At 43.2% G+C, this 144179-nt stretch overlaps 1 protein-coding gene across 6 annotated transcripts; it reads left to right on the top strand.

Annotated features, from left to right (window-relative positions):
• The first annotated feature begins 41738 nt into the window (after positions 1-41738).
• On the top strand, positions 41739-118268 carry RGMB (repulsive guidance molecule BMP co-receptor b). Of its 6 annotated transcripts, XM_073544228.1 has the most exons (6): positions 41739-41850; positions 41994-42159; positions 43124-43171; positions 69693-69901; positions 87154-87662; positions 114643-118268. In XM_073544228.1, coding segments are annotated over exons 3-6 (1386 nt in total). In that variant the 5' UTR covers positions 41739-41850; positions 41994-42159; positions 43124-43169; the 3' UTR covers positions 115309-118268. The 6 variants fall into 6 exon arrangements, with proteins under 6 accessions (XP_073400329.1, XP_073400237.1, XP_073400407.1 ...); XM_073544136.1 differs by lacking the exon at positions 41739-41850 and having other exon boundaries at positions 41858-42159; XM_073544306.1 differs by lacking the exon at positions 41739-41850 and having other exon boundaries at positions 41858-42159; positions 69697-69901.
• The last annotated feature ends 25911 nt before the right edge of the window (positions 118269-144179 follow it).

Raw genomic sequence — 144179 nt, forward strand, 5'->3', positions numbered from 1 at the left:
TTTTCAGACATCCAAGAAGTATCATTTCTCCTTGCGGAGAATGACATGCTAAGCATGTCGAGGTGAGGAGACTTAAAGCCGCAATGCTCCTCTGGGAAATATGCTAACTATGCAAATTGTCTCTTCAGAGAGGAAGAGGACTAGAACTCTAGTGCCACCTATTGGAGGTAGCAATCCTAAAAGTCAATGTTGACCCTTTAACAAGCCTAGTTACATGACTTAGGATAAAAGCCAAGCCAGAATCTCCATTTGCAGACACTGTGTTTCGGGGTACTGCCCCTCATCAGTGCAAAGTGGGAGATCTGGCTTGGCTGTGAGAGAGGCGTCTGACCGATATCCAAGAAGTATCATTTCTCCTTGCGGAGAATGACATTACTTGCTAGTTTGAAAAGAGGGGCATGTTACGAAAAATATGCAACCGGAGTTCACTTGAACTCCGATCATGTTGTTGCATTGTATAGTCCCATCAGAGTTCATCTGAATTTGGGTGGAACTTCTGACCTCACTGCAGAAAAGTGTGAACATAGTGATAGGCACCATTATTTACGTAAATGTTGCATAAAAAGGGAGTTCCATAGGGCAGCACGGTGGCTCAGTGGTTAGTACTGAAGCGCTGGGGTCCTGGATTCAAATCTCACCAAGGACAACATATGGAAGGAGTTTGTATGTTCTCCCCGTGTTTGCGTGGGTTTCCTCAAGGGTACTCTGCTTTACTCCTGCACTCCAAAGACATACTGATAGGAAATATAGATTGTGAGCCCCAATGGGGACAGTGATGATAGCGTCTGTAAAGCACTGCAAAATTAAAGGTGCTATATAAGTGAGTATAAATAAATAAATAAAACAATAGTACAAACAAATATACAAAGCTTTGTGTAACCTTCAAAGAGAAACATTTCTTCACTTATGAGTTACTTCTTCCATCCTAGGTAGTGCATAAAGATTGGTACTGGTTTTTAGTTATTAAGATGAACATTATATGTACATACTGTATATTTATATACAATATAAAGTTGATTTTAATATCAGAATTATACAGCCATTTGGACATGTATTTTTAAAGAAAGTACATCAGCTTCATCAGGTCTAAGAGATCTGCATGCTAACGTATGCAATTTGCATTGTGAAATCAGGTGACATATTTGATTTAATTTGAAGAGCTTGGAATAATGTGCTGGCAGGGCCGGTTTTAGGCAAAGAGGGGCCCTAGGCAAAGATTAAAATGAGGCCCCCAAAAGCTAACATATTGCACATCACACAGAAGCATTTCGGTTGTATTTACGTGCGCTGAGTTCAGGCCGCTAAATGAGTGTGAGCGACAATATTGAAGTCGTTCAACACTTGTTTCCAGGCCTCTTTCCACCGTCTGAAAAAGAATGATGGGGACAGAACCATCACTAATGGATCACTAACAGATCACAATACAGTATCATGTTATCAGCAGCACATCTACAGTTTACACCCCATGGTCCTCCATATAATATAATGTGCCCCATAGTCCTCTATATAGTATAATACACTCCTCAGTCCTCCATATTGTATAATACACTCCCCATACGCCTCCATATTGTATAATACACTCCCTATAGTCCTCCATATAATATAATGTACCACATAGTCCTCCACTCCATATAGTATAATACACTCCCCATAGTCCTCAATACAGTATAATACACTCCTCATAGCCCTCCATTAAAATACACTCAGTTCTCCATATAGTATAATACACTCCCCATAGTCCTCCATATATTAAAATACACTGCTCAGTCCTCCATATAGTATAATACACTCCTCATAGTGCTCCATATAGTATAATGAACCGCCATAGTCATCCATGTACAGTAGTACAATTCACTTCAGCAGGGTCGTCTTATTTCGTCTTATTTTGCTTTAATTATTGTATTGTTAGCGTTGTTACTTATGACTTGTGTTTTGAAACTGTTAAACTGTAAAGAGCTGCGGAATATGTTGGCGCTATATAAATAAAGATTATTATTATTATTATTATTATTATTATTATTATTATTCCCATAGTATAATGCACACCATAGTTCTTCATATAATGTATTCCCCTTCATATAATGTATTCCCCATAGTCCTCGATACAGTATAATGCAGCCCACATATAGCATAATGCAGCCACCCCACAGAGTATAATACAGCCCCACCATACAATATAATGTAACCCCCATAGAATATAATGCAGCCCCCCTCTTATAGTATAATGCAGCCACCCCTTAGCACATAATGCAGCTACCCCTCAGACCATAATGCAGCGACTCCACAGAATATAATGTAACCCCCCATAGAATATAATGCAGCCCCTCCATAGAATGTATGGCAACCCCCTCATAGAGTATAATGTAGCCCCTGCATAGAATACAATGTAGCCCTTCTCATATAGTATAATGCAGCCCCCATAGAATATAATAATGCCCCCCATACAATATAATCTAGCCCCCCACAGAATATAATGCAGCCCCCCCAAAGAATACAATGTAGCCTCCTCATATAGTTTAATGTAGCTCCCTCATAGAGTATGATGCAATCACCCCCATAGAATATAATAAATAAAATACAGCCCCCCCATAGAATATAATGTAGCCCCAAATAGAATAATATACAGCCCACCTCCCCATAGAATATAATGTAACCCCCCATATTATATAACACAGCCTCCCCCATAGACTATAATGTAAAATGTACCCCCCTTGGTAGATAACACAGCCACATAGTATAAAGCCCAGCACCACATGGTATATAGCCCAGCCCCACATGGTATATAGCACAGCACCACACGGTATATAGCACAGCACCACCATGGTATATAGCACAGCACCACCATGGTATATAGCACAGCACCACCATGGTATATAGCACAGTACCACATGGTATATAGCACAGCCCACTATGGTATATAGCCCAGTGTGGTATACAGCCCAGCACCACAAGGTAAATAGCCCAGCATGGTATATAGCCCAGCACCACATGGTATATAGCCCAGCATAGTATATAGCCCAGCACAGTATATAGCCCAGCACAGTATATAGCCCAGCATAGTATAGAGCCCAGCACAGTATATAGCCCAGCACAGTATATAGCCCAGCATAGTATACAGCCCAGCATATTATATAGCCCAGCATGGTACATAACCCAGCTTAGTATACAGCCGAGCATAGTATATAGCCCAGCACAGTATACAGCCCAGCATAGTATATAGCCCAGCATAGTATACAGCCCAGCACAGTATACAGCCCAGCATAGTATACAGCCCAGCATAGTATATAGCCCAGCACAGTATAAAGCCCATCACAGTATACAGTCCAGCATAGTATATAGCCCAGCACAGTATACAGCCCAGCATAGTATACAGCCCAGCACAGTATACAGCCCAGCATAGTATATAGCCCAGCACAGTATACAGCCCAGCAATGTATACAGCCCACCATAGTATATAGCCCAGCACAGTATACAGCCCAGCATAGTATATAGCCCAGCATAGTATATAGCGCAGCATAGTATACAGCCCAGCATAGTATACAGCCCAGCATAGTATATAGCCCAGCACAGTATAAAGCCCATCACAGTATACAGTCCAGCATAGTATATAGCCCAGCACAGTATACAGCCCAGCATAGTATACAGCCCAGCACAGTATACAGCCCAGCATAGTATATAGCCCAGCACAGTATACAGCCCAGCAATGTATACAGCCCACCATAGTATATAGCCCAGCACAGTATACAGCCCAGCATAGTATATAGCCCAGCATAGTATATAGCCCAGCATAGTATACAGCCCAGCATAGTATACAGCCCACCACAGTATATAGCGTAGCACAGTATACAGCCCAGCACAGTATACAGCCCAGCATAGCACACAGCCCAGCACAGCATACAGCATAGTATATAGCCCAGCATAGTATATAGCCCAGCATAGTATATAGCCCAGCACAGTATATAGCCCTGCATAGTATATAGCCCAGCACAGTATATAGCCCAGCATAGCATACAGCCCACCATAGTATATAGCCCAGCACAGTATACAGCCCAGCATGGTATATAGCCCACCAATGCCACCATAGTATATAGCCCAGCACAGTATACAGCCCAGATGATGTCATCGCGCACCCGCTGTGTCAGAGGCAGAGCGGGGAATGATGGGAGTGGGAGCATCAGCTGATGCTCTCTCCTCCATTATTGCTTTGAACTGTACCGGCAATCGCCGGTATAGTTCAATGCGGCGGCGGGGGGAGTCGGCGCTGGGGGCAGGTGGGCCCCCCTGCCTCACAGGGGCCCTATAGCGGCTGTGAGATGTGCCACTAGCTGGGGGCCCCTGGGGGAGCGGGGTCCCTAGGCACCTGCCTGGTCTGCCTGCCCCTAACGCCGGCCCTGTGTGCTGGGATTCCTTTTGTGCGGTGAAACATTTCATTTTCTGTGTATACCTACCAGAGATGGGATATTATCCTCATATTAATGGCAGATCTCACCAAATCTGGCCAATAGTCTAGATATCTCATGCCTATAGCCAGGCATGGAGCTATATAACAGAACTGCTGCAAAGAATTTGGAAAATGGGCTTAGCAACATAATGTTAATGTGGTTGTCCAATTGTTGAGCTAAGAATTATATGTTAATTCTTGCTTATAGATATTGCTGAGACATTACATAGTTTCTTCACAGTTGGCCCTATATCAGCTCTACTTCACCTGAACTCTACAGTGACTCTGACACAGCTTTCTATAGTTTTTTGTGGGTCTGTGGTGGTAAGAACTTCATGTTTAGACTCACTGTTTTGGTAAAACACAAGACCATAGTAAACCAAGCCAATTTCTTATAGAAATGGAAACTATAGGCAACTAATCAAATGGTATCTTCAGCTGAATATTTTACATAAGGGAATCTTCTTGACACCTTTACAAATTAAACCTTGTGGATTTTAAAGGACTTTTTCCATTAATATAAACCCCTGTAACCCCAAGAGTGGTTTGCTTGTTAATGACCAGGCCAATCTTTACAATTCTGACCACTGTCCATTTATGAGGTAATAACTGTGGAACGCTTCCATGGATCCCGGTGATTCTTACATTGTTTTCTCCTGACATATTGTACTTCATGATAGGGGTAAAATTTCTTTGATATGACTTGTGTTTATTTGTGAAAAAAACTGAAATGTGGCAAAAATTTAGAAAATTTTGCAATTTTCCAATTTTGAATTTTCATGCCTTTAAATCACAGAGATATGTCGCACAAAATACTTAATAAGTAGCATTTCCCACATGTCTACTTTAGCACAGTTTTGGATCCAAAATTTTTTTTGTTAGGAAGTTATAAGAGTTGACCAGCGATTTCTCATTTTTGCAACACAATTTTTTTTAGGGACCACATCACATTTGAAGTCACTTTGAGGGGTCTATATGATAGAAAATACCCAAAAGTGACACCATTCTAAAAACTGCACCCCTCAAAGTACTCAAAATCACATTCAAGAAGTTTATTAACCCTTCAGGTGCTTCACAGGAATATTTTGAATGTTTAAAATGAACATTTAACTTTTTTCACAAAAAATTTACTTCAGATCCAATTTGTTTTATTTTACCAAGGGTAACAAGAGAAACTGGACCCCAAAAGTTGTTGTACAACTTGTCCTGGATATGCTGATACCCCATTTCTGCAGGTAAACCACTGTTTGGGCGCACGGCAGAGCTCGGAAGGGAAGGAGCGCCGTTTGACTTTTCAATGCAAAATTGGCTGGAATTAAGATCGGACGCCATGTCGCCTTTGGAGAGCCCCTGATGTGCCTAAACAGTGGAAACCCCCACCAGTGACACCATTTTGGAAATTAGACCCCCTAAGGAACTTATCTAGATGTGGGGTGAGCACTTTGAACCCCCAAGTGCTTCACAGAAGTTTATAACATAGAGCCGTGAAAATAAAAAATCATATTTTTTCCACAAAAATGATCTTTTCGCCCCCAATTTTTTATTTTCCCAGAGTCAACATGAGAACTTGTACCCCAAAAGTTGTGCAATTTGTCCTAATTGCGCTGATACCCCATATGTGGGGGTAAACCACTGTTTTTGGCACTTGGCAGAGCTCGGAAGGGAAGGAGTACCGTTTGATTTTTTTCAACACAGAATTGGCTGGAATTGAGATCAGATGCCACGTCATGTTTGGAAAGCCCCTGATGTGCCAAAACATTGGAAACCCCCCAATTTTAACTCCAACCCTAGCCCCAACACACCCCTAACCCTAATCTCAACCCTAACCATAACCCTAACCACAAACCTATCCCTAACACAGCCCTAGCCCTAATCTCAACCCTAACCACAAACCTAACCCTAATCCCAACCTTAACCCTAATCCCAACCCTAATCCTAATCCCAACCGTAACCGTAATCCTAACTTTAGCCCAAACCCTAACCCTAACTTTAGCCACAACTCTAAACCTAATGGGAAAATTGAAATAAATACATTTTTTTACTTTATTATTTTTCCCTATCTAAGGGGGTGATTAAGGGGGGTTTGATTTACTATTTATAGCAGGTTTTTATGTTTGGCAGCTTTCACACACTAAAAGATGCTTTTTAATGCAAAAAATAGTTTTTGCATCACCACAATTTGAGAGCTATAATTTTTCCACATTTTGGCCCACAGAGTCATGTGAGGTCTTTTTTTTTGTGGGACGAGTTGATGTTTTTATTGGTACCATTTTCGACAACATGACATTTTTTGATTGCTTTCATTCTGATTTTTGGGAGACAGAATGAGCAAAAACCAGCAATTCATGAATTTCTTTTAGGGGGGCGTTTATACCGTTCCACGTGTGGTAAAATTGTAAGTACGATTACAGCGATGCCTCATTTATGTCATTTTTTAATGTTTTGGAGCTTTTATATAATAAAAAGTATTTTTTAGAAAAAATAGTTGTTTTTGCATCGCTTTATTCTGACAGCTATAACTTTTTCACTGATGACACTGTATGGTAGCTCGTTTTTTGAGAGACAAAATAACATTTTCAGCGGTACCACGTTTATTTATATCCGTGTTTTCGATCGCGTGTTATTCCACTTTTTGTTCTGCAGTTTGATGATAAAGCATTATTTTTAGACTTGTTTTTTTATGGGGTTCACTAAAGGGGTTAACTAGTGGGACAGGTTTATAGGTCGGGTCATTACAGTCGTGGCGATACCAAATATGTACACTTTTATTGTTTAGATTTTTTTTCCATTCAAATAGTTATTTAGTGATCTCTCAGAAAACTCTCTTCTCGACCCTCTCCAATCCGGTTTCCGCTCTTTACATTCTACTGAAACTGCCCTCACTAAAGTCTCTAATGATCTACTAACAGCTAAATCAAATGGTCATTACTCCATGCTAATTCTCTTGGATCTCTCTGCAGCATTCGACACTGTGGATCATCAGCTCCTCCTCACTATGCTCCGTTCCATTGGCCTCAAGGTCACCGTTCTCTCCTGGTTCTCCTCCTATCTTTCTGACTGCTCCTTTACTGTATCTTTTGCTGGCTCCTCCTCCTCTCATCTTCCCCTTACTGTTGAGGTTCCTCAAGGATCAGTCCTAGGCCCCCTCCTCTTCTCTTTGTATACTGCCCCTATTGGTCAAACAATCAGTAGATTTGGTTTCCAGTTCCATCTCTATGCTGACGACACCCAATTATACGCTTCTTCTCCTGACATCATGCCAGCCTTTCTAGAAAACATTGGCAATAGTCTAAACGCTGTGTCTAACATCATGTCCTCACTATATCTGAAACTGAACCTGTCAAAGACTGAACTCCTTGTGTTTCCTCCCGCTACTAATGTACCTATACCCGACATTGCCATTTCCGTGTGTGGTTCTACTATTACTCCCCAGCAACATGCTCGCTGTCTTGGGGTCATACTTGACTCTGAGCTTTCCTTTGTCCCCCACATCCGATCACTGACTCGCTCTTGTTATCTGCACCTCAAAAACATTTCTAGAATTCGACCTTTTCTTACTTTTGATTCTGCAAAAACTCTGACTGTATCTCTTATTCATTCTCATCTCGACTATTGTAACTCCCTTCTAATCGGTCTCCCTCTTACCAAACTCTCCCCCCTCCAATCTGTCTTGAATGCAGCTGCCAGGATCATATTCCTCGCCAATCGTTACACCGATGCCTCTACCTTGTGCCAGTCATTACACTGGCTACCCATCCACTCCAGAATCCAGTACAAACTTATTACCCTCACCCACAAAGCTCTTCATTGCTCAGCACCACCCTACATCTCCTCCCTTGTTTCAGTATACCATCCTACTCGTGCCCTCCGTTCTGCTGATGACCTGAGGTTAGCATCCTCAATAATCAGAACCTCCCACTCCAATTCTTTGGAATGCACTTCCCAGGTCAATATGATTAGTCCCCAATCCCCACAATTTTAAGCGTGCCCTGAAAACGCATTTATTCAGACTGGCCAACCGCCTCAACACATTAACCCAATCTATCCCTATGTGGCACAGCCAAAAGTTTTTTACCATAGCCAGGTTCCCCGCATCATGTTCCCACATGCTTTATGCATCCATTAGCCCTCTGCATCCGTACTGTTACACACTTAACATTATGGCTGGTCCATACAATCAGGGCAACTGTTACCACCCACCTTTCGTGTCTCCCCTTTTTTCCTCATAGATTGTAAGCTTGCAAGCAGGGCCCTCATTCATCTTGGTATCTGTTATGATCTATGTGATTATTGTTATGCTGTAATTTCTATTGTCTGTACAAGTCCCCTCTGAAATGTAAAGTGCTGCGGAATATGTCAGCGCTATAGAAATAAAATGTATTATTATTATTATATATTATTATTATAGTGATCAAATATTGATTTTTATTATTATTATTTTAATATTTTTACAATTATTTTAAAAAATTTTTTTATTTAATTCTTACTTTTAGGGTATGTGCACACATAAGCGTTTTTTCGCGTTTTTACCAAAACAAACGCTTAAAAACGCTTAAAAGAAGCATTCCATTCATTTTAATGAATTCCGCACCTTTCCGCGAAAAAAAAGCATCGTGGTAAAAAACGCAGCATGCTCGTTAGGCTAAGTTCACACGTTGCGGAACTCCCGCACAAGCTACCGCAGGAATTCCGGAATTCCATTCCAGGGGAAAACTGCATTTTAAATTCCCGCGATTGTCCTGCGGAAAAACTAGCATTTTGCAAGCGTAATTAGCTTGCAGAATGCTAGCGTTTTCCAAGCAATCCGTAGCATCGCTTGGAAAACTGATTGACAGGTTGGTTACACCTGTCAAACACAGTGTTTTTCTCACCTTCCGACTTCCCGCGCAGCATCCCCGATCATCGCGATGCTGCCGGCAGGTCCCGTTCCCAGTGATGCATTGCGGCAATGACCTTTGATGACGTCGCGGTCTTGCGAGACCGCTACAGTATCACGAGACCGCGACGTTAGCAAAGGTCATTATCACAATGCATCACTGGGAACGGGACCTGCCGCGTGTATCGCTGAAGCGTGGGGACGCTGCACGGGACATCGGAAGGTGAATATAACACGATTTTTTTATTTTAATTCTATTTTTTACAGGGATATGGTACCCAGAGCCTGGAGGAGAATCTCCTCTCCTCCGGACCATGGGTACCATCCGCAAATGTTCTGCTTACTTTTCGCATGGTGGGTACAGCCACATGCGGAAAGTAAGCAGAACAATGCATTCCTATGTGGGCGGAATCGCCACGATTCCGCAAAATAATGAGCATGCTGCATATTTTCCGCGATGCGATTCCGCCGCGGGATAATCCGCAGCATTAGCACAGCATTGCGGAATCCCATAGGATTGCATGGGATGTTGTTTTTTTGCGTTTTCGCTGCAAAATTGCGCATTAAAAACCGCAACGTGTGAACGCAGCCTTAATTTTGCAGAAAAATCCGCATTTCTAGCTATTTGCTAAGAGACTGGGGACACTCCGGAAAAAAAAACACATAAAAAATGCGCGTTTTTGCGTAAAAAACGTGCAGTTTTCTTGGAAGGAGTCCGGTTTTCAGTCAGGAATTTTCTGCATATGTGTTCACATAGCGTTACACTTTGTCCCACTATGGGACACTGATTTTGTGCAGTCTGATTGCTTATATGGCATGCAGATCTACATGCTATAGAAGCTGTCAGCACTGCAGTTTCTATACACTAACCTGAGAGACTCCCTGGTCATCACTGTGCATGACAGGATGTCTCTCAGGTCTGGAGACCCGGATGTCGTCATGACGATATCAGGTCTCCATGGCAGCGATCGGGACCCCGCACCATGTCAGCCCCTCTTCCTGCTCCGGAATGCTGCAATCTTGTTTGATCATAGTGTTACGGGGTTAAAGTGCCGGGAGCTGTTTGTGACCACTCTTGGCATTTAGTGCTTGGGTGTCAGCTCTGAGAATCAACTGATATCCGGCCGCGATCAGCCGTGATCCCTCCGTGAGCGCGGATGATCGCCAATGACGTACTATCCCGTCCATAGGAATTAAGTCCCAGGGCACATGGACGGGATAGTATGTCTAATGGCAGAAAAGGGTTAATAAACCCAAGATGATGCAAGTAGGGAAAAAAAAATAAACACCTCCCAGACTGATACAATCTTTTCACACCCCATTCTGTGCCCCCCAATGGTTCACAGGCATCAACATCCACCAAAGGGCCTCATGTGTGGGTTTCACAATCTTTCCGAACAGGATGAAACTGTTCAGATGGATTGTAAAGGCTGCAGCCGATGCACTGGTTATATGATGTCCCAAGATATAAGTCGATGCCAGTGGATACAGTATTTATTTTATTTATTTTACTCATTTATATAGTGCCATTAATTCCACAGCACTTTAAAAACATTATTGGCACTGTCCCCATCGGGGCTCACAATCTAGAATCCCTATCAGTATGTCTTGAATGTGGGAGATAACCGGAGAACCCGGAGGAAACCTACACAAACATGAGGAAAACATACAAACTCCTTGCAGATGTTGTCCTTGGTGGGATTTGAATCCAGGACCCCAGCGTTGCAAGACTGCAGTGCTAACCACTGAGCCACCGTGCTGCCCTATACAGTACAGAGTATGGAGGAGGTGTGCCCGTATGGGAGGTCCACAGAATAGATGCTGGTAAAGGAGCAAGTGACCAAATCTGTCAATCAATCTTCTCCAGCTGAGAAATACTTTATATGGGAAAACTGTTTTTCAATTAGAGGAGGCTGATGGGCAACCACCAACAGCTATTACTGCCAGCCTAATAAAGCAGATGGTGTCTGTGGTAATAGCAGTTAGCACTCTCTTCACAGTGATACCAATATAATCATGCCTACTGATCCTTGGGTGACATTCTGCTCTGTAGTGTATGTGCTGAGCAGGTTATTACTCAGGAATCAGTGGACATGATCACGGTGCTACCCTTGCGTAATATTCGCTAAATGCTCACTTTCTCACCGCCACCCACTTGACTGGTAGCAAGCAGCGCAGGAAGTATAAAGCTTCAACTTTTCGTGGAGCTAAACATCCTGTTTGACTGCTATATATGTTTTGAATGGTATTAACCTGCAGATTAGCACTATGGCTGTAAGTAAAGAAGAAATTATAGGACAGTTTACCTTGAGCTAATCACAGTCTAATTTTAAGTAGTAGATCCATGTTCTTTCTCATTAAAATTGTTTGCAAAGCATTGATCCACAAATCGAATGTAAGTCCGCAAGGACAGGGTCCTCTCTCCTCTGTACCAGTCTGTCATTGTTAATTTGTTTACTGTTAACGATATCTATAACTTTGTATGTAACCCCTTCTCATGAACAGCACCATGGAATTAATGGCGCTATATAAATAAATAATAATAATGGGTCCATTTTCTGCAACCCCTTAAAAATTACTTTCAGATAAAAAGGCTGCAGAAACAGCTGCCAAATTTGAGGGTCTGTTTAAAGAGAATTTGATCATATGGGAGCCAGTGGATTAGTACGGACCAGTTTTAAATAAAACTTAACTTTTAATGTAGCTTTAAAAACATATAACAACAAAAAGTGCCATACAAAGTACTCGTGCTGAAGTGATTAAAAAATGATTCAATGCCGCCTGAAATCACCCATATGGAACAATGGGGCACTCATTATATCATTATAAATAGGAAGAGTGGTCTATGGCCCCACATATAAATTGTCCTTATATGGTTAATACTATTCTCTAGGCTCTATAACAGTCCATATAGGACATGAATATAAACAGAAAAGTGAGCCACTGTACATACATCAGACACCCTCAGAGAGGAAATGTATAGAGTCTCCTTTAGATTACTGACCACAAATCACCTCTCTAGAGTGTGAATAGATCATAATGTACTTATCTCAGATAACGTTGTTTTCAATGACGGTACCCAAATACTGCTCACAGCTAGGGGGCTCCACATATCAGCGGGCGAGTCACATGAACGCGATGTGTTTACATCGCTGTTTTTACCGGATGTGACGCTATTGACGTCCAGACGAACCCAGGAAGTGGGGCATATGATCTGGTCAATACGCGTCACCGGATGTGACGTTTCGTCCCTTAGACATGCCCAGGAAGTGGGGCAGGAGAGGAGTCTAGGGGCCTGAACAAGATGGAAACCGGAAGTGCCAACCCCGGCGTCCGGAAGTGGGGATAGACCGCGGGACTTCTGAAAGTATTTAAAAGATAACGAGAGCGCGATATGGCGCGCAATGCCACTGGACTATATGCCACTACTCCCCTGATGAATTTGTGGTAGATGAAACGCGTTGGGAGACATATAGAGGGAATCGAGCTTCCCAGCGGTGCGCTGATATGTGGAGCCCCCTAGCTGTGAGCAGTATTTGGGTACCGTCATTGAAAACAACGTTATCTGAGATAAGTACATTATGATCTATTCACACTCTAGAGAGGTGATTTGTGGTCAGTAATCTAAAGGAGACTCTATACATTTCCTCTCTGAGGGTGTCTGATGTATGTACAGTGGCTCACTTTTCTGTTTATATTCATGTCCTATATGGACTGTTATAGAGCCTAGAGAATAGTATTAACCATATAAGGACAATTTATATGTGGGGCCATAGACCACTCTTCCTATTTATAATGATATAATGAGTGCCCCATTGTTCCATATGGGTGATTTCAGGCGGCATTGAATCATTTTTTAATCACTTCAGCACGAGTACTTTGTATGGCACTTTTTGTTGTTATATGTTTTTAAAGCTACATTAAAAGTTAAGTTTTATTTAAAACTGGTCCGTACCAATCTGCTACAAAATATACATCCTATCTTTGGTATATACCCCTGCTAATAATTTTGAGCCAGTGGATTACTTGTGTAAAGCGTATACTCCATTGTGTATCTGCTATTGCTTATTAGGACTGGTGGACTAAAGGTGGTCTAAAGGTCCCCCATATACATTAGACTAAGGTCAGCCAATAATCACTGATATCAGTCAACAGTCTAATGTGAACGGGGGGGGGGGCCTCCCAACTCTACCCCAACAGACAATGTGAGGGGAGAAAAAGATCTAGCCTGTTGGAATTCCAATAGTCGAACCATATGTTCACCAGTAGATAAGCCACTGACAGAGGAGTCTGGCAGTGGCTCTTACAAAGTGAATACAGGATTGGTTGGATAAACTGAGAGTTCCTGTCCACTAGGGAGTCAGGGGATAGCTGTCGGACGAATGACTGTTCATCAGACAACTATTTAATCAGATTTTTCTGTTACATGTATTTAAAAAAATGTTGGAAATGTTTTTTTTACTTATCACAATCTTTATTAAAAAACAGGGCTTTTTTAGGCTCAAACTTACTGTCTTGCTTTCTGTTTTTTTTTCAGAAAGAGTTTTACTGTTTACCTGTTCTTGTAATCCTACATCTTCTGATAAGCATCCGGGTTTATAATCAGAGGCAGGATTACCATGACAGGAAATTAAAGGGAATCTGTCACCCCATTTTCGGCCTAAAAGATGCGGCCACAGCCATCAGGGACTTATCTACAGCATTCTGTAATGCTGTAGATAAGCCCCCGATGTAACCTGAAAGATAAGAAAAACAAGTTAGATTATACTCACCAGGAGGCATGGTTGGGCGCGGTCGGTGTCGCAGTTCGGTCCGGGTCCTTCAGACTTCATGCAATGACATCCCCCTTCTTACTTCTGCCTCGGCTCCTGCGCAGGTGTACTTTCTCTGCCGTATTGAGGGGAGAATAAAGTACTGTAGTGAGCAGGTGCCGGGAAAGGTCAGAGAGGACCGACGCCTGCGCACTGCAGTACTCTGCCCTGTCCTCAACAGGGTAGAGAAAGTAAGCCTGCGCAGGAGCCACAGCAGAAGTAAGAAGGAGTATGTCATCTCTAGAAGATGGGAGGCGCCGGATCGCGACACCCATCGGACTGGACCGGATCCCCGGGTGAGTATAATCTAACTCGCTTTTCTACTCTTTCAGGTTGCATTGGGGATTTATCTACAGCATTACAGAATGCTGTAGATAAGCACCTGATGGCGGTGGCCGCAGCTTATAGGCCGAAAATGGGGTGATAGATTCCCTTTAACCTCTATACACAGCTTGTAAAGTGATAAGCCAATCACAATAGCCGATAGCTTACTCTGCTAACCTTCCCTTCACAATCACCGCTGCACATGCTCTTTGGATCTTCAATGGAAAAGATAAGGTCGGGATCTGACCAATGTGGTTATGCACGTGTGGCGCCCCCAGGAGTATGGTCGCCACAGTGGCATTACCTTTTTCCTAGGGAGTGTGATGTCATCTTTGGAAGCAATGAAGGGACTCTCTATCAGGTAAATCTAGCACACAGCACAGTTCCCACTCCAGGCCAGCAGAGGGAGCTCTGAACCAAACTACTGAGGAGCTGCTCTCTGAGGCCAGGAAAGAGAAGTTAGAGGAGTTTGTGTGGAGAGGGAAAAGTGTGTAGACATGGAGAGAGGAGCTGGAGGATTGAACAGAATTCAGGCTCACTTCTAGCTGTAGCGCATGGTCCGGAGTCCGGTATCCGAGGTTGTATGAATGCTGATGGTCCTGCAGCAGAAACCAGAGGAACAAGAGGCTGTAAATGCTCTGTTCCCAACTAAGACTTGGAGGCACAGCAGCAACTTGTGTGAGCCAGAAAAAGGAGGCTACAGCTGTCTGCCATACGAGGGGAGTTCTAAAGAGAGCAAACAAGGGGAACTTCAGCGTAACTCAGAACTGCAAGTACCTCAGATATGCGCTAGGAAGGAGACAATGATGGAGGACGCACACTGTGGGCAGCGCAATGACATAGGCAGCGGCCAGCACCATCTTAGAGAAGGGCATTTAAGTGATTGGCTGGCTTTGTGTGGCATCACAGTGGCTATAGGCCGTGACCGCCGACTGCCATCTTACTTCTGCTGCTCTTAGAATAGGAAAAGGTGCTGCTGATGATTCTGAATAGGGAGAGCGTTAGGCAGGGAAGAAGAAAAAAAAATTGCTTGTCTTGATAGCGCTTTTCACTGTACAGTTAGTGTGCAGTGAAAGGGGAGGATTTTTGTTGTGTGCAGCGGAGCTGGTGGTGATTAGGCTGCCTTTTAAGGCTACCTGATAGCTGCATTGCTGTGTGCACACTGCTGTTCAAACTGCTTTTTTCAAAGCACTCCAACTTTTATTATTTTGTTCTGGTGAGTTACCGAGCGTTCATTTTTTCACACACCGTATAGCGGTGTACTCTCCTCACACACGACCGTGTACCGGCTGGCATCACGGACAAATAGAAGCTATCTGGGTGTGAAAAACAAGCCGAGGAGATTTTCCATTTTTCCAGACCAAGACCTTATAGAGCTGTCCGCTTTTCAAACAGTTTCGTATATCTGCTGTTTGATCACGGTCAAAACTAGACAGAGACAGCGTGTGTCTGTCCATATAAAAATAGACGGAGATTGACAATTTTCCATACAGACACCGTATAGCAGTGTACGCTCCTCACACACTACCGTGTACTGGCTGGTATGATGGACAAATAGAAGCTATCTGGGTGTGACTCTGGAAAAACAAGCAGAGGAGATTTTCCATTTTTCCAGACCTACACCTTATAGAGCTGTCCGCTTTTCAAACAGTTTTGTATATCTGCTGTTTGATTATGGTCAAAACTAGACAGAGACAGCGTGTGTCAGTCGGCATAAAAATAGACGGAGATTGACAATTTTCCATACAGACACCGTATAGCGGTGTACGCTCCTCACAGACTACCGTTTACCGGCTGGTATCATGGACAAATAGAAGCTATCTGTGTGTGACTCTGGAAAAACAAGCCAAGGAGATTTTCCATTTTTCCAGACCTACACCTTATAGAGCTGTCCGCTTTTCAAACAGTTTCGTATATCTGCTGTTTGATAACGGTCAAAACTAGACAGAGACAGCATGTGTCACTCCATATAAAAATAGACGGAGATTGACAATTTTCCATACAGACACCGTATAGAGCTGTCCGATTCTCAAACAGAAAAATAAAAAAGGAAAGAGAAAATTCAAACAAACAATATGCTTAAATAATTAATACACTGATGTGTGATAATGAATACTATCTAAAAAATATGTTTGAACCAATCCCCCTAAAAAAGATGGCAGACCATCCGGTACATATAAAAATAAAATCACTCAAAGATGGATGGAAATGAAATCCCGCAGGGTGAGAACATTGGACAGGAATACTAAAATATTTATTAGAATAAACATATAAAAATTGTATAATAATAATGAATGATCGGGAACACAATACTTAAATAATAAAAATGCCTTTATTAAAATATTGGCACAGCAAATAAGTGCATAAAAAAGAGGAAATAAAATATACAGCCACTTTAGCAATATATGTATGGAATGCGGAAAAACCAGTCCAAAAACATAAGGCTTAATTAATAAACAGGTATTAAATCAAGTGACACAAAGATTGTGACCAATTATATAAAAGCAAAATGTGCTCAAAGTGCTAAAGTGCAACAGTGTGAAATCACACTAAAAAATGTGCAACATAAACGCAATGAACAAAAGTGCAAAGTGTTGAAATACCTGTAAGCCAAATAGCGCTATGTGGAATGTATTTGAATGCGCCTCGATGCGCGTTTCGGAAATAAATCTCCTTCGTCAGGGGGATAGATAATGAACAGTTCATGTGAGGGGTTTATTTATAGAGGAATCAATTATGGGCTGAATAGTACAACGGCGCATGCGCCATCATTATAACCCGGAAGTAATAAAACAATATACAACATGTGACCAAATACTTCCGGGTATAAAGGGACGCCGTTACCATGAGAACCAGCGGCATATTTAATAGCAGATGTATATTGCAAAATACCCATTGGTAATAATAAAATTAATCAAGGGCAAAAAACTTGACTGCGCACAAATAGCCAATACAACACGGAAGTCACAATATTTATTTATAAAGAAATCAATTACGGGCTAAATAGTGAGACGGCGTATGCGCCATCATAATAACCCGGAAGCCACATCATGTGACTAGATATTTCCGGATATATGTAAGACGCCGTTACCATGAAAACCAGCGGTATATTTAATAGCAGATATATGTTACAAAATGTCCGTCAATAGTGGTGAAGTTGGACACAGGCAGAAAACGTAGCCAGTGCAACACGGAAGTCACAGTGTGACAGGCGTCATGTGATGCCGTCACAATGAAAACCACCGGTGACTGGACAACACATGCGCACAGTTCAATGCCGATGACAACAAACTGAATGCAATAGAAACAAGAAGATGACATATAAATAAAATTCTATCAAATATAGGGTGTAATAAATAATACAATACATATATATTTTTAAATAAATCAAATATTGTAATAATATAAAGGTGTATATGTAAATACATGTAACAACATATGTGGCTAGATGCACAATAATAAGCACCTATATATATATAGTATTAAAAAATGGATTCCATAATTATATGGAGTTACATAAACTATGAATACAAAAGTGCACAGTGAGAAATAAATAAAAATTGTTAAAGAATATATACATATAATACATAATAATTACAAAATTTGCTGTATGTGTATCCAAATAAGCCAAAATGTGAGCGCATGAAGAATCTTCTTGCTTCCTCTTTCACCAAAATTAAAGATAGATATGATAGTCCTCATAAAACCACATCAAACACACCACTGAAAAAAATTAAAATACAAAATTGTTAAAATGCACAGAAAAAAGACATTATAAAAACGGAATAAACGAAAGACTCTCATTGAGGCCCAATGGAGACACCGTACCTAGTGTCCATATCCATTGGGTCTCTAATTGAGCAAGCAATTTACTGACATTTCCTCCTCTATCACTTCTGCACACTATATCAATGCCACATACCTTCAATAATGAAGAATCACAATTGTGATGTGTCTTGAAATGTCTGGGCAGGGTTTTTAGTGAGGAAATGTCCTCAACATCAACAGCTGCCTTTATGCCAGGAACATGCTCCCGCACCCTCACCTTGAGCTGGCGGGTGGTAAGGCCAACATAGTTGAGGGGGCAGGGGCATGTGGCATAATAAATGACAGCTGTGGATGTACAAGTTATGGATTTCTTGATGTCAAAAATGCGAATAATTATCAGGGCTCATAAATGTACGTGTCCTGACAATGTTGGGGCAGGCAATGCACTGTCCACAAGGTTTACACCCCGTGGCTCGTTTATGTTGTGTAATAAAGTTATTGGCTGGTTCATGAACATAGTGACTTTTCACTAAACTATCACCTAAATTACGTGATCTCCTTAATGTAATATTCGGATAATCTCCAATGTAATTTGAGAGAATAGGATCTGCCTTAAAAATTGGCCAAAATTTAGCCAAGCAGAATCTAAGTTGCTCATTTTGGCCATTGAAGCTAGTGATAAATCTAACTATTTCCTTGCAATTTGACTTATTGGTATTCTTATCATAAAGTGCACTATGACAAGATGAATGTCTTGCTCTATTAAAAGCCATTTTTATGGAGCGTCGGCTATAACCTCGCTCCACAAATCTTTCTTTCAGTAGCTCTGCCTGTCTTAGAAAATCCGTTTTGGTAGAACAAATTCGTCTTATGCGTAGAAATTGCCCGATTGGAATAGAATTAATTAAATTACGAGGATGAGAGGATGAAGCATGAAGGAGAGAGTTAACTGCTGTTTGTTTCCTAAACAGATCAGTTTGCAAACAATCATTGCTATCCCTCTTCACACGGACATCCAGAAAGTCAATGACCTCACAATTGGACTGAAACGAAAGGTGCACATTGATATCGTTCAAATGAAGCATTCCGATGAATTTAGATAGCTTGTCGGTGGAATCTTGCCAAATAAAAGCACATCGTCGATGTAGCGGGTCCAAAATGGAACACTATCAATCGACTCATAATTACCAGATAAGAAGAGGTCCCTCTCCCACAGACCCAGGAACAGGTTGGCATAAGATGGGGCAAAAGAGGCACCCATCGCTGTTCCCTGGGTCTGTAGGAAGAAGGACCCCCTAAAAATAAAAAAATTGTGACATAAAGCAAATTCTAATAAGTTAATAAAAAACATAATAAATGGACGTGAATATGATAAATGATGTAAAAAATATAATACAGCAGCGATTCCATCGGCATGTTTGATATTAGTATATAAGGACTCCACGTCACAAGTGACTAAACCCCTCACACGCACTGTTCACTATCTATCCCCCTGACGAAGGAGATTTATTTCCGAAATGCGCGTCGGGGCGCATTCAAATACATTCCACATAGCGCTATTTGGCTTACAGGTATTTCAACACTTTGCATTTTTGTTCATTGCGTTTATGTTGCACATTTTTTAGTGTGATTTCACACTGTTGCACTTTAGCACTTTGAGCACATTTTGCTTTTATATAATTGGTCACAATCTTTGTGTCACTTGATTTAGTACCTGTTCATTAATTAAGTCTTATGTTTTTGGACTGGTTTTTCCGCATTCCATACATATATTGCTAAAGTGGCTGTATATTTTATTTCCTCTTTTTTATGCACTTATTTGCTGTGCCAATATTTTAATAAAGGCATTTTTATTATTTAAGTATTGTGTTCCTGATCATTCATTATTATTATACAGTTTTTATATGTTTAATCTAATAAATATTTTAGTATTCCTGTCCAATGTTCTCACCCTGCGGGATTTCATTTCCATCCATCTTTGAGTGATTTTATTTTTTTACGATTCTCAAACAGTATTGTATATCTGTTGTTCTCATTACAGTCACATCTATACAGAGTCAGCGTGTGTGTGTGACACTCCGTAAATACATATACGGAGATTGTTAGTTACTCAAAAAACGTATACAGCTGTACACTTCTGATACAGATCCGTACTGTATATCTGCTTGTTGGATTACGGTCAAATACATACTGGGAGAGCGTCTGTGACTAACAAAATATATACGTAGATTTAATTTTTTTAATACACCTTACACAGCTGGACGCTCCTCATACAGTACCATCTCTCTGCTGGTATTTTTGGTACATTTTCCCAAACATGAGGAAGTATGGTGGAAGAGTCCGCAGACGTGGGCAGGGGGGTGCAGCTGGTACTGATGGTGGTGGTGCATCGGCTGGTTCTGGCAAAAGCACAATAGCAGCTAAGGTAGGAGGTGTTGAGCCTGCGTCATCGTCTGGCCTAAGAAGGCCTGTAAGGTTCCCTTTTCTTGGAGTAGGAAAACCGCTTTTAAAGCCGGAGCATCAGGAACAGGTTTTGGCGTACATTGCCAAAACAGCCACAAGCTCTATTGCCTCCTCTTCTGAACGTTCGAAACCTGCAAGCACGAAGTCGTCAGTGCAGGGTTCTGGTCAGGAAAAACACCTTTCCTTATGTCCTTCACCCCCACAAAAAGTTAAGGATGCGGCAGCCCACACTTCAGATTACTCTAAGGAGCTCCTTTCACATACCATGCCTGGGTTATCCAGTTAAATACTGAATTCCCCAGTCCAAGATGAATCTGACATGGAGTGCACTGATGCACAGCCACTGCTAGATGATTCTGCTGGTACATTGACCCAGAGCACTACATTGCCCTCGCAGTCTACTGAGCCAGAATCTGACCCTGATGAAACTCAGGTGCCTCTTCCCGCATACTATACCACCTTACACGGTGACACAGAGGAAGGTAAAGAGGAAGGTGCAGATGACTTTGAAGAGGAGGTGATGGATGACCCAGTTCTTGACCGGATTGGCATCCATTGGGGAGGAGGGTGGCACTGGCAATATTTCAGATAAGGAGAAGGATCCGCAGCAGGCATTGACATCACAGCAGCGGTTATCCTGCAGGCCTGTAGCTGTCCAGAAATGTGGAACAAAAACTAAAAGAGTTGCAGGACAGCTTGGCCAGACTGTCAACTTATCACAGCGTGCAAGGCCAGAAAATGTATACCAAAGTAGGAATAGTGCAGTGTGGCACGTCTTTGTCCAAAATCCTACTGATGAGGCAAAGGTTACCTGTAAAAAGTGCAGAAGGACCTTTAGCCGAGGTAAACAACTCAGAAATTTGAATACAAGTTGCATGCTTAGACATTTAATCAGCATGCACTTGCAAGCGTGGACGGACTACAAAACCTCAGGTAGCACATGTGCACCTGCTCCGACTGAAGGTAGCCAGCAATGCTCCATCGCTTCCCCCACTGTAATACCACCGCCACCATTAAGCACTTCCCCCATATGCAGCTCTCCAGTCCAGCTCACCCGACCAGACACTCTGAGTAGGACAAGAAAGTACTCATCCTCTCATCCGCGTACATTGTGTTTGAACACCTACATTGCCAAACTAATCTCATTAGAGATGATGTCCTACTGTTTGGTTGAAAGCAAAGCTTTCCGCGAGCTCATGGCCTACGCTGTCCCATGCTATGACCTACCCAGTCGGCACTTCTTTTCTCGAAAAGCCATCCCTGCCCTCCACCGGCATGTGAAAGACCGCATTGTCCATGCACTAAAACAGTCAGTAAGTGGAAAAGTGAACCTCACAACAGAAGCATGGACCAGTAGGCATGGCCAGTGCCGCTACGTGTCCATCACTGCGCACTGGGTTAATGTGGTGGATGCAGGCTCCACAGGGGACAGCGGCGGTGGAACAGTGCTGCCTAGCCCACGGCATAGGAAACAGTTGGCTATAGGCTTTTGACCCTCCTCCTCCATAAGCGAAAGCTCGTCCACAGAGCGCAGTTGCATGAGCACTCCATCCGCAGCTGGCAGTGTTGCACACAAGGTGTCGCGCTATCGAACAGCTAGTGGTAAGCGTCAGCAGGCTGTGGTAAAGATGATGTCTTTGGGCGACAACAGACACACCGCGGAGGTACTGGCCAACTACTTGCAGCGACACACTGAGTCATGGCTGGGCAGTCTACATCTTGAGCCAGGCAAGGTAGTCAGTGATAACGGCCATAATTTTTTGGCAGCCATAGCCCGTGCAAAACTCACACACATACCTTGCCTGGCTCACACTTTGAACCTGGTGGTGCAGTGCTTCCTTAATAATTATCTGGAGTTATCATCCCTGCTCCATAAGGTGCGAAGACTGTGCTCGCACATCCGACACTCAAACGTCCACTCCACTCGTATGCAGAAGCTGCAGCGATTGCTCCACCTCCCCAAGCAAAGCCTAATCATAGACGTTGCAACAAGGTGGAACTCCACCCTGCACATGGTTGAGAGGCTGTGCGAACAGAGGCAGGCTGTAATGCATTTGTGGGAGGATACACGGGCAGGCAGTTGGAGGGAAGACATGGAATTGTCAGGTGTGCAGTGGTCAAAACTGAAAGACCTCTGTAGAGTCCTTCAGTGTTTTGAGGAATGCACACGGCTGGTAAGCACAGACGATGCCATCATAAGCATGAGCATCCCACTTATGCGTCTGCTCATGCAAAGTTTGATGCACATTAAGGATCTTGCGTCTGCAGCGGAGGAACAGGAGGAGGAGTGTTATGAATGGGTTACCAAGGAGAAAAAAAGCAAAACAGGCTAAGCCACAGAAAACCTGAGTGGTTGGTAACTATGCAGATTGCATATCCCTTATCTTACCACACAACTAGCAGTAGCCGTGGAGCGTGCCTACGATGAACCTAGACGCCTCGTCACGGCCGGAGGACTACATAAGCCTAAAGCAAGTAAAGGGAAAAGTAACTGCCCCAGAGCAGACCCCAAAGGAATAGATAGCCCTCACACATGTATTAACGGTGAAACAAGATGAAGAACCCAAACACAGGCAGGAAAATAGGCTGAGCAAATGATGGGGCCCAAACTAACTAGACAGGAAAGGGAAGGGAAGACACTGTCTGCAACCTGCAAAAAACCCTACAAAAATAATGTCCAACCCTGAAGTCACTAGACTTCTCCCACTATATCAGTACTCTGAAATATTCTGAGACAGAGCAAAAAGAGACCGAACTAGTAAGGGACAAAAAGCCAATTGGCAAAATACTGATAAATAAGAGTGGAAATTCAGCTCAGCCCCCAGCCGGGGCTGGCAGACCACACAAAAAACTGAATATACCAACAAAATCAAGTGTGAACATTAGCAGAAAAACTTAGCTTTAGATGACTGGAACAGAGCTGAAAGCCAAGAGCTGACAAGCCAGAAGGAATCACCAGCAACTGAATAGGGCGTCGGCTGTCTTAAATCCAATCTGAGAATCCTGAGATCCAATCGTCATCCTCATTCTCAGGTGGCAGATCTCCACCAATCAAACCATCTGCACCACCTCCCGTCACCACCAGAGGGAGTCCAGAAACGGAACTCACAACAGAGGAGGAGAAGGGAAGCCTTGCTGACAGTCAGCCATTGTCTGGTAAGGGAACTGTCCTGGACGAGGTGGAGGAAGAAGAGGAAGAGGAGGAGGGGGATGATTATTTTGGGCAGGAGGATGTTTCTCAGGGGGCAAGAGAAAATGTTGGTGGTCCAAGGTCAGGTACAGTGTTTGTGCGTGACTGTAGGGATGTGGATTTGCCAGAAAGTGCTCCTCCACCCAGCAGTGGCAGTGCATTATTGACACCTGGAACATTGGCCCACATGTGTGATTATGCCTTGCAGATCCTAAAAAGGGACCCCCGCATTGCCAAAATGATGAACGATGATGACTACTGGCTGGCCAGCATTCTTGATCCACGCTACAAAGGCAAATTACACAACATCATGCCACTGGAGAACCTAGAGATAATACTGGCTAACAAACAAGCAACTCTGGTAAACCGTTTGTTTGAGGCTTTCCCAGCACACAGCAGCGGTGCTGGTTCTCCCACGAGCCGTAGTGAGCACAATGGAAGAGGTGTTCATGGTGCACACAGCCGAAGTGGCATTGGAGACAGGGGTTTAATGACCATGTTGTGGAATGATTTCTCAAGTACCGCTCACACGACTGCTAATACTGCATCGATTAAAAGTGACAGGAGACAACAATTGTCAACTATGGTTACAAACTACTTCTCCTCCTATATCGATGTTCTCCCTCACAGGTCATTCCCCTTTGACTATTGGGCCTCTAAACTAGACACCTGGCCTGAATTGGCACACTATGCCTTACAGGAGCTCGCTTGCCCTGCTGCTAGTGTGTTATCTGAAAGAGTATTCTTTGCTGCTGGATCAATCCTGACAGAAAAAAGGACCCATCTGTCGACCCAAAATGTTGATGATCTAACCTTCATTAAAATGAACCATGCATGGGTTTCAAAGGATTTTGTCCCACCTTCCCCTGATGACACATAGGTTGCCAGAAAACTGTCTTGCTTTTATCCTCCTCTTCCTTGGACTTGCCCAATTCCGCCATTTGCAGCAGCTGAATGTCCAGCCTACACATCAACATATGCCATTTTTAAACCTCCCTACCTGGGCTGCCCACCCCCCCAAGGGCTGGGGTCAACACCTGGCGCACCCGGGCAAGTGCTGTTGCTCTGCACAGGTGGATGGGCCCACTGATGGCTTATGGCACTGGCACAGGGCCCCTCATAGTACAATACAGTGTCTCTGACGGTGGGGGGGCCCACTCGCCGTCAGACACACCAGCGTATTATGAGGGGCCCTGTGCCAGTACCGCCGACCACGAGTGTGCCCCCCCTGCTTGGTCATGGCCACAGCATTTGCAAGTTGCAATACTTACCTCTCCCTGCTCCACCGCTGTGTAGTCTGGGCAGTTAAATCCTTCACAGGGACGGCCACTAGAAATTTGGTGTATTGATCGATGATGGTTAAGATGTAGCTATGGCCTGTCCTGCTGGCCTCTACCTTCAGATGATCAATGGCTGTAATTAGTAATGGATGTCAACTCACAAGCAGATGCAGTGGTGCTTTATGATCACCTTTCACAGTTGTGATAGTCACAGACGTGTGACATTCCTGCCACCATTTTTCAATGTCTCCTCTCATGCCAATCCAATAGAATCACCTATGGCCTGTGGCTACTGTCTTTTGCACTCCAAAATGACCAGACACATCATGATAGGCAGTGAGGACCATGTCTACATTTCTCCCTGTGATCACAATTTGATGGAGACGAGTAACGGTGATGTGATCCACGCTACTGCGACAAAGCAATCCTTTCTTCACAAAGAACCATTTTCGCTGTCTCCACAGACACAGTAATTGAGGGTCTGCATCGCCCCTGCAACATCTACCGGGAGGTTTTGTCGCAATGAGTAATTCCCAAATTTCTGCTAACACTCGACTTTCCGTCTGTACTTGTATCCATGTAGTTTCCAGTAGCGGAGAGTCTGGACTGGCTTACTGAGATTGAAATATAGACTAAGATTTAAAAGTACCACAACACTGTATACTGTTGTATGCTTCGAATACCTTTCCCTTTTTCTACTTTTTAAATTCTGGTGTAATACATAGTGAGCCTGTGAGTGTCTGTGTCTGACTCCGGAAGTATAGACGGAAATTTACAATTACCCCTAGACTGGATACACCTGGTATGTGCTGATACAGTTCCTTTGTTCAAAATTTTTTATTACGGTATCATCCATTGTGAGTGAGCGTGTGTGGTTTACGCCTTCTATATATAGGGTGAATCGGAGATACCAATTTTTACCCTATACTTGATACAACTTGTATCTTGTTATACAGTACCTTTGTTCAACATTTAGTATTACGGTCAAATCCATACTGAGTAAGCGTCTTAGAGTGACTACGGGACTATGTACAGTGGGGAAAAAAAGTATTTAGTCAGTCAGCAATAGTGCAAGTTCCACCACTTAAAAAGATGAGAGGCGTCTGTAATTTACATCATAGGTAGACCTCAACTATGGGAGACAAACTGAGAAAAAAAAATCCAGAAAATCACATTGTCTGTTTTTTTTTTCATTTTATTTGCATATTATGGTGGAAAATAAGTATTTGGTCAGAAACAAGCAATCAAGATTTCTGGCTCTCACAGACCTGTAACTTCTTCTTTAAGAGTCTCCTCTTTCCTCCACTCATTACCTGTAGTAATGGCACCTGTTTAAACTTGTTATCAGTATAAAAAGACACCTGTGCACACCCTCAAACAGTCTGACTCCAAACTCCACTATGGTGAAGACCAAAGAGCTGTCAAAGGACACCAGAAACAAAATTGTAGCCCTGCACCAGGCTGGGAAGACTGAATCTGCAATAGCCAACCAGCTTGGAGTGAAGAAATCAACTGTGGGAGCAATAATTAGAAAATGGAAGACATACAAGACCACTGATAATCTCCCTCGATCTGGTGCTCCACGCAAAATCCCACCCCGTGGGGTCAGAATGATCACAAGAACGGTGAGCAAAAATCCCAGAACCACGCGGGGGGACCTAGTGAATGAACTGCAGAGAGCTGGGACCAATGTAACAAGGCCTACCATAAGTAACACACTACGCCACCATGGACTCAGATCCTGCAGTGCCAGACGTGTCCCACTGCTTAAGCCTGTACATGTCCGGGCCCGTCTGAAGTTTGCTAGAGAGCATTTGGATGATCCAGAGGAGTTTTGGGAGAATGTCCTATAGTCTGATGAAACCAAACTGGAACTGTTTGGTAGAAACACAACTTGTCGTGTTTGGAGGAAAAAGAATACTGAGTTGCATCCATCAAACACCATACCTACTGTAAAGCATGGTGGTGGAAACATCATGCTTTGGGGCTGTTTCTCTGCAAAGGGGCTTGGACGACTGATCCGGGTACATGAAAGAATGAATGGGGCCATGTATCGTGAGATTTTGAGTGCAAACCTCCTTCCATCAGCAAGGGCATTGAAGATGAAACGTGGCTGGGTCTTTCAACATGACAATGATCCAAAGCACACCTCCAGGGCAACGAAGGAGTGGCTTCGTAAGAAGCATTTCAAGGTCCTGGAGTGGCCTAGCCAGTGTCCAGATCTCAACCCTATAGAAAACCTTTGGAGGGAGTTGAAAGTCCGTGTTGTCAAGCGAAAAGCCAAAAACATCACTGCTCTAGAGGAGATCTGCATGGAGGAATGGGCCAACATACCAACAACAGTGTGTGGCAACCTTGTGAAGACTTACAGAAAACGTCTGACCTCTGTCATTGCCAACAAAGGATATATCACAAAGTATTGAGATGAAATTTTGTTTCTGACCAAATACTTATTTCCCACCATAATATGCAAATAAAATGAAAAAAAAACAGACAATGTGATTTTCTGGATTTTTTTTTCTCAGTTTGTCTCCCATAGTTGAGGTCTACCTATGATGTAAATTACAGACGCCTCTCATCTTTTTAAGTGGTGGAACTTGCACTATTGCTGACTGACTAAATACTTTTTTTCCCCACTGTATACAGAGATTTCAATTGTACCCTATAATATATATACTTGCTATCTTGTTATCCAGTACCTTTTTTACAACATTTTTTATTATGGTCAAACCCAGACTGAGTGAGCGTCTGAGGGTGACTCCGGAAATATATACCGAGATTTCAAATTTGGCCAACACTGTATACAGCTGTACGCTTCTGATACAGTACCATATATCTGCTGTTATTTTGGGTCCATTTTCCAAAACATGAAGAAGTATGGTGGAAGAGGATGTGGACATTGGCGTGGGGGACCACCTGGTACTGATGGTAGTGGTGCATCTGCTGGTAGTGCCAAAAACACAATAGTAGCTAAGGCAGGAGGTGTTGAGCCTGCGTCATGGTGTAGCTCTGGAAGGCCTGTAAGGCTCCCTTTTCTGGGAATAGGTAGACTGCTTTTAAAGCTGGAGCATCAGGAACTGTTTTTGGCTTACATTGCTGAAACAGCCTCCAGCTCTATTGCCTCCTCTTCTGAAATTTCAAAAAATGCAAGCACGGAGTCATCAGTGCAGGCTTCTGGTCAGTAGCAACCCCTTTCCTTGTGTCCTTCACTCACACCAAAAGTGAAGGATGCGGCAGCACACACTTCAGATTACTCCATGGAGCTCTTTTCACATACCATGCCTGAGTTAATTAAAAATGGGGCCCATCATATACTGGAGCATTCCAAATGGGGGACATCAGACACTGGAGCAGCATTTACAGGGCCCATTATACACTAGAGCATTAGAAATGGAGCCCATTATATATGGAGCATTATTTGGGCCCATAAGACACTGGAGCATCATCCATGGGGCCCATCATATACTGGAGCATTCTAAATGGGACAGATCAGACACTGGATCAGCATCTATGGGGCACATTATACACTGGAACATTAGAAATGGGGCCCATTATATACTGTATGGAGCATTATTTGGGCACATAACACACTGGAGCATCGTCCATGGGGACCATCATATACTGTAGCATTATGTGGAGCTCATTATATACTGTATGGAACATTATATGTGACCAATTATTCTGTATGGAGAAATATATGGGGCTCATTATTCTGTATGGCGCACAATGTGGTGGCCATAATACTGTATGGAGTAATATACTGTCCTTTTTTTGAGCTATTGTACAATTTAAAATAGATCAGTCATGTCATGTAAGCAGTGAAGTATTTGTCATTTTACTATACCTATATTTCTGTGCCGTATCGGAGCATTATGAGTTGTGGTTTGTGTTAAAGGGGCGCACTGACACTCTTTGGCCCAGGGCACACGAAAACCTGGAGCCAGCCCTAACCCCCCACAACTTTAGCCAAATAACCCCCAGTTTTCAATGCGTAACTATTATTATGAAGTAAATTAAGGCTGACAAGCTTCAGTAATAAGAATTGATGTTTTTGCCATTGAAATGGGCACTGTAGGTGTGTTTACTGTCCTTCACTCCCTGCCGACTTTGCTTCCCCATTGACTTGCATTGGGTTTCGTGTTTCAGTCGGCCTCCGACTTTTCCCTATAGTCGGCCGATTTCGTTCCACCCAACTTTTGCGAAAGTCGGGTTTCATGAAACCTGACTCGACCCTAAAAAAGGCAAAGTCGCTCATCTCTACCTATTACTACTGCCCTGAACTACAGGTCTACCTGTGGGGAGCTCTTACATTTTGCTGCCTTATATCATCTGTCCCAGAGGATCTGCCTGCAGCGTCGGCTTAACCCCTTCATTGCCGAGCACCACAGGTGGCGTCACGTATCATCCACCTATAAACTTTATTCAGCTACGTTTCACCCCTTTTGCATGGATGCCCAGGGCCACGGACCGGGTCATCGCCACTGTGACACTTCCCTCTGAGACACCGGCCCGGTACCGAGTAACCCCACTGCCCTGGCGGGCAATCCACACGTGTGTGGTTTCCTGAAAGAAATGGAAGTATGAGTCTAAAAAAAGCCACAGTGGCCAGTCTGAAAATTACAAGATTTATATTTTAATTTTTTATTACAAATTGTAAGATGATATAAAAAAACCATTGCCCAACTTTAAAAAAAACATACATTTAACATAAAAATCTGATTATTCAATAAATCATTTCTTCACAATAACTTCCCTTTAAAGGAAGGCTGTGTAATTTACCCTGTTCAGTGGGACAACTGTAAAACAAAGGTGCAAAGAGGATATATCTGCAGCTGAAGCAGTTCAGAATGAATCATTAAATAATATTTGCAAGTTATCATCACGTGTAGTAGTACCAAGTTGGCCAGGTTCACAATATAAGTTTGTAAAACAAAGATTGTGTAAGGATTTAATGTGTTGCATTATTGCTGAATAAAGCTAAAGTTCAGCAGTATTCTTAAAGTGATCCTACCCAAGGACTGAGACTTCAAATTTGTTGGCCACATAATGGAGAAGAACTGTACTGCAACTGTGCAAACTGTCTGCATTTGTGCTTTTATATACAGGGTGGGCCATCTATATGGCTACACCTAAATAAAATGGGAATGGTTGGTGATAGTGGATTGGTCGTCGTGGGCCAGTTGAATGGCCACCAAGGTCTCCTGAACTGAGCCTCTTAGACTTTTATCTTTGGGGTCATCTGAAGGCAATTGTCTATGCTGTGAAGATACAAGATGTGCAGCATCTGAAACAACGGATATACTGGAAGCCTGTGCTAGCATTTTTTCTGCGGTGTTGCTATCAATGTGTCAAGAATGGGAGAAGAGGGTTGCATTGACAATCCAACATAATGGGCAGCACTTTGAACACATTTTATAAGTGGTCATAAACTTGTAAATAACTCATGAAAGAATAAAGTTACGTTAAAACCAAACACACCATTGTTTTTCTTGTGAAATTCTCAATAGGTTTGATGTATCACATGACCCACTTCCCATTGAAAAAAATAAAGTTGGATCCAAAATGGCCAACTTCAAAATGGCCGCCATGGTCACCACCCATCTTGAAAAGTTCCCCCCTCCCATATACTGTGCCACAAACAGAAAGTTGAGATCACCAACCATACCCATTTTATTTAGGTGGATCCATATAGATTGCCCACCCTGTATAATCCTTGAATAGATACAGTAGGTAACTACATTTCATGTAATTTACTTCCTAACAGCTGTTTTAACCCAAGGAGACCCTAGATTATCAAGGACAAGCTTCTGCTGAAATGCTGCTAATAACACCTGGGCAGGATAGACAAGGGTAAAACATATGTTTCCAGAAATACACATTAGCATAGGAGATTTAGTCAAAAGATGTTAGCCATCTTTGATACAATCTGTCCATCTGAATGACTAGTGGTGTGGTGCACTGTTCTATGTACCCCTATAAAGAAACTGCTGTGATTAGAGTGAAGTTCTGTAACTATTTCTTCTATTCTGGAGCAAATTTTCTTCCAAGTGTAACCACTATGCATATTGTACACAGGAACCATCAATTACAGGTGCTTCTCACAAAATTATAATATCATTATATTATATAGAGTCATTACAGAGTGATCTATTTCACGTTTATTTCTGTTAATGTTGATGATTATGGCTTACAGCCAATGAAAACCCAAAAGTCATTATCTCAGTAAATTAGATTACTTTATAACACCAGCTTGAAAAATGATTTTAAAATCCAAAATGTTGGCTTACTGAAATGTATGTTCAGTAAATGCACTCAATACTTGGTCGGGGTTCGTTTTGAATCAATTACTGCATCAATGCAGCGTGGCATGGAGGTGATCAGTCTGTGGCACTGCTGAGGTGTTATGGAAGCCCAGGTTGCTTTGATAGCAGCCTTCAGCTTGTCTGTATTGTTGGGTCTGGTGTCTCTCATCTTCCTCTTGGCAATACCCCATAGATTCTCTATGGAGTTAAGGTTAGGCGAGTTTGCTGGCCAATCAAACACAGTGATACTGTTGCTTTTAAACCAGGTATCGGTAGTTTTGGCAGTGTAGACAGGTGCCAAGTCCTGGTGTAAATGAAATTTCCATCTCCAAAAAGCTTGTAGACAGAGGGAAGCATGAAGGGCTCTAAAATTTCCTGGTAGACGGCTACGCTGGCTTTGGTCTTGATAAAACACAGTGGACCTACACCAGCAGATGACATGGCTCCCCAAACCATCACTGATTGTGGAAACGTCACACTCGACCTCAAGCAGCTTGGATTTTGTGCCTCTTCCTCCAGACTCTGGGACCTTGATTTCAAAATGAAATACAAAATTTACTTTCATCTCAAAACAACCACTGACCAACAGTTCAGTTCTTTTTCTCCTTGGCCCAGGTAAGGCCACTTTCACACTTCAGTCTTTTGATGTTAGTCGAAATCCGCCCTTTTTTGAAAAAAACGGATCCGTCGTTTTTTTGCGGAATCTGTTTTTTTCTCATAGACTTGCATTAGCAGCGGATTGCGACATTTTTTGACGGATCCGTTGGAATTTCCTCATTCGCCATCTGGAGTAGACGGACTTTGTAACGTTTTTGTCTGCGCTGAAAAGACGGATTGCGACGGCTAGAATGGAAGCCTATGGGCAGCGGATCCATTGCAATCCGTCAAATGATGGAATCCGGCAACGATTCCGCTTTTTTAAACTGAGCATGCCCGGAAGAATTTCCATTCATTTATTTTAACCCCAAAAGCCGTTCTGGCACAAAAGATATCTCTCTCTCTCCCTCTCTCTCTCTAATTTTCCAGAGTTCTGTTCCTTTAAATTTCATACACTGGCTGCTGCGACGGATCTGTCCAAAAAACGGGTCCGGCGGATCAGTTTTTTGCAAATCCGCAACGGCTCCATTTTTTCACACTTTGACGGTTTGGAACTGACGTCAAAAGACTGAAGTGTGAAAGAGGGCTAAGACACTTCTGGCATTGTCTATTGGTCATGAGCGGCTTGACACAAGGAATGCAACACTTGTAGCTCATGTCCTGGATACCTCTGTGTGTGTGGTTGCTCTTGAGGCAATGACTCCAGCGGCAGTCCACTCCTTGTGAATCTACCCCATATTTTTGAATGGCCTTTTCTTAACAATCCTTTGAAGGCTGTGGTTATCCCGGTTGCTTGTGCACCTTTTGGTACCACACTTTTTCCTTCCACTCAACTTTCCATTAATATGCTTGGATACAGCACTCTGTGAACAGCCAGCTTCTTTTGCAATGAACTTTTGTGGCTTACCCTCCTTGTGGAGTGTGTCAGTGACTGACTTCTGGACATCTGTCAAGTTAGAAGTCTTTCCCATGATTGTGCAGCCTACTGAAACCGACTAAGGGGCCTTTTTAAATGCTTAAGAAGCCTTTTCAGGCGTTTTGCTAATTATTCTAATTTACTGAGATAATGACTTTTGGGTTTTCATTGGCTGTAAGCCATAATCATCAACATTAACGTAAATAAACACTTGAAATAGATCCCTCTGTTTGCAATGACTATATAATATATGAGTTTCACTTTTTTAGTATTGAGGAACTGAAATAAATTAACTTTTTGATGATATTCTAATTTTGTGAGACGCACCTGTATGTTTCCTTCTCTTTTAAACCCTATGGCCACGTTCATACACCCTGGTCTGAGTGCTTCCTCATATTTTATAGTACAGAAGAGACCCATTAAATGAAAATGGTCTATTCTTACATGCAGTAAAATGACGGTTCTGAGAATGAGATCCATGAATTATAGAACATGTCATATTCAGATCTTATTTTGAGAATCAGAATAGGACATACTCCTTGGGTCTGTATAAATATCTTTGTAAATTAGCCACACAGCGTATTTGTGCACCTGAACATTGATTTAACACTAAGGCCCCCTTCAACATGCCGTATTGCTGGTGTGTGTGGCATTAGATTTTTCACAGATACCACATGTACACAACATAATGAAAAAAAGACTCCCAGAAACATATTAAATGTCAGGGTGGCAACGAGTAACATAACCCACCCCCAACAGGACAACACCAACTCCAATGTACATGGAAACAAGAAGGAGGACTAGGAGCAATAGGTGAAATGAAGTAAAAAGGCAAAGTTTATTAAGCATTATATAAAGATAAAAAAGTCACATAGCATATAATATAGTAACAGTTACACCAAGACAATGCAGGAAAACACAAGGTCACCCAATCAGAAGGTAAAGAGTCCACGTATTTGTATATCAAGTGATCAATATGGAAATGATGTAAGTCACAAGGCAAGCAGCTGAGAAGTGAAATCTCCTAAGAAAAGCCATACAAAAGCAAATACCATGGCTAAAGGCAGAGTGATGAAGCTTACCAGTGACTAAGTTGGGCGACCAAGGACCAGATTAGAAGACCCCGACACGTGTTTCACGGTGATCAAGCACCGCTTTCTCAAGGGGATGCCTTATGTTTCCCAAGAGGACCTTAAAATAGCCCCAGTGACCCGATCACAAGGTTAAAAATGTCCAATCACAGTAGCGCACTCGGCGCTCTGCTCCGCAGTATAGGACCTGCCGGTCACAGCGCGGATGCGCCGAGTGCCCTACTGTGATTGGTCATTTTTGAAGCACACCATGTCACCAAACAGCACAGTAAGTATCTGTAGCCCTATATTCAGGCCCACTCACTGATTCCAAGATTGTAGACACCTGTGATAATAATTAGTGGACACAGTTTGATTTAACATGTCCCTTTTGCCACATTATTTTCAGGGGTACCATCATTTCTGTCCAGGCCTATTTCATGAGTTTTATTTATTTTTTTTTAATTCTGTGGAAGCATGGATGAAAAGCAATGTCTGACTTTCATTTGTTCATTTTCATAGATTTTTTTTATTTTTAATTACTTTTGTTAGATTCAAGTTATTTCTCTGACCATTGTGGGTTTTTCTGTGTGTATTCATGAGTCGCAGTGTGCTGACGCATATACTGCATATGTTTGTATATTGGCCACATAGCACATTCGTGTATCTGTTCTATAATTTGATTATAAAGATGTGCATGCCCTATTTACGTTTTTGAGGGGGGGGGGATTTTTTATTGTTGTTTATTTTTTACTTTCCATTTTTTTTATTTATTTACTTTTTTTTGCTGGACCTGTTTAGTTCCTTTAGCATCTTCATAAAAGCAGGCTGCACAGCTGAAAGAAAACATTTCCATTCTTGCATCACTGATCATTGTGCTTTTGAACAAGAACAAAAAAAGGTTCCGATGGACACGGAGGTGTATAATAGCACTGCTATAATAGGAGAAATTTGAAAGTAACATATAATTATTCTGTTCTAATGATAGTTATAAGAAATTGTGAAGTCATTTTTGTACTGAAACGCCTATCATTTATTGTTATATACAGTATATTATGAGAATATATTTATTACCTTATACTGCCCATCTTACGAAATAATACATAAAGTATCATCTCTTTTGATCATATGCTGTTTCATCTTATTAAATTCTAGGAAATGTATCCTTTATCCTTTATATGACCAAAGAAATCTGCCTCTACCTCCTTCTCACAAACCTGTGTCTGACTGTACAGCTGGCTGTGGACATAGGAATCGCCTGATGGTGTCGTGTATTTGGGGCTTCCTTACTCTTCATCAGCAGATGTCAGAGAATGAGGACTTGGGTATGCTTCCAGTAGACATAGCTGTCTTTCGGTTGACAGTTAACACTAGTGTATGGCCAGCAATAAATCAGTGGCTTTAGACTGAGCCTTTCCCCAGTGCTACACCACCTGCAGTTTTTCAACCACTAAGACTAAGCATCATCTTTATTAGTAAGGTAAAAACACTCAAGCATCAGGAAAAGAATTATGGACTTTAGCCATTGAGGGGTGTATATATTACAAAAAAAACCACCAGAAAGCAAAGAGCATTACATTTAATTGCATTGATGTGACGCCTGTAACGTTAGTACTTTACAAAAGAAACCGACTTAAGACATGGTGCATCATGTGTATGCAGTGTCGGACTGGGGTGCCGAGGACCCACCAGTAACCAACTCCAGGGTGTCATGATCCAGACCGGGTTTTGAGTCCTGTCTTTCCCTCCAAAGAAATGCCACTCCACACCATTACTGACCAACTGCCAAACCGGTCATGCTGAAGGATGCTGCAGGCAGCAGATCGCTCTCCACGGCATCTCCAGACTCTGTCACGTCTGTCACATGTGCTGTGTGAACCTGCTTTCATCTGTGAGAGCACAGGGTGCCAGTGGAGAATTTGCCAATCCTGGTGTTCTTTGGTTAATGCCAAGTGTCCTGCACGGTGTTGGGCTGTGAGCACAACCCCCATCTGTGGACGTTGGCCACACAAACCATCCTCATGGAGTCAGTTTCTAACCATTTGTGCAGACACATGCCCTTTTGTGGGCTGCTGGAGGTCATTTTGCAGGACTCTGGCAGTGCTCCTCCTGTTCCTCCTTGCACAAAGCCGGAGGTAGCGGTCCTGCTGCTGGATTGTTGCCCTCCTATAGCCCCCTCCATGTCTCCTGGTGTACTGTCCTGTCTCCTGGTAGCGCCTCCAGCCTCTGGACACTACGCTGACAGACACAGCAAACCTTCTTGCCACAGCTCTCATTGATGTGCCATCCTGGATGAGCTGCACTACCTGAGCCACTTGTGTGCGTTGTAGAGTCTGTTTCATGGTACCATGAGTGTGAAAGCACAACCAACATTCAAAAGTGAGCAAAACATCAGACTGAAAGCATTGGTACTGAGATGTGGTCTGTGGTCCCCACCTGCAGAAACACTCCTTTATTGAGGGTGTCTTGATAATTACCAATAATTTCCATCTGTTGTCTATTCTATTTGCACAACAGCATGTGAAGTTGATTGTCAATCAGTGTTGCGTCCTAAGTGGATAGTTTGATTTCACAGAAGTTTGATTTACTTGGAGTTATATTCTGTTGTTTAAGTGTTCCCTTTATTTTTTTGAGCAGTGTATTAGAGATGTGGCGGAAAGGAGGAGGAGCTACTGGAGCTGGGGAGCAATTTAGACATATGGTGCAGTGACCAAACAGCCCTTCATTTAAATTTGCATGTTTGACAAAGATTGGGATGAAAGGAAATGTAAGTGTATAAGGGAGGTTAAAAATATTAAAAGGAATCTGTCAGTAGGATCATGCCTCCTAAGCTGTTTATATGGGCATGCAGGTCATAACAAGATGAGTAAAATTACATCTTGATATCTGCGATCAGATGTCTTATTCCAGATAAATCAACATTTTTCTTATATGCAAATGAGCTGGTAAGATCTATGGGCTGGACATTGATCTCCCTGAGAATTTGTCTCCAGAGATTATTATAAATGAAAGAGGGAGTGTGCTCATCTGAGGCTGTGGGTTGTAATAATCACCAAGGCAGATTAACAATGCAACTATTTTTTATTCCTTATGTGCATGGTCTTACAGCAACGCCAGGTATGCCAGAATACAATGCCGCCAGTCAACAAGATCACAGCCTGTGACCCGAAGTCCCTGGGCCTCCACCCTGATGTCACATCCTTTATAGTAACAGGCATTGTATTTTGTGCATTACTCACCACTGGTGGGGGGTTACTTGACATGTTAAGATCACTCTGTTACCTCTCGGCTGTCACAGTGGTAGCCAGTCCTTGGGTTCGGGTTCAATTGTGACCCAGTGGCACACCAACCCTGCTCCAAGGTTGTTTTCCAGCAACACACCGACCGGTAGGTGCTGCACAGCTCCTGCATCCACCCTTGTAATCCTAGTCTAAATGTAGTCAGTTCCTCAGAATGTTCAGAGAACCTCCTCCATTGTCTAACATACACCTGTCAGGAACAATACATTGGTCCAGTAGTAGATGTTCTTGGATCAATGTGACTAAGGTTCCAGAGTCAGGAAGCCCCACAGCCTCCATGCCCTCAACCCAGACCAGCTGCAGATGCTGGTTCATGGATGCTGAGCTGTCCCATCTAGTCCGGGATACTTGTCCTTGTACCACATAGGCTTCTTCCTTTTCTGGACGGGTTACTAGGATCCTCTTTCCCAGAGCATCCCAGCCCCCATTGCTGCACAGTGTTCACTGGTTGGGGACTTGGATGATGCATTACCTGGAAAAGGGCCCTAGTTGTCCACAGTTATGGCAGCTTAACCCCCCTCACCCGGATGCAGGCCATACTTGTGGGCTAGTGTAACTCCTCCTCTTTGTGAAGTCCAAAATTCCCATAGTTCCTCCTCATGCCGGTCCATTGATCGCTGAGGTTGTCCTGCCACATAGCCTGGGTCATTTGGCAGACCAATCATCAGCCAATTTTGCAGCCTCATCCAGTCTGAGTGGTTTTCTATCCGCCACCCATTCTTTTAAGTCACCTGGGAGCTTGAACATAAATTGTTCCAGCATGAATATATCCAAGATATGTTTTGCTTCCCGAGCCCCCAGCCTTTCTATCCATTGATTGCATGCCATACGTAATGTGTTCGCAAAATCCCGATGTGTGCATCAGGCTTGTCATTCTCCCGAATTTTCGTCCTGCAGATTTCAGGCATGAGAGCATACCTCTCTAGTAATGCACTGCAAATGGTATAGTAACATTTCTGATCCCTAGAAAACCTCTTGTTTTTCCGGTCAGGCCAACGCTCAAAAATCTGGGTCAGTCACCGTTTGACACCTCATGAAGCAGGCAGTTTTTCAAATAACCGGAGATATTCATCAATATCTTAAGTGTCTTCAAGGAACTGTGGTATGTCCCAGTACCTTAAAAATGTGGGCCCCTCTCTCCTGGTATCCACTGTCATCTGCACTGGGGTGAGTGGGGGTACTGATACATGCACACTCAGATATTTGCTTACCACTGGCATCCGCTCAATCTCTGTAGCCCACTCTCCTAGCGTGGTCAGCATCCACCTGTGCTGTGCTCCCTCCAAGGAGCTGCCCTTCTCCAAATCTGAACTGACCTCCTCCAAGTCTGAAATGACCTCCTGCTGTGTGTGTTCATGGTCACAGTTGACCAAACATTGTATTAAGGGCCTGTCACACTAAGCGATATCGCTAGCAATATCGTTATAACGTCACTGGTTTTGTGACGTTATAGCGATATTGCTAGCGATATCGCTTTGTCTGATACTTACCTCCGACCGGCTCCCCCGCTAGCTATCGCTGATCGCGCGAGAACAGCCTGGGACGTTTCTCGTCGTCAGATTCCTGCTGGGCTTCCTGTGGCGCCGACGAGCGACACGTGGACGCGGGCGGGAGGACGTCAGGATCGCCTCGTCTGGCAGGTAAGTAGCGACCCTTGCTATGTCGCTGGTGAGATCTGCCCATGTGGCAGCTCACTAGCGACCACTTAGCGATGCACCAGCGATCCTGACCATGTCATATCGCTGGTCGGGATTGCTGGTGCATCGCTAAGTGTGACAGTACCTTTAGGGCCACCCGATTGTCCTCCAGCAACCACTCTAGCTCTCTCCCAAAGCAAAGGTCTCTGAGCTCCTCTTTTTTGAGCCTCTTGTAGATGGGTCCAGGTTAACAATGTAACTATTTTTTGTTCCTTATGTCCATGGTGTTACAGTAACTATGGATAGATGGCCAAAATACAATGCCCCCAGTGCACAAGATCCCAACCTGTGATGGGTAAATTCACTGCCCCGTACCAGGAAAATCCCATTAACTCCCAACTTTTGGTTGACCAACTGCTTTTATATCTCAGACCAGAAATAGTCTGTAGTCACAGTCCATACTCCTCCAGATGAAGGATTCCTCGAACGTAACACGTGTTTCCAGCTCCAGTCAGCAACAACCTCCCTATTCCCTTATCAGTGTCCTAAAATACCCCAAGCCACCCGCCAAAATTGAGCTCGGCCCTCGGGAAACACTCCCCAAAGCTAACTGTGCATTGGAGGAGGTATTTTACTGATGCCAACCCCATCACCTGCCTGTGAAATCACCTGTGGTGAAGGCTCCACTGGGTCTACTACCTCCATCCACATAATGGAACTAGTGGCTAGGAGAACAATGACTTAATTGAGGCCCCTGAAAAACTAGCCAGAGGAGAGGCCCCATCACACACACAGTGAGATCGCTAGCGAGATCGCTGATTTTGTGATGCAACAGCGATCTCGCCAGCGATCTCGCTGTGTGTGACACGCATCAGCGACCGGGCCCCCCCCCCGGGTATCGCTGATCGTGCAGGAATGTCCTGGGCCATTTTTTGATCATTGGTCTCCCTCTGGCCAGCGCGCATCGCTGCGTGTGGCAGCGGGAGACCAACGATCAGCGAGCTCCCAGTGCTGTAAGCAGACGCTGGGAGTTGGTATCCAAGGTAAATATTGGGTAACTAAGCGCGCGCTTCACTTAGTTACCCGCTGTGAACCTTGGATACCTGCGTGCTCGCTCTGGGAGCTGGTATCCAAGATAAATAGCGGGTAATTAAGTGATGCGCGCGCTTACTTACCCGATATTTACCTTGGATACCAGCTCCCAGCGCGAGCACGCAGGTATCCAAGGTACACAGCGGGTAACTAAGCGACGCGCTGGCTTAGTTATCCGATATTTATCTTGGATACCAGCATCCTTGCTAGTCCTGATCGCTGGTGAAATCTGCCTGTTTGACAGCTCACCAGCAATCATGTAGCGAGACACCAGCGATCCTGACAAGGTCGTATCGTTGTCGGGATCGCTGGTGCATTGTTTAGTGTGACGGGACCCTAATGGAATGATTGCTTTACCTGATTACCAATCATGTGTCTGGACTTATGTATGCATAAGTTCCAGCCCACACATCTTCCTCTGCTCACTGTCACTGAATAGAAACATCTTTTACTGAGGCTTAACACTTTCCAGGAGAGATTTGTGCACCGTAAACAGACAAACAAGAAAATCTCTAATAAAACACAACAATAAAATCAAAATAATCAGTGCTTTGTGCTGGAAAAAGGCTGCATCCCTTAGTGTTGCAGGTTACACTCTACGTCCATTGTTCCAGTAGTCTTTTAGTCCATGTCCAGCTCCTCACAGGGCGTTACTAGTGTGATTTGTAATGGCCACTCTTTGCTCTCCTGATCTCACTGCAGAGCTGTGTGTGATTATACCTGACATATCTGCAGGTTCCTCTCAGCTTCAGCTTCCATTTCACAGGCAACCAGTGCTACAATATTGATGCAATACAGCACAGCTGTGAGAGCTGCAGTTGCTATAATGTTTGTTATGAGACAAAGTTCAGTTCTACTGTTTTGTGTTTGAAACATGTCTCACACTAGTAACTCCCCCTTTCGTTTATAACAATCTGTGGAGGCAGATTCTCATGCATATCAGTGCCGGGCACAAGGCCTGGAACATCTCGTTTACACGTAAAAGAAATGTGGATTTGTATCACAGATGCCCATATAGATGACTTAGGAAGATTGATCCTACTGACAGATTCCCTTTAATGCTTTGGATTTGTGATGGGAGAGGAACACAAGCGACATTTGAACAAAGCCTTGTGTTTTTTCATTAATATGTTTCAAAATTAGTGACATCTCTACTGTAATATATAGACATAACACTATTAATACATGACAATATGTCTGTTTTTACTGTGATTAATAGGCTAATCTGTCCACACACAGGACATAATAGTTGGAAAATTAAAGCAAACTCTATTTTGGCTCCTTTGTAGGTTTCTACGAATATATTCTTCTTATTGATATAGTTTGAGTATAGATCTTGTCACATTATAAATAAAGGTATGAAAAACAACGCGATTTAATGTCTATTTTGCAGTGTGATCCATTTCTTTTTTTATTTTAGAAAATCAACCAATAAAGTTTATGCAACTCAATTCATGAATCCTTTGTATCCTCCTTTAAAATGAAAAATTGAATTAGCTATTGCACATTAAAGGTATACACACCTATAATACAGAAGATCACACCAGACATAGTCTAACTGTACTTCATTTGAAGAATATTGATAGCATCTATGATGGGCATGCATTATACAGAGGGCGTTGTAATGAGCTTTATTGTGACCAGCCTAAATACTAAGTAACAATTGGCGGTTAAAGGCTCTCGCATGGTTTGTATGTGTAATCTGCTTTCAAAACAATAGTTGGAAATGTATTCTGTTTTCCAGCATGGTCCATCCTTTGTCTGTCTGGAAATGATCCAGAGGGGTGAGTGTTACAGACATCACTGGATGTGTCTGATTCTGTGTCTGTGCCACCCATGCCAAAATGCCACACCAGACGGTCTTCACTTTACGCTGCTAAGTGTGTCGCAGTTATCAGTGACAGGAACCTTCATTTTCCTCTTACAGCTCAGAAATAAAACAGACGTACACACAAAGAAAAGGAGAGCAAGGCAGGCAAAGCAATGCAAGCATCCCAGATGAAGGCAGCAGCTACCTGACTCATCTCTGCTATGTCTCAGCACCCCCCAACAGCTGGGTACCACACATAAAGCCTCCTTCTGTCACCTGCCTGGTAAGTACCTTGAATGCTTCTACTTTATCCTTTGCTTCTTTGTCCTGATACAGAATATTATTGTGTCTTAAGAGGTGGGGATACTTACATGTAGTCATTCTTCCACCTGCCATTGCAAATAAATAAATGTCTATCATTGAACTGTCAATTATGCAGTACAGGTTTTCAATTCAAAATTCTATTTGTTCAGTGTGACACAAGGACATGGCCGGTCACATACTGCCTAGCCTTGTCCCTGATACCACACTGATCATGGGCTGTGAACTGCAACTGTAAAGTTTCTGGAAGTGTATGATAGGACATAGACTGATTCACAAATAGGCAATTCTTTCTATTTTTATTTTCATTTACTTGTTTCTATTCTTTATTTTCAATGTCTTAATTTTTTCTTTCACTTATGGCATTTTACAAAAAATACTGTCATTTTAAACCCCAAATTGAAACGGAATGAAAGAAATCAGATGTTTAACCGAAATTAGAACTTGGACGTACGTTATTTGACGGTATTGCGTTTGCGCCTGCAATGTTACCGGGACAAGTAAAGGTCACAAAGGCCAAAAAGCATCTGGTCCTTTCAGTAATTGACTTTACATTACTTCACCTTGAAAAGACATTATTGACTGGGTATTCTCACTGTAGAGCTTCCCTGAGTGCTTGGCTAATGGGGAGCTAAAAGTGTTTTAGGGCTGGAGGCTGTGAGCAGTTTAGCAACTCACCTAAGGCAATAATAATATTCTTAGAACACTGGATCTAAACGGAAGATGCAACATCCAAATCTTTAGCAAATTGCTAGCATTGTGATTATTTATTAATGATCTGTCAAGCTCCCTGGCAGTGATCAGTCTAAACCGGATGCTCCTCATGTGAGGACGCTCACCTAGGGAGCTTACAATCAGATCTGGGTTACAAGTGGTTAAAAAAAAAGTGTTTGCATCTGAAGAATATCCCTAATAATGTTTTATAGCTTGAAGATTGGAGCGACCCCTTGAATCCCAGCATCTTATAGCATCATGTAAGTATTACTATATGTTCCTTATCCACCTGTTACTATTGTGTGCTGTTACTGTTTAACCCTTTCATTTCATTTTTTTTTACCTTGCTGTATATTGAAGGTTTTTCTTCTTTTTCTAATTTTCCTCACATTCATGTTTATTGTTCCATTTCCTTCTTTCCATTACACATCCCCTCCCGCCTTTGCAGCTTTACCTCCCCATTGTCTGTTTCTTTAGTCTTCTTCACCTCCACCCTATTACCCAAGCTTCTCCCTATCCATCCTACACCCTTTGTCTTCTCGATACACGTCTCCCTTTCTTAGCATCTGACTTTCCATTACCCATCTATCTCTCCTCTTCTGCTTAGCTGTATTGATTTCTTGTACTATAATAACCAGCAACATGTGAAAAGTTAATAGTTTACAGATTCCTGCGGAAAGATTACTCGGGTCGCCTCTTAATATATCTCGAAGGATCGACCTTCCTTTGAAACAGAAAAAAAATAATCTTGCTGCTTCACACAAAGCTTCCGGAAAAAAAAAAGGAAAATTTATTCTCTTTAAAATCCATTAATGCATCTCGCATGTGTTTGAGCACATCCCATCTGTATATCACTTTTTCTGTGTTTCCGACAGTCCCCAGGCAAAACGAAGGATGTGTGATGTGGCAACAAGATCATTGTTTCAACAATATTGGCTAAATGGCACAGTCTAACGATATGTTGAACCAATAAAAGAAAAATATTAACATAGCTCAGGGTCACAGGGGCTTATTGCTCGAACACGGAGAGAGTTAATCAAGTAGAAGATTGCGAAATAATGTTTTTTTAATAATGTGCCCGGAGTGTCACAAAGAGCGATAGTGTAATTGCATTGTAAAAACTGTGTAATCTTGAAGTATAGCTATGAAAATTAATATTTTGTAACAGGGCTATAAATGCATAATAATCATAAATATTCAAATGCAAGTACACCGGTTATTGCTAGACTTTCTTCTCCAGCGGCGCACAACCTGATTTGCTGCTCGCTATACTTCCAAATCTTTTAACTCAACACTGCCCTCTATTGTTTTTATAGTTAAAAAATAAACACTGATTAGAAGGCAGTGAATCAAGGCTCAGCTCAAAGTTAGATTTTTACACAGTTTTCATAAGTTAAAAGAACATAACAGAGCAAGATTGGTCAGTATTAAAAAATACAAGAAAAATAAGGACTCAATTTTTTTTTGAAGATTAGATGATTTTCCTGATCATACATCCAAAGAAATGTTGTTAAAGGTAAGAGCTGATGCACATGACCCTTTTTCTCTCCATCCGAGAAAAATAGTCCATTGTGTTAATCAGAGTTTGATCAGAGTTGGATCCGATTTTCTCAGAGTTGGAGAAAAACGAAAGTTTCTCCACCTTCTCTGTTATGTTGGTTCCAAGAAAATCAGACCGCATTTAGATGTCACCTGATTTTTTTTCACGGACCCATAGATTTGAATGGGCGAGTAACACATCTGATTCTCAGAGGCAAATCGGGCATGCTGGGATTGATTTCCTCAGACCACTCGATCTGAGGAAAAGATCGGACATATGCACAGCCACATAGAGTAACATGGGTACTAAGTAGTGCTATCCGTGAAAACCATGGATAGCACTTGTCATCAGCGAAAATGTGCCCCATGTGAACTTGGAATGTGTTTCTCATTTTCCAGTACATTATATGGTAAAACGAATGATGTTTTTCAAAAGTACAACTCGTCCTGCAAAAAACAAGCCCTCACATGGCCATATTGATGGAAAAAAAAAAAAGTTATGGCTTGGGAAGAAGGGGAGCAAAAAAACAAAAACTCAAAAATGGAAAAACCCAAGGTGGTAAAAGAGTTAAACTTTTGGGTAAAGGAGCATCAAAGGGTTAGTTTGCTATTGTCATAACTCACACCTTTATGATTCCTCATGGACATAAGGTAAAAATTATGATAGTAATGAAAATGACTAGTGAGTAGGTCTAATAATTAAGCAAGTCTAAAGACAAAATCACAAGGAACCTTTACAACGTTCAATAGGCTTGCAAAATACAAGTTGTAATTCCCCCTTCGAGACATGAGAAGATGATTTATCTTCATCAGTTTTCGGGTTCGCTCACACTGGCGTTTAAAAAAATCGGTCCCATTTTCATCCAGGCGAGTGGGATGATTATTCCTTACTTGTCATTGGTGTGCTGTCCGTATACATTCCGTTTTTTTTCGACATCAGCAGCTATTAATCTTTTACAGGACGATTTACAGCTTCTCATCTTACAGAACTGTAATGTATCTGTAAAAATCATGTGCCGTACTGATAGCACATATGGCATCCAATTTTAGTCTTGCGCCCTTCCAATATCTGAGTCAAATTGCAGCATGCTGTGATTTTTTTTTTACTCACGACAAATACAGCTTAGAGAAAAGACGCCGATCTGCACCGCCTCATTCAGCAACGCTGGTCCGAGTGCAATATGTCTGTTATCGGATTGCACTCGTCCGATTTATCTGCTAGTGTGAGCGAGTCCTAAAGCCCCCGTCACATACAGCCAGATCGCTAGCGAGATCACTGCTGAGTCACAAGTTTTGTGACGCAACAGCGATTTCACCAGCGATATCGCTGTGTGTGACAGGTATCAGCGACCGGGCCCCCCGCCGGTTTTTACTGATCGTTCTGGAAAGCCCTGGACATTTTTTTGATCTTTGGTCTCCCGCTGGACAGCACGCATCGCTGCGTGTGGCAGGCGGGAGACCAGCGATCAGCGAGCTGGAGCTGGTAACCAAGGTAAACAGTGGGTTTCTAAGCGCCACGCAGGATTTACCTGCAGTTTTCTCTACAAAGTCCGCAGAGACAAAAAACTATGTGTGCACATACCCTTAGACTGAAGGAAAACGTAATTATTGGTGTATAGTAGAACTTTCATTTATTTGATGAGTTTGCGCATTATTATTTACAGATCCTTTGCGGCCATATAAACCATTGGGAATAAACTATCTACAATCAGCCAAAGTTTTCTTCTACTATTAAACAAAAAGACAAACAGAAAAACACATAGAGCAAAATCTCCTTCCCCACCAAGATGTGAGAGGTACTTTGCAAGGACCATTGAGAAAGTTAGCAGAATTTGCAATGTGTAGATGGGCGTGGGGGATGGGCTTTGGCAATGTGTATTCAAGTGGCAGAGACCATTCATGTAGATTAGATGGCACTTCACACTTACTGATAACAAAACCCTCTAATCTGTCTTCACCTCCACTTAATATGACAGGTGATTTATTGTAATGTATTATTTACAGTGCATTTCCATGTGAAGCAGCCTGAAAGCTGAACTTGGAGCTTGCAGGGAAAAGCACTAATAGTGTGGAGCAGAGTCTTGTGAGCCCCCTTCCCCCTCATCACATCCATGTTGTCACTACATTCCTCTCCCTTTGGCTTCAGCTGAAACTGTGAAGTAATTAGATGAAGACAGGCGGCAGATAATAGAGGCTAAGAAACGGATGTCTAAAAATGAAGCATAAGCACCAGTGGCATTCAGCTTGTCTCTCTATGATGTTAGCAATACGATTGTACCACATCTGACATTCAGATTATTATCTGTGCAAAATTAGCTACAATCAAAATCCCCTGAGCTACCAAAATGATGGTCTCTTGGGATAACTTCTCACCACACGCTTGCTAAAATCATCCACGTTAGCCAGAACAGGGACATAAGGAAGATATTCCAGAGTGGACTTCTTGCTCAGGTGGCCTTTACAGCTTCAAGTATTGAAGGATTCCTCTTGACCTGATATCAGTAGAAGTTCCACAACCACAACCCAATCAGCTATTTTTTCAGGGCCAATATTCAGCTATCATCCTAAGCCTCCATACACATACACCCTTGTCGTGGTCGAGGGTGCATGTGGAGCTTCTCAACGGGGGTTGTCACGGCAGCAGTGACCCGGTCCGTGGCCCTGGGGCTCCATTACAAAATGGGGGTTGTTTCAGTGTGCGTATAGTGGTGAAAGTTTATAAGTGATTCGTGACGCCACCTGTGGTGTTCGGCAATAGAGATGTAGGCCGACGCTGCAGACAGATCCTCTGGGACAGATGGTGTGGTGCAGCAGTGATGGTATAGCCCTCCACAGGCAGGGCTGTAGTCCCAGGGTAGGGTAGGTGAAGTGACACTTAGATGGTGTAGTGTCTGGCGCAAGGGATGTGGCAGTGCTGGGCAGGTTGGGGCAGGAATAAGTAGAGGACACCAGGGCATATAGTTCCAAAGCTTTACTCACAGTCTTTTGCAGGTACAGGTGCCCGCATCCGTGCCGTGTCCTCAAGGTTGGGAGCTCAGCCAACTTCCAGGCAAGATGAAGTACTACTTTCCAACACTCCGCCAACATATGTGCCTTTTCTGAATGTCTCCTCTTATAGCGCCTTTGAATGAAGTACTCCTAGTACTGAGCTACACTGGAGTTCCTCCTGTCAGATGTTCCTAAGAACTCTACTTGTACGGCAGACAGCTGTAGCCTGCTTTGGGGACTCCTTGCTACTAAGTCCCGGCTCACTAATATGTTGCTGTTGTGCCCCCAAGTCTTGTGTGGGAATAAAGTGGTCACTACTTCTATTCCTCCATTGTCTGCTGCAGGACCATTAGTATCCATACAACCTCGGGGACCGGACCACGGCCTTGTGCTTAGAACTTGAAAAGGGTTCTCCTCTAACCCTGGTCCTTGTTCTCTTATTCTCCTCACGTTCTGTGCTAATCCTTCTTTCCAATGGAGAATCAAGCTTCCTTTCTCTGTCTCTTTCCTGTGGCAGCAGACCCAGATCACTGTGGCCTGCTGCAGCACTTCCTTCTTCCATTCCTCTCCCGGGGATCTTCTCTCTCTCACTCTCTGTCCTTCTACATCCTCACTCACTGACTGAATGAAAAGACTCACTGACTGACTCATCTCTTCCCGCTCTTTTGTGCGAACTAAACTCCAGCCACCTCCCAGCACGTTTCATGTTCCAAGCAGGGAGCCACCAAGGGGTGCTATGCTACAATCCAAGAAGGGAGCCGCCAAAGGTGCTTTGCGACACTATTTTGTGGTGTGGGGTGCAGGTGTTGGAGCGTGGTCAGGTGTCTCCACCTTACCTGGATGGTGGGGTACCACACCTCAGGAGGAAGTGCAGTACCTCTGTGGCGACTGAACCCTCAATGGCGCCACATACCCCCCCCGTTAAACACAGCACGTCCGCGGGCTGCAAGAAAACAAAAATTGACAAATACAGGAACATACAAAATTTTTGTAATGCAAAACAAACAGTTCTTATCTAATCTTCTCAATATGAGGCACTGTCACTTGAACGTTGCAAACAATTTTAACTATCTTTAAGGTTATGCTACCTAATTTAAAGTGCTATTTCAAGCATTATCACCAACACATTTCTTCATCACTTCTTCTTTCACATTTTCTACTTTCTTTTATTAACCCTAAGTGACCACCGTGGATACCGGGTTCGCCACCTGTATTTTTCACATCTTCATCTTTATTCACATCTCTTTATTAAAACATTCTATGAACTAGACTCTTTATAAAAGCTATTCTCTATTAATACTGTCATAAGACACACTATAAAATACTTCACAATAATTCTTGTAAGTGCTAGACACTGCTCCCAGCCGGGATCTCTTGCAGTGTCCTTAGGATGGAGCCATGCTCCAAGGTTGAGGTACTTCTTATTTATAAAAGACCTATGTAAAACCAAGAAAGGGCACCTAAGAAGGTGCAAACTATTTACAAACACAGTCCGGATCACTCAGTGTTCATGATCTCCACAGTTCAATTATGAAAAATAAGCTGCCAACGCAACTAGGCAAAAACTTGTAAAAACCAAAGTAAACATGATAGCAAAGAAGGCACAACGGTGCAAATACCCTCCTGGGTAACAAAGTTAATGGAATGTTTCTATATTGGGGGTCCCCTCCTGGGGTACTGGAAGCTGGTTTTCTTGGCTGCTTCCAGGGGAGATGCTCGGGGTGTCTTCATCCTGTTGCTGGCTGTCTACAAATTGCAGGTACTCCTTTTCTCCAGGTGTGAGATTGGCATCTACTGGTATAGGTAGAGTGGCAGCGACTGGCATTGCTTCCATTACAGATTGCACAACAGCTGTTGCAGGGTGTATTTCTGCTGACGGCACTACTGCCTTGATTTTTGGCCTGACATCTGGTGGTAGCGGTGTCTGTGGGCGCTTGTAGGGGTTAAGGCGGGGATCCTGAATTTGTGGCAAACGAAACCCATGATGTACGGTGACACCCCTCATCTGCTCAGCCTCTTCTGCTGAGATCAGAAGATGTCGAATGGGACGCGCTTGTTCCAGCCTGACCCTTTTCAGCAGGGACTTCTTCCACTTCCCCATTGCACTAAGCTTACTGCTTCTGAATTGAGAGCATAGCTCATCTAATCGTCCCATTTGGAGTTCAAACATGCCGGCCTCACTATATGGAAACTCAGGAGTTAACCCGTTGGGAGGGGTAGCGATCATACCTGGAGCCTCCCGGCGGCGTACAATGTTCACTGGTGTAACCGGACTCAAGATCGGAGACGATGGTGGAGCGGTTGGCGGCTCCGGGTTCGCGGGGGTTCCGGGTGGGACCTGCGCAGCCGCGTCAGGTACAGGCAGGAGTTTAGCTTCTCCCTGCTCAGCTCCCGGGCCCTCCGGTAACTCCTCCGGGCAGGCAGCGCTCAGCGGTGGTTGCAGCGAGGAGATGGTGACAGGCGCTGCTGATGGCATCGCAGCGGCTGCAGATTCCACAAATGCTGCCCTAGGGAGAACCAGGGCATCGATGGTGGGTACCGGTGGTGAAGGTACCGCGGGCATAGGCCCCTCCTGGGCGCGCTGCCAGTTCAGAGTCCAGAGAGCCTCCTGTCTCAGCCACAGGCGGTGTGTCAGCTGGGCAATCTCGTCCTCCAGCTGCCGGTGGTTCATTGTGGAAGCAGGGTCGGAGCCTTCAGCCATTGCGCCGGGGAAGTTCAGCTCAACCTCCTAGCGCTCTTCAGGTCTCCTCTCTCCTTCCATCATGGCGTTCTCTCCTTCTTCCTGTCTCGCCTCTTTTCCCGCCACCGGCCCCCGATCCTCTTTCTGAGGGTGGCGTCTTCTTCCTACTCCTCCATACCAAGCCAGTATGCGAACCCCTCGGGGGGTGGGCCATGTTGCTGTCGCATAGAAGATCAGACAGGGGAGGCCCAGGACAGTTCGCGGTCTTTTCTTAGGACCACCAATGTTGTCACGCCCTTCTTCTCTGTGCTGGCGGCCATTTTTAGCATTCATTTTACAGTCTATGAAATTGGGTCTTTTGCAGATTTCCACAAACTTTTAAGTCCAATAAATTGTAGGCACACAGAACTCGGTGGCACCGGGCTTCGTCATCCTGTTCGTGACGCCAAGTTGGAGCGCCCTCACACACCAGGGCCGTGGGGTACTCGGTACCGGGCCAGATGATCTCAACGGGGGTTGTCACGGCAGCAGTGACCCTGGTCCGTGGCCCTGGGGCTCCATTACAAAAGTGGGGTTGTTTCAGTGTGCTTATGGTGGTGAAAGTTTATAAGTGATTTGTGACGCCACTTGTGGTGTTCGGCAATAGAGATGTAAGCCGATGCCGCAGACAGATCCTCTGGGACAGATGGTGTGGTGCAGCAGTGATGTTATAGCTCTCCAGAGGCAGGGCTGTAGTCCCAGGGCAGGGTAGGTGAAGTGACACTTAGATGGTGTAGTGTCTGGCGCAAGGGATGTGGCAGTGCTGGGCAGGTTGGCGCAGAAATAAGTGGAGGACACCAGGGCATGTAGTTCCAAAGCTTTACTCACAGTCTGTTGTAGGTACAGGTGCCCGCATCCATGCCGTGTCCTCCAGGGTCGGGAGCTCAGCCAACTTCCAGGCAAGATGAAGTACTCCTTTCCAACACTCCGCCAACATATGTGCCTTTTCTGAACGTCTCCTCTTATAGTGCCTTTGAATGAAGTACTCCTAGTACTGAGTTACACTGGAGTTCCTCCTGTCAGATGTTCCTAAGAACTCTACTTGCACGGCAGACAGCTGTAGCCTGCTTCGGGGACTCCTTGCTACTAAGTCCCGGCTCACTAATATGTTGCTGTTGTGCCCCCAAGTCTTGTGTGGGAATAAAGTGGTCACTACTTCTATTTCTCCGGTGTCTGCTGCAGGACCATTAGTATCTGTACAACCTCGGGGACCGGACCCCGGCCTTGTGCTTAGAACTTGAAAAGCGTTCTCCTCTAACCCTGGTCATTGTTCTCTTATTCTCTTCACATTCCGTGCTAATCCTTCTTTCCAATGAAGAATCAAGCTTCCTTTCTCTGTCTCTTTCCTGTGGCAGGAGACCCAGATCACTGTGGCCTGCTGCAGCACTTCCTTCTTCCATCCCTGTCCCGGGGATCTTCTCTCTCTCACTCTCTGTCCTTCTACATCCTCACTCACTGACTGAAAAGACTCACTGACTGACTCAACTCTTCCCGCTCTTTTGTGCGAACTAAACTCCACCCACCTCCCAGCACGTTTCGTGTTCCAAGCAGGGAGCCACCAAGGGGTGCTATGCTACACTCCAAGAAGGGAGCCGCCGAAGGTGCTTTGCTACACTATTTTGTGGTGTGGGGTGCCGGTGTTGGAGCATGGTCAGGTGTCTCCACCTTACCTGGATGGTGGGGTACCACACCTCAGGAGGAGGTGCAGTACCTCTGTGGCGACTGAACCCTCAGGGGCACCACACGTGTCACGCTGTATGGGAAGAAGGCCACAGCCAGACACTGTCTCCTGGGAGACCACAAGGGTCAAGCATTTGAATTCAAACTGTTCGATCCCTTTCCTCTGACATCATCTATGAGGGAGGATCCAGAGTAGAATTGAGCGGATCAATCTGCAGAGGATCAACTTCTAGTTGAATTTCCTGAAGTCTGCAGTTTAACTTGAATTCAAAACGCGTTTAGATTAGATTCGCGGTTCGCAAAAAAAACTTGCCCGGCATCATTTCCCACAATCCTCGCCATAATGCCCTGCATCTATGAAATTTAGCAGATGTATATCATTCATTGTACAGTGAAGCTCAGTCCCTAGCCATCACAGATCGGTGGTCCCAGTGCAGCACAATTTGTACAACAGTCAATTTGTCATTTTCTATCTTCCAGAGTGACTAGGCAAGTCTCTATCTCCTGTAGAGTGTAAGCTCTTATGGCCAGCAGTGTCCTCTCTCGCTTTCCTGTAGAGTGTAAGCTATTATCATTAGTGGAGTTCTCTTCTCTCTTCTGTAGAGTGTAAGCTCTTATGGTCACTGGGGTCCTCTCTCGCTTTCCTGTAGAGTGTAAGCTCTTATCATTAATGGAGTTCTCTTCTCTCTTCTGTAGAGTGTAAACTCTTATGGTCAGTGGGGTCCTCTCTCGCTTTCCTGTAGAGTGTAAGCTTTTATCATTAATGGAGTTCTTTTCTCTCTTCTGTAGAGTGTAAGCTCTTATGGTCACTGGGGTCCTCTCTCGCTTTCCTGTAGAGTGTAAGCTCTTATCATTAATGGAGTTCTCTTCTCTCTTCTGTAGAGTATAAGCTCTTATGGTCAGTGGGGTCCTCTCTCTCTCCTGTAGTCTGTAAGCTCTTATGATCAGTGGCGTTCTCTCTCTTTCTCCTGTAAAGTGTAACCTCTTATAGTCAGCGGATTCCTCTCTTTCTCTTGTAGAATATAAGCTCTTATGGCAGGTCACATGTATTTTCTGAGCAATTACAAGCTTTCTATTATTGAGATTCATACAAATTTATTTGTCGCAAATCAAATTCTTTGAAAAAATTTGGTGAAACCTACAAATTTTAGTATTATTATTTACCATTATAGCACCATTTATTCCATGGCATTTTAAGTGTGAAAAGGGGTATACATATTAAAAACAAGTACGATAATCTTGAACAAAACGTGTCACCGACTGGTACAATAAGAGAAAATACTGCCCGCGAGGGCTCACAATCTACAATATCAAAAGATCCTCTCATTTCTAGCCAGGCTTCTATACACATTAAATGAGATGGGTTTAGCCAACTTTAATATAATACTGTGAATTGGTAAGGCCCCAATACACATTAGACTGACGTCGGACAAACCCGCCAATATTGATAGGTTAAGTCAATAGTCTAATGTGTATGGGGGTCTCCAGATTCTACACTGATAGATAATGTTGGGGAAAATAAGGATTCAACATGGAGAAGATAGAGATGTTAGAAAAAACCTTTTGACAGTTAGGGTGATCAATGAGAGGAACAGGCTGCTACGAGAGGTGGTGAGTTCTCCTTCAATGGAAGTCTTCAAATGGAGGATGGACAGACATCTGTCTGAGATGGTTTAGTGAATTCAGCGCTGCATTGAGAAGGGGGTTGCACATTACCGAGTTACACATAATTCAACACATACCAAGAGGAATGAGGGGCCTGCTCGTAGACTTACAATCTATGAGAATTTGAATTTTAGGCCAATGTTTGACAAATATGACCAATGTCAATATAAAACAGTAGAAATTTATTTCAGTAAGGTGTTTTAGGGTTATAACACACAATCTGATGACTTACCTTCCATGAAAAGAAAGGACTGAGCATGTTGAGGTTCAGCATGCCCTACCCTTCTTTCCTCAAACATCTGCTGTATGTAAGGACACCCCACATGCATTTCACTTCCATCCAACATGTATGAACCAAGGCAGCAGATATCCATTACATATAATATTGTATCATAACCATTTTGGATGTTTTCTACCTTACTTGCATAGCCAAATATTAGTATTGATGAGAAAGTCAAATTATTATTTTTTTTTTCTATTTACAAGTCAAAGGATATATTTCTTTTAAGGTTGCTTTAAATCACATTGTGTAGGATCATTTCACAATCTAATCTAGAAACCTGTATAAATAAAGATCCATGCTTGCCGCACTCCCAATAGAAAATAATAGTCAGACGGCCATAGATTATAGGCAGTAAAGTCTTCATTATACAATATACGGTATATGCTACATTTCACTTTTGTGAGAATTCTAGGGCTTTAGAAAGACTCAGGTGGTGAACATGAGTATATTGCTCACCAAAGCAATGACTGCAGATGATCTATATTTAATTTATCATTTTTTATACCAAAGCTCACAATAATTATTTTCATACTCATGCCTATTATGGAGTGATTACAGTAGGTTTATGGGGGATGACCCCTGAATTTTTATAGTCTTGACTTGGCCATTAAAGTGACATTACCATATTGATATGAATTTTGAACATTTGTCACAGAGCACCTTTCAAAGCAGTAATAAAAGGGAAATTAAATTGTGATCTGCAGCATGTTGCAGTTTCACATATTGACTAAACATAATAGAATTTATAATATAATATAAAAAGTAATCTAAGGCTAGTTTCACACTTGCTTTTTTTTGCAGCGCGTTTTTCCCGCAAAAAAACGCATTGAAAAAACGCATACATAAGCATACAACTGCTGCGTTTTTTTCAAGCATTTTTATGAGCATGCATGAAAAAAACGCAGCGTTTTTATGCGTTTGTATGCGTTTTTAGCGCGTTTTTAGCGCGTTTGCGTTTTTTTCCAACATTTTTAGGTGGCCCCTCACACTACCCAAACCATGACTTTACTAACCCTAACCCTGACCCTAACCCTAACCCTAACCCTGACCCTAACCCTGACCCTAACCCTTAACCAAATCATACTTAACCCTAACCCAAACCCTAAACCCTAACTAACCCTAACCCTAACCCTAACCCTGACCCTAACCCTAACCCTGACCCTAACCCTGACCCTAACCCTAACCCTAACCCTAACCCTGACCCTAACCCTAACCCTAACCCTGACCCTAACCCTTAACAAAACCATACTTAACCCTAACCCTGACCCTAACCCTAACCCTGACCCTAACCCTAACCCTAACCCTGACCCTAACCCTAACCCTAACCCTAACCCTGACCCTAACCCTAACCCTGACCCTAACCCTTAACAAAACCATACTTAACCCTAATCCTGACCCTAACCCTGACCCTAATCCTTAACAAAACCATACTTAACCCTAACCCTGACCCTAACCCTAACCCTGACCCTAACCCTAACCCTGACCCTAACCCTAACCCTGACCCTAACCCTTAACAAAACCATACTTAACCCTAATCCTGACCCTAACCCTGACCCTTAACCAAACCATACTAAACCCTAACCCTGACCCAAAACCCAACCCTAACCCTGACCCTGACCCTAACCCTAAACCCCCTTAACTAACCCTAACTCTAACTCAAACCCCTAAATTCCATGGTTAAAAAAAAAAAACGCATATGCAAAAAAACGCTTACATGAGCATGCCAGTGCGCACATATGCGCATCCATAGGCTATAATGGCCCTTTTTAGCGCAAAACGTGCGCATATGTGCGCATGCGCTTTTTTGCAGGGCCAAAAAATGCAACATGATGCGTCTGGAAAATCCAATCGCACACCCCAAAAAAACGCAGCGCATGAAAATCGCATACATGCGCTTACAAGCGCGCAAGTATGCGCACCCATGTTAAAGATAGGGGAAAAAACGCATGCGCAGGTTAGCGTTTTTTTCCAGCGCTAAAAAACGCAAATGTGAAACCAGCCTAACATTCGTCCAAGCATTGGAGAAGCTAATTGGCTGCCAAGAGGCAAGGACAAGGTTGACCGGTGCCTAACCAGTCTACCACTTCTAGTTTGGTAAGATAACCACAGACAATTCAAACAACACGTCCTTTCTGCCATAAAGTAACCATTGCAATGGTCACTTCACAGCTATAATTTAAAGCTGGCCATGGATAGCTGTCAGACAAACTTCTCACATTCATGCTCACCTAACAGTTATCTAATGTAAAAGTCACCACCAAATGTTTCATGTTGAACTGGACACACAATATACTAGTAGCTGCAGAGCAGAATAATTTTTTTTTTAGTTTATTTAGCAAAGTATGTACCACTTAATAAGTGAGTTAACATTTGTTACATCAAATTAAGTGTTATAATATAGTTTTCACTGGGGACGTGTACTTCTCCATGTAAGAATTGCTCTATCATAAGCAGGCAGCAACACAGCAGAGAAAAAAAACATGCCTCTACCATAGCAGAGGATGCTCAGTGTGTGGGATGTAAGGATACAGCTCTGATGATTAAAAAGTGCAGCTGAGCTTAGCTGTGTCACATTACAAAACCTTCTATCAGCTCACATCTTCTCATAGAACTGTCACCTCAGTTGTAATGAATGTCCCCGAACATTGCCTGTTTGATGATGTCACACTTATGTCTGTTGTGCTCAGGAAAATTTGTCATCCATGTGCAGTGAGAGCAGAGCTTAGTGCCATCACATCTCACATAGGAATAGCTTTGTGTGCTCTCAGTGTGATACAGATTGGTAGTATGGGGGGAGCTGTATAGTAGAGGCAGTAATGCTATGGGTCCCGTCACATTTAGCGATGCACCAGCGATCCCGACCACGATACGACCCAGTAAGGATCGCTGGTGCATCGCTAAATGGTCGCTAGTGAGCTGCCAAACAGGCAGATCTCACCAGCGACGTAGCAGCGGTCGGCGGTCGTTACTTACCTGTCAGACGCGGCGATGAAGACGTCCTCCCGCCCGCGTCCACGCGTCGCTCGTCTGCTCCAGCAGGAAGCCGCCGACGAGAAACGGCCCAGGATGTTCTCGCGCGATCAGCGATAGACAGCGGGGGAGCCGGTCGGAGCTAAGTATCACACATAGCAATATCGCTAGCAATATCGCTGCTGCGTCACAAAATCGATGACGCCTAAGCGATATCGCTAGCGATCTCGCTTAGTGTGATGGGGCCTTATGAGAGAAGTAGGTTTAGCAGCCATTATTACATCATGTATCCAGTTCAACATGAAAAATTTTGTGAAACTCTTTAAAAAGTTATGTTATCTGGGACATCTATGACATATCTGAAAGTGTAGCCAGAAATTTGTGATACATGCAGATTCCACCTTTCAGTCCTGCTCCTAATGTAAGAACAAGGAACTGTCTTACACCACAAAGAATGAAATATGCATAGAGCAGCCATTCACTTCAGAATATAGTTGAGTAAGCAAGCTTTGCAATTGTTGAAACTCCAAATAGATGTGAATGGAGGGAGCTGTGCAGTTGCGTTGTATATGTGTAACCTGATCCAGAAGAGCTAGTCTTAATGGAAATCTGTCACTGGGCTTTTGCCATGTAATCTGAGAACAACATGATGTAGGCACAGAGACCCTCATTCCAGTGATGCATCACTTACTGCACTGCCTGGTTCAGTTTTGATAAAATCCCTGTTTCTCTGCTGAAGATCTAGCAGCTTGCTGAGCTCTGTATAACCCCATCCACACCACTGATTGGTATCTTCCTGTGTACACTGTACACAAGCAAAAATCTGCCAATCAGAGGTTGGTGTCAGGGTTATACAGAGCAGGAGGACTACATGGCACAAGGTAACGAGTCCTCTAATAATAATCTCCTGCTGATAAAACACTAATTTTAATGAAACAATAAAACACAGGCCAGAAAGTCATACTTCACTGAAATTAGGATTTTTGCCTCTCAATTAGGCCGCTCTCAGATAAAATTGCAAATTTCTGCTGACAGATTCCCTTTAAGAAGTATGGACAAGTAGCACTAGGGCCACAAAGCAGATGAGTTGCTAATGTAGCGGTGCTGAAAATGTAGTAGTGGAGACTAGGATGTAGCAGAGCTGAGCAGTGGCACTGGAGTGGTGGAGGCTTGGATGTAGAAGAGCTGAGCAGTGGCACTGGAGTGATGGAGGCCTGGATGTCGAAGAGCTGAGCAGTGGCACTGGAGTGGTGGAGGCTTGGATGTAGAAGAGCTGAGCAGTGGCACCGGAGTGGTGGAGGCTTGGATGTAGAAGAACTGAGCAGTGGCACTGCAGTGATGGAGGCTTGGATGTAGAAGAGCTGAGCAGTGGCATTGCAGTGGTGGAGACTTGGATGTAGAAGAGCTGAGCAATGGCACTGGGGAGGTGGAGGCTTGGATGTAGAAGAGCTGAGCAGTGGCACTGGAGTTGTGGAGGCTTGGATGTAGAAGAGCTGAGCAGTGGCACTGGAGTGGTGGAGGCTTGGATGTAGAAGAGCTGAGCAGTGGCACTGGAGTGGTGGAGGCTTGGATGTAGCAGAGCTGAGCAGTGGCACTGGAGTGGTGGAGGCTTGGATGTAGAAGAGCTGAGCAGTGGCACTGGAGTGGTGGAGGCTTGGATGTAGAAGAGCTGAGTAGTGGCACTGGAGTGGTGGAGGCTTGGATGTAGAAGAGCTGAGCAGTGGCACTGGAGTGGTGGAGGCTTGGATGTAGAAGAGCTGAGCAGTGGCCCTTGAGTGGTGGAGGTTTGGATGTAGCAGAGCTGAGCAGTGGCACTGGAGTGGTGGAGGCTTGGATGTAGAAGAGCTGAGCAGTGGCACTGGAGTGGTGGAGGCTTGGATATAGCAGAGCTGAGATACAATAATTGAGTATAGGAGACTTAGATGTAGCAGAACTGAGCCAGGCTGACTGTACAGACCACGTGCCATAGCATATATAAGACAATTATGCTATGTAATGAAATCTGTAAGAGGGCGGTCACCTACAATGTCCCAGTTATAATACTTCTGTGAAAAGGGGTCCCGTAGACCCAGTATGACACCTCTAGGTGCAACATGTACCCCTGCATGTCCCTCTTATCCCCTGAACCTAAGTCTCTGAATATATACGATATAAATAATAATTCAAGTAATGATCTGCAACTTATTTCTTAACACAGAGTAAAATACTGAATATGTGACAAATATAAGAGCATTACATATTGCATAACGACGTAATCATGTTCATGTCAAGCAGAAAAAATTACAATTGCAAGCATGCGAGGCTAACAGGGTACGGAATGATTTTTTTTTTTCCTTACAGTGATAATATTTTCCTTGGTCAGTAAACACGCGTTTGGCAACGAGAATATTAGTCTGTACTTGAACGCATTAAAAGGAAAAGGACGCATTGTAGGTGGCAGTTGTCAACACATTCCTCCGGCAGCCCTGAATGGGGACTATTATAAGAGGTCTGGCCAGAAGAAAAAAAAACTGAGCACATAGCTGAGTTCACATGGTTTACTAGTGGCTTCCGCTTGGATGCTGGATAGCATGGAGAAGAAACTCTGAGATAGCTGTGATATGCCAGAAACATGTCACCAAATAATAAGATGAGAGACCACCCATATATATACTGGTGTTCACACTCCTCCAACACCATCTCTGAGCTAAAGAAATAAGCAGACACTCAACATTTCCTGCATCTTATATTAACTCTGTCCCTTTTCCGAATGTTGCCAAGATCATTCTAAACAGTGCCGTCTTTGAGTCTAAGGCCGGGGTCACACTAGAGAGGAATACGGACGAGTAGAGAGGAATACGGACGAGTGAGAGGCGTTGAAAGCACGCATTACACACGGACAAATGATTCTCTATGGGGCAGCTCCCAACAGCCGTATAATTCTCGCCCGTATTCTACGGTCCGTGCCAATTGCAGAATGCTGTGATTGTCCGCGTACTACGCCCGTAGTACGCCAATGCAAGTCTATGGGTGCGCAAAAAATACGGATTACACATGGACCACACGTGTGACTTGCGAGAGATACGCAGGTCTTTAGGCAGGTGACAGGAAATGGGCCAATCCATCAACAGGAAGCTTAGACATGCAAATGAGCTCAAAAAGCGCTCCAGACATCCAGGAAGTACGCCTCCACGGAGTACATCAGCGTCATGGCGCCATATTTTCTCAATGTGGAGATGCTTATTGTGTAAGTGCAGGAGCGGCCAGAAATCTGGGACCAACGTGATGCCCATTATGCCAACCGGGCAAGAATGGAGGCGTCATGGAGGCGCATGTCGCCAGATGTTCCACGATTTTGGTGATCAGCCATGTGAGGAGCAGCAGCAACTGAGTAAGTACAACCCAAAAACTGTTTAAAATTACCTCACATCAAAAAATGCATATAGAATCAGCCCCCCCCCCTTCCTGTGCTTGTCCTTTTTTCCTCATGAGGCGGGTAGATTTTGATGTGACCCATGGTTTTACACTGCCATAATTTGGCCAAGGCCACAAGCTCCTCATCCTCCTAGCCAACCAAGTTAGTAAGTGTAGTTACTTGATACATGAACTTCTGTGACCCTGTGTATCTGGCCTGGATGCCCCAATTATATATGCCACCCTGGGTAGAAAGCACACCACAGAAGGTCACATGCCTAGGCTACTGGTAGCAAATTTGACCTATCAAATATGTGAAATTGAGAATATTTCCTGTCACATTGCAGTGGAAGATGTGATGAGACGCTGGCGCAGCATCCGCGACCAATACAGGCGGGAACGTCAGCAGCGGTCCAGGATTGGTGATGCGAGCCACATAAAGAGGAAATACATATATTATGACCACCTCTCCTTCCTCGCCCCTATTCTGGATCTGAGACGGTAAGTAGATACCTCACACCACATTACACAGATACTTTACAGGGCCAAAAATATTGATTTATTTTTGGCTCTGTTCTATTTCATAACAGAACTCAGTCCAACCTTACGGAGAGAGGAACTGGCTCAGATACAGAGCCCATCATTGATCCTGTAGGGGATGAGGTGGCTGGCCCATCTTCTCCCCCTACAAGAAGCATGGGTGAAGAATCCTCTCAGGAAAACCCAGTGCCTGCGCCACAAATCCCACCACCAGGACCACATCCACAACCAGGACCGTCTGCTGCTGCACCATCAGCCATACAGGAGGAGCAGGGCAACATGAGCAGCAGCCCAACTGCCTAGATTCAGGGCTCCCCACAGCCTGCTGGACCATCCCGGCGAGGAAGAAGAAGGCGCCATATCCCTGCCCAAGATACCCGTACCAATGTGGACACATGGGTCCTCGACTATCTGTCTAGTGTCAATAATGATGATGGCGAGGAGGCATACTCACGCAGCCTGGCCCTTTATCTTCGTGCCCTTTCCCGTGAGGTGAGGCTCCGTATTCGAGGATGTTTTCAGATCCTGCTTGATGCAAGAACACACCCCAAAACCCCATATGAGTTATTTGAATATCTGGAGAGGTGGCAGCTTTCACGCAGAAATCTAATGCGCCTTAGACCACCCACACACATGCTTGCTCAAGCAGGCTCTGAGGATCCTCAAATACATGGGCCTACACCTCACTCCCTTCCTCCCCCTACCCAACCTTTACAACAGCAGCCACATATGTCTGGCTTTAGCCAACCTCACCAATATGGCCACTTTTTCCCACCCAGTGTTGAAGGCTGGTCCCAACCTGGTTGGGAACGACATGGCTATATTGGTGGGTATGAGACACGGGCCTACCCGACCCAACAAGATGCCCCTGTTCATTATCACTCTGGCCAGTACCAAGCCCAATCCCAGGAGGCAGTAAACTACCCACATCATGGCCAACAGTATGCCCCGACACAGGGCGATGGGCAAGTTGGGCAAAGTAGCCAGCAGCAAACACAGGCTGGTCTTCCGCCTTCTCCTCCCCAAAACGTACCAAAATTTATAATATTTCCATTTTGTTATTGGATAATGTTATTTTTGTTGTTTTCTTTGCGTGAAAATGTTATTGTCACACAATGTTCACATGTGCAAAAAGGCCAATTTGGCCCATTGCCACATTTCTGATATGGCAAGAATATGTTTTGTTTTAAAAAAAACAAAAAAAAAAAAAGGCAAAAGTAAACATTTGTCTACTACATTTACGTCTCTGTCTCAATTCTAAAAAACCATGTCAGCATACTAACATACGCTTACCAATGCAATTCAACAGTCATAGAATCAGAAGGGGAAGAAATATAAATATTTAGACATACAGAAACCAAATTATTATAACATAGACACAGCATGCTCTTGCCAAGAAGTTTCCCCCTCAGGTGACATAAAGTAATTTGTGAAAATATCACTCACTTTGAGGCCAGAGAGCGGTCTACATTGAGGGTTGAAAGGTGGTCTCGCCCTACGCACATTGTCCAACCCACGCACAACACCAGCAGAGGAGGAACAATCATGTATCCTGATGAAGTTATGAAGAACCACACAGGCTTTAACTACTTCATTAACATTTTGTTCACTCAGCTGAATGGCAGACTGGAGTACCCGCCATTTTGCACAAAGAATGCCAAAGGAACACTCCACCAGTCGCAGAGCACGTGATAGGCGCAAGTTAAAAATTCTGCGCTGGTGGTCAAGGTTGCGCCGGGGATATGGCCTCATGACATTGTGCGTTAACTGAAACACCTCATCTGCCACAAGGACATAAGGGACAGATTCTTGAGTGGAGCCTGGTAGCTGGCGTGGTGGTGGTAGATCCAACTGGTTGGTGCGTAGCCGCCGAGCCATAATGGAAGTATTGAAGACTCGAGAGTCTCCCGTCCTTCCATAGACCCCAATGTCAACAATTATAAAATTGTATTGAGGGTCGACCAGAGCCAACAATACAACAGAAAAGTATTGTTTATAATCGAAGAATTGAGAGCCAGAGTTCGGCGGCTTACGCACCCGGATATGTTTGCCATCAAGGGCCCCAATACAATTAGGAAAGTGGCATTCTTCCTCAAAGTCCCTTGATATCCTCAACCAGTCTTCCATCCTGGGCTCGGGCATGACGAGTTGATGTAGTCTTGACCATATTTCACTACATGTCGACCTGACTATGCCAGAAATGGTAGATCTTCCAATCAGAAACTCATGGTGGAGGGCGGCATAAGACAGGCCAGTGGACAGGAAGCTGAAGAACAACAGAAAAGGAATATTTTAGAATGCACAAATTAACCTAAAAACAGGTACATACATACCAAACTTGTTAGGATTTCAGATCTACTAACACACATATTTGGTTGCACAATGACTAAGTGATATTCAGTACATATTACACATAATATTCTGGTCTGTAAGTTTAAACATATCTGGAATAAGATGAGGGCATTAAAATTAGTCCATGAAGCAATAGATACATACTTTGGGCAACACATCATGAACATAGAGAATGTGGTTGTGTATTGTATACCGTAATGTGAGTATAAGTCGCTCCTCCTCCTAATGTATAAAATACTACAAGGGTTGTTCCTCTCTCTGTCTTTCATGGCCGAGATGAGAACATCTGCTTCTGTTGGTCGTGGCCACCAGAGGAAGAAGTTACGAATAAAGCCCAAGGCAGCTGTGCTACGCTCGTTGTGTAACTGCCATAGAAATGAATGCTACTTAGAGATGAGCCGATCGATCCGCGGAGGATTGAACTTGAGTGGAAATTCCTGAAATTCACAATTTGAACATTTTAAGATTTGATTTGTGGTTCAAAACTTTTGCCCAGCACCATTTCCCACACTGCTGAAGCATCAGAGAGCAGGCTAAGGGTCCCGTTACATTTAGCGATGCACCAGCGATCCCGACAATGATACGACCTGGTCAGGATCACTGGTGCATCGCTAAATGGTCACTAGTGAGCTGCCAAACAGGCAGATCTCACCAATGACGCAGCAGCGATAAGCGATCTGTCGGCGGTCGCTCTTACCTGTCACACCGCAGCGATGATGACGACTTCCGCCTGCGTCCATGCGTCGTTAGTTTGCGCCAGCGGGATGCCAAGGAAAAAATGGCCCAGGCTCTTCGAGCGCGATCAGCGATATCCAGCAGGAGGGGCCGGTCGCAGGTACATGTCACATGTAGCGATCTCGCTATGTGTAAAAGGCCTTTCCCATAACGCCCTGCAGCTATGACATCTAGCGGTTCCCAATAGCTTCTTCCCACCCACTGCCCTAGAGAGACAAATCTCTGCCTATGTGTGCGCGTATAGAAAGAGACCCGTCAGTCACTGGCAGCAGGCAGGAGAAGCTGCCGGGACCCGCCTGTATGCATAGACTTCATCAGGCTCTGTCCCTGTTAAATTACATTTTTTCCCTGAAACACTGCAACTTTTTATAGTTAAATATATGTGGCTGAAAACATGCAGCCAGCGTCTAATATGCTGCCCACGGCTCTTGTTGCATGTGTCTGCTGTCAGGTTTCCTTTAAGACGGATTTACACTGCTCGATTATCTGTCAGAGTTTCAGCCGAGTGTCATTTTACTGTGATTCTCTGGCATGAGAGAATAGCATCACAATTGAGAAGATTGAGAATTTAATTTCTCCATCTTCTTCATTGTCTGTGTCAGTGTAAATCAGACTGTATGCGGATCGTGCAGTGCGATGTTTTACACACATCCATAGACTTGAATGGGTGCGTGTGTCTGATTTTCGGAGCCACTCACACAGAACGCTGCAATTTTTTTTTCTCATGCCGAGTCGGCATGATAATAGACCACTAGATCTGCACTGCCCCGCAGTATAGCATTGACCTGACTACTATCCAATAAAACATTGGTTAGAGCTCGTCCGATGTATACACTCATGTGTGAGCAAGCCCTCAATATCAGGAGTGAAACAATCTGAGGAAAAGTATACTAGTAACACATTAACCATTTCTGCATTTTTTACCCATTCCTGGTTTTCGCTTACAAATACTGATGTAAAATACTGACCAAATACTGAACGTGTGAACGTGACCTAAGATAGGGTATTAAACGACCTACGATCAGATGCTTGTTTGCGGATCGGCAGATGTTTATTAGCCTGTAAAAGTTATCTGGAAATCAGCATTCCCATGACCACTTTTTCAGGAAAATCAGATAAATTAAATCAAGCATAAAGGGATTTTGCATTTTCAGAAATCCCATGCCCACAGGCACAATTAAAAAAAACAAAACAAAAAAAAAACATTTTGCTTTACCCACCCCCCAGGGGTCCAGTGCTGAGTCTCTGGCGTTGCTTTAAGCGTATGTTATTGTCTGCAGCTCTGATGTAACGTCGACAGTGCTTCAGACAATCAGTGAGCTCGGCGGTCCTGCACGTGTAGACAGCACAAGATACTGAGCTCACTGATTGGCTGCAGCGTTGTTGATGTGATGTCAGAGTTGCAGCCAATAACAGACACCAAGAGCAGCGGTGGAGACTCAGCACTGGACCAAGGAAGGTTGAGTAAAGCACGGTTTGTACTAAAGCAGCCATGTCAGGAGAGATGGTGGGTCCTTTTTAACCGGTTCACGACATATGACGTAAACTTACGTCATATATTGTCACTGCATTTGTGCATTTGATGCAGGCTTGCACGCCGAGCCTGCATCTTTACCCCCACATGACAACTGATTTAAACAGACCGTAGTTGTTTACCTGTTGAATGCCGTTGTCAGCCTCTGAAAGTGGCATTTAACACGCATCGGCAATGAGTGCATCGCTCCATGCTCCGATCGGCATGCCCGCGATGTGATTGTGGGGTGCCGAAGGGTGTCATGAGAGCCAGGGTTCTCCCGTGCCTGTCATTATGAATCTCCAGTGAATGCCGGTCCGTGGCTGGCATTTATAAGAGATTGTGATTTCACAAATGTACAGCACAAGCGATTAGACAATCACAGCTTCAGGTCCCCTAAGGGGACTATTAAATACAGTAAAAAGTAAAAAAAAAAAAGTTTTAAAAAATATTAAAAAAAAACACAAAACAAAACTTCAAATTACCCTCCTTTTTCCACATTAAAAATAAAAAGAAACATACTTGGTATCTCTACATTTGTAAAAGTCCGATCTATCAAAGTACAAAATACATTAATCCAATCGGCTAACGGCGTAACAAAAAAATACAGAATTCTGGGGTTTTTTGTCGCCGAAAATGAAAAAAGAGGCGATCAAAACATCGTATGTACCCCAAAATGGTATCAATAAAAACGTCAAATAAGTCGTCACCCAGCCCCAGATCCCAAAAAATGAAAACGTTATGGGACTCAGAAAATGGCGACAAAAGCCAAAAAAAATTCTTACAACTTTCCAAAAAAAATTTTCACCACTTAATGAAAAAAAAAAATAAATACACATTTGGTATCTGTGTCCTTGTACTGACCTGATGAATCATATTGCCAGGTTAGTTTTACAGTATAGTGAACATGGGAAATAAAAAAAAACTATTGTGGAATTGCACTTTTAAAAATTTAACGCACTTTATATTTTGTTTCCCATTTTATAGTGCATCACGTGATACTGAGAGAGAAGAAAAGTTATGGCTCTTGGGAAGAAAAAACGGAAAATGGCAATGTCGTGAGGGGGTTAAATGAGATGCCTTGTTTGGCCAACCCCTGATCATCTGACTGATCCCCTATTAAGGGTACGCTCCCATGTTCAGGATTTGCTGTGGTTTCCACGCTATATATTTATGTAGCATCAAAACCGCAGCGGCCAGATGTGACAGCATAGCGGATGGGAAAACCCATGTCCACTATGCGTCCATAGTCGCCTGCGGATCACCGTGGAGACTAAGATACGGCGTGTCTTTCAGATCCGCAGCATGTCGATTTCTCTTGTGGGTGCACATGCGGATTTTGCTCATAGACTTGTATTAATGATGAAAATCCTCATGTGTAAAAAATATAAATGTGTGTCCGCTAATTTGCATAATAGGTGCGGAAATGGTGCGGGCATCCTGCAGCGTCAAAACCGCAGCAGATCCTGAACATGGGAACGTACCCTCAGTGTCCCTGTACTGCTCAAGGTACAGGGACACAGCGTCCTGTCCTTAGCATGGTGGATTGTGCAGGGCTGATTATTAGGGCAGCACGGTGGCTCAGTGGTTAGCACTGCAGCCTGGGGTCAAATCCCACCAAGGACAACATCTGCAAGGGGCTTGTATATGCTCCCTCTCATACTGATGGGAAATTTAGCTTGTAAGCCCCAATGGGGACAGCGATGATAATGTCTGGTGCTATATAAGCATGATAATACATCCCAGTGACCGTGGCTCCAGTCATTGTTTAGTGGCTTTTGCTGAGAAATGCAGCTCAGCTCCTATTCACTTCAGTATATTATATGGTAAAATGTAAGTAATACAGTATATTACATGGCATATTATTAGTAATACAGTATATCATATGGTATATATTAGTAATACAGTATATTATATTATTAGTAATACAGTATATTATATTATTAGTAATACAGTATATTGCATGGCATATTAGTAAAACAGTGTATCATATGGTATATATAGTTAATTATCAGTATATTTCGTGGTATAGTATTAGAAATATAGTATATTCTATAATATTAGTAATGCAGTATATTATATTATTAGTAATATAGTATATCATATAGTATATTCTGATGTTGCTGTCAGTAATAATATATATTATAAGTGCTGCATATTATGATATTGCTCAGTAATAAATAATCTATATGATCAGTGCTGTATATTATATAGTATATTATTAGTAATACAACACAGTATATTATATACTATACAGTTGTGGCCAAAAGTATTGACACCCCTGCAATTCTGTCAGATAATACTCAGTTTCTTCCTGAAAATGATTGCAAACACAAATTCTTTGTTATTATTATCTTCATTTAATTTGTCTTAAATGAAAAAACCCAAAAAGAATTGTCCTAAAGCCAAATTGGATATAATTCCACACCAAACATAAAAAAGAGGGTGGACAAAAGTATTGGCACTGTTCGAAAAATCATATGATGCTTCTCTAATTTGTGTAATTAACAGCACCTGTAACTTACCTGTGGCACCTAACAGGTGTTGGCAATAACTAAATCACACTTGCAGCCAGTTGACATGGATTAAAGTTGACTCAACCTCTGTCCTGTGTCCTTGTGTGTACCACATTGAGCATGGAGAAAAGAAAGAAGACCAAAGAACTGTCCAAGGACTTGAGAAACCAAATTGTGAGAAAGCATGAGCAATCTCAAGGCTACAAGTCCATCTCCAAAGACCTGAATGTTCCTGTGTCTACCGTGCGCAGTGTCATCAAGAAGTTTATAGCCCATGGCACTGTGGCTAACCTCCCTAGATGTGGACGGAAAAGAAAAATTGACAAGAGATTTCAACGCAAGATTGTGCGGATGTTGGATAAAGAACCTCGACTAACATCCAAACAAGTTCAAGCTGCCCTGCAGTCCGAGGGTACAACAGTGTCAACCCGTACTATCCGTCGGCGTCTGAATGAAAAGGGACTGTATGGTAGGAGACCCAGGAAGACCCCACTTCTTACCCCGAGACATAAAAAAGCCAGGCTGGAGTTTGCCAAAACTTACCTGAAAAAGCCTAAAACGTTTTGGAAGAATGTTCTCTGGTCAGATGAGACAAAAGTAGAGCTTTTTGGGCAAAGGCATCAGCATACAGTAGAGTTTACAGGAGAAAAAAAGAGGCATTCAAAGAAAAGAACACGGTCCCCACAGTCAAACATGGCGGAGGTTCCCTGATGTTTTGCGGTTGCTTTGCTGCCTCTGGCACTGGACTGCTTGACCGTGTGCATGGCATTATGAAGTCTGAAGACTACCAACAAATTTTGCAGCATAATGTAGGGCCCAGTGTGAGAAAGATGGGTCTCCCTCAGAGGTCATGGGTCTTCCAGCAGGTCAATGACCCAAAACACACTTCAAAAAGCACTAGAAAATGGTTTAAGAGAAAGCACTGGAGACTTCTAAGGTGGCCAGCAATGAGTCCAGACCTGAATCCCATAGAACACCTGTGGAGAGATCTAAAAATGGCAGTTTGGAGAAGGCACCCTTCAAATATCAGGGACCTGGAGCAGTTTGCCAAAGAAGAATGGTCTAAAATTCCAGCAGAGCATTGTAAGAAACTAAGTGATGGTTACTGGAAGCGGTTGGTCGCAGTTATTTTGGCTAAAGGTTGTGCAACCAAGTATTAGGCTGAGGGTGCCAATACTTTTGTCCGGCCCATTTTATAAGTTTTGTGTGAAATGATCAATGTTTTGCTTTTTGCTTCATTCTCTTTTGTGTTTTTTCATTTAAGACAAATTAAATGAAGATAATAATAACAAAGAATTTGTGTTTGCAATCATTTTCAGGAAGAAACTGAGTATTATCTGACAGAATTGCAGGGGTGTCAATACTTTTGGCCACAACTGTATTCTGATGTTGCTGTCAGTAATATACTTATCAGTGCTGCTGTATATTATATTGCTCAGTAATACTCTATCTGGATATAGTATATTATTAGTATACAGTATGTTATATAGTATATTCTCATATTGCTGTCAGTAGTAGATATTGTCAGTGCTCTATATTATGATATTTCTCATTAATAACATATTTATGATCATTAGAGCTGTGCCGACCCTACACCGGTATATACGCGGTGTCACACACTGAGGAGAGACCACCGAGCCCGCGCCCCGGCCGCCCAGCACAGGGAGTGTCTGCCGGCTGTCAGCAGAGGCGGAGGAGGGAGCGGAGCCGCCCAGCCTCAGCCTCCTCCTCCTCCCTGTCCTGCTCGCACTGTGGACGGCTCCCCGGGCTCGGTGCCCCCGCTGTGTGTCCCGTGCCCCCCGGTCGCAGTATAACTCTCACCCTCTTCGCTTTCTCTTTCTTTCCCTTCTTATTTGTGTCTCCTGGAAACTTTCCCGCGATCGTTAAGGAAGAAGAGAAAGCGGCCGTGCCCCGGCATCCTCGTCCCGAGCAGTGAGCGCTGCCCTCCCGCTGCTGTGCCCCCGAGCCCGGCACTGCGACCTGGATGGATGGGTATGGGGAGAAGGGCCGCACTCTCCTGCCCCGGGGCTGACCGCCGCCGCACTCTGGGGCCCCTGCACCTCCTGCTGCTGCTGCTGGCCCTCTGGGGGGACACAGGTAAGACCCTCTTCTGTTACCTAGAGATGTCCTGCGGATTGCTGGGGTGCGATCAGTGCCCATGGCCTGCCCATGATGATCCCAGGCTACACATCATGTCCATGGCAGTGCCAGTAATGGACCTTCTCTGCAGTAACATGGCCATGGTACCGGAGCCAGATTACTCACTAAATAATCCTCCAAGTCTGATCTGGTCCCTGGTATGGGAATCGGATCATGTTAGCAATAAGCCATCCGGATGGTGATTACGGTATGTGCTTGGTACCAGTACCGGTGCTGGACAGTACCATGGTGCCAGAGGCAGATCATGGTGATACGTCTTTGTATCTATGGTACCAGAACCGGACGATACCAGTACTGAGCCCTCCGGACAGTAGTCTGCTTCATGGTACCAGAGCCAGATCATGATAATATGGCTTTGTATCTATGGTACCAGAACTGGACGATACCAGTACTGAGCCCTCCGGACAGTAGTCTGCTTCATGGTACCAGAGCCAGATCATGATAATATGGCTTTGTATCTATGGTACCAGAACCGGACGATACCAGTACTGAGCCCTCCGGACAGTAGTCTGCTTCATGGTACCAGAGCCGGATCATGATAATATGGCTTTGTATCTATGGTACCAGAACCGGACGATACCAGTACTGAGCCCTCCGGACAGTAGTCTGCTTCATGGTACCAGAGCCGGATCATGACTATACGTTTTTGTATCAGTGACTGGGTTTATGGCACCAGAACATTGACAAGTCCTTGTATTAGTAGCTCCGTCCGATCACGCCCGTGTCACCATGAGACTTGGTACCGACATGATCACATCTTATCCGTAATGGCTTACAATAAGTGCTGGCACCAGGTCTGTATGGGGGTCTCAGCCACAGTCCCTGTGTGTATACCCTGTGATGAGATAAAGCCATAACAATATGAATATTGGACTTATAGAAAATTCTTCTTGCGGTTGATTTGAACATGATACTGACGCACCACACAGTTGTGGGTCTATTTTTATTTTTGGGGGGTGGGGGATCTTTAAAGAAAGTTGTAACGCCTTTGGTCCTTGTGTAAGATGATGGCTATAGGGGCAGGTGGGGGTAATTGAGCCATAGAGTGGCTGACAGCGGAGGAGCCTGGAGCAGTTGATCTCCACAAGTGCTATTTGTCTTGTGCTCAGAGGTGACAGCTGTGATCTGTCAGGACTGATGACTATAATGACAGTGACTCTGGCCATGCTCTGTGGTTCTAGAGTTTCCTCTCCAGGCCGATATGACATTCAGGGTTCTTCATGGGTGAAGCCTTCATCACTAGATGAGCATCTCCACTTCTCCCGGAGTCACCTCCTGCCTCTGCTCCAGGCCGCTATTCAGCACTTCACCTTTTATCCTAATTATTTATTGATGAAATGCCAACGTGTTCAACATCGTGAAGTGTGACGCAAAATGACATCACCACATTGGGAGCTGAGATCACTAACGTTGTATCCGGATCCTTGAGTAGGGTTTGTAGAGTTTGGTCATGTGTACAGTAGTCATAAGAGCAGCTGGTTGTTTGTCATCCGTGTTACCGTAAGACCCTCAAACGTCATTTCCAGTTTTTATTGTGACTCCAAAGATATACTGATCGGGAATATCAGAATTTGGGTGGTGAGCCCCCATTGGGGACAGCGATGATAACATCTCTAGAGCCCTGTGGAATATGATGGCGCTGTATAAGGAAAAAACATTAGTGCAAAAGTGGACAAGGTCCTCCAGGAATGGGCAACATAGTGTGACAATGATCATCTCAGATTTGAAACCAGTTTGACTTTTTAGTGGTTTAACATTGAAAAATGTTTACAGACATCAAGGTATAGTGACCCAGACAGATTTCTAGACAGTAGTAGACCTTCAGCCCTGCCATAGACAGGAGGAATGACCATGATGAACCTCATGGTGTACAAATAGCTACATAAAGATTGTATCTAATAAAGTAGGACTTTTTCTCACTGAGCATTTGCAGTGCCCTATATGACAGATGCACAATCAAGGAATTGGCATTTTGATGGCACAGAAGTCTCTTCTGTGTGAAGAATGAGCTGTCCTGTTTGTCAGTCTTGTGTGCAAACATAAAGACAATGACATGGCCCTTGAAGACCTCACATCACACTGTACTGTGTGGAGAAGGACATCAAAGGTGTCAGGAGCTAGGCCAGGAGGTGGCATCACTTTGTCATGAACCTGGCGCTTGTGCCCCATGGTGCGCTGAGCCTACTACTGTTATATGTGAGCATCTGGGTCCTTTGTGCCTACATGTTGGCAGAGGTGTGGAAGCCTGGTCACGTTGACTTGCACAGCTGGCAAACAGTCCCCGGTGAGATCCGTACAGTGAAGCATCTGTGATCTCCCCAAGGTGGCATGGCATCCAGAGTTCTGGGTGATGGTGCCTCCAAACCTTCTTAGGTGACTTTATTTCAGCAGTGCTGCCGGTGTATATATTGCCAGTGTGTATATCATTGATTATATTGATTCTTTTATTGTATCTGGATCATAGATTGTCCGTATTGTTTACATTTATGGGGTTTTGTGTTTATTTGTTTTTATTAGTGAAGTTATTTGTATTATTTACGTCAATATTTGTGTCACATTTTCTTTTACTTCAAATACTGACAGCCCATCAGACCTTGTGATCGTCCCCTCTGTAGAAACTGCTACAATCATCCCATCCATCACAATTCAGTCATTATCTGACTTGCGTATATCTGATCCAATCCTTGATCCAGACTGCAGCGCCCTCCTAAATCTTATCTTTATCCCCATATATGGTGTGTGCACTTTATGGCAGGCATGTAAGAGTTAAATCCTCCTTGTTAGGTATATGGTGTGTAATGATCCAGATGTCTCCCCCACCCCCCCCTTCCAATTCCTTGCCTGGTGTTTGCAGAGAGTCAGGCTGAGATCAGGTTTCCAGCTCCTACAAGGAGAAAGGGGAGCCTTGTGCTGATTCTGCTCTGGTATTAACCCCCTGCAAAACTTCAGTTCTGCTGCCCACACACATGACCTGCCAGCAAGGTACCAGTGCAGGGCATTACGGCTTTGGCATGGCGGGCACTGCCATTAACCCCCTGCAAAACTTCAGTTCTGCTGCCCACACACATGACCTGCCAGCAAGGTACCAGTGCAGGGCATTACGGCTTTGGCATGGCAGGCACTGCCATTAACCCCCTGCAAAACTTCAGTTCTGCTGCCCACACATGACCTGTCAGCAAGGTACCAGTGCAGGGCATTACGGCTTTGGCATGGCGGGCACTGCCACGACTCTTGCTGTTTGTTTCTGCGCTTTGTGAAGCTAATGATGGCTGTAATTGTCACAATTGATGTGTGCAATGATATGTGCTTTGCTGCAGCCATTCACAAGGAGCAGATTGGATTACATCCCCGAGCCTGCTTCCTCCCCTCTGGCAGTGAATGGTTAAGTTAAGGGTTGCTCCAGAGAGGTTAGGAATCGCACACTGGAGTTTTTTGAAACCTGCGGGGTCCACATATGTGATTTGACCTTTTGCATAACGTCCTAATATTTGTGGCTTGTGACTAATTTGAACAGTTTGTACGGGCCCCGGACGGCTGAGAGGCGCTTTTGTTCAAGATCATTACCTTGAATAATTCCGGCAGCGATTAGCCGGGGAAAGGTTGAGGCGGGCTAATCTAAATCTGATCGACAAAGCCTGATTATCTATTAAATGTTTACATCTGGATTTCTATCGGCGAGTTATTATGTAACCACATTGGTCGCGCGGAGATTAGTCATTTGTGGCCACCGGTCCTGTAGACGGCACCATTATCGGATAGTGTGACGTCAGTCCGGACCGCCGGATAATATCTGTTATTATTATTGTACTTGTGTTACTTCTGTGATAGAACTTTTCAAGTGGGTTTCCCAAGTTCCTAGCAAACTTGAGATCAATTAATGGAATCCGTATTAAATCCCGGTCGTTCCAGCGTTCCTGCTCCCGTCACATGGCGGCACCGGTAACTCGCTGTCTACCATTTGTGGCCATCGCAGCCGATCACTAGCCCCAGTGGTGCACTAGGAGAAATGAAAGATTTCATGGCGCTCTTAGAAATTAATAGCCTGTCAGGGTAATGGACGGGCCGGGTCCTCCAGTAACGGAGACTCTTTGTAGTCGCTCTTCTTCTTGGGATAATGGAGGGTTTCTCGTAAGTAGGACTTTAACTTTGAATTGGTTAATTTGAAAATTAGTTTTTCAGTCCGACTTTCCCTATGAATTAGAAGGCTTGTAATAGGCTGCTTACATGTACCACTTCTTCAAACCAACAATCTGTAGCCGGAAAAATCCGGACATTATATCAGTTCATTCATATAATTGGCCAAATACGCAGCTTTTAGGGAAAGCCCACGCCTTACTCAAACATCGGTTGTATATTGTACTAATACTCTTCCATAATCTGTTTTGAGAGAATTGAATGAAAGGGGTTTTCTTTGCCACAGTAGAGATCAGATCCCATTATTTAGCATCCTTTAATGACCAGTGAGAACTGCCTACCTTTATTGTTTACCAAGCACAGCGCCATACTTTTAGTAGTGGCTGTGGCTGGTACTACAGCTCAGTGTTATTGAATTATATAGGACTGAGCTGCAGCACCAGGCATAGCCGCTACCAAAAATACAGAGCGACGCCTAGTGTCAAAGTAGGCTCCACTGAACCTACAGTCACCTGATGAATGGGGGGTATCAGGAGTGGAACACGCTCCATTTTTAAATTGATTCCCTCTCCTAAGGCTAGGTGCAGATGACCGTAAATTCTCATAAGCGAGAGAATCAGGTTGATAGAGCTAATCACACTCTGATTAGAGTTTGATCATAGCGCGATAAGATTTTTTTTGGATGGGTAAAAGATGGAGAAAAATATTTCTCTATCTTCTCCATTCTGTCAGTGCGCGTAAATTGGACCGCGCTCGGATGTCATCCAAGTGCAGTCCGCTCGTTTACACTCCCTCATTGATTTTTATGGCCGAGTGCGGTTCCAATATCGGATCAAACTCTGGACTGTTGCAGTTTTTTTTTTTTTCATGGACCGGCTCTGTACCAAGAAAAAAATCGGACATGTGCACGGCCCCACAGAATAGCAATTAGTCAAAACAACGGATAGCTCTCGTCCAATTATTACCGTCATTTGCTCAAGCCCTTAGAATAGGCCATCAGTCCTGGAGATGCCAGTACAATGAAAAGAATCTCAATATTTCTGTATCACAAATTCAGGATCATGTCAATGCTAAATTCCTGGCATCGTATATGAATGTTTTTTTTATTTTTTTTATAAGCAATAATAATAATATTAAAAATAAATCTACGTAAAAGAAGAAAAGAGACGCATCATACATCAGGAGCAATTCTTCTGTGAGCAGCCGCTTCCTTTTGCTTTGGATTCTAGTTTTGCATTATTTATTGCTAACTTCCTTTGCATTGCGGACCACAGCAGAAATATCCTTGTGTTCCTGATGCCCCGGCAGTGACTGTCTGCGGCGTCCTATCCATCATTGTGTAATACTTCATGAACGAGCTTTGATGGGAAACTCTTAATACAATACATCTATAGTTTGCAGGCAAAGTCCCTTCAAATAGTGACTCCCTGCAGAGACTCTGGCCAGTTAAGAGATGCATGAAGTCTGCTGAAAGGTGGGTTTTTTTTCACATTTGATGAGTTTTACAAGAAAGTTTTTTTTTTTTTTTTTTTTTTTTTTTTGTTGTTGTTGCAGATCTAATAATAATAAACTGAGCCACAATGACCCACTGCATGTCCAGTGATGCATCTCCGCCGCTGCCCCTAGTCATTGTCAACAAGGCTGCAGTGACTGGTGACATCACAAATTCAGCACGTGACCGCTGCAGCCAATCACTGCTCAGTGATGATGCCAAGGAACAATTCGGTATATGTTCCACATGTGCTAAAAATGCACTAAAAATGCATAGTGTAATACATTTTAAAGGGCAGCTTGACAGCTGATCTATGTGTTGCCCAATCCATGGGCAGCGTGTATCTGACCGTGGTCGTGTGATCGCAGCCCGGTATGTTGGGTACTGAAACGCTAAGGTGTTTCTGAGTAAAGCATAGTTTAATGGCTGTTTTCCCCACCCGCTCCAACGTGAGTGACAGGTCTCTTCCTATTCATGCACCCAGGAAGAGACCTGTCATTCAAAGTGGAAGGTTTCTGAGTTACACATATACAGTATGGCTGAAATCATGTAGCCAGCGTCTGACACATGTTGTCCGTGTATCGTGCCGCATGAATCAACCCCAACCAAAGCAGAAAAATATACGTTCTTACAACATGTCAATGCAATTTAATCAAATACCGTTCTTGGCGTTTTTCAAGAGATAAAACTACAAGTTAAAACATATCCTAAATTAGGCATCAATTTATTCACGCATGAGCAATGCATACAGTCATGGCCGAAAGTGTTGGCACTGTTGAAATTGTTCCAGAAAACGAAGTGTTTCTAACAGAAAATTATTGTAATTACTCTTGTTTTGTTATTCAAGTGTTTATTTCCTTTGTGTGTATTGGAACAACAGAGGAAAAAATGGCAAATTAGACATAATTTCACATCAAACCTCCAAAATGGGCCAGACAAAATTGTTGGCACTATCCACTTAATATTTGGTTGCACGTCCTTTGGAATAAATAACTGCAATCAATCGCTTTCTGTATCCATTTAGAAGCTTCTTACACCTCTCAACTGGAATTTTGGACCACTCTTCTCTTGTAAACTCCTCCAGGTCTCTCATATTTAATGGCGCCTTCTCCCAAGAGCAATTTTAAGATCTCTCCTCAATGGGATTTAGATCCGGACTCATTGCTGTCACTTCAGAACTCTCCAGCACTTTGTTTCCATCCATTTCTGGGTGCTTCATGAGGTATGTTTGGGGTCATTGTTCTGCTGGTCGACCCATGACCTAGGATGCAAACCCAGCTTTCTGACAGTGGGCAGTACATTGCCACCCAAAATCCTTTGGGACGCTTCACATTTCATTGTCTTGTGCACAGTCAAGGCACCCAGTGCCAGAGGGAGCAAAACGCCCACAAAACATCTTTGAACTTCCACCATATTTGAATGTACTGTAGGTACTGTGTCCTTTTCTTTGTAGGGCTCATCCCTTTTTCTGTAAACAATAGAATGATGTGCTTTACCAAAAAGCTCTATCCTGGTCTCATCTGTCCACGAGACACTTTTTCAGAAGGGTATTGACTTGCTCAAATACAGCTTTCTTATGTCCCTATGTCAGCAGTGGGTCCTCCAGGGTCTCCGTGTTTCATTTCATTGAAATGTCGACAGATAGTTTGTGCTGACACTGATGCACCCAGAGCCTGCAGGACAGCTTGAATTTCTTTCGGAACTGCTTATCCACCTTCCAGTTTACCCCGCGCTGCAAACTTTTGTCAATTTTTCTCTGCCGTCGACGTCCAGGGAGATTAGCTACAGTGCCATGGTGTTGTAAAGTTTTTGATTATGTTGCGCATCGTAGACAAAGGAACATCAAGATCTCGGGGGATGGACTTGTAATCTTGAGACTGTTGATATTTTTCAACAATTTTGTTTCTCAAGTCCTCTGACAGTTCTCTTCTCCATTACTCTCCATGCTTAGTGTGGCACACACAGAATGCAAAGATTGAGTCAACTTCTTCCCTTTTTATCTAGTCTCATATTGCTTACACCTGTTACTTGCCACATGTGAGTTTGAGTGAGCATCACATACTTGAAACAAGGTTATTTACTCACAATTTTCTAAATATGTCAACAATTTTGTCCGACCTTTTTGGTGGTTTTGTGTGAAATTATGTCCAATTTGCCTTTTTTTTCTCTATTTTTTTGTGATGTTCCAATGCACACAAAGGAAATAAACGTGTATGGCAAAACATTTAATTGCAATAATTTTCTGGGATAAATACTTCATTTTCTGTAACAAATTAAATGGTACCAACACTTTCAGCCATAAAATTCCTGCAATTTATCAAGATAAATTTGTAGCGGTTCCGAGTTACACGATGTTCTCTTTTCTATCCATGTCTAAAATTAATTTCAGAATTCTGCAGTTTTCCTGTTACCATAAAGCAGCTTATTGTGGGAACTCAAGTGGCTGTCGTGCAGAGCGGAGTGGTTAAGTCACATGGCAGCTATATAAATCCTGGTTTGTTTCTAATGGCCATACCAATTTTTATTTAAAGCTATCTATGTGAATGGAGAAAACTACACAATATTGTTTTTTTTCAAGAGCTGGCAAAGATATATAACTGTTAAATCTAAACAATAAAAATGTGTATTGTGCATTAAACCTTTTTTCTTAGTCATTAACAAGGCATGTGTAAAATTATTGAATCTGATACACCACAAATCAGTATTAAAGGGTTACTCCGATCTTCGTAAATGAGTATTGCTGGATAGTGCCTGTAAATATAAGCAATTTAACAATTTGCCATTTTTGAGATATTAACACTTTTAATATCTCGCAGCAGCCGTGGTCAGTCTCTTAGGCCGGGGTCACACGTGCGAGAAACCCGCACGAGTCTCACGTCTTAATACCCGGCACTGCCGCCAGCACTCGGGACCGGAGTGTGCGGCTGCATGTATTTCTGTGCAGCTGAGCGCTCCGGTCCCGAGTACCGGTGGCAGTGCCGGGTATTGCTGTGTGAGACTCGTGCGAGTTTCTCATAAGTGTGACCCTCGACTTAATGTTAATATCTCAAAGAATGGCTGTAAATTGTAAAAGTGTTTGTCCATTTATGAGGATGGAAATAACCCTTTAAAGGGAATCTGTCGGCAGATTTCACACCCAAAATTATTTAGATGCACACGTAGCTCTTTCAAAGACAAGTCCAGCAATACCTTTACAACGCCAGTCTCTTCGTCTGTTCCTGAAAAATCAGCATTTGCACTAACATGCAAATGGCTGTTTGTAGATCTTATGCCTCTGTCACTCCAGCTCTATTTTCCACCCTGCACCATCTCTTCTTGATTGACTGAGCCTCTGTGCTGGGTGATCTCAGGCAAAGGAGCCGTCAGTCAAGCTAAAGGAGGTGGCCCTGGGCTGGAATAGAGCTGGAGTGACAGAGGATGAAGATCTACAAATATCCATTCCAAATCAATGCAAATGGCGATTTTCTCTGTAACAGAGTAACAGACTGGCCATGGGAAGGTATTGCCGGACTTGTCTTTAAAAGAGTCATGCGCATATAAATAGTTTTGGGGCGAGGGTGAAATCCTACTGATAAATTCCCTTTAACCAATCTCCCCCTATCCTGTTCACAGTACAGTGAGTCGGGTAACGATCTGAGCACTCGTGTGTCCATTACATAACTAGGACGGATTGTTTTTGCCACTGGAATAAATTTTAATACCGGGAAGCAGAGATCACGAAAGCCGACGATTCGTACAGAAAATGTGCTAGACAATGGCGGAACTTTCTATCTTACAACGAATAACCTTTAATTTGAAGAAACCGCAGTACCTTTTTAAAAAAGTAAATGACACAAAGCCCCTTCCGGGCATACAGAGATAAAATAATAGAATTACTGGCCTGCTCTCGGCCATTTAAAAGCTCTTTGTGTTAGGTAATGCGTGGTGTTTATTTCACATTTACCACGTTGTCACTCACAAAATGCCCAACAAACAAACCATTAATCTCATCTCCTACGACCAAAATGCACATTTAAAAGCAGGATTCCATTAGTAAGTGAAATCTATCCCAGGAATCTTGAGAAAATCTGATCTGCTGTATGAAGAGAACAGTAATGTTTGCCACATCCAGATAAGATTTAATCACCTTTCTGCCTCCTGCAAATGGGAAGCGGAGTCATTCGTTTTCATAACACAAAGGGTGACAGAATTTGCTTTGCTAAGTGCACAGCTGTCGGCACGTGGTGTCATGGCACGGAATTGCTTGCCTTGCTAAAGGGCCTCTGTGGTTTGTTGTTCTCTTTTCCTATGAATTAAAGGACAGTCCATGAAAAATTTGTTTGGAGAACCATTTTCTCTTCCAACAGAAGAAGGGCCCCAAAAGTGATCTCGCCAAGCTTTTGCCATTTAAGAGCAGCATAATATAGAGTGTGAGACCTTGATTCCAGCAATGTGTAACTTATTGGGCTGCTTGCTGTAGTTTTGATAAAATTAGTGTTATCAGCAGAAGATTACCACTAGAGGACTAGTAAACCTGATGACAGGTAGTCTAACCACGCCCCCCACCCCTGATTGGTAGATTTGTAAACAGAAACTGCCAATCAGTGGTGTGGGCGGGGATATTCAGGACTCGGCATTCAGAGCACTGCAAGATCTGCAGAAGATAAAACAGTGATTTTATCAAAATTACAGCAAGCAGCCCAGTAAGTGATACTCTGCTGGAATCAGGATCTCTATCCCTACAGTATACTTATCATGTTGCTCTCGGAGTAGTGAAAACCTGGTGACAGATTTCCTTTATCAATAGTTAAATGAGAAAATGATCTGAACGCAAAGCTGTAATGATCATATATAACAGAAATTGCATGATGGGAAATATCTTAATATGCTCCCAATAGGTGACTCTGGCAATAATGGACCCATATCCAGTTAATGGAGTTGATTCCCCTGCTCTCCCTTTGTCCCTGCATTGCTTCTGCTTTAGATCATGGTGACTATATTGAGTATGGCTTTGATATTCTATCACATGTGCATCTTTACATGTCATAGTTTTCTCATTGCTCTTCTGCATTTAGGACAGTAAAGTGAAGCAATTTTGCAAATAAGCTTAAACGGATAGGTGGGCGCCTCACGAATCAAAAGCCGGCAGCTCTGTGGATGGAGCGGACACGTGCTGCATTCAAAGCGCTGCCGGTTACGGACTGTGTGGACGTAGACGGCAGACTACACTTGTTGTTTATCTCCTGTAACCATAGAGATACATAGACCTGCATAGGAGCTGTAGACATAAAACGGCAGCATTTTTTTGAATCCATACTATTATTATTTTGAACGTGCACTGGAGCGATAAAAAATGTTTTTTGTTTTTTTTTTCTGTTACTGTTGCATTGGTCATTACTGTGTCATTGACTGAGCAAAACCATAACATCTATTTAATTGACAGAATGACCCTGCACGGGGAACACCATCACTTTATCTGTCTACGCTAGAAATAACACTCGTTGCTATTCCTGTAAATGTCCTTGTATATAAATGGGCCGTATTGTAGATTGTCTCAATTATAAATAATTGGGCTGCTGTAATTGTGATATAATTGTAAGGTGTGAGTCCAGCCTATGCCGCATGTACCGCAAAGTGTAGATGTCTGCTGATTTGGTAGCGATGAGGGTAAAATAAAAAAGCCCAAACTGGAGCTGACAATCAATGCAGAGCATTACCTCCGTGTAATCTTACCCCAATGCCAGGTACAGGCTTCGGATTTCCACAAAGCAATGCCTGCATTTCCTGAATGGAGCGCCGGCTGCTTACTCGTACACTTCATGGCTGATCTTGGCCGGCTCCCCAAGCTTCTTTTACTAAGCGTTGCACTGGCATTCTGTCAAGTGGTTTTTTTTTTTCCCTCTCCTATTAGGCACCCTGTCTAACCAAAGTGTGTGCTGTCATTATAAATTTATGAATAATGGATATTTCTGGGTGTAGGCAGTACAGGATGTTCAAAAAGCAATGAGGTTAAAGCTATTTGCAAGGCTCAGTAGGGTCTTAATATCAAATTAGTTCCAATACGCCTAGCTTTGGTGAACAGTCATAGCCTTTTTAGAGTATACATTTTAACTTCAAAAATAAAAATAAATGAAAAGTATACATCAAAACAGAAACCGGATGCACTGGGTTATGCCGAGTGCAGGACCTGAGGGGCAATTAACGTATTTATTTCCATTTATTGAGTGTTCAGATTTATTAGTAATTTACTGAAAGAAGCACTCCCAACAGATGTATTTGTAATGAAGATTTAGTAATGTACCGTATTCACTGATCGCCGGCTTTACCAGTTTCCAGCGCTACTCCTGTCCTCTTCTTCTGGATCACATGACCACTATTCCGACTAGCCGGATCGCTCTGCTCTGTGTGTGAGCCGGAAGTCTCTATTACACTGTACACCCTTGGAGCCGCGCTCTGACACTCTCTATTCATTGTAAGAGACATACGGGCTCGCAAAGTACGCAATCGACCCGGCACACTTACACGACATATACATTTCCACAGGTTTAGATAATAAAAGATGTAGTGGAAGCGCTCCTTTAAATTAACAAATTAGGAGGTTTTTCCTCATTTTCATTTTTTATGCTAAATAATTTATCAAGATATAGACGTCATATGCCCTGCTCTGTGTAGCAGATATGCTCACTTGCTATGAGTGCTGACCGCCGGGTGGCGCTCGTAGCAATCCGGCAATGACAACCACAGGGGTCGTCATACCAACACATTGGCGACCCGTGGTCATGTGTCACGAGCGGCGATGGGCGAGATTAGTGACGTGTTTCCGGCGCGAGCATGTTAAATGCCGCTGTCAGACAGCGGCTTTTAACATGTTAACAGCCGCGGGTGGAATTGTTGCTGAGCGGCGCTATGAGAGCCGGACCACCTAAAAGAATCGGACGGCCCATCACTACCGGGTGAGTCTGTGGCAGACTTGTACTTATACACATCAGCCAATACTGAGAGGGCAGAGCTGTAAGGGGCTGGAGAAAGCAGCAGATTGGCCAATGATGAGACAGGGGGTGTGTCTCAGACTCCTTGCAGACACTTGGCAAAGAAGAAATTGGAGTAACCATAAATTACCAGTGAAATTAGAACAAGAATATTTATTAAAAAAAATTAAAAATAATTATCAAACAGTGTACCAAAATGTCAAAATAAGGACGATTAACAGACAGTGATCCACCAGAACAATCCAGAATATCAAGCAGTATAACATATATACTAAAGCTATACACTCAGTCACCATATGTAATGAAGACCCACCGGACATAGAATGAAACAAGAGACTGGTTTATAGGTTGTAATGCTTACCCATAGTAAAGGAGGAAGAGAGGAGACATGTTGGGCCTCTGCGAGCCCAATCCCGACACGTGTTTCGCGGGCAGCTTGCTCAAGAGAAGGTGTCCCTGCAGACACTGTAGCTAAACTGTAGTCAGTGATCATAGCTCTGCCATTAAAGAGCCAAGTTAAGCAGACACCATCTTTGAGCTCCTGGCTGGATAGTTAGTGAAACTCTGATAGTTGATATGTTAGGATTGGTTGAATTACCCATTGTTTCTGTACTTTTAGCTGACAAATTTCAAATGTTAAAAGATTTTTAAAATTTTGTTGATTATGTATGTAAATCTAGAAATACTTTGATAATCTGTAAACATGGTCCCCATGCCAAAAATAAGACTTCACATATCATACTTTGTTTCCTAATTTAAACCTTTTACAGAGGTTTTCCAGTACTCAGACAAAACCTTCTGAATCCCTGTGTTTCCTTCAGAAAAATAATACTCATCCCTGGTGCTGGTGTCATTCAAGCAGTGTCAGCATTCGCTGTCCCAAGGTTCGCTTGACATTATGTCATGCAATCCCTGCGATCAATCAGCTTCACTCTACTCTTCTTCAGACAAATCAAGATGTTCGAAGGAAGTGAGAGAACAGCCGCAGCTCTTATTTCTTTCGTATGTCAATTTCACCTGTAGAATGATAGAGTGAAGCTGGTGCTGATTGGCCACAGGGATCGCGTGACATAACAGGAGAGCAAATGCCGATACTGCTGGAATGGCGGCAGCATCGGAGGTGAGTATAAGTGTTAATATTTTACTGGTGGAAACATGGGGATTCAGAAGGGGTTGTCTGAGTAGTGAACAAATAATTATCCAAAGCTGACTGACATTTTTTACTAATCTGGAATCGGGTGTTATGTTTGTTACATAGCAGACAGATAGCGGCAGTGTGGGGCCTTTATACTCTGGATTACTATGCACTGCCAGGACTAGAATTGTAGAATACAAATGGCTCAATTTTACTTCTGAAAAATCTTCCTGTAAATATTCATTGCTTGGACAATGTGGAATTTGATTTGTGGTATTTTTTTTTTTACATCTCGTATTTGTGCACACTCTGAATGTGACAAGAACTAAGCCGTGCTTTTTAGTCCAGGATCCTCTGTAGCCGCAGTGTTCTGCTTTCCCATCGGTGCAATTTTCCGGGGGAGGAATGCCCTTATTTATTCAGTGGAGGCCTGCTCTGTGGCCGAGCTGTTTGTTTGGATTTTTTGTGACCTTTGAAGAAGTGACAAGCTACAAGTGTATCTTCTCTGGTTGTGGCGTGCGCTGTTTTTCTTCGAAGACGTCTTGTGAGAAGCAGAGCAGGCTTGAAATTCGATTTGCTCCTTGCAGGAGAACTAGATTGTTCTGTCTGTGAGAAGTGTAGCTAGGATTTTCGTTTGCGTAGACTGAAATCTGATATTCATTTTTTTTTTTTCTTCCTCCGTATGTACATGGATTGGAATACTAGCTTACCACCTGTGTTTTCCTGGCAAGGTTTCCCAGGCTGTAAAGTAACATCAGGGTGGTCAAACCTAATAGCCACAAAGAATGTATGATTAGTAGCATTCTTCTCTTGCCATGATTAGTCTGGGTTTTTTCTGTTGTACCACACTGATTTACAGATATCATCATTCAGGCTCATAAAATGTCTCCGTAGATATAAACTTGCCTTTGCATGGAGGTTGTAATAATTTATCTGATATTTCGCGACGTAAGAATCATACTGGTCATTAATGCAATATGTGGTTGGAAATTCATGCATCCACTTTAGCTACTAATGTTTTTGTGTTGTAAGAAAATCCTGTATGAGCAGAAGCAATTGTGAATAGGGGTGTCTGTAATGTAGCCATGCTGACCCTCAGTCGGAGAGGGAAATCGGTATGGCCTTCTTGTCCATAAATGACCTTAGACATTTGACAGATTTTCTTTGAATGATGATATTTCTGAAAGGGGGTTTTCCAGCCTAAGAAGAAAAGTCGGTGTGACTGCCGACTGCCAAATTGTGGCAGTGTGCGATGCCCACTCTGACGATCCCACGGTATTCCCTGTGCGAATAGGCGGTCATGTGTTGGCAAAGATGCCATTTGCAAAGTTGCCATCACTTGCCGATGAGGTGCTCTTTTGAGAGAAGTCAAGGAGAATCTAGTCAGCACATGAAGGTAACGATGCAGATTCACATGATCATGTGATCACCACCTTCTCGAGTACTGTGACAGCATACACCATCCATACTGCCTGGATTCAGCAGTCTGTAGTCAAGCAGAATGACTGCAAGACTTTTCTTCTCAGCCTTGAAAACCCTTTTAAAGGGAATCTTGTACAACAATCTAAGGCTGGTTTCACACTTGCGTTTTTTTTTGCGCTACGTTTTTGCGCGTGCGTTTTTTTTCTCCTATACTTAACATGGGTGCACATTGTCATGCGTTTGTACGCGTTTGTATGCACATGTGTTTTTTTGTAGTGTGCGCCCGGGCGCACAAAATGCATCCTGTTGCATTTTTTGTGCGTCCGACCTGTCTCAAAAAAACGTATTCACGAAATTCACCCAAAAACCCATTAAAGTCTATGGGAGCGCTGATGTACGCATGGTCATGCGCAAAAAAACATGCGTTTTTTTTTTTTTTTTTACAAAAATCGTGCGCAAAAAACAAGAAAACGCATAAAAAGTGCATGATGCGTTTTTTATGCGTGTTTGCACTGCACACGCAGCGCAAAAAAACGCAAGTGTGAAAGTAGCCTAAGCCCACAATTTTTGGGAGGTTATTTTGCTGTCTGAAAAATAACATTATCCACGCCTTTACTTATGCGACCTAGTGCTCCCTGACTGAAAAGTCTTTGTTTATATGTAAATGAAGTTGAAGTGCTCTGGGAGTGTCAAAGCACTTCTCTAGCACCTCCCTTCCCAGCTGTATTCCCCACCCAGCCCCACCTTCATCTTGACTGAGGGGCTGAATAGTTCTGACAATTCATTCCTCTCTACTCCCTGAAGCACGTTCTCACTTGTCTCTTGCATTTATTTTCAATGGTACGAATGACTAAGGGCACTGTCGGACAATGGCCTAAATTTTGTGGAACAAGGGATGGAGCTTGTTGAAATCCCAACCTAGATGTTTACTAAGTGAAATTGAAAGATTTGCAACTTAGGTATCTAATGGGAATTAAAAGAAAAGACTACGAGCTATAAAAATAGCAGTATACACTAGTAGCATTGCTTTTATTCATATAGCCCTGGGTCTTTTCTTTTGGTACATATTTTTGTTGTGCAAGCATGTACTACCTACAGATTATATGTGAGCTGTGCTTGTTGATTTGCTACATATTTATTGTATATTGACACAATTGTAATGGCTGGAACCAATCAGCAGTTGCAACCAATCAACAGTTTCACTAAAAAAAAAACCCTGCACGTTTTACCCCAACGTCAAGTTGGCCAACACCTTCAACAGTTGTAGAAAAAGACGATCAACTGTCAACTATTTCTCCCAACCTAAACAAACGCATACTCACTAGGTTTTGAATAGGTAACGGGGAGAAAACTAATTGGGCATGTGGACATAGGACATGACCGATCCTTTTTTTTTTTTCATACAACATTGACTGAATGAACCTCAGCTAAACACCAGATATGCTTCACATGGTTTATTGGTTTTAGAAGTGAACAGAACAATCAGTATTAGATTGTTCTGTGCTCATAGACTGAGACTGTCAATGTTCTCGACAGCACAAGTCCCATTTAAACATGTTGATGGGCTGCTGAGAAAGATGATCTTTTGTGAGAACCAAAAGATCATTTCACCCAACAGACTAACATTTTGCTCGTTTGTCAGGTTTATACTACCCAACTATCGGGAAGCGAGTATTCACATTAGGGTTAGACTAATAATGCACAGCTAGAAATGTCTTGTTCCGTTGTATTAAAATAAAATGTGCTAATTTCTCTTTTTAAGAACAATACTAAAGGTTCATGGACAGGACATGTCAGATGCTAAATAACAGCATACACCCAGAATTATTCTCCATTATTTCTCATTGGGGAGCCAGCAGACGGTTGAGTCACAAATTTTGCCATTGCATTTTTGTCATTTGCAAGTTTTTCATTTCATTGTTGCTAAAAGTATGTTTTATATTAAGATATGTTTTAGTATTCAATTCTATCTGCTACCTACCTATATATTTATAACTTTTTTTTTTTATAATGTGTGTCAATATTTTTCTCTTAACAGGTTACAGCCAGCAGCAAACACAATGCCGCATACAGAAGTGCACAACTGACTTTGTGTCTCTAACGTCACATCTGAATTCAGGGAGTGATGGCTTTGACTCTGAGTTCTGTAAAGCCTTGCGGGCCTATGATGGCTGCACACAGAGGACTTCAAAAGCTTGTCGTGGAAACTTAGTCTACCATTCTGCGGTGCTGGGAATTAGTGATCTTATGACTCAAAGGAACTGCTCGAAGGATGGTCCTACATCTTCTACAAACCCAGAACTTTCAAATGACCATTGTAACTTCCACAGCAAAGTGACAGCCAGAGAACCAGGGGCTGGAGAAAAACCTCAGCCCAATTACCTCTTTTGTGGCTTGTTTGGAGATCCACATCTCAGAACTTTTAAAGATCATTTTCAGACGTGCAAGGTGGAAGGAGCTTGGCCTCTCATAGACAACAACTATTTGTCTGTGCAAGTGACCAACGTGCCTGTAGTCCCTGGATCCAGCGCTACAGCCACTAACAAGGTAACTAAATAACAAGCCGTGACTTGCTTTAACTTTGTGGGAGGTGAGGCATGTCTGAAATCAATGGTTGGACTTTGTTATACATGCGGGTTTTCTTTTACATCTAATAATGTTTACTGGATATATTAATAGCCATTAAATGAAGCGTCCGTGATCTGTGGTTCAAGTTGCCATTGTGTAGGCTTGTTTCATAAAAATGCACTTGGGGAGTCTCAGATACTTGAGGGGCCAATATACAATTTTTTTTTTCCATTTTTCTCACTCTTACGCAATGAATTTCACAGCACTTTATAGACTTTATCACAGTCCCCATTAGGGCTCACAATGTAAATTCTCTAGCGGTATGTCTTTGGATGATGGTTAAAAAAATGTAGTACCTCGAAGAAACCCAGGCAAACACGGCGAGAGCATACAAACTCCTTGCAGACGTTGTCCTTTCTGGGATTTGAACCCAGGACTCCAGCTCTTCAAAGCAACAGTGCTGACCACCAAGCCAAAATGCAAGTGAGACAATCCCAAAAAAAAACTTTACATACCTCCGCATTGTAAAAGGCTACTGAACTTTGTGCCAGTAGAAAGTCTATAGACCTATGAACCTTACACACTCGTCGCTCTGTTCATGCTGTTGTAGTGTACACAGGACTGCATTTTTAAGTTCATAATATGTTTCACCAAAATGAATTTTCATCAGAAGCAGATTTTGCCTTGATAGTGTTTTAGAACATCTGGATCGGAGAACACTTAGTGGTTTACATACGTAAGTATCTTTAGTTCTTTCAAAGCATAGCTAGGCATGCATGGCTTGCTCTTCATCTGTGGTTGGGTATTGTTGGGGGGATCACAGGGGTCATTTATGAACCATTTCACTACAGATGTGTTAAAATACTGTGGACATTAAGGGGGCCAGTTTTCATGCACAGACTACTTGTCCCATATATGGGTGGCTCGGTAGCCATTTTCAATGCCTGTCGTAGAATGATGATCTACATCCAGCAGAACTAGAGTTGATCGCTACTCTATAGTCTTTAAAAAATATGTACGGTATGTTTTATGTTGAAACATTGCGGCGTTTCGGAGAAAACGTTCTTTGAATCTAGACCCTCAATGAGGTGACTGAGATGACTGGTCACTGGGGTGGGTCCCTGCCAGCTTCTGCGGGACTAACTGGTGTCTCCTATGTGGGATTAGGAAGAGACCAGTCAATCAAGCGCAGCCATGTAGTAGAGTTCGGCGTGCACACCTGTAGGAGATGAGGTGCGAATGGAACGGAAATCTCACGTAATGATGATCCACTGCATACTCCCTTCATGCAAACGTGACATTTTATTGAAGTTGTGCAGAGAACAATCAACGGTTCGGGGGGCTCTCCTTGTAATTGTGACTTTTTGTGATATTTCGGTTTTCTAAAAAATTTTTCCCAAACTGTTGCTTCTGGATAGCACTGTGTCCCCAGAGAAAATGTTTAGAGTGCTATACAGTGCCTAACTTATAAGGTCTCCCATTCATGGAACCCGTAGTTTAGGAGCATGAATTATCTGAAAAGTTCCCTTTAAAGTCTGTATCAGTATACTACCTTCTTGGTTATCCCCTGATTCAGATAAACCCTGAGAAATATTTCACTGTTCTCTAAGCCATTGCAGAATTATGCCATTAGACAGAACAGCTATAAATTCATATAGAAATGTTCTTTTATTAATTTCAGCAGAATGTCATCTTTCTACTACATGCATTACGTCTTAAATTTGTGAACAGCAAGCTCCATAGAAATAGAAAGCTGTAGTGCTCCTGGTAAAGCTGGGACAGATGGGGCCCTGCCGGCGGTGCACACATTGTGCCAGGATGTATAAAACTGTGCATTTTACTGAGGTTCTTAAAAATTGGTAGCAGCAGAAGAGAGAAGAGCCTGTAAATGACTGCTCTCCTGTGAGCACCGCCGTGCAGCGGGGGAAGAACAGCTGCAAGGAACAGCCATTAATGAATAACCTGCTCTGTTATAGTGTCTTGTAGTATGTGCTCCTGTATATTGGTTACTAGGAAGGAGCTTTGTCACATGTAACCTCATTAGCCGTAGAAACCTTGGTGTCATGGATATGAATTCCTGACATAGAGCCCTGTGCAAGCGTGTGTCCTTAGTATGTGCTATGTAAGCTACCAGAGGGTTTTTTTTCCCAACCGGTTCATATGGATTCTTTAATTTAACATCTGTCTGTGCCTCTGTTTGGAATTGGAGAAGTAAGGGAGTAGAGAATAGACCTTATGGAGCTGCACGCTGTGGCACATTTACACCAGTAGTTTTTAGGCCATTACGAGCACTGTTAGTACAACCAGTCAGTGCTTAATTGAAGGCCTGTAGACACAACCTATATTGGGGGATTTTCCCCAAATCACAAGTTATTCCCTATCCTTATGATAAGGGATAACTTACTAATCGCTAGGAAGCCAAAAGATGGGACTTCCGAAAGATCCCGAAAACGTTTCAAGTCTAAAGAAGGAGTGCATGAACTTCCTGTGCTCCATTCATTGTCTATGGGACTTCCGCAGAAATCTGAATCGAGTGCTATCGGATTCTCTGTTCTCAGGATTGCTGTCACTCTGGTGGATCGTGGACCCACTGCGCCATGGGCCAGGCTTTCCCTGGAGGGACCTTACTAAGCAGCTACCTGGTTTTCACTGGAGCCTCTGATGGTGAGGTCAGGCTTGAGCTACAGGTAGCCTCCAGTTACCACTCCAGGGCAGTGTCCGATACTGTAGCAGCTAGGGTCAGGGAAGCTGGTTCGGATTCAGAGTCCCAAGCAGGATAGGATACTTGTTCAGCTAGCCTGACTTCTGGATTATAAGGACAGTATAGGTTTGGATTACTAGACAAGTTACAGGGAAACAGGACAGGTTGCAGGAATTGGGACCTGACGACGGCCTTAGCAGCTTAAATACTAACTAAACTCTGAAGTTTCTCAGGCACCTCCCTCTTGGGGAAGGTGCTTTAAATACTTAGAAGTAGGGAGTGCACGCACTCTAGTAGAGCTACGCGATGTGCACAGGTCCTTGGACACAGAGGTACGGTAGGAGCCGGGGCAGCTGGTCAGCTGCGGCAGTTTGTATGTCAGCATCCCTGCCAGATGGAGGGCAAGGGCGCTGACGTTACAATTGCTGTGGGTCTCAGATGTCGGAACTCTAGGAATTGGCAAGTTATCCTATAGATAGGGGTTTACTTGTAATTTTGTGAAAGCCCCTTAATTGGTGATCATTAAGTTTACATATGGTTCTTATAATGTCGGCATCTCCCGAATAACTATCGGGCCATATACAGTTGTGGCCAAAAGTATTGACACCCCTGCAAAACAGAAGTTTCCCCCACATATGGGGTATCGGCATGCTCAGGAGACATTCACAAAATATTTTGCTGTCCATTTTCTCGTTACTCTTGTGAAAATAAAAAATCTGAGTCTGAAGTAAAATTTTTCTGAAAAAAGTTAAATGTTAATTTTTCCTTTCCACATTGCTTCAGTTCCTGTGAAGCACCTGAAGGGTTAATAAACTTCTTGAATGTGGTTTTAACGCCTTGAGGGGGTGCTGTTTTTAGAATGGTGTCACTTTTGGGTATTTTCTGTCATATAAGGCTCTCAAAGCCACTTAAAATATGATGTGATCCTTAAAAAAGTGGTTTTGTAGAGTTTGTTGGAAAAATGAGAAATCTCTGGTCAACTGTTAACCCAGTAGACTTGTGGGAAATGTTGTTTATTAAATATTTTGTGTGACATACAGTTGTGGCCAAAAGTATTGACACCCCTGCTATTCTGTCAGATAATACTCAGTTTCTTCCTGAAAATGATTGCAAACACAAATTCTTTGGTATTATTATCTTCATTTAATTTGTCTTAAATGAAAAAGCACAAAAAGAATTGTCCTAAAGCCAAATTGGATATAATTGCACACCAAACATAAAAAAGAGGGTGGACAAAAGTATTGGCATTGTTCGAAAAATCATGTGATGCTTCTCTAATTTGTGTAATTAACAGCACCTGTAACTTACCTGTGGCACCTAACAACAGGTGTTGGCAATAATTAAATCACACTTGCAGCCAGTTGACATGGATTAAAGTTGACTCAACCTCTGTCCTGTGTCCTTGTGTGTACCACATTGAGCATGGAGAAAAGAAAGAAGACCAAAGAACTGTCTGAGGACTTGAGAAACCTAATTGTGAGGAAGCATGAGCAATCTCAAGGCTACAAGTCCATCTCCAAAGACCTGAATGTTCCTGTGTCTACCGTGCGCAGTGTCATCAAGAAGTTTAAAGCCCATGGCACTGTGGCTAACCTCCCTAGATGTGGATGGAAAAGAAAAATTGACAAGAGATTTCAACGCAAGATTGTGCGGATGTTGGATAAAGAACCTCGACTAACATCCAAACAAGTTCAAGCTGCCCTGCAGTCCGAGGGTACAACAGTGTCAACCCGTACCATCCGTCGGCGTCTGAATGAAAAGGGACTGTATGGTAGGAGACCCAGGAAGACCCCACTTCTTACCCTGAGACATAAAAAGCCAGGCTGGAGTTTGCCAAAACTTACCTGAAAAAGCCTAAAACATTTTGGAAGAATGTTCTCTGGTCAGATTAGACAAAAGTAGAGCTTTTTCGTGCAAAGGCATCAACATAGAGTTTACAGGAGAAAAAAAGGCATTCAAAGAAAAGAACACGGTCCCTACAGTCAAACATGGTGGAGGTTCCCTGATGTTTTGGGGTTGCTTTGCTGCCTCTGGCACTGGACTGCTTGACCGTGTGCATGGCATTATGAAGTCTGAAGACTACCAACAAATTTTGCAGCATAATGTAGGGCCCAGTGTGAGAAAGCTGGGTCTCCCTCAGAGGTCATGGGTCTTCCAGCAGGACAATGACCCAAAACATACTTCAAAAAGGACTAGAAAATGGTTTGAGAGAAAGCACTGGAGACTTCTAAGGTGGCCAGCAATGAGTCCAGACCTGAATTCCATAGAACATCTGTGGAGAGATCTAAAAATGGCAGTTTGGAGAAGGCACCCTTCTAATATCAGGGACCTGGAGCAGTTTGCCAAAGAAGAATGGTCTAAAATTCCAGCAGAGCATTGTAAGAAACTCATTGATGGTTACCGGAAGCGGTTGGTCGCAGTTATTTTGGCTAAAGGTTGTGCATCCAAGTATTAGGCTGAGGGTGCCAATACTTTTGTCTGGCCCGTTTTTGGAGTTTTGTGTGAAATGATCAATGTTTTGCTTTTTGCTTCATTCTCTTTTGTGTTTTTTCATTTAAAACAAATTAAATGAAGATAATAATACCAAAGAATTTTGTGTTTGCAGTCATTTTCAGGAAGAAACTGAGTATTATCTGACAGAATTGCAGGGGTGTCAATACTTTTGGCCACAACTGTAAAGTATCCGATCAGCTGGTAAACAAGCGTTTGATGGTTCTTCAGCAGATTGCTGCCATTCTTGTGCCGGACGGTGGTCTGAGCGAGAATATTTACAGCCCATGCAATGCGATGGTTGTGACGGGGGTGATAAGAAATGAAGGTTTGGGGATGTACAATTTTTAAAAGTCTGTATTTCAGCGGTCCTACGGATAAGAAACCTAAGAGACACCTTCACCGAATGCAGCCTTAGTGCTGCTGAAGGTGGCTCTTTTACGTAAAAAGGCCCTGGGGGGGGGGGTTGACAGGTTCCTTTTAAAGATTTTCTATTGTAGACTGCAGATTATTTTGTTCTCCAAGAGATAAGACGCCACCAGCACAGTCTGACACTGTCAGAGTGAGCGCTCATGTGCATCGCAGAGTCGGGTGACAGCTATCTATAGTTTAAAGGGGCTTCATAGATATTAAAGAAACACTAGAAAAGACCCACCTACTATATATGCACAAAACTTTATTAAACATACTGCATATATTAAAAAAGGTGAGACGACATTGAGCTGAGGCGCCACTTAGTTTAGGGTGCCAAGCTTCGCGGTAAGATAGTGAAACCGTGAGACCTTAATTAGAGCTCCCTTTTTAATATACAGTGGGGAAAAAAGTATTCTCCCCCTGTGTCAACCGCCTCAGAACCGTGAATCATATCTCTCTTTCGTCTGTGCACCGCCTCCTGTGTTACTGTTACATTTGCGACGTCTGCGCTCTGCCAGCATTTCTCGGGCATGCGCCGTGCGCGCTGGCCGGGAACTTACATCAGGTGATGATGTAATGTTCTCGCGCCTGCATGGAGCGGAGGCCCCAGATCCCGCCCCGCAGTGTGTTATGATGTATTCACACTGCGGGGCTGGGAATCTGGCACGTGCGCAGTGAGGATCTCTGTACCTGTTCCCATCTCCCTCCTCCTCTTTCCTCCACCGTAATACGTCGGCACTTGGCAGCGTCTAGTGAGCTGAGGTATTATGGTACTCTGAGGCAGTTGACACAGGGAGAGAGAACATACCTCCAGGACACAACAGAGGTATGGCGGGCAATTTTTAAAAGTCTACAGCGGTCCTAAGGATAAAAAAACCTAAGAGCCACCTTCACAGAATGCAGCCTTAGTGCTGCTGAAGATGGCTCTTTTACTTAAAAAGGCCCGGGGGGGGGGGGGTGGTGACAGGTTCCCTTTAACTTTCACGTAATGATAAAGTTTAAGGCTCACGTAAACTATTGCATTGGAGGGATCATGTGGTACAGTCTCCTCACTTGCACCAACGTGACGTGGGGACACGTAAGGTCAGCTTGGCACAGTTTTACACAGACTGTACCAAGCTGACTCCCCTATCCACATGGGCCCAGGGAGGCACAGGGAGTGCGAGAATGTGGCATCACACTCACTCAGAACCCTGACAGGCTGAGAGGCCCCTTTCACTAGCACCTTTTAAACAGCTCACTGCCAACCCGATGGGACTGCCACCGGTTCCTCGTTAGATATAAGCCCTGACCATTAACGCGATTATATTGGGCCAGAAACCAGCCCTTGTAGTATGGAAAGTTAAACTGAGAAATGGACGTGTGTATTTGTGGATCAAGATAAAAAGCTGAAGGTTAAATTTATATATTTGTCTTAAGGGCACATTATACAATACACTATATACACCATGGTTATACATATACAATGGTAGGATATGCAAATACAATAGTGGTATCACAAAATTTATATTATCAGATGGATCATGTCAATTACCGGGTTGATTTTCAACCATGTATGCGCTGGTCCGCAGGGGGCATGAGATGCCAGCTGGCTCCAATGTCCTTTCATAGCACGTTACTGGACGTCATTCCCCTTTCAAAGTTTACATCATGAATAACAGAGAGGGAGACCAACATGGCATTACACTATCCTTTATCCCCTTTGGGTTACACCCCTCCTGCCCTCTGGGCTGATCCCAAATCCGCTTTCCTTGCCTCTAGCAGCTAAAAACTCCAAAACCTAAGAAAAGTCATAACTTTTTAATGGACGCTTCTAGGGAAAAGTTTTGCTATCTGGTTCCAATTAACTATTCTACGTATCTCCCTTCCCTGAGGCGTTAGAACGGATCGAGACCCTGGGAGGCGTTTGGTCCGTTCCAGAGATCTCGAAAATGTACACGATGTATGGCAAGTATGTAAGGCATAGCATCTCCATATGTTTTTTTATATTTTTTTTTAGAATTTTCTTTGTCAGCTTCAGTCTGACTCTATATTGCAAGCAAGCCTTTGTCCTGCTCTGAGAAGGCCAGAGGTGTGAGGTCTGTCACTCACAGCCTTTTGAGGCTTGACTCCCTGCTGAGTTAGGTGTTCTTACACAGCTGCAGGCTTAAGGGGGGTTTTATAATCTCATGCCATATAGGATACAAATGATTGACCTGAAATTATATCTCCCATATTCGTCACATCTGGTTTATGGACATTTTTTAAACATTTTGAGGAGTAATTCTCTTTTTCTGTACATTGAACTTTTTAGCATTTGTACTTGGTATGCTATCAATTTTCAGATTACTGGGATGTCCTTTTATGGCCGAGATGGAGCTACAGGTTCACTATCTGTTATAGAAGATCCTGGAACAGATTTCGGAATAGATCAGGCACCTCTTTTGTTTTTGGTCTGTTTCCCAATGGTTAGATCACCACAAAGCATTTTATTGTTTGGAATGTAAGGATTCATCATTAAACCCCTTTAGCATAGAATCCATACTGTTACATATAAACCAACCTCACTTAGCAGTATGCTGTCACACCATGACGCTTAAAATTTGTGTGTCAATCTTGGCGGCACAGTGGTCATTTGTATGTGGTGTACTTTGGTTTTCTAAGTCCGGGATCAGTCTGTAAAATAATTTAATTAACGTCTTCTGATGAAAGCCAATCTCTCTGGTGGAAAGTCCGAAATGTAATTAGAATATTGTAATCTATTGATCTCTTGTCTGAACATATTTTATAGTCATTTTGCAATTAAACATATTATCTAACATCACCTTCATGCAGTGTACGAGGTAAAACAAAATGCCTTTCATTACTTATTGGATGAAAAACAAAATGGTTAAGAACAAGAGCTGAATGCTGTGTGCTCCAGCAGCAATGAGGCCAGATGCTGAGGTTGGTGAAGTAAGATTAAAGTGAATCTGTCAGTAGGATCACCCCTCACAGCCGTCTATATGGGCATATAGATCAAAGGAAGTTGAATAAAGTGATACTTTGATATCTGCAATCTGATGTTTTATTCCAGCAACATTTAGGTTTTTTTTACTATGTAAGCGAGGTGTTAATGACTATGGGCCTGACACAGATCTTTATGAGAATCTGCCTTCAGTGTTTATTTTAAATGAAAGGAGACATTACCAGTGTGAGACATGTAATGACTGACTGCACTTCTGATCTACATGTTTCACACTGGCAGCACCCACATTCATTTAAAGTAATCTCTGGAGGCAGATTCTCAGGGAGATCTATGCCTGGCCCGTAGATCTTAACAGATCATTTACATATTACAACGGACATGACTTTCTGGGGAATAAGACATCAAATGACCGTTATCAAGATAACAATTTACTCAGCTTTCTATGATCTTCATACCCTTATACACGGCTTATGAGGATTGATCCTACTGACAGATGCTCTTTAATATCTAGCTTGGTTATCACATGTATGGGAAAATAAGACAAGAGCATGGTCTGTTAGATATCCTAGGGTAACCCTCTTACAACTGTGTACTAGCTGTAATGCAGGGGCCTTGTATGGGCGTACAGCCAATCCCTTGAGGTCATTACTAAGGACCCACATGGATTTGGCATTTTATTCTTTGGCATCTTTGTGACATATCACATTGTTTTCTAGAATGCAAATTCTCTCTCTCAAAAAATGATCTTCCCTAGGAGAGGTGTGCACTGAGTTAGGCTCTTCCATCTGTGAGAAGGCCAATTTACATGTATTATTATTAATAAGATGGTGTGCTCAGCTGGTCTCTTTAAGGAGAACGCGTATTTCCCTCCATATAATGTCATGACCACTGCACTGGAAAGTAGACTCTGCACTTCATTGCTTAGGGGAAATCTCTCAGAAACAGGCTGTCTGTTAATGAATTTACTAGTCGTGATGCAGTGTTTTTTGGTCAGACTGTGATGTATTTGGTATCTACCTCTCTGAGTTAGAACTTATAAGATAGTTTTCATTAATCCTCGAATTAGGCTAATTTCCTTACGTTTTCCTATGGATCTTTGCCCCATACTCAGTTGTTCTTTTTAAAGGGTCTGTCAGGGACTTTTAACATTCATGGTCTATCCTTAGGATAGGTCATCAATGTCTGATTGGTGGAGGTGTGATACACGGCAGCCCCGACAATCAACTGTTTCCAGTTGACTGAAAAGTGGCCGCGGCCAGGTACTGCACATCCGTTACCTATTCAAATCAATAGGGAATGTGCAGTACCCGGCAGTGGCCACTATTTCGTCGATGGAGCTGTAACTGAGCACCCCCGCCGATCAGACATTGATGACCTATCCTAAGGGTAGGCAATCAATGTTAAAGTCTTAAGCAACCCCATTAAAGATAATCCATACTTTCCCCAGGTGTTCTCCTCTAGAAGCAATGCTGATTGTATGAGCAATAAGTCAATGACTGTAAAAATGTGTCACTGCTTATCGCATCACCCCTACTCTGGAACTCTCTACCACAACATATCAGACTCTCACCTACCATCGAAACCTTCAAAAAGAGCCTGAAGACCCACCTCTTCCGACAAGCCTATAACCTGCAGTAACCACCGATCGACCAAACCGCTGCACGACCAGCTCTACCCTCGCCTACTGTATTATCACCCATCCCTTGAAGATTGTGAGCCCTCGCGGGCAGGGTCCTCTCTCCTCCTGTACCAGTTATGACTTGTATTGTTTAAGATTATTGTACTTGTTTTTATGTATACCCCCCTCACATGTAAAGCGCCATGGAATAAATGGCGCTATAACAATAAATAATAATAATAATAATAATAATCCTTCCATATGTAGGTAATGTGTAAGTCATTTTACGAGACTAGAGTTTTGAATGAAAATGAAGAAAAGTCTTAGTGGTTTCTGCAGTTGAGCGAGATGATGTCATTATTTAGCATTTCTCCCAATAAGCTTTGGCAGTAAGCATTGACTTAAATATTGTTCTGCTCTATCAGTCTCTGCTGAAAAACTATAGGGAAATACAAGCGTTCATACTTTTCGTCTTTTGGTGTGCAAATTGCCTCTTCAGAGAGAAAGAGGACTTTTACTCTACAGCGCCACCTATTGGTAGTAGCGATCCTACAAGTCACAATCAACCCTTTAACAAGTCTTGTAATATGACTTGGGATAACAGCCAAATCAGAGGCTCAATTTGCAGGCATGGTGTTTCAAGCTATTGGCTCTCGTCAGTGCAAAGTATGAGATCTGATTTGGCTAGGTGAGAGGCTCTGATTTGGCTGTTATCCTAAGTCATATTACAAGACTCGTTAAAGGGTTGATTGGGACTTGTAGGATTGCTACTACCAATAGGTGGCGCTGTAGAGCAAAAGTCCTCTTTCTTTCTGAAGAGGCAATTTGCATATTATTTTCCCAGAGGAGCATTGCACGGCGAATAAGCCTCCTTACCTTGACAAGCCCGAGCTGGCATGTCACTCTCCACAAGGAGAAACCTTACCACTTAGTCATCTTTCGGTGGTCATGTACTGAAGGGCTTGAGACGTCTCTTCTTACGTCACTTGTTTTTCCTCTAATGATATGTATGTCGCTGTGTGACAAATGTAAGGTGTATGATGTTATTCAGTGCCATACCTGCTCATACAGTACATTTACAAGAGATTGTATTTTGCCTCCACAGAAACTAGTGTTTCCTGTTTTATCAATTGTTTTGAATGGCTTTACATAAAATAGCAAGAAAGCCTCTTGTTAACAGGTTAGCGCTGCAGATTGTATAAATTCTTCTGTTTCTGGCATAAGAAGTACATTTTATCTAATGAAATTATAATATAAGCTTGCAGTATGCCAGTAGTACTTTCTTAATCCAAGAGCTAGCCTGGTGCTGACGCCATGTTTTTCCTAGGGTCTACCTGTAGATTAAAGGAGAAAGGTCACATATAAGGTTAGAATCCAAGTAGAATGGAAGGAGTAGCACAGTAGTTACGTCAGTTATTTCCCATGTATTAGGAAGAGGAATATTAATACATCTGTATCAAGCAGTCACCAAGCCAGCATCTGAGCCAACCTGGACATAAAGTGCTGAATAATTAAAGAGGTTGTCCACCACTGTAGCATTGATGACCTATCCTTCTGTTAGGTCATTAATGTCCGATTCAGTGTTTTTGGTGTTCAGAAATGCTAACTTGCGGAGCTGCTCCATCTTCTGGTAGTGGCCTCTGCCGGGTTCTACACATCCACATGCTATTGATTTGAAAAGGAGATGGATGTGCAGTTCCCAGCCACGACCACTATCAGAAGACTGAGCATCTCCGCAGTTGAGCATTTGCGGCCGCCGACACCGATAACAGCTTATCGGCGGGGGTCCTGGGTGTCATATCCCAACTGATCAGGATAGGTCATCAATCATAAAGTAGTGGACAACGTCTTTAAACATTGAAGAGAGAGTGGTGTGAAGTGGTATCTGCAACCATGTCATATTGTTTACTGGCCATGAATCTTTAATCTTTATTTTTTTTATATATATATATATATATATATATATATAATATATATTACAACTATGGTTGTAGTGAAAAACAAATTGAGGTGGCATAGTTCTCCTTAAAGACTTGGCATTTCAACTCGCACTTAAAACTGGAAATGTTAAAGTCTGCCAAGTCCAGACATTTCAGTGGAGTGTATGGTGGGCCATTCAACTAAGGATCATTTTGTTCTTCTGCAGATAAGACTGTGCCAGAGGCATCACCTCTTACCATTGAAACCCATAAACTCCCAACTAAACCAACAGTTCATGTTTATGGGGACTTCTGAGTAGATAACTGTTAGCCATTGGCTTTCCAAAGTGCAGGGGCATATGTAGGAGCCAGTCCAATGGTATGGACAGTGTTTCCTACAGAATGGGGGCTGCAGATGTAATAAGGGAAGAGAAGTATCAGTGGCGGCTGGTTGGAAAAGGAAACGGCATAAGTAGATTGAGATCGGTAGATGTAACCCATTGTGGGGGGGAGAATTGTCCCTAAAATAGATGCTTGCTTTGTTTTTTTTAATTTCAAGAAGTTTTGTGCTCAGTTTTTTAATCTATAGCGTTAATTAAAAGCGCCATTATACTTTTTCATTAGCAGACGTGTCCTTTCTGTAAATAACCTAGTGCTATTTGCAAACCCAGAGGACGCCATACAAATCATTTTATGGTAACCAAGATTTAATAGCAATTAAACTCTCATCAAACCAAATGGCTTATATAAACCACATGACACAGTTTGAGGCTCATTTGCAAATTATATTGGCTCTAAATGGCAAGTGAAATTCTGTTCCCAGGTTCCCGGCACATGTACACTGTTAAGAATTTATAGCTTATACACAGAAGTTTTAATTGAGCACCCTAAAGAATTCATTTACCAGATGGACGTGAGATACCGACTGTTTCCGACAGCGGCTTCGCCGTGCTATCCAGGCCATTTTGCTGATTTCGGTTTGAAAACACACTATGCACATATATAATTCTGGAAGGAGTGATTGCATTACATGGCATGCTAATGGTAACATATGAACAGATGTCTTGCTTTAATGATTCTAATTGAAGAAAATGAGCTTTTCTAATCATCCTGGGCTGCAGCAGTTCTTTTACTTTACAGCTGGCTTCCTTAACCCCCTTGTGATGTGTAAGTAATTATAGAAAAAAGACATTCATTGGAACTTGTTGATCACTTATCCAGTATGGTAATTGTGGCCAGATGGAGAAGACATTTCCTGATATTTAATGACTGGGCCAGCATGTCTACAACTTTGTCAGAGGCTCTGCGGATTCTGGCTTTCACGGAAGGATGAGACTTGTGATGTTCCAAGCTGTATGCATGTCTGTCGCGATAAGGGAAAACTGATTCCTAGGTGTCATTCAACGTGGCTGTACTTCCTGTTGTAATTTTTACAAAACAGAAAAATGGCACAGACCCGTGACACTGATAGCTCCAGCTTTCTAGATTGTGCATGGGATGCACCATTATACTTCCAGAATCCACCCCATAGAATATTCTGGAGCTGCATAGTTTGTTCTTATAGGAATCAGTCTGCAAGTTAAATTGGAAGCAAGCAAAAGTTTAGTAAGACCCCAGAGATCACAATTGCAGGAAGTAATGAAGCTACGTGTACATCACTAGAAGAGAATCGGTCGGTAAAATCCTCCTTGCTGAGTCGTTTACATGGGCATGCAGGTCACAGAAAGTTGAACAAAGTGATATTTTGATATCCTCAATCCAAATTCTTACTTCAGAGAAATCCATGTTTTTCATAAGAAATACGTATTTCATAAGAAATTTCTTGGTTCATAAAAAATTAACCCAATGAGCTGTTAAGAACTATGAGCCGGGAGCAATTCTGTATGAGAATCTGCCTCTAGAGTTTATTTTAAATGAAACGGGCATTACCAGTGTGAGACATGTAATGACTAACAGTCTGTTCTGATCATCACACACAGCTCTGCATTGAGATCAGAGATAACACAGTACAGCAGAAGTGAACTTTTGTCTCATTACAAGTATTTGCAGCACCACTTGTCTTCTCAGTGCTGGCAGATCTGCTGCAGAGCTGTGCCTGATGATGATAACAACAGTACAGCAGAGTTGAACCATGTCTCATTACAAACACAGTTTGTCTTCTTGCAGTGCTGTCAGATCTGCTGTACTGCCCCTCCCCCACATTGGCTGTCTGTGAGATGCAAGCTGAAGCACTGTGAGAGGACAGCTGCAAGTTAACTTTTTTTGTAATGTAAAGTTCATCTCATAGTCGCACACAGCGCCGCAGTGAGATCAGAACTGAGTCAGTCATTACATGTCTCACACTGGTATTTATTACAGAGCGTCAGTCATTACATGTCTCACACTGGTATTTATTACAGAGTGTCAGTCATTACATGTTTCAAACGCATCCTCTTTCATTAAAATAATCTCTGGAGCCAGATTCTCATGCAGATTAGGTTCCGGCCCATAGATCTTAACAGCTCATTTTCATAACAGATTTCTCTGGAATAGGACATCACATTGCAAATATCAAGATATTGTTTTATTCAGCTTCCTATAATCTGCATTCCCATATAGATAGCCTACTGACAAATTTGTTTAAGAGAATTAGTCTCAAACGTTTATCTAGTAATAACAGGATAAAATATGAATGTAAGATTTCTCGTTGATGAGACCTCCAACACAACTCAGGAACAGTCATGCATAGAGTGCTAGTGAGCATTTTTGGCGATCAGTCCTATGGATAGTGAATGGAGCAGGGTTGCATTCCCACGGGGGACTCTAGGAGTGGCGACGATCAGTAAACGGGTTCCTGCTGTCGAACCCTGAACAATCAGAGTTATCACATATCATTTGGATAGGTGATATGTTGTTTATGGAATAACCGCTTTTTCCAAGAAATATTTTCTAAAAGGATATATGCACAAAAAAACACCTTTACAAAAAATAAGCTTCTGCTCATTTACATGCGACAATACAAAACCACCTGTTGAAAATTATTGCAATCTCTCAATATACATCTCGCCCTCACAAATAATCACCCAAGACTGCCACCACTAAGGTTTGGTTCCAGAGCTAGCTTTCTTACAATGAGCGTTCAGTTTCTCCCTCACTTCCCTCCACAGAATGAACTCGGCACAAAGATTTGTTTAAGAATCCAAGAGAGACCTTATTAAATATACTGTAGTTTAATTTGACAAAAACAGTCACAATGGTAAATGAATAAAAAAATGAATACCGTAAAAGGGTTCAAACAAGTTTCCTAAACTAAAAGGAAATAAACCAGAAACCCTAACACTCAGGCCTCGTATATACCGTAGTATTCAGTCCCTGGAGAAAGCAGGAACCAGGACAAATCTTCAGTCCAGTTTACCCCCCAGAGATAACTAGCATCCAAATTCTTTCACACATTTTAAAACCAGGTCTTTTGAGTTCTCTTTCCCCCATCTTGTGATGTCCCTGACATGGCCTGGGTCTGATAATTGCATTTTGTAATTCTTGTTATTGATGCTGTCCTCACCAGCCCTGAGTTGTGATGTGTAGCTTCAAAGAAATGCAATTGCCAGGCCCAGAGGGAAAACAACATAGTCTAGCCAGGAAACTTGTTAAATAAACCCCGTTATACTTAAATAATATAGCATTTTCCATAACATGGGGTATCATGGGATGTCCTGTGAGAATTGCCCTATTATGATTACTTCAGCTCTTGTGATTGTCACAATTTTTCTCTCTATACTGAAATATTGAGGATCTGCACAAATCCGGTTAATGCCATAAAGTCACCACAATTCACAGATTTACAGCAAAATTGATAACAAGATAATCTGGTTACATGCAGTCATCACCTTATGATCTTGCAGTCATCCGCTTATGATCTAGCTGCATACTGGCATGAAGTGCTCAGTGGCAAGCATGGCAGCCTTGCAGCGCTGGAGTCCTGGGTTCAAATCCCACCAAGGACAACATCTGCAAGGAGTTTGTGTGTTCTCCGATTTCCTCCCACACTCCAAAGACATACTTATAGGGAATCTAGATTGTGAGCCACAATGGGGATAGTGATGATGTCTGTAAAGCGCTGTGTCATTAATGGCGCTATATAAGTGTGTAACATAAATAAAAAAATAAGTGAATTTAAAGAGGCAGTCCAGCAATTTGCTTATCTATCCGTGCAGCTCCACCTCTGTCACTTTCTGCATATCCTTTGTGTTTATTCTTTTCTGCTCTATCATTACCATGGTGAGCATAGCATCACATGGGCAGCTAGAGCCAATACCATCCCTTTATTTTCTGGGAGGACATTGTGATTATTCTTCTTTCTACTTTTGCGCAGTATGTTTTAAGTACTCAGTCAGGAGACTGAAATGTGATCTACGTTATTCTATCAGTGTGACAGGAGCTGTATAGTCATCATCATTATTTGTGATAATTTATTTTCCTCCTGTAAAGAATTTCAGTGAACAGTCCATGCAGTTTCTTCGTACAGTTACATAGGTTGAAAAAAGAATTGGGTCCATCAAGTTAACCAAGATGGTTACCCCAATTAAAGAACAGAAAGGTTTGTCATTTGTGGAGGATCACCAATAAATTACATAATCTATCTGGAGAGAAGGGTACTATGTATTTTCAGATAGAAAGATAATTCTAGCTGAATTATATACATTGAACAACCGTTGACAAGATGGATTAAAACAAAAGAAAAATCACTGGAGATCAACTTTAAAAATAGCACAGTAGGCAGTGAGCTTCTAAGTTCCCCAAAGTTATGGCTACAGACAGCAACATATTTTACACACACACATATTATATATATATATATATATATATATATATATATATATGTATATGAATTAACACATGTGGAATTATATAATTAACTAAGTGTGAAACAACTGAAAATATGTCTTTTATTCTAGGTTCTTCAAAGTAGCCACCTTTTGCTTTGATTACTGCTTTGCACACTCTTGGCATTCTCTTGATGAGCTTCAAGAGGTAGTCACCGGAAATGGTCTTCCAACAGTCTTGAAGGAGTTCCCAGAGATGCTTAGCAATTTTGGCCCTTTTGCCTTCACTCTGTGGTCCAGCTCACCCCAAACCATTTCGATTGGCTCAGGTCTGGTGACTGTGGAGGCCAGGTCATCTGGCGTAGCACCCCATTACTCTCCCTCTTGGTCAAATGGCCTTTACACAGCCTCAACTAAACACAAATCAGATGGAATAGCATGCCGTTGCAAGATGCTGTGGCAGCCATGCTGGTTCAGTATGCCTTCAATTTTGAATAAATCCCCAACAGTGTCACCAGCAAAGCACCCCCACACCATCACACCTCCTCCTCCATGCTTTACGGTGGGAACCAGGCATGTGGAGTCCATCCGTTCACCTTTTCTGCGTCGCACAAAGACATGGTGGTTGGAACCAGAGATCTCAAATTTGGACTCATCAGACCAAAGCACAGATTTCCACTGGTCTAAAGTTCATTCCTTGTGTTCTTTAGCCCAAACAAGTCTCTTCTGCTTGTTGCCTGTCCTTAGCAGTGGTTTCCTAGCAGCTATTTTAGGATGAAGGCCTGCTGCACAAAGTCTCCTCTTAACAGTTGTTGTAGAGATGTGTCTGCTGCTAGAACTCTGTGTGGCATTGACCTGGTCTCTAATCTGAGCTGCTGTTAACCTGCGATTTCTGAGGCTGGTGACTCGGATGAACTTATCCTCCGCAGCAGAGGTGACTCTTGGTCTTCCTTTCCTGGGGCGGTCCTCATGTGAGCCAGTTTCTTTGTAGCGCTTGATGGTTTTTGCCACTGCACTTGGGGACACTTTCAAAGTTTTCCCAATTTTTCGGACTGACTAACCTTCATTTCTTAAAGTAATGCTGGCTACTACTCGTTTTTCTTTACTTAGCTGCTTTTTTCTTGCCATAATACATATTCTAACAGTCTATTCAGTAGGACTATCAGCTGTGTATCCACCAGACTTCTGCACAACACAACTGATGGTCCCCACCCCATTTACAGTATAAGGCAAGAAATCCCACTTATTAAACCTGACAGGGCACACCTGTGAAGTGAAAACCATTTCCAGTGACTACCTCTTGAAGCTCATCAAGAGAATGCCAAGAGTGTGCAAAGCAGTAATCAAAGCAAAAGGTGGCTACTTTGAAGAACCTAGAATATAAGACATATTTTCAGTTGTTTCACACTTTTTTGTTAATGATATAATTCCACCTGTGTTAATTCATAGTTTTGATGCCTTCGGAGTGAATCTACAATTTTCATAGTCACGAAAATAAAGAAAACTCTTTGAATGAGGTGTGTCCAAACTTTTGGTCTCTACTGTGTGTATGTGTGTATATATATATTTATTTGCAGGGCATTTGGAGCTCTTTATCATGTTTTCAGACGTTATAAATGGATAAGAAATTATTCATAGAGCATTTTCAGCACTAAGGCAACTTGGATACGAAAGTTTGACATTTAGTTATTTAATTTTAAAGATGGCAGCTTTCCTTAAAAAATAAATAATTATCAGAGGGTGTGACTGGATGTAGAATATAATAGTAGGCAAGACCTGCAGGATCTGCGCGGTACACCTGTAATGTTCATTCATCTGGTAATGGGGTCCCACACAATGGAATCAGGGTTAGATCTACCCTTATGTTTCACTTGAGTGCTCTCACATTTCAGCTTGTTTTCATCAAGGCTCCAGAACTTCATGTAAACTTTTCCATCATGCTTTGTGCCAAGTTTAAAATTAAACTTTCTCCCACTCTTCTCCCCACAATCCCGGGATTTTATGTGCATTTATATCGTTTCACAACCACGTTTAATACAAAAGTCTCGTAGCTGTACAGAGGTAACAATAACAGTGTGAAACTGACCGATAGGAAACATTAACAAAATGTTTCCTTGTTGTGTCGGCATTGTAATGTGGAGGCTTACAAAAATCCTGATCTCCCCATTGAGACTTTCCAGAGTCCTTGGTCCTTTTGTACGGAGAGAGGAGCCGCTTTTATTCGCCTCAGACTGGCATTTGTTCACTCAATTTTTTGTCATTTCTAAATATTCCATAAAATGTGTTCCTTTTCTAAAAACGAGAGCAATAAATAAGGTTGTGTGACTGAGCTAGACTCCAAAAACGTTAGGTTTACAAAAACGTTATTAAAGGAATTGTAAGAATTTACAGGCCATTTGTTTCTTCTTTAGTTGCTATATTAGGTCATCTGCCATTGGGGCTGACATTGCGTTGGAGGGCCTGAAGCTTTCCTCTGTTTTGTACCTTGATGTTACTGTTTTCACAGCTGGTTAGAAGCCAAGGAGCAAATTGTTTAAAAATGGATGAGTGCAGCAGCTCGTCCGGGAAAGAAACTTAACATAAGCATTGATGTTTTAAATACACAGCATTTCTGTTTATCAATAATAAATGACCCTAGGAGGGCGCAAATGTGCCAAATACCTGGACATTTGTATAATGAGCAAGGACGCTATAGGGGTCATGCATGAGAGTGTCGGCATTGAAACCACTAAACAAAAGAGAGCTAATTTTTGCCATGCTGGTTACAGAGAGCCTTTTGTCCACTTTTTACATGGCTGGGGCTACTCCATGACTCGTAATGGTTAAGTGGAAATGTCGCTCTACCATATAGCAAGTAAATGCGTTCGTATTACGACCTTTAAGCTGCCACGACCCAACAAGCATCAAAAATCCCTGCTAGATTTCTGCACAACCCCTGACATTATCCTTGGGCTGCATTCACATTAGTGTTTTTTAATTCCATTTTTCTATTCCACCATTTGAGCAGGACAATAGGGGCCATCAGATTTATGTTAGGCCTTGTTCCCACACTGCTTTTTTTCACAGCATGTTTCCTGTACCTGTCTGCACCAAAATAAGCAATCTGCTCTGATTGTTATGTTTTTGCTTTTTGAGTCTTTTTTCTCTTGCTGCTTTTCCCCCTTCTTTATTGTGTTTTTGATTCAGATTTCACATATCATTTGTTAGTGCAGAAACAACAGGATTCTGAATTTAAAGCACCACTCCACTTTTCTTTGTTTTTTTTTCACCACTGGAGTGGCTTTAAACGTAAGTCCCCTGGGCCAAGTCATATACTCAGCCTCCTGCGTCTTCACCGTTTTTCTGCGCCGCTTCGGTCGCGCGTAGCCATTTTGTGAGCGCAGCTTCTGAGTGGCCAGAAGTCAGAAACTACATCACAAGCGCTGATTGTGAATCTATGAGAGCCAGAACAAGGCCACAGCGAGGTTCTCATCGACTTACATTGATTAGTGATCTCTGGCTCGTTCCATAAAACACTGGAGCAGCCGGCAGGTCACAAACCGCAGGAGATGGACCAGAGCGGCGGTAAAAATAGATGAAAATGCTGAAAGGTGAGTATCGGACAGGGGGCAGGGGACTTAGATTTTAAGCAGCTCTCCAGACGTGAAATAAAATTTAAAAAAAACGCCGGAGTGGTGCTTTAAACACTTAAAAATTGTGGTTTTTACATGTATCTTTTAGGCTCCTCAATGGAAGCCTATGGGGGAAAAATGCAATAAAACGAGAGTGCAATAGTGTCTAAATGCACAGTAGGCATAAGTATTAAAAAAAAAAAAAAAAAAAAAAAAAATCCAATATGAAGGTTATCCACAGCAGATTTTCTGCATAAAAAAAGCTCAGTTGAGAAAAATGCAGCATCTACTCCAGGTGGGGACATGCCCTTATGGAGATCAACCTTGTACCTGAAAAAATTGCATTGTTTGCCGTACTATTATGATCAGCGTTTTTGGCCAGAATGGCAATGGAGCATACGGTACAGATGTGAACAGAGCCTTAGATGTGGCTTTCAACAAAACATTTGCATTGTAAAACGATCACAAATAGCTGTGTAGCCCCAGCCTATGTATGCGATATAAGTACCATGATTGTCATTCTGCCCCCAACGATCGCAACGTGCTAGTAGCAACAACAAAAATTGGAATTTTGGACACAAGTCACATGCAACTTTGTCCCCATAAACTTCAATAAGTCGCACGCCCCTGTGACCATACATACAAATTGGTTTTCTAAAACTAGTCGGTGACAAATCGCACAAATGTTTCTAGTCCTGCCCCTTATCACCGGCTAGCCTGAGCCTGATCATTTCACCTTCCCGTTGATGTGTGCACCAGACGGAGAGGCTTTTTATTCCCACTGAATATATCAGCAGTTGACAAAATGTTGTAATTTATTCTAAACTAGCTGAAGAGCCCGGCGCTGCCCGGGCATAGTAACTAACTGTGTTTAGTTATAGCAAATTATAATTATCCTCCATCCCATAGTCCTGTGCCCATATACCCATCATACATATCCTCCATCCCATAGGCCCGTGCCCATATACCCATCAGACATATCCTCCATCCCATAGTCGAGGGCCCATATACCCATCATACATATCCTCCATCCCATAGTCGAGTGCCTATATACCCATCACACATCCTCCTTCCCATAGTCCCATGCCCATATACCCATCACACATCCTCCATCCCATAGTCCCGTGCCCATATACCATCATACATATTCGCCATCCCATAGTCCCGTGCCCATATACCCATCACACATCCTCCATCCCATAGTCAACCATTATGAAATCATAATGAGCGGCGGGGCTTGCAGCCTATGATGACATCAGTGTCGCCATGGCAACCATTATGACATCATAATGAGGGGCAGGGCTTGATACACATTTTTTTCCCCATTATGTAGATAGGGCCAAAATTGTTTGGTGAATTGGAACGCGCGGGGTTAAAATTTTGCCTCACAACATAGCCTAGGACACTCTCGGGGTCCAGACGTGTGACTGTGCCAAATTTTGTGGCTGTAGCTGCGACGGTGCGGATGCCAATCCCGGACATACATACATACATACATACATACATACATACATACACACACTTGAGCTTTATATATTAGATTGAACTTGAGAATTTTTTTAATAAATGTGTTTCAACTAAAGAATAATTTTAATATAATATTTTCCGGCCCCCCAAATTTGGCCTGAATCTGCAGACAGGGTAAATGCCCTAGGAACGTTATTGAATATGATGTGCAGTGCTCATATCTATATCTGCTTGGCGTGGTGTAATCGGAAACTGGCAGATAGCTTCCATCAGGCAGCTCCCTAAGGAAATGACGGGATGTGTTCATCCATTAACTTAAATAGAAATGACTTAAAAATGTAAGGTGCAAGTGGTTATTATTTTAGACACATTGGCTTCCTGACTATGTCTGCCGGGGTAGCCAGTTAGAACGTCACCAGTTCACATGATCCCAGTGAAAAATTGTTCTACTTTATAAGTATCTGTTACCTCCATGCCTGGTTTCGTATTTAGCATTGGTGCTTGCATCTATCTTTCTTTATAAGATATAAAGCAGCAACATGGAATATAATATAACTACACAATAATTATTATTATTAGTCACATATGACCTTGTTAGTGTCCTTGTATTACCTTTTGTAGTTACAAGTTTTGAGAGAAACTCCTGAAATCTCCTTCTGTGTGTACCAAAATACACCGCATATGATCCAACCCCTATTTTTGGCCTCATTAAAGGTCCAAATTTGTAACCGGATACTAATACGTAGAAATATACCCAATCCGTTTATCCAACCATTTAAAGGGAACCTATTAGAAGGTTCCTATTAGAAGGTTTTTGCTACCTCATTTGAGAGCAGCATACTGTAGGCAAAGAGACCCTGAATCCAGCGATCTATCACTTAGACTACTGGGTGCAGAAATTCTGACACAATCAGAGCTTTTAAATTTAGAATGAAGCAGAGCTGAGAAAGCTAACCCCACCCACACCAGGCTCTTTGTGTACAAAGTCCATAGACAGTGAGGTGCGTATCACAGGAGGGGGTGTTGCCAGACTAGTCTGGCAATAATCTCTTAGTGATAAAACCTTCACAGTTAGTAAACGACAGCATGCACTTTGACAAGTGACACATTCCTGAATTCAGTGGTTCAGCCTCTATCTCCTGCTGTCTTCAGATTACACGGCAAAAACCTGCTGACAGATTCTCTTTAAAGGATTTCCAATTACCGTTACCAAAAATGTAAAAAAAAAAAAAAACATAGGTTTTATAAATCTGGGCAGCAACCCTTTTTAGGGTAAATGGATATAATAAAAAGAGGTACAGTGCTTAGGACTTCCATCTATTACCTAGAGCAGAAAGCTTTTGCAAAGAGCAAGGTGGTATCACAATGTTGCCTGGTCATATGAATGGGTGGAACTTAATTCTACATTTTGCAGAATAACAACTGAACCTCTTACTGTAACATTATTAATGTGGTGCCCTTGATTGATGGGTCGTCTTAAAGGGGTTGTCCACTACTAGGACAACCCCTTCTCACTTTGAATGTTTTCCCCGTTAAAATAAAAACACTTATATCATTCAGCACCGTTCCAGCGGTGTCAACACTCGTGTTCCCAGAGCACACATGAGGTTGTTATGTAATGTGAGCCCCGATCCCAATCCGCTCTGGCGTCACTGTCCCCTTCTCCAGACCTATAACTAATCAAGATGAAGTCAGGGCTGCGGCTGGCCGTTCACTTTCTATTAATTACTTATATGTCCGAAGGAGGGGACAGTGACTCCGTCGGGGCTCACGTGACAGAACAACCTCACGTAAGCCTCAGGAACACTGATACTGCTGACACAGGAGGTGAGTATAAGTGTTTTTATTTTAACGGGGCAAACATTGAGAGTGAGACGGGGTTGTCCTAGTAGTTAACAATCCCTTTGATTCAAAGATGGGTTGTTGTTTCTTAAGAGGATTTCTGCACTGGAATTTTATGTCAGATGGCTTTGGTGGATGTCCAGGAACATGTGATGCCTGAGCAGATTATTGCAGGGGTTGGATCTATGGAGCTTGTAGGCTTCCGTCTAGGCTGGACTATACTGAGATATAGGGTAATAAAGGCTGATTGTTGATCACTGCATTATTTCACATATTTCTAGACGTTTATGCCAAATTGCGTTGGTGATTGTCCAGGAACACGTGATGACCACAAAATTTGGTCACAGTTTTTAATAAAATTCTGGACCAATTCAGCTCTTGTAGGCACTTTACCAATTGTAATACTGTTGTATACGCAACCCAAATTATAGATTAATAGGGTGTTCTTTGTGTAATGGAAATATATGAACCCGCCATTCCAGATCTATTTTTTTATCATGAGATGCTGTTTTCATGATACGTTATAAAACAAACCATGCAAACACATTCCATCTTTCTATTACGTCTCCTGCCAGATGGATGTGCACTCGAGCAACCTGATTGTTCCCCGTTTGGTCATTTGATTACTTATAAGGACTAATACTACCTGATTTATTTCCAAATCTAAAATTCGGTGTCCGTGTAAAAACTTCCCGTAGGTCCTGCTGCTCTCCACTAACTGATATTTCAGCAACAGGAATACACTTGAGAGACTTTTATGAGTCACGGCTGTCATACAGACAAATTGCTCAGCTTTGTAGGAAGAGTTGATTCTCTAATTTAGTGCGCTAATGTTATGATTGTGACTTGCCTAAGGTACTTATTAAATGGAGAGACCTGTCATTTGCTGCTCATTATGACTGCTCCTGTTAGATCACTTCACTCTCCAAGGTGTTGAGTAAACCTGAGCAGAATGTTGCTGGTCTCGAATCTTTGGTGTGCGTGGAAATGTTCCTCTAGGCTGGACTCTAGTGTTCTTCTGACATAAGACAAAAAATGTCTTTTTTAGTGATTACCACATAATTTCACATTTTTAGTCCTTAGAACCTTCACATATATTTACATACATACAAATTATGCTTACATAGTGTGGAAGACACATAGCCGAGGTTGGGAGCGGAGACTGAAAAAAGGGTATTTTAGGGTTTTTTTGTCTTTTTTTTTTTTTTAATTATTCGTGATTAATGGGTGGATTCACATGCTTCAGATACGTTGTAATGAATTAGATGCTTAAAGGGAACCTGTCACCCCCCCAAGGCTTTTCTAAGTTAAAGAGCCACCTTCAGCAGCACTAAGGCTGCACTCTGTGAAGGTGGCTCTTCTGTTTCTGACCCCTAGTAACGCCGAAATATCGACTTTTATAAATGGCTCCTGTCATGGTCCTGTCAGCGCCGGCGTGCAGCCACCGCTGAGCAGGGACTCGCCCACACTCCAGGGGGGCCCGGGGTCAGACACGGCTGGGAAGCTCAGGCAAACAGGACCTGGAGACGCTGAAGTTAGCAAGCAGTGAAGGACCTACGGTCATGTGACTGCAAGGGGCGGGGCTTAGCATCCTGCTGCCAGAGATCGGCAGGACACAACTACAGGAATGCTCAGGTCAGACAAACGGGGGTCATACACAGAGATAGCAGTAAAGTACCAGGGATGAGACTGAACGGATAGTCGGGGCCAGGCAGCGGTTAAAGCCAAACAGACATAGAAGGGACCAAGCAGAATCCAACAAGCAGTATCCAGAGAACAGACGAACAGTCGAAACCAAAGTATCAGGCAAACAAGAACACAGCACAAACACACTCAGGGGTCAACACACTCTGCCAAGGACGAAAGTATAAATGATGGGGATTGGAGCTTTCTGAGGCTATAAAAAGCTTTCCCAGAACCAAGGAGAGGCCACAATATTAAGCCCCAGGTGTGCAGGTAAGAGCCTGCACTGAGATCATAACATTTAACCCCAGAAGTGCAGGTCCACCAGCACTGGTTCCAGACATTAACCCCAAGCATGCGGGTCCAACCCACACTGGGATCATGACAGCTCCTCATACCTGTAATGTGTCCCATAGGTATAGTGTGTCCCCCTGTATCAGCCGCCTCCCCGCCGTCAATCATGCCTCTGTCCTGTGTCTGGGCGCCACCTACCATCTGTCAATCATGCCCCTGTGCGCCGTCGCCTCCTCCTGTTTTGTATTCCGGCACCAGCGCTGAGACAAGAGTTCTCGGGCATGCGCAGTGCGCGCTGCCTGAGAACCGTCATCAGGCTATTGCGCCTGCGTGTTGCGTAGGCCCCAGCCCCGCAGTGTGAATACATCATAACACACTGAGGGGCGGGATCTGGGGCCTCCACAACATGCAGGTGCAATAGCCTGATGTCGGTTCTCGGGCAGCGCGCACTGCGCATGCCCGAGAACTCATGTCACAGCGAAGGCGCCAGCATTGAAAACAGGAGGAGGCAGCGACGCACAGGTGCATCATAATGGACAGATGGTGGTCGGCACCAAGACACAGGACAGGCATGATGGACGGATGGTAGGCGGCTGATACAGGGGGACACACCATACCTATGGGACACATTACATGTATGAGGAGCTATTTATAAAAGTCAATATTTCAGCGTTACTAGGGGTCAGAAACAGAAGAGCCACCTTCAATGCAGCCTTAGTGCTGCTGAAGATGACTCTGTAAATTAAAAATGCCCTGGGGGGGGTGACAGGTTCCCTTTAAAATCACTTCTATTCATCAGAATGGTGGGAAGTCACATGGGTTTATGCACGATGCATACATGCATTTCTTCAAAGTATGAGCCTATTTGCTCACAGCACCTATAAGGACTTCTTCTCATGTATTATGTGAATATCTTTTTGAGGAGCTCACGTTCTATACATGGCTGGTTTCGATGATCCTGGTGATTTTATCAGTTATCGGAACCAGACTAATTCCTGGTAATGAATGCATCTAGAAGTTTCCCACTAGTTTTTTTTTTTTTATTTGTTGCTCTGGACATTAATGCTTCTGGATTGATCATCTATCTTTTGTGATTATTGCCACATCTTGAATTTCAAATCTCCATTACTTTTATCTAACATTTCTCTAATTTTTGTCTGTTTGATTCTAGATAACCATAATATTCAAATCCTACCAAGACTGCACGGATCAGAAGGTGTACCAGGCTGTGACGGATGATCTGCCTGCAGCGTTTGTGGATGGTACTACCAGCGGTGGGGATGGTGACTCGAAAACCTTGCGGATTATAGAGAAAGTCAGTGGAAAGCATGTTGAAATGCATGCCAGATACATTGGGACAACCGTCATTGTTCGGCAGCTCGGAAACTACCTAACTCTAGCAATTCGAATGCCGGAGGAGTTGGCCATAGCTTATGAGGAAAGCCAAGACTTGCAACTCTGTATGAATGGCTGCCCATCCAGTGAACGCATTGATGAGGGTGGACATCTGCCCCTCCCGGTGACCAGTACGAATTCACCCAGCTCATCATCTGGACAATCACACCCAGCATACACACTGGAAAGTGCTATTGCCAAATGTCTTGAAAAGTTCCAAGACAGGCACATCTATTTCCATTCTTGTGTTTTTGACTTACTTACAACCAGTGACGCTAACTTTACAGCATCGGCTCAGAGTGCTTGGGAAGATGTGAAGACCTTACACCCTAGAAAGGAGCTTTGGATAATCTTTCCAACAAATGGAAATATGGTCAAAACGCCCACCTTGCCTTCTATCGTTCTTGGGCTTGTGTGCTTGGTCTTTGTTGCTCTTTTGTAGAAGTTTTCTTGTGTATAAAAAAAAAAAAAAAAATTGTAAAATATATATTGTTATAATATATTGAGCAAGGATAACAGCATATATGTATATACCGTGTATATGAAGGGATGTTTGTCTCGGGATGCCCGTGAGATTGTACATAGTTGTCTTATTGTTTATATTTCAGCTGGATGTAGTATTACTTGTATTATTTTGTCTTGTTTTGTTCTTTAGTTTATTTTTTTTCAGTTGTACAATGTTTTATATGTTCCTTTGCTGGAACCTTTTAGAAAGCACTTTATTTTTTATAAGATATTTATGTGTCTATACAAGTGAGATATGATATGTGTGAATGCACACATACTAAGCTCTGTTAATGTATTGTATTGATACCTAAGAAAGTTTTGTATTGTGTGACTTGGCAGGTTAGACGTAGTTTCCATGTAATGGCAGTAGGGTTGTCATGGAATTTTTCTAATAGCTCATTGAAAAAAAAAAAAAAAAAAACATGCGAACTTTCTCTTCTGTTCTGACGGACCACATGAAAGGTTAGTAGGTATGAGTAAGCTGTATGACGCTGTTCACACAGGTACATTTTATTCTCCTTTGTGCATAAACAAACCAAGAGCATTCTGGTGTTATGCTTGTCCTCGCGGCTCTGTTTGTGAACAGCTTTATGGGCCATATTCTCAAAAGTGGTAAACCGCAAAAGTAATTTTTTTTATATAGTTTATTTTGTAGCAATTTCTGATATTTTCATTTTATTCTAAACCCTCCTTTTATATGAGCTCTGGTGTAAAAACTACATTACTGCACTGCTTTCCCCCAACACTGTCATTCTCGTCCTAGAAACATGTAGCTCAGCCCTATTCGTGTGACTGTCCCTGGGCTGCAATACCAAATAGGCCCTTTAGACAAGAGTGGCGCTATTGCTAAGGAAGACAAGACCCAATTTGTAGAGTTTTTTATAACCAGTATACCCTAACCTAGAGGCAGTTCACAGTTTGCATTGTCTCCAACACATGACAGTGATAAAGTCATTTTCTTCTTATTTACTGCCCTTTTACCATAAATAGTGGTCGACTTAATAATACTTGTTATGATTCATCATCTAAGATGGCATCTTTCCCATCCTCTACCCAGAATTATAAACATTTATATTGCTGTTGTGTCCTATTAAGTCATTATTAGAAACTGTTCATTTATACTAAGGCAGGAAGAAAATGTTCATCTTATAAATTGATTCCCTAATTTTGGCTGCCCCCCAAACCCTACTGCCGGAGACAGCTGCCTCAGATTTCCTCATTATAGGGCCACTTCTGCTCAGAAATTATATTATTTTAGAATATTTACTCCAAAAGCATAATTGCTCCTATGTGGATTTGGCATTTTTGAAACCAGATTTCTATGATTCCATTTTGAGTATATGACCCATAGACCATACATGACTCCATTACAGCTACATGCCTGTTCGGTTGAGAACACTGTTGAGATGTTATTTCACTATCTTCTCTTGCTTTTCAGAACTGTGAATTAAAACACAAACCTCTCATCTGTTCTAGCTATGACTGCTTGTGCCAGCAATAAGCATTTTTTACATTTTGCAATTAATATACTCTTATTCTGAACAGTTGTTTTTGTTCTTCACGTGGGCGAATCTCAAAATCCTGTGCACCTAAAAGATTGACTGGCGAACATTGAGGATGGGAGATGCCAATATATTTGACTGGCCCACAACATTTCCTCTACCTTGCTTTATTTTCATTGCTAAAGATAAAGAATGCAAGATGAACTTTGTTGACTTTCATCGTAGGATCCCCCATTTTTGGGTGAAAGCCTTTTTTATATTGATATTGGGTTTTGTTGTTCCCGTTGGATGTGCGAAACCCTTTTGTTAGCCGAAATAGCGCTATGTCAGGTTAGATAAAGTTTTAGCTTTTCTAATATAAGGTTTTATTACATATAGCAGAGAGGTCTATCTCAAATTTACCTGGAAGGCTGAAATAGACCATGTGTTACCAATGCTTTTGATATAAATGCTCCATGGAATGGCAAAGTTTGTAAGGAAATACAGGACTTTTGGGATATTCCGTTGCTCGGATAGGGTCCTATCCCATAAGATTCAAGTGTAGAAAGAATCCAGCACCCTATTAAGATGCTAAAGAAACTTTCTATTGGTGTCATCCTGATCACCGCGTACAAGTGCGATGTTTCGGTCTTACCGACCTTCATCAGGCATAGGTGAAGAAGAGCAAAGCATTGGCATAAGAAGGTGATATGTATAGCAGAACTTTTATCAATGTGGAATTGGTACCTATTCCACATCAGGCCAATCAAACAAAAGGAAAAAGCTATTTAGCATAAAGTACATCTCCTACTATGTCACCACAAGGCGGACATTGTCTAGTAGATACTCATCTGTTTGGCTAAAAGCGTTTTCTGTAAATCACATCCGGCCTCCTCTGCTGACCGATCGGTAACTGTACATACTGTTACTGAGGGATTAGTGCAGTTTTCTACTAAACTAAACTCTCATTATGGAAAAAGAGCAAGGACTGAAATGCTGAAATGTGCCCGGAAAACTTTAACTAATTTCTACATCTTTCTCTTAGTTTAGCACTTCTTAGATTTTTTTTTTTCACTCTTGGCCCAGCTCTGGGAATTGAGAAAATGTTATTTGCACATGTTCTTGAAGGCTGTTGTGGCAAAGAGAGCTTTAGATAATGCCAAACATATGGATATTTAGAACTTAGTAAATGCTCTCTGGGGAGAGCTAAATTGTTTGAGAGGATGTGCTCAAAATGTCTGCCCCTTCTCTCTCTCAAGCTTAGAGAAATCCACAAATGTGTCTTTGCCGAAACTTTTAGATGTGGTTCAAAGTTATGCCAATACGTATCTGTTTGTGTAAGAGTGACTGTGCATTGTGTAAATAGGTTAACTTATTACGCTACAAGAATAAAGTTGGTTACCCTACATTGAAACGTCTCCAGTATGTAGTGTTGTTCCGACCTCCTCCGAGCTCTGACTAATCAGTGGGATCTACAGACAAGGTGAGAGGTGCTGGTGGGGACGGGTGGTTAACAAGTCCAGATAAGTTGTTACGCACCTTGCAGATATGCTGTGACTCATTTCTTAACAATGCAATGGTAATAGGAACCATGTGTGTGCTTGATAATCATGTATCTCATCGTTTCTTTTACTATAACTCTTGAGTTATGCCTCCCTGGTTTTGGATATGTTCGGAGCCTCGCAGGCGTCATGCTTCTTCATGCTAAAGTATTTACTTGGCCTTTTCTGGAACTCGGGGGCGCACTGTCGCTGCAGAGCAAAAATGAATTAATATCCTCGTGTTTGGCCCTGTTCTTTAGTTAAAGAACTGTGTCAAATAATATTTATTTCTAAAAGTTGTATGATTTCCATGGTAAGTTATTGATTCCGCATTTCCTTCAAAGGTGTGTCCAACGAGAAATGAAACCGGGTTCTAGAAGTAATAAGAATGCTGTGAGTATAGTACATAAAAGAGGTTGTCCGATCTTAACCTACAAGTCTGCAGTCACTCTATGTGACTGCAGACTTGTGAATCCTTGCATTGCGCACACTGCATGCCGCGAGGATGCGCCGGGAACAGTGGTCATGTGACCGCAAGTATACGATATGCATACACCCGGCAACATTCCGACTAGACGCGAGTGGACTCGCCCAATGCAAATGATTTGAGCGAGGCCGGAAACAGTCAAGTCGGATTGTGGCTGGGAGTATGCATACAACATACTTGTGGAGCTCATCCCGGTACCGGAGAATCCTCACAATGCGCAGTGTGAGGATTCACAAATCTGCAGTTACAAAGAGTGACTGCATACTTGAAGTTTAAGACTGTACAACATCTTTAAAGAGATTAGAGAACTTTATTACAATGTTTCTACAGTGACAATGATATATCGGATCATTCTGACCATTAATATGCCAGGCTGAACTAGAATATAAAGTATATAATGGACAGGGCTTCCAGAGAACCTCTCATGTTGAAAATGCTATCTGATCTGGAGGCAGGATGTTATAGAGCAGAGGAGTTGTTGAGATTGATGTATATTTTGTGGGGAAATATTTAGCATAACATGTATTTTAGAAATCCCTGGTGTTTGTATGTATACAAGTCCAGTGGGCGGTGCTATCAGTGACTGATGGTCTTCTTTGTATGACTAATTCAGAGTAGGTCCACCCACTGGACTCTTGAATACAAAGAGCAGGGATTTCAGTGAATAAAATATAAATCATACTGAATCTTTTGCAACAAGTCATCATAATACTCAGGTTCTCTGTACCATGCTGCACACAGCTCGGAATTCATGTACAACCTGACAGGTTCTCTTTCAGGCAAATCTGTCACCAGATTTCACAATACAACTTGCATACATTGTTGAATAGTTCTCAAAGACCTTATAAGGGTGGTGTAGCTTCTTGGAAAATACATGTAATAAAATTACTTTAAAATCTTGATATTAGCATTAGAAAATTCTCATGTAAATCTTGGTGTGGTTACTTGGAAAATCGATGTCAGAATGCCTGGATAATCTTGATATTAGAATGACAAAAAGGTTTACTTAAATGGTAGACAGGGGAAATTACAAAACCATTCTTACAAGGCTTTTCAAAAAGTAGATGATCGAGTTAGAAAAACAGAAATTTAAGGCTATGTTCCCGTCATGAGTTTTTGGTGCATTTTTTACGCTGCGTATTTTAGAAAAATGCAAGTAACCTATTTTACTTTAAAGACAGTTCAGAAAATCTGCAGCATCCAAAAACTCACCAAAAGCTCATCACGTAAACAAAGCCTAAAGCAGATAAGTGAAAAAAATTTTTTATACAAATTGCATGTCATCTTTAGTAAGTAGATCTCTAAGACCTGATGAAGCTGGTATAATTTCTTTGAAATTCTTGTTACAATGGCTGTATAATCCTTTAGATTTATAAAATGAACATTTTCCTTCCAACAGGTCCGTTTTCACTGACAATGTTACAATGAGGGTTAAGAGAGGCTTTCGACTGAATTATTGCATACGTTGAACACCTTCTATAGTAAGGTCCAGTCTGGATGTACAAACTTTAGTTCATATGTTATCTCTGCAGTTCTGCCTAATTAGACGGTGTGAGCTACTGAGCTCAGTGACTGGCCGCAGCGGTGATGTACGCTGATGGCGACAGGACATCACTGCAGCCAAAACACAGAGAACAGCGCTGGAGCTAAGGAGGGGAAATAACATCTGGCTTTATTATTTTATGTCTTCAAGAATTTGGAGTCCACTTTGCTGAAAGTGGGAAAAGATTTTAGGCTGCTTTCACACGTCACGTTTTTTTTGCGGCGGTTTTTACCACGAAAACGCAAAAAACAGCATCCCATGCAATCCTATGGGATTCCGCACATGCTGTGCTAATGCGGGGATTCATAAGTCTGCAGTCACACAGACTTGTCGATACAGTCATATGTTAAAGTTTGGTCACCCCTATTAATGTTAACCTTTTTTCTTTATAACAATTTTGGTTTTTGCAACAGCTATTTCAGTTTCATATATCTAATAACTGATGGACTCAGTTATATTTCTGGATTCAAATGAGGCTTATTGTACTAACAGAAAATGTGCAATCTGCATTTAAACAAAATTTGACTGGTGCAAAAGTAAGTGCACCCTTATTTTCTTGATTTCAACACTCCTATCTACTTTTTACTGACTTCCTGAAGCACTAAGGCTGTGTGCACACGCTGCGGATTTTGCTGCGGTTCTGCAGCGGTTTTGGCCGCTGCGGACCCGTAGCAGTTTTTGCTGCGGTGTACAGTACCATGATTCCCTATGGGAATCAAAAACCGCAGTGCAGACGGTGCGGAATTTTCCGCGCGGATTATCTGCGGTTTTCAATCCGCAGAAAGAATTGACATGTCAATTCTTTCTGCGGATTCTCCTGCGGTTTGCCATCTCCTCCATTTGAGGAGATGAAAAACCGCAGGGCAAAACCGCAGAGCAATCCGCAGGTAAAACCACAGGTCTTTTGACCTGCGGTTTCACCTGCGGATTTTACAAAATCCGTGCGGATGAATCCGCACCTAATCCGCAGCGTGTGCACACAGCCTAAATTGGTTTTGTAACCTCATTGAGCTTTGAACTTCATAGCCAGGTGTATCAAATCATGAGAAAAGGTATTTAAGGTGGTCACTTGCAAGTAGTTCTATTTGATTCTCCTATGGAGAGTGGCATCATGGGCTCCTCAAAACAACTCTCAAATGATCTGAAAACAAAGATTATTCAACATAGCTTTTCAGGGGAAGGATACAAAAAGTTGTCTCAGAGATTTAACCTGTCAGTTTCCACTGTGAGGAACATAGTAAGGAAATGGAAGAACACAGGTACAGTTCTTGTTAAGCCCAGAAGTGGCAGGCTAAGAAAAATATCAGAAAGGCAGAGAAGAAGAATGGTGAGAACAGTCAAGGACAATCCACAGACCACCTCCAAAGACCTGCAGCATCATCTTGCTGCAGATGGTGTCACTGTGCATCGGTCAACAATACAGCGCACTTTGCACAAGGAGAAGTTGTATGGGAGAGTGATGTGAAAGAAGCCGTTTCTGCAAGCACGCCACAAACAGAGTCGCCTGAGGTATGCAAAAGCACATTTGGACAAGCCAGTTACATTTTGGAAGAAGGTCTTGTGGACTGATGAAACAAAGATTGAGTTGTTTGGTCGTACAAAAATGCGTTATGCATGGAGGCTAAAAAACACAGCATTCCAAGAAAAACACTTGCTACCCACAGTAAAATTTGGTGGAGGTTCCATCATGCTTTGGGGCTGTGTGGCCAATGCCGGCACCGGGAATCTTGTTAAAGTTGAGGGTCGCATGGATTCAACTCAGTATCAGCAGATTCTTGACAATAATGTGCAAGAATCATTGACGAAGTTGAAGTTACGCAGGGGATGGATATTTCAGCAAGACAATGATCCAAAACACCGCTCCAAATCTACTCAGGCATTCATGCAGAGGAACAAGTACAATGTTCTGGAATGGCCATCCCAGTCCCCAGACCTGAATATCATTGAACATCTGTAGGATGATTTGAAGCGGGCTGTCCATGCTCGGCGACCATCAAACTTAACTGAATTGGAATTGTTTTGTAAACAGGAAGGGTCACAAATACCATCATCCAGGATCCAGGAACTCATTAATAGCTAAAGGAAGCGACTAGAGGCTGTTATTTTTGCAAAAGGAGGATCTACGAAATATTAATGTCGCTTTTATGTTGAGGTGCCCATACTTTTGCACCAGTCAAATTTTGTTTAAATGCAGATTGCACATTTTCTGTTAGTACAATAAACCTCACTTGAATCCAGAAATATAACTGAGTTCATCAGTTATTAGATATATGAAACTGAAATAGCTGTTGCAAAAACCAAAATTGTTATAAAGAAAAAAGGTTAACATTAATAGGGGTGCCCAAACTTTAACATATGACTGTATTTGGACCGGACAACCTCTTTGGTTCTAAAATTTAAAGGGATTTGTGAACAATTGTAACAACATGTCTGTTACAGTAAATGCTTGCTTTGTTGATAAAATAATTCTAGAGCATTCTTTTTACACTGAGCGATTCCTTTGTCACCCCTCCGTCCAGAACTAGTGAATGTAGAAAAGGGCGTTATTCCCCAGTGGGATACGTTTCTTTACTCTTTACAGTCTGAGACTGTGTTCTCAGTACAAGGAGGGACCACGATGCATGCACCGGTCACTGGTCTCCTGACCGGAATTTGACAACCTGATAGGCATATGTGAAGCTGTCGAGTTCGGGGCAGGAGACCCACGGCCAGTCCATGCATTGTGGTTCACTCTCAGTCCGCAAAACGCAGATATGTCAATTGGGCCTGACAATGACTAATCCGTGATAAAATTGTTAGGAATCATTCATACCAGTTTTCCAAGGACAAGTGCTATCTGTGGTTTTCATGGATAGCATTCAAAACTGTGACCATGTATGGGGCTGTTCACATGTCAGTCATTTTTGGCAGACTGAGTGGTCCAAGAAAAATCACGGAATTGACCAATATCAATCCAAGTGTTGGATCAAACTCGGCAATGCAACTCATTGGTCTGTGAAAAATTGGATTGCACTCGGGTGCTGTCCCCTTTTCACTGACTGATAGGTTGCTCTGCTTCAAGTTGTTCTGGGAGAGAACAGAGATTCACTATGTCCAAGTGTTGTCCTGTCAAAGGAAAAAAAAAAAATCAAATTTCTAGCTCAGTTTCTGTAAATCCATCCACAATCTCCTAATCACCCCATTCCTCATGTCAACCCCCTTCCCCTTCTCAGATTACATTTTTTTTTTTTCATTCTTTGCAGTTAGGGTTAGGCTTTGTTCACACGTTAGGTATTTGGTCAATACTTTACATCAGTGTTTGATTGTTCCTCACCTGGTTATAGCTTACAAAGAAAAAGTATAATAGAAACCCGTCACCATTTCTGCATTTTTGACCCACTCCTGGTTTTGGTTTACAAATACTGATGTAAACTACTAACCAAATACTGAACGTGTGACCCTTCATCCACGGGATCCGACAACCCTATACTAGAGAGGAGTCTGTTGTCACTGCTGAAGTGTCAGAGGCAAAACTAAGTTCCGCAGTCCCCCCATCTCGGTGGTTATACAACACTTCCTTTTCCCCTCAAATTCCCCCTTATTTTTTTTAGCAGCCCCTGGTACAAAAGATGATGTAACTAATTTTACTCCCATGGTTTTTTTTTCCAAATTTTCATTACCCCAGAAATCTTACATTGCCCACCAAACAAATTTATATGCCTGTCAATACATTTCCCAAAAACCTACATCCTTTCATTCTCATTCCTAGATCCCCACAAATGCCCTCCCCCCCCAAAAAAAAAATAAATTGGGCATTACCCTGAACAAAGGATTAGTTAATAAACACACACACTCTGCTCTTACTGGGCAACACTATCTGCACACAGTACCTCTGTATTTGCAGCTGTAATATCCAAAGCCCATTAGGAAACCCTAATGAGATTCCCCCATTTTAGTGACAATTCCCAAGCCCCCGAAGAACTGACCCAAACTACGATCACCTGAACAAATTGAAACCTCTAATTTCCCTCCTGACAGATTTATTTCTAAATTCATACACCAGTAGGAAAAATGTCAGTCGATTTTTTATGAGTTTCATGGGATATCTGTCATTCCAACAATTCCGTCCATGGAGCAAAATACAGCGTCACCCTATACAAAATGTGCGAGAGCACAACAGGCTACACATCCACCTTTAAAATTTACGAAGGTAGCGACCGACAAATTACCCCCCTAAACTGTCCCCAGAATTGGCATCCCAGGTAAAATTGTGAGCAAATGAAGCACTTTCTCCATCAAACCTACCTTGTGTACACAAACTACTACTACACAAGTATCCCCTATACAAATCTCTCCATGATGCAAATGCAGGCGCCTGTGGGACAGTCATTAAAAAGGAGTATGGTTTCCATCACAGTTTGTGTCCAGACATTTGGAGAAGTGGGCGTCATTCTCACATGCAAGTGACCAACTTCTTGCAGTTAAGTGGAATGACCAGAAGGATGCCTACATGCTGACCACGCTGCATGCGGACACTACTGTGATGGTAGCAGACGAATGTGGCGCCCCCAGGAGTATGGTCGCCACAGTGGCATTAACTTCCTCCTAGGGAGTGTGATGTCATGCTTGGAAGCAATGAAGGGTCTCTCTATCAGTTAATCACAACACAGTTCCCACTCCAGGCCAGCTGAAAGGAACCCTGACAACTACAGTTCCTTCAAACTGGAGTTCCTTGCCATAGTCTGGGCTGTGACTGAATGATTCAAGCATTACCTAGCTTCAGCCAAGTTTACCATCTTCACGGACAACAACCGTTGACTCACTTGGAAACTGCAAAACTAGGTGCACTGGAGCAGCGATGGATGGCCCGGCTGTCTAACTATGAATTTACCATCAAGTACCGAGCGGGGCACAAGAATGGGCATTCTGGACAGCGCATCAGCATTGGCAATCTGCCAGATGCAGGAGAAGACCCTGAGGCACTCGAAGAAATAGTTACCTGCCTTCCACCGGCCAATTGCCGCCCAACGTGCCCAAGGAGTGAGAAACAGACGGTCTATCGTGAAAGAGGCCACCCTAAATCCATTGCCTCATCATAACTGGGCAGAAACACAGGATAGCGATCCCGCAGTCCACCTGGTAAACGAGCTACTGTCACAAGCTGACTCACGCCCAGGTCCAGATGCTCCTGAAGAAACCCAGCAATTGTGGAAGGAAAGAGGCAGGCTGTTCCTCTATGAGGTGAAGCTGTGTCGGAGGAGTATCAATGCCCGCACTCATGAGCTGGTCTGGCAGGTGGTAGTCCCAAAGAGGGAGGCATCAATGGTCTTGGAAGCATACCACAATGGAGCTGGACACTTCGGATGGAAGAAGTTGGAGGCCTTGCTCCGGGAGAGATTCTACTGGGCTGGTATGAGGAAGGCCATTGAAAATTGGTGCCGGGAGTGTGGACAATGCAACCTGCGCAGGAAGGACCGTAACAGCCAGCGAGCTCCTTTGCAGCCAATAATAACCAAACAGCCACTTGAGTTGGTAGCCCTGGACCATGTGAAGCTGGTTCCAAGCCGTTCAGGCTACGTTTATGCTCTTACCATCGTTGACCACTACTCGAGATTCCTGGTAGTCGTGCCTGTCAAGGATCAAATAGCCAGGACAGCAGCCAGAGCATTCCAACAGCACTTTTGTTGACCACACGAATATCCCGAGCGAGTTCTTACATATCAAGGCCCAGCCTTTGAGGCGGAAGTGTTCCAGGAATTCTGTAACTTGTACGGTTGCAAGAAGATCAGGACAACACCGTGCCATCCACAGACCAATGGCATGTGTGAAAAGATGAACCAGGTGGTGATCGATCTACTGAAGACCTTGCCTTTGGAAGAGAGGAATCTGTGGCCAGAGAAGTTGCCAGATCTGGTGGACCTCTACAATCACATTCCTGTGAATTCCACCAACTGCACACCAGCCTACCTAATGAGAGCGAGGCCTGGCAAGCTGCCTATTGATTTGGATATGGGAGTCCTGACACCTGAAGTAACATCACCAGATGCTGACTGGGATACAGAGCGGCAGCAACAGTACCGTAGAGTACAAGAGTGCGTAGAAAAGAGTCTAGCTCAGGCGAGACAAAAACAAGAAAAGAACTACAATCGACATGCACCTGCAGTTCCCTTGTCACCAGGAGAACAAGTCCTAAAAAGGAAAAGGAGGATGCATAAATTGGATGACCAATGGGAAGCTGAACCCTACACCATCTTACCATCAAACTTCGACAACACCAAAGTGTGCCTTATCAGTAAGGATGGAGGAGAAACCTCATCAGCAGTATCAAGGGATCATCTGAAACTGTGCCCTGACCAGCTAAAGGAAAAGATGGGAGAACAAAACAACCTTCAACCCATAGAAGAAGAAAAGGTCAGCACTGTACTCAGAGAATTTCCTGCAAACTGGACAAGAATGGATCAAGCCATCGTAGTTCCTGTCCTAATCTTTCCCCAGCTTACTGCAACTGAAGTAGCAGAGACTCAAGACAACTCTGAAAATCAGGAAGTTCAGGCAGCGGATGCCACACCAGCAATGGAGCCAGAGAATCCTCGCCCTGCCAGTGGTTAATCTGTCATCCCCACAGTGAGTTTAAGAGTTCGTAGACGGCTACTACCCAGTTTACCAACAGCAGTAACAGGCCCACTAAACCTAAATAGGCCAATAGAAGTACCCATGCTACGCAGATCAACCCGTAGTACAAAAGGTGAGATCCCAGTTAGATATAGAGATTAAAGTGCAAATAGAAAATGTAAACTACCTGTAAATATGCAACCTTTCAAGTTTGTGTGCCTACAGAGACTCTGTAAAAACTTTTGAACAATCTCAGTTTGTTTTTGATGGACAATTGGACCACAGGACTATGTGTGGTCAAAAACTTTACTTGTACATAGTTTACCAACTGCTCAGGAAATGGACCATGGACATTGACGCATGGACTAATCGTCATCAGGACTATTTTTGAACTTTGGTTTTTGTAATTTTTCATTTTTGAAATCTTGTTGCATTTACAATTGTTAATTTGTCAATATGTTTGCATGTTTTTCATCAGTCCGGGAGTACTGAATTGCACTATGGGGGAATGTGGCGCCCCCAGGAGTATGGTCGCCACATTGGCATTACCTTCCTCCTAGGGAGTTTGATGTCATGCTTGGAAGCAATGAAGGGTCTCTCTATCAGTTAATCACATCACAGTTCCCACTCCAGGCCAGCAGAGGGAGCTCTGAACCAAAACTGGGGAAGAGCTGCTCTCTGGGGGCCAGGAAGGGGAAATTAGTAGTTCGTGTGAGGAGGGAAATGTGTGTGGACGTGAGGAGAGGGGCTGGAAGATTGAGCAGAGTTCAGGCTCACTTCTAGCTGCAGCGCATGATCTGGAGCCTGGTCTCAAAGGTTGTATGGATACTGATGTTCCTGCAGCAGAAACCGGAGGAATACAAAGCTGTAAATGCTCTGTTCCCACATAAGACTCGGAGGCACAACAGCAACATGTGAGCCAGAAGAAGAAGGCTACAGCTGTCTGCCATACGAGGGAGTTCTAAAAGAGAACAAGCAAGTGGAACTTCAGTGTAACACAGTACTGCAAGTACCTCATATAAGCGCTAGAAAGGAGACTACACAACCCATCTGCATAGAGAGATTCCTAAGTTGCTTCCAAGCTGGCCAGCCTCTGTTCCATCTGTAATCTGGATCCTGGACTGCACTTGCAAAGCACAGTAAAGGTAATGGAAACTGCACCCTGTTGTATCATTGCATTCTTCCTGCAAACCCTCCAGCACTGCTACATCTCTGTGCCAGACACTACACCCTCTTCCTCAACATCTATTACCACTGCCCTGGGATCACAGCTCCACTTGTGGGGAGTTATTACATCTTGCTGCCTTATACCATCTGTCCCAGAGGATCTGTCTGCAGCGTCGGCTTAACCCCTTCATTGCCGATCACCACAGGTGGCGTCACGTATCATCCACTTATAAACTTTAACCAACCACTCTTAACCCCTTTTACATGGACGCCCAGGGCCACGGACTGGGTCACCGCTACTGTGATACTTCCCTCTGAGATACCGGCCCGGTACCGAGTACCCCATGGACTTGGCGGGCGATCCACGGACGCCACCAGGGACAAGTAAAAACCGGTCTGCATCGCCGACTATAATAAATATATGGGAGGCATTGACTTGTCGGACCAGGTGCTTCAACCGCATCTAGTGAAGCAGAACACCAGGTCCTGATATAAAAAGGTAGCAATCTACCCCATTCAGATTGCTACCTACAGTTTTGTTCTCTACAAAAAGTCACAAGGGGCTCTCACATTTCTCCAGTGCCAGGAGAAAATTGTTGAGTATCTCCTATTTGACTCAACGGAGGCAGTCTTTGAGTCAGAGGATTTCTGGAGAATTTTATTCTACTTGTCCCTGCCACTCCCACCCAAAACCATCTACAGCAAAGATGCCGGGTTTATAGGAAGTACGGTAGAAGGAGTGATTCCCGACATTATTGCCCCCTGTGCCCATCCCAACCAGGCCTTTGTGTTACCCCGTTTTGAAATCACAACTTCCCATTATTGATTTGACATGAATAAGATCAAATTGTGTGGTAACGTTTTTTTTTTTCCTCAAAGAATTTATATTTTCTGTTTAGTGGGCCCTGGTAGACAGGAATTTTTATTGGATAAGTAATAAACAGAATATTTTTTATCAGTAAAACACATTTTCCCCATTGCACAATTAATTCGAGGAATTGTACATCACATACCAAATTATTATTCAGACAAATTCTCGTCCACACGCCCACATCTGTATACTCCAGAATGAGGACCTCACAAATGTTCTTGAAAAGTCAGGTCATCTGACAATTCCAGGACTAGATTAATCATATTCCAAACTATTCAGACAAATTATCGCCCACATCTGTATACGTTTTATTGCATGGTTCTTCTGTACCAGACAATACTTTTAGAAATCTGTAGGCGATTGGTTGTTTTGTACACAGCGGTTCCTACCTTGGTGGGTGGGGGCTGCTATGATTTACCATGATTTCTTTTTCCTCCAAACACGACAAGTTGTGTTTCTACCAAACAGTTCCAGTTTGGTTTCATCAGACCATAGGACATTCTCCCAAAACTCCTCTGGATCATCCAAATGCTCTCTAGCAAACTTCAGACGGGCCCGGACATGTACAAGCTTAAGCAGTGGGACACGTCTGGCACTGCAGGATCTGAGTCCATGGTGGCGTAGTGTGTTACTTATGGTAGGCCTTGTTACATTGGTCCCAGCTCTCTGCAGTTCATTCACTAGGTCCCCCCGCGTGGTTCTGGGATTTTTGCTCACCGTTCTTGTGATCATTCTGACCCCACGGGGTGGGATTTTGCGTGGAGCACCAGATCGAGGGAGATTATCAGTGGTCTTGTATGTCTTCCATTTTCTAATTATTGCTCCCACAGTTGATTTCTTCACTCCAAGCTGGTTGGCTATTGCAGATTCAGTCTTCCCAGCCTGGTGCAGGGCTACAATTTTGTTTCTGGTGTCCTTTGACAGCTCTTTGGTCTTCACCATAGTGGAGTTTGGAGTCAGACTGTTTGAGGGTGTGCACAGGTGTCTTTTTATACTGATAACAAGTTTAAACAGGTGCCATTACTACAGGTAATGAGTGGAGGAAAGAGGAGACTCTTAAAGAAGAAGTTACAGGTCTGTGAGAGCCAGAAATCTTGATTGCTTGTTTCTGACCAAATACTTATTTTCCACCATAATATGCAAATAAAATGAAAAAAAACATACAATGTGATTTTCTGGATTTTTTTTTCTCAGTTTGTCTCCCATAGTTGAGGTCTACCTATGATGTAAATTACAGACGCCTCTCATCTTTTTAAGTGGTGGAACTTGCACTATTGCTGACTGACTAAATACTTTTTTGCCCCACTGTATATAATATAATATCAATTTCAATTAGTGTCACTCGGGTGTCGTTCTCTATTTCTGGGTTGGATGGTGCTGAGTTCTTCCGACTTCCCCGCCCAGCACCGGTCCTCACTAACCTCTGTTTGGCAGGAAGCCCCTCTCTTTCCCCGTGCAAACTCTCTTTTACCCCCTGGCTCACCACACCCCCTCTACACAGGTCAAGGGTCTACTCCTTCCTCAAGCTCCTTTCCTCCCTGCAACAGTAGGCCCGGCCCCAGCAGTTCCAGACCCAGTGCTTGATCAGCACCCACAGTTTGGTTTTCTCCACATGGAACACTGAAAAACTAGTGCTATAAAATTTGAGGTGTGTTCCTCAGAACGTACAAAAAGATTCATTAGTGATGGGGAAAAAATACAAATTGTAACTTTTCAACCTTGTGTTGCATTAACAGCATAAAAAAGGTGGTATCTTAATTACTCATGTGGCGCCCCTGAGGGCTCAGTCGCCACAGAGGTACTTCACCTCCTCCTGAGGTGTGGTACCCCACCATTCGGGTAAGGTGGAGACGCCTGACCACACTCCAACACCTGCATCCCACACAACACAGTAGTGTAGCAAAGCACCCTTTGGTGGCTCCCTGCTTGGAACACGAAGCGTGCTGGGAGGCGGGTGGAGTTTAGTTGGCACCAAAAGAGCGGGAAGAGTTTAGGATTTAGTCAGTCTGACAGAGTCAGTGGAAGAGTGAAGACCCCCTGAGTGGGATGGATGAAGGAAGTGCTGCAGCCGACCTCAGTGACCTGGGTGCGCTGGCACAGGAAAGGAACATTGATGGAAAGCCTGACTCTCTCCATAAGGAAAAAGGATTAGTACGGAACGTAAGGAGAGGAGGACTAAGGATTAGGGTTAGAGCAGAACCCTTCCCAAGTTCACAGCGCAAGGCCGGGGTCCGGTCCCCGAGGTTGTATGGATACTAATGGTCCTGCGACAGACACCGGAGGAATAGAAGTTGTCACCACTTTATTCCCACACAAGACTTGGGGGCACAACAGCAACGTGAGTGAGCCGGGACTAGGTAGTAAGGAGTCCCTGAAGCAGGCTACAGCTGTCTGCCGTACAAGTAGAGTTCATAGGAACATCTGACAGGAGGAACTCCAGTGTAACTCAGTACTGTGAGTACTTCACTATAGGTGCAAGAAGGGAGACGTTCAGAAAAGGCACATATGTTGGCGGAGTGTTGGAAGGGAGCACTTCATCTTGCCTGGAGGTTGACTGAGCCCCTGACCCGGAGGACACGGCACGGATGCAGGCATCTGTATGCACAACAGACTGTGAGTAAAGCTTTGGAACTACATGCCCTGGTGTCCTCTGCTTATTCCTGCGCCAACTCACTCAGCACTGCTATACCTTTGTGCCTAACAATGCACCATCCACGTCTCCCCTCACAGTCACTTCACCTACTCTGCCCTGGGACTACAGCCCTACCTGTGGTGGGCTACACCATCATTGCTGCACCCCACCATATGTCCCAGAGGATCTGTCTGCAGCGTCGGCTTAACATCTTCATTGCCGAACACCACAGGTGGCGTCACGAATCATTCACTCATAAACTTTATTCCATCACTTCATCCCTTTCACATGGGCGCCCAGGGCCACGGACCGGGTCACTGCTGCTGTGACATTCCCCTCTGAGAGACCGGCCCGGTACCGAGTACCCCACAGCCCTGGGAAGGCGACCCACTCACAACCTCCCTAGATAAATAGATTAGTGGGTATAATTTACAAAAAAGACTTTTATGGGGGATTTATGATGCTCTTGAACCACACAGGCTCTGCAAATATGACAATCTATTCTAAATAGAGCCAAATTTGTGTTCCAAAATTCAAATTGAACCCCTTCCATTCCAAGCCCGGCTGTTTGTCCAAACAGAACTTTTTGACTATATGTGGGGTATCGCCGCACTCGTAAGAAAGTGTGTAACAAACTTTGGGGTCCACTTTTTGGTATTACCGCTTGTAAAAGTGAGAAATTTGGAGCTAATGTTATTATTCTGTGCCGTACCTGTGGGATCAGAATGCTCACTATATCCCTGGATAAATTCCTTGATGAATGTATTTTCCAAAATGAGGTCAGTTGTGGGGAGTGTCTGCAATTTAGGCACGTTAGGGACCCTGCAAATGCGACATGGTGCCCGCCGTCTCTTTCAGCCAAATTTTGTGTTTCAATATTCCAATATTGCGCCTTCCGCTCCGAGCTCTGCCATTTGTCCAAATAGAGCGTTTTTACTACATATGGAGTATCGTCATGCTCGTAAAAACGTGGGTAACATTGTGGGGTCTGCTATTTAGTGTTACCTCTTGAAAAAGTGAGAAATTTGGGGTTAAAGCTACATTTTTGTGACTAAATTAACTTTTTCAATATGACATCCGAATGTTATCAAATTCTGTGTCGTATCTGTGGGTTCAAAATGCTCATTATAGTGCTGGATAAAATCCTTGAGGGGTGTAATTTCCAAAACGAGGATAGTTGTGGGATGTGTCTGCTGTTTAGTCATTTTTAGGGCCATGCAAATGTGACATGGTGGCTGCAATCTCTTTCAGCCAAATTTTGTGTTCCAAAATTCAAATATTGCTCCTTCGGCTCCGTGCTCTGCTGTTTGTCCAAACAGAACTTTTTGACATATGTGGGGTATTGTCACCCTCGTAAGAAAGTGGATAACAAATTGTGCTTCCGTTTTTTGGTGCTACCTCTTGCAAAAGTGATAAAATTGGGGCTAAAGCAAGATTTTTGTGAAGAAAATCAACTTTTTCAATGACGACCAATTGTTATCAAATTCTGTGTCGTACCTGTTGGTTTAAAATGCTCAATATAGCGCTGGATAAAACTATTTAGGGATGTAGTTTCCAAAATGGGTTCAGTCGTGGGGGCCCTCAAATACCACATGATGACTGCAATCTATTTCAGCAAAATATGTGTTCCAAAACTCAAATATTGCTCCTTCCTTTCCAAGCACTGCTGCTTGTCCAAACTGAATTTTTTGACTACATGTCGGATATCGACACGCTCATAAGAAAGTAAGAAACAAACTGTGGGGTCCACTTTTCAATGTTACCTCTTGAAAAAAGGAGAATTTTGGGGCTGAAGCAAGATTTTTGTGAAAAAAAATGAACTTTTTCAATGTGATGACCTAAGGCAGTGATAGCGAACCTTTCTGAGACCGAGTGCCCAAACTACAACCTAAAGCTCAATTATTTATGATGAAGTGCCAACACGTGCCAAATGCCCCATCATGATCCCCTTCATGTAGAAATATGCCCCTTCATGATCCCCTTCATGCAGAAATATGCCCCATCATGATCCCCTTCATGTAGAAATGCCCCATCATGATCCCATTCATGCAGAAATATGCCCCATCATGATCCAATTCATGCAGAAATATTCCCCATCATGATCCCTTTCATGTAGAAATGTAGAAATTGCCCATTCCACCACCTCCATCATTTCCTCCTCCCCATCACCCCATCATTGCCCTCTCCTCATCACTCCCATCATTAGCCCTCTCCCCATCACTCACATCATTGACCCTCTACCCTTCACTCCCATCATTGGCCCTCTACTCATCATTCCCCTCTCCCCATCACTCCCATCATTCCCCTCTCCCCATCACTCCCATCGTTAGCCCTCTCCCCATCACTCCCATCATTCCCCTCTCCCCATAACTCCCATTATTGGCCCTCTACCCATCATACACACACACACCAGCGGCCACACTCAACACACACACCAGTGGCCACACACACACACACCAGCGGCCACACTCACCTCTCCACGTGTCGGCAGCTTCCTTCCTCTCACTCCCTCTCACATCTTGAGCGGTGCAGCAGCGGCTGGATGACATCATCATTCAGCTCCATGGCAGTGCCACTCAATAAGTGAGAGGAAGTGAGAGAAAGCTCAAGCTGCAGCTCCGGAGCAGTGAGGCGAGGTCGCATGCCAGCTAAGAGGGCTCTGCGTGCCCTCTCTGGCACACGTGCCATAGGTTCGCCATCACTGACCTAAGGTTATCAAATTCTACGCAGTACCTGTGGGTTCAAAATGCTCTCATTGTACCCCTGGATAAAAATCCTTGAGGAGTGTAGTTTCCAAAATGGGGTCAGTTGTAGGGGTTTTCCACTGTTTAAGCACATCAAGGGCTCTCCAAATGTGATATGGCATCCACTCTCAATTGCAGACAATTTTGCATTCAAATAGTCAAACGGTGCTTCTCCCCTTTTGAGTCCTGCCTTGTCCCCAACAGTAGTTTCCCCCACATATGGGGTATCGGCATGCTCAGGAGACATTTCACAAAATATTTTGCTGTCCATTTTCTCTTGTTACTCTTGTGAAAATAAAAAATCTGAGTCTGAAGTAAAATTTTTCTGAAAAAAGTTAAATGCTAATTTTTCCTTTCCACATTGCTTCAGTTCCTGTGCAGCACCTGAAGGGTTAATAACCTTCTTGAATGTGGCTTTAACGCCTTGAGGGGGTGCTGTTTTTAGAATGGTGTCATTTTGGGTATTTTCTGTCATATAAGGCTCTCAAAGCCACTTCAAATATGATGTGATCCTTAAAAAAGTGGTTTTGTAGAGTTTGTTGGAAAAATGAGAAATCTCTGGTCAACTGTTAACCCAGTAAACATGTGGGAAATGTTGTTTATTAAATATTTTGTGTGACATATCTCTCTGCTTTAAGGGCATAAAAACTAAGTTTGAAATTTTCAAAATTTTCCCCAAATTTCAGATTTTTTCACAAATAGATTCAAGTTATAGCGAACAAATTTTACCACTATCATAAATTACAGTATGTCAAAAAAAACAATCTCCGAATCAGTGGGATCTGTTAAAACGTTCCAGAGTTACAACCACATAAAGTGACACTGGTCAGAATTGTAACATTTGGCTTGGTCATTAACCCTTGTACCCCCCAAGTATGTTTGCACCTTTATGGCCAGGCCAAATTTTACAACTTTTTACAAATTTTTACTTTTCTACTTTGCCCCACTATGGGAGTTTCACTTGGATTATAACTGTCAGTGCTGCACTGACACAAGCCCCTGAGACTGTGCTCTGTGTATGGTCTGAGGGGCTTGCCATAGCCTGGTGACCCGGATGTCGTCATGACACGCGCACAGAGGCTGGACATACTCAGTCCATCTAAGGTCGGTAAGTATCAGCTGACCAAGACATACTAAGTACATCCAAGGTTAGCAGGGGGTTAAGGTCAAAATTGGCTCCATCACTAAGGGGTTAAAGGACTAGACTGCTAGAGGGGTTTACTATTTTCAGAAAACTCAGACAATTCATTGTATGTATTACATTAAGGGCCTGTGCACACTTTGCAGATTTGATGCTTTTTTTCTTCTGCGCAGTTTTGTCACAAAACCTGAGGGGTTTCCTGATGCCAGCAAGGTGACTGAGAATCCTCAGGTCTCATGCACATTTTGCTTATTTTTGACTTTCAGATTTTGGGCAGATTTAAATCTGCAGCTTGTCAATTCGTTTAGCGATTTTGCTGCAGATTTCACCCATATTAATGAGTGGGGAAAGCTGCACCAAAAGGGCTGCAAAAACGCTTCTATTTTACACAGCAGTTTTCCTGCCAAGATATGCAGAAATGGTGCAGAAATTTTTGTTCCAAATTCTTAACTTGTGCACATACCCTAAGGGGTCACTGACAATGGTGAGTAACTAGTGTATGACACGGACGAGTGCTATCCTATTGATATAGAAGAGTTAATGGTTTGCTTTTATATCCCTTTAAATGCCTTTAATTCTACATTTGCCTTTTGCCTTTCATTCATTCTTATGACGCTGCAGTTTTGCCTGTCTCCTCTTCAAGGAGAAAATGCTTCTTATCATATATGTTCTCAAAAGTCAGCCACAGCGTGTTCTTGGTACATTGTAAACATGTTGTAACCCTGAAGGTGATGGTGATGGTGGGGGCTACATGAGCTCCATCGAATTACATATTGTTGTAAATGGTATAAAAGATTGCCTTGTATTTCATTACGTCAGATAAAGTGATTTGACCATGGCTTGTGTGTTGAGTCTCTTGTCTCCAAGCGCTTGTCATCAGAAGGGCGAAAAACCTCGTAATCCGGACTCACTGGTGATCTGGCATACCTGACGCTTGGTCAGAACAAAAAGCAGCTACGACAGTTTTGGCGCCCAACGTGGGGCCGTGGAAAGCAGCCTATTCGGAATCCGTATGTGGGAGCTTCCTGGGAGGTTGAATATGCAGAATCCAGGCTGCAGCAGGTGAGAACATTTATTCTTACTTTGATTCTGCATCTGCGGCCTCTCTAAGGATGCCTACATATCTCTGGGTAAGACTGTACAACACGGTTCAAAAGAACCCACATCACCAGTGAGTGGTGAGTATGTCCGTATGAGAGTTGAATAATAGAGTAATAAGATAATAATTGTCATCTTTATTATCTGTCAATCTGTTCTGGCAATATACTAATATACTAACTGGTTGTGTACTGGTGTACTGTGTAGCATAAAGCCTGGGATAGACTCTGTGCAGTGTGATTTTGGATTGGCAGTAAATCATATGAGGCTGTATTTTGTATAGGGCTGTGGTTTTTGGTTGTTCTGGTTTTCATTGATTCTTGTTGTTTAAGAAGTTGGCTTGGTGTTCTCAGAGTGTCAGTGGACACGGCTGTAGGTTAAAGTGTCAATCAAATCCAAAATGCAAGATAGGCAGGCTGTGTGAATCCTTGTATATATGTCTATGAGAACCTCTGAGTGAGATGAGTAATTGAGATAAAAGATTTTTGCTATCTTCTGTTTGTAAAATCAAAGGACCGCGGGAAGAGGAAGAAAAAAAAATCCCTGAATGAACACGCATGAATGAATTTGATGAATTTGCACCATTCTGTGAAGATTGCACAGGAGTTCTAGGGGTACTGAGTCAAGGGGCAGAGCCCTACAGAATTTTTTCATGGACTGCTAATATTGTTACCTTTCCAGTTCTAGTGCAAGGTCCAGGACGGGTACTTTACAGATATTTCAATCTGCATCTGAGATTGAATGAATTGAGTAATGATATAGCTCGTGTTATATGTGGTATGACATTGGAAAGTTTTCTGGAATCATTTGGCCAGGCAAGGGCAAGGCGTGGATACTCACATTATACAGTTATTTGCCCATACAGTGAAGTTCAATGGAATCTGTAACCCCTTTTTTGAGATATCATATAATGATATCATTCAATTGTGTGTCACATAAGGATTCTCCTAGTACTTTTGCTTCCCCCTGACCCCGCACCTTTCATGCATAAATACCTTTTTCATATCGGTTCAGATGTATGTAAACTGCCATGGTCCGGTCCGATGGGCGGGGCTTATTAAACTGCGCTCAAAATTCTCTGTATTTCTATCCTTAGTAAGGTACGCGCTGAGAGATCTGTGGTTTGTTTAAAGCAACAGTGCTGTGCAAAAAAGGGAGGAAAGAAACTGTGCCTATTTTAAGGAAATTTGTGGAAGATTGTTTGATCTTCAGTGTGATTAAAAGATTGGTAAAAGATTCACCTGCTTCAAGTTGAGTGAATGATGCGTAGCTGACTGTGGATCAACAGAGGAGGTAGCCGACTGTATGGCTGATAAAGTTAGCTAGAGGCCTATCACACCTGGGCCTTCTTACTTTAGTCAGCAGGTTTTTTTGTTGTGGGTGAGAGGCGAAGGCAAGGAGCCTTCTGGATACACTTTGGCAGGCTCACTCTGACTTGCTATGTGTGGGCTGTAAGACAGAGGTCCAGACACACAGAAGGGCATTTCAGAAGAAAGATGAGCTGTCTAAGTTGAAGCTGCCTTCCCACAATCCATGGAGCTGGGCTGGAAGGAAAAAGGCCTATTCCTATTCTAACCAGCTGATCTAACGGGTGAGAGGCAGAGAGCCTTCTCGTTACATCCTGTAGGTCTACCGGGTGAGAGGCAAGGAGCCATCCCGCTACACCTTACAGGCTCTCTCTGACTTGCTAAGTGTGGCCTGTAAGACAAGGTCCAGGCACACTGAAAGGGCATCTCAGAAGAAAGGTGAGCTGTCGGCAGAAAAAGGTTGATGCCATGGGCAGCTTTTTCTGTGTACGGTCGGTGCCCCTAATGGGATCCAAGACAGCTATGCAGATTGTAAAAGACAGAGAAGGAAAGGAAGCAGTGAAAGATGTGAGACCAATATTGAAAAAGGCAAAAATGCCAGAGTGTGGATGTTTGGATGTACAGAAATGGCACAGTTTCAGAGAGGAGAATAGGGGGTGGATAAAAGACAAAAAGAAAGAGCAACAAGTGAATAAATGGTGTCGCGTGGCAGAGGAAATACAACAGTATTAATGTAAAGAGACTACAGTGGGAAATAAGGTGTATTATGACTGTTTTGATACACAAAAATCTATGACTACTAGCGCCCCACCTCTGCATAATCAGAGACCGAGACAAGACAGTTGGACTTGTAAACACTGTGGTCAGCCAAACCTAGGCTGGATAAACACTTGTATGACCTGTACTGCAACCCGACCTAAGCAAATTGCACTAAATCCTGTTCGGACAAGATCACATGTAGCAACAGAGGAAGCTGACTCACTAGAGAGAGCATTGACTTTTGGGGAAGAAGCTAGCAGTGGTCCTGAGGAAGAGGAAGCTGGGGAACAGCATGTTACCCCAACCGATCATCCAGTCACCTCCATGACCAGACCCATGACCAGAGAAGCATCCACGAGACCAAAAAGGGTGACTAGAATAAGACAGATACAGGAGTATTATCCCTGGAGCCCCTCTGATCAGCTGGCTATGTTAAAGCAGTTGCCTAACCCTGAAAACCAACCATTCCCATTTTATAGACAAATGAAGGAAATACAGCGGGCATATAAGTGTACCTGGGCAGACCTAGAGAGCTTGGTGAGTTCAAAAGCAGGTGACATACTAGGACACATACAGATGTGACTAAGGATCAAGCTCTGGGCATGGATGATAAATTTGCACGGTCTGGGGAGACATACTGTGAATCGCTAAAACAATGGGCTATAGTGAAACAATCAGAGCAGTCCTTTCCCGTTCTCCTGACTGACGTGACACAGCAAAAAGGAGAGAGTGTAGAGATGTACTTTGGATGGGTACAGCTGAAATGGGCAGACATGGGGTATAGTCCCATAAGCCCACTCGATGTTAAGATACTGGTAAACGCATTCATTGACGGTATGAGCAAGGGCTTACGAGACGCAGTACAGACAGCCAGACCTGAATGGAGAAATGTAGATCCAACAGATCTCCTGAAGGTGGCTAAAGGAGTTGAACAAACAAGGACAATAAGACGACCTGTCATGTATGCTGGAACACAAGGAAAACAGTGGAGACGTAGCAAGGGACCTAAGGACATAGAAACAGTGAGGTGCTGGAATTGTGGTGAGAATGGGCTCTGTGCCAACCATTGCAAAAACCCTACAAAGGAGAGTAAGCAGACCAATCTTCCACCTCCTCCACATACAGACTAGGAAACTGGCAACCCAGTGACAAATGTGTGCCCTGTTCTTGTCCCCTCCGGACCTGGTCCTGCCTTGATGACCACCATAACAATGCCGGGAGGGAAAGAGGCAGAATTTTTGATAGACACTGGGGCAGCCGGGACTGTGGTACACAAAGATTTGATAATGCCAGACATGATTACTGATGAGATTGTGGAATGTGTGGGGGTAGAGGGGCAAGTGACAGAAGCCCCTGTGACTAAACAAATAAGATTAAAATTCCGAGATAGCCAAGAGGTGCTTACAAAACTTATTGTTAGTGACAATACCCCTATGAATTTACTTGGAGCAGATGTGCTGAGTGCGATCCAGGCCACCATACAGTACTCTCCAGAGGGTATTACCGTCACAAGTCCCCTCTCAGATAAATATTTGTGTAAGATTGCCGCAATGGTGTATATGACAAAAGCAGTGAAACTAACACCTGACACCAAAATGCCTGAGGATGAGGAAATGGGACAGGTGCCAGACACTGTTTGGGCAAGGGGAAAAACTGATGTGGGTCGGTTGCCCATCCCCCCTGTCATGATTAAATTGAAAAAAGGAACCACTCCTCCTTGTTTAAAGCAATACCCCTTGAGCCTAGCCAAATCAATGGCCCTGAGCAGAGATATTGAAGAGTATGTTAAGGCAGGGGTTCTGGTGCAAAGATCTTTCCCTGCAACACCCCTTTGTACCCCATTAAGAAAAAAGGACCAAAGGGTTCCCCTGACACTTACAGGATGGTTCATGATTTAAGGGCTATTAATGATGTTACAGAAAGTGTGACCTCCATTGTCCCTAACCCACACACAATACTGTCACAGATCCCAGCAACGGCAACATATTTCACAGTCATTGATTTTTCTCTGTACACCTGCACCCTGACTGTCAGTATCTTTTTTTGCTTTACTCATGAAAGTAAACAATATTGTTGGACAGTCCTCCCACAAGGAGGAAAGAACTCCCCTACCATCTATTCAACAGCAATGGCAGGGGTCCTTGAGCAATGGCAACCACCTCATCCACAGGTAGTACTTTTGCAGTACGTGGATGACTTTTTGCTCTGCTGCCCGGACCAGACGTCCTGCAAGGAAGCTACAGTTTCCTTGCTATGTTTTTTTAGCAGAAAAGGGCTGCAAGGTCTCATGTGACAAATTACAGTATTGCAAACAAAAGGTGACATTTTTGGGACATTGTATTGCCCAAGGTACGAGACACCTGACTAAAGACAGAAAACAGGCAATTCAAAATCTCCCTCTACCCAGGTCACATCAGCATCTACGCACCTTCCTAGGTTTAGTGACCTACTGCAGGCCTTGGATAAGGTCAGCCTCACAAATGATGCAACCACTTTACGACTGCTTGTCATCAGACCCCTATGACCTCACTCAAGAAGCAATTGATTCCTTCCATTCTCTCAAACTGCTCATTGTGTCAGCCCCGGCCTTAGGCATTCCAAATTATGACCAGCCATTTTTCTTGTTTTGCACAGAGCAGGGAGGACATGCTACTGCAGTACTGACACAACAGCATGGAGGGAAACAGAGACCAATAGCTTACTACTTAGCACAATTAGACCCAGTGATCAGAGGGTCACCTACGTGTGTCCGTGCGGTAGGAGCAGCTGCACTACTACTAGGAAAGGCATGTGAGATCACACTGACGTTTCCTTTGACAATCTATTCCCCACATGACATCCATTCCATACTCGTACAGGTTCAACCAAAACATCTGTCTATGGCCAGACAGCTCTGACTTGAGTGTGCTAAAACTAATTCCTGAGTATGTCACCCTCAAAAAGTGTAACGTTCTGAATCCAGCCACCCTCCTGCCTGTGGATTCAGAAAAGGGGGTATTGGTGACCGTATTAGCGAGTGAGGAAGAATACTTTGACATGACGCATGAACATGACTGCATAGAACTGATGAGTCAGGAGACAGTTGAGTTTGCACACGTTCATGAAAAACCTGTTCCTAATGCAGATTTTGAGTTTTTTGTAGATGGCTCCAGATAACACCAGGATGGACGATTCTACACTCGATATGCAGTAGTATCCTCACATGAGGTAATCCAAGCGGAACCACTCTCTCCTCACATGTCGGCACAGGAGGCAGAGTTGAAGGCACTCACTGAGGCGTGTAGAGCCGCTGCAGGTAAAGTCGTTAATATTTACACAGATTCGAATTATGCATGGGGAATAGCCCATGATTATGGCCCTATCTGGAGAATCAGAGCGTTCCTTACATCAGCCAGTAAGCCCATTAAAAATGCAGAGCTGGTGAAACAATTGATGGAGGCATTGATGTTACCAGTCCAGGTTGGCATTGTCAAGGTAAAAGCACACACAAAAGGTGACTCCGTGGAGGTAGAGGGCAACAGAAGGGCGGATGAGGCTGCTAAAGTAGCAGCAAGGTGGCCTAGGGAGCAGTGGACGGTGGCAGGGAGTCGGTGTATTCCAGCCACACTGAGCCTAGATGTCCTGAAATCTCTCCAGCAACAGGCTGCCCAAACAGAGAAGGAACACTGGGGGAGACTGGGAGCTGAGCTGAACTCGAACGGAGTATGGGAGAATAAGGATAAGTTGTGCCTACCAAAGTCCCTGTTCCCGATTATGGCGCAAGCAACACATGGCTCCACTCATGCCTCAAAAAGTCACATATGTGCCATGGTGGATGCCTTCTGGATCGCTCCTGGTTTCAGTTACGCAGCCGCGAAACTTGTACAATCATGCCTCATCTGTGCACAGTACAACCCAGGTAAAACAGTAAAAGTCCCTAATAAAGCGACACCTAGGTCTCTCTACCCGTTTCAGAGACTGCAGATTGACTACATACAGCTACCAAAGGTAGGAGTGTATGCAAATGTCCTAGTATGTGTAGCTCTCTTCTCTAGTTGGCCGGAAACCTATCCGGTAAAATGTGCAAATGCTAAAACAACTGCAGACAAACTGATGAAAGAACTGATCTGCAGGTATGGTGTCCCAGAAACCATAGAAAGCGATAGGGGTACACACTTCACGGGAGAAATAATGAGGGAAGTCATGCAGGCCCTGGGTGTACAGCAAGCATTTCATACACCATATAGGCCACAAAGTAGTGGGAAAGTGGAAAGACTAAGGCTAGTTTCACACTTGCGTTTTTTTGCGCTACTTTTTAGCGCAAAAAAAGCATGCTTTTTTTCCCCTATACTTCAACATGGGTGCGCATATGTGCGCATACATATGCGCACGTACGCGTTTGTATGCGCATGCGTTTTTATGCATCCTGTTGCATTTTTTGTGCGTCCGACTTGCCCCCCAAAAAACGCATGCGCACGCAATGCGTTTTTTTTACAGCAAAACACCCATTAAAGTCTATGGGTGCGCATACGTGCGCAATGTAATGCGCACGTATAAGCAAAAAAAGCATGCTTTTTTTTAAAAAAAATGCACTAAAACCCGCAAAAAAGACGCACACAAACGCATGGTGCGTTTTTTTCATGCGTTAGTGTGCGCAAAAAACGCGCAGCAAAAAAACGCAAGTGTGAAAGTAGCCTAAATGGGACACTTAAACTGAAAATTCAAAAAGCCATGGCAGACACAGGAAAGAGCTGGGTGGAGTGCTTGCCTCTTGCACTCTTTTCAGTCAGACACACTCCAAATAGAAAGACAGGCTTGTCTCCCTTTGAAAAATGAGGATGAATGAACTCATGGAGATCAATATCCAACACTGCGGAGACACCATCACATGTTTCTCAACGCTGTGATTCTAGAGCAGGGCAGGAAGGGCAGTCTCCAATGAAGGAAACCACCTATAGAATCACTGCGTTGAGAAACGTGATGGTGTCTCCGCAGTGTTGGATGTTGATCTACATGAGTTCATTCATCCCCATTTTTCACAGTCTTCTACTAGGCATTGCTCCTACTGGCCAGTTTCCTACTCCACACTGATGAGGGGCAATACCCTGGAACAGCTGTCTGTGGATGGATACCATGTTTTGGCATAGGTGGTTTCCTTCATTGGAGACTGCCCTTCCCGTGGTTGTACCTTCCCGGGGAAAGACCTGGCTAGTCATTGCTTGAGTTGAGAAACATGTGATGGTGTCTCCGCGGCTTGTGTTTTGCATGTCTCCCTTTGAAGTCCTGTTTGGTAGTGCACCAAAGACTGGTCTGTACTTCCCACAGGTGCTACAAATGCAGCACGGTTCTATGACAGCCTATGTCCAGGCCTTGCAGGAAAGACTTAATGTGGTGCATAAACATGTGTTCTCATCCATTCCAGATCCTAATGCCAGTGCAGATGTGCATCAGCTGAATCCAGGTGA

The sequence above is a fragment of the Dendrobates tinctorius genome, unplaced genomic scaffold, assembly GCF_039654945.1.
Source record: "Dendrobates tinctorius isolate UK_male_01 unplaced genomic scaffold, ASM3965494v1 ptg000003l, whole genome shotgun sequence".
NCBI lineage: Eukaryota > Metazoa > Chordata > Amphibia > Anura > Dendrobatidae > Dendrobates > Dendrobates tinctorius.

Coding starts and splice junctions, on each gene's coding strand:
- RGMB (XM_073544228.1), top strand. Junction 69,902..87,153: donor GGCCCTCTGGGGGGACACAG/GTAAGACCCTCT, acceptor TTCTCTTAACAG/GTTACAGCCAGCAGCAAACA. Junction 87,663..114,642: donor GCGCTACAGCCACTAACAAG/GTAACTAAATAA, acceptor GTTTGATTCTAG/ATAACCATAATATTCAAATC.